The following is a 117,812-nucleotide window of genomic DNA, read 5'->3' as shown; positions in this document are numbered from 1 at the left end:
ATATGCCTCATATCCTTGCACAACCAAAAGAAGGATGACAACCAATTTAAAAACAATAAACAACCAGAATTTCCAGAAGAGCAAACCTCATGGAACTCCAACAACCAAGGAGTCAAAGAAGCATTCATCAAGACCAGTGTGCTGAGACAAAGAAATATGGCCCAAATGAAGAGATCAAAAGTCCAGAAAAAGAGCGAAGATATGAGGAGACAGACGACCTATCTAATGCAGAGTTCAAAACACTGGTAATCAGGGTAATCAGGATTCTCACAGAATTAACTGAGCTCGGTCACAAAATGAAGGAAGAAATGAAGGCTACACAAAGTGAAATAAAAGAAAATATACAGGAAACCAACAGTGAAGGGAAGGAAAGTGGGACTCAAATCGGCAATTTGGAATGAAAGGAAGAAATAAGCATCCAATTGGAACAGAATGAAGAAACAAGATTAAAAAAAATGAGGAGATGCTTAGGAGGCTCTGGAACAACTTTAAATGTTCCAACATTCGATCATGGGAGTTCTGGAAGGAGAAGAGGAAAAGCAAGATACTGAAAACTTATTTGAACAAATAATGAAAGAGAACTTCTCCAATCTGGCAAAGGAAATAGACTTCCAGAAAGTCTAGGAAGCCCCAAGAGTCCCAAAAAAATTGGACCCAAGGAGGAACACACCAAGACACATCATAATTACATTACCTAAGATTAAAGATAGGGAGAGAATCTTAAAAGCAGCAAAAGGGAAGGAGACAGTTATCTACAAAGGAGCTCCCATAAGACTATCAGCTGATCTCTCAAAAGAAACCTTGCAGGCAAAGGGGGCTGGAAAGAAGTATTCAAAGTCATAAAAGGCAAGGACCTACATCCAAGATTACTCTACCCAGCAAAGCTGTCATTTAGAATGGAAGGGCAGATAAAGTGCTTTCTGGAGAAGGTCATGTTAAAGGAGTTCATCATCACCAAGCCCTTATTATATGAAATGTAAAAGGGACTTATGTAAGAAATAAAAGATGGTCAAAAACCACAAACAATAAAATGACAACAAACTCGTAACTATCAACAACTGAACCTACAAAACAAAAACAAAAAGTAAGCAAATAATTAGAACAGGAACAGAATCACAGAAATGAAGACCACACGAAGGGTTATCTATGGGGAGGGAGAGGGGAAAAATGGGGGTGCAAGGTATAGGGAAAAGGAAACACAATTGGTAGACATAATATAGACAGAGGTAGGTTAAGAATAGTATGGTAAATAGAGGAGCCAAAGAACTTATATGTATAACCTATGGACATGAACTAAGGCAGGGATATGCTGGTGGATGGGAGGGAGTGCAGGGGCAAGGGCGGATAAAGGAGAAAAAAAATTGGGACAACTGTAATAGCATAATCAATAAAATATACTTAAAAATTTGTTTTTAAGTTTTTCTGACCATCCTAATTTTAGGACTGATTCTTTATATAGACATTGCTCATGTTTTAGACTCAGTAGATACCACAGGAAATTTAATTTGTTGGATTTATCATTTATCTCCAAGAATACTGATGTGATCTCTTTTATTGAAGTATTTTATTAAAAATGCCACCAGCGAATGCCAGGCCTGGGACCAGTCAGCAAGAGTCCCTGGCCATGATGCCACTTACCTAGGACAGGCAGACCTTTTGAGAGATTTTAATAGAGTCTGCAGTGTGGACTAAAGATGCAGGAGATTTTATTTATTGGACTTCTGGCAATATGGAGGAATAGGTGGATGCACCGTACCTCCACGCACAACCAAGGTTAGAACAACAACAATTTAGAGCTAGAATAACACCCAGAACTGATAGAGGATTTATCTGAATGGAAGTCAGACAGCCAAGAAGTTGAAGTAGACCTGTACATCCAGACTGGTAGGAGGGGCCGAGAGGACGAGCCGGGTGGGCGCGGGGTGGGCACGGGTAGCAGGCGCGCGTGGAGGTTGGGGAAAACTTGGCGCGAACTCGACGCGTAAGCCATCTGGGGCATGCAAGAATGCAGCAGTGGACCCTGAGTATGCAAGCTGCGGCTGGCAGACCCAGTGAGGCGGCGATTGTGGACCAGGGCAGAGCTCGCAGCCCATGATCCCAGAGAAGGGACTGAGATCCCAGGAGAATGGAACTACCGCCATTTTTCCCTCCCGCCCCCGCCCCCACCCCCACATATAACGTCACAATCTAGCGACTGGGGTGCCCAGCCCCCATGAACACCTAAGTCTCCGCCCCCCACCGTAACAAGGGTGACCAGACCGGAAAAAAAAAGGACAGGGAGAGACATGTTTCCAATAGAAGAACAGAGCAGTCCCCCAGGACTCATCCTTTTGAGCGACCAAGAAATAGCCAATCTATCAGATGCACAGTTCAAAACACTGGTGATCAGAAAGCTCACAGAATTGGTTGATTTTGGGCGCAAATTAGATGAAAAGATGCAGGTTACCATAAAAGAGATGAAGGAAGATACACGGAGGAGAGCCAATAGTGAAGGGAAGGAAACTGGGACTCAAGTCAATGGAGTGGACCAGAATGAAGATAGAATCAACCAAGCAGGAAAGCATGAAGAAATAAGAATTCAAAAAAATGAGGAGAAGCTTAAGAGCATCCAGGACATCTTTAAACATTCCAACATCCGAATTATAGGGGTACCAGAAGGGGAAGAGGAAAAGCAACAGATTGAGCATGTATTTGAACAAATAATAAAGGAGAACTTCCCCAATATGGCAAAGGAAATAGTCCTCCAAGAAATCCAGGAAGCTCAGAGAGTCCCAAAGAAGTTGGACCCAAGAAGAAACACACCAAGGCACATCATAATTACATTAGCCAAGGTAAAAACGAAGGAGAGAATCCTAGAAGCAGCAAGAGATAAGGGGACAGTAACCTACAAAGGAGTTCCCATCAGACTGTCAGCTGATTTCTCCAAAGAGACCTTACAGGCAAGAAGGGGCTGGAAAGAAATATTCCAAGTTATGAAAGACAAGGCCCTACATCCCAGATTGCTCTATCCAGCAAAGCTCTCATTTAGAATGGAAGGGCAGATAAAGTGCTTCTCAGATAAGGTCAAGTGAAAGGAGTTCATCATCACCAAGCCCTTATTTTATGAAATGTTAAAGGGACTTATCTAAGAAAAGAAGATAAAGAAAAAAACATGTATAGTAAATGGACAGCAAACTCACAGTTATTAACAACCACACCTAAAGCAAAACCAAAAGAAACTAAGTAAACAACTAGAACAGGAATAGAACCACAGAAATGGAGATCACATGGAGGGTTAGCAACAGGGGGGTGGGAGCAGGAGAGAGGGGGAAAAGGTACAGAGAATAAGTAGCAGAGAATGTAGGTTGAAAATGGATAGGGGGAGGGCAAGAATAGTACGGGAAATGTAGAAGCTAAAGAACTCATAAGTATGACACATGGACATGAACTAAAGGGGGAGAATGTGGGTGGGAGAGGGGGTACAGGGTGGAGGGGAGTGAAGGGGGAAATGGGACAACTGTAATAGCATAATCAATAAAATATATTTTAAAAATAAATAAATAAAACCATCAGAATACAAATAAAATGCCACCAGCTACAATTGTGATGTTTCATTTATGGAAATTAATTTCTGTTTATGATTGGTCCACAATTAATAATTTTAGTAAAGAAAAGGCATATCATATGGGCTGATTAAACTGAGGAAAAATCTAGTTCTGATAGTTTAAAAATATTTTAAATATACAGCTTGTGTTAAGATAACTCTTGTAAATGTGACATAAATACTTGTTATAAAGGGCCATAGGTTTTTGTAAAGCTATGTAATATAAAATCTTGGTGATTGGGCCACATCACATGAAATACCAAAAACACTTTCACACTCAACTAATTGATCAAAAAATCTTTGTGCTAGCAGTGTTACCTGACAGGGAATGGCCCAGAGAGGGTCTGCCTCAGGCCAGCCAGTAGTGTGTGGGTTCTTGAGTTCATGTAGGAAAGATTTCACAACATTAGTCCAGGCAATTTTGAGAGTATGTTCATTAAAGCTGGGAACAGTGAAAAAAAGGAAGAACTTAGGGTAGGGCAGAAGAAGTAATGGAGCAAGCCTAGGTGGTGCTCTGCTTTGGCTCCTGAGAGATGTTATAAGAAAGGAGTGAGCCAAGGAGGGGCTGTTGTTACCTCACTGGAAAGTGAAGGTCACAGAGACAGAAGTGAGATAAGGTGGGGCTTCTTTTAGCTCACTGAAAAGTGAGAGAAAAAGGGAGTCATGCAAACAGGAACAGGGAGTAAGCCCTGGTCGAGCTGCTGCTCCACTGCTTCTCTGGCTGCAAGTCTCATAAAGTCTAGGAGGAAGTAAAAAGTTCATGCCAGCAAAGGGGCATGAGTGAGCTCTAGAGTGAGCCTGCAATGAGTCTTTGTTCTGAGGGTTTTTAATCTTTTTTTCTGCTGGTGAGAATCTTAGGGGATGGTGTCAGCAGAATATTCATCAGCTTTCCAGGTGCATTTTAAATATGCTGATACATCAAAATGAGCACATAGGGGAGTTTGGGAATATTCTTTGGTCTACTATAATGTTTTACTTTTATCTTGGGTCTGACTGGCTTTTAATGTTGTTTTTTTTGGGGGGGTTGTTGTTATTTATTCCCTTGACTTCATCTGTCCTTGGGTTTAGCTGGCACAAATGGCATTAATTTGGTCTCTGTTTTATTTTCCCAGACCAGGGAGATTTAAGATATGTATTCTCCAGTTGGGAAGTAGAGATATGAACCATTCTCTCTCAAGTGTCCTTGTGTAACAGCAGAAGACTGTAATAGTGGGAAATTGCAACCCACCCTACCATACTTTTGACATTGTGTCTGTAAGTGCTGACTCTGACTGATATATAGTTCATAGATGAATAGCATGTTTGCATTGGAATCCTACGAACTAATGGCTCAAAAGATACAGATTCTGACCTTCAAGCACCCCATTTCTGGAAGAATTTCTGACCTTCAACCATGGAGCCAGGAAAGCATGAAACCACGATGACTAAATCAGGATGATGCACACCGGACCATGACTTGCCGTATTGGAATGGACTGTGCTAGTCTGCATATAGAGACTTTTTTTTAAAGATTTATTTCTTTATTTTTAGAGAGGGAAGGGAGGGAGAAAGAGAGAGAGAAACATTAATGTGCAGTTGCTGGGGGTCATGGCCTGCAACCCAGGCATGTGCTCTGGCTGGGAATCGAACCTGCGATGCTTTGGTTTGCAGCCCGCACTCAATCCACTGAGCTATGCCAGCCAGGGCTGCATGTAGAGACTTTTCAGCCCCTTTCCTTGATCTCTTTGTTCTGTCTTCCTCTCCCCCCTTATAAAACCTCTGCCTCCACTAAGATGTGGAGATGGGCTTTGAGATGTGAGTCCACCATCTTCCCAGGAGCTGGGCTTTGTAACATGAATGCCCTACCTTCCAGATGGCCGGCATCTGCATAAAACCACTTTCCTTTACTTCAGCACCTGCCTCTTGAGTATTGGCTCTTATAGTGACAGGCAGTCAGACCTGTTTTCAGTAACACTTGGTAAGGGGAAATAAGGTCTTGCAATTCACCAGCTGGCTGTAAGTTGCTCAAATTGTTTGGCCTTGTTTAATTTTCTTGTCTCAGTTTCCCTATTCTATTTGCTCAGGAATTTTTCTAGTTTTTACTATTCTGTCACAGCAGGACTAACTATACTCTTTTGTTACCAAATATGTTACTTCAAACCTATTTTGTTATATTAGTTCCCAGACATCTAAGAAATACAAACTTAACAAAATTACAGATTGTGCTTTTGTGTTTATTCGAAAGGAATATTGTTACACAATGAGGATGTTAAAGGGAGTGAGGAGCCTGAAATTTAGGAATGTATTTTATACCACTCTTGGATTTTAATATTTTCCACTTTCTGACAGCATCTCTAATGAATTAATCTGCTCTAAGTGATATGCCTGTTCAAGTACAGATCAACTACGAGGAGTGAAGAAAATTACTTTCCAACTCTCGGTGAGTGCATTTGCTCCTTGGTTTAGTATTTCTGCATTTGAACACTATATTACATTTTTTTCTTCCTATGGCATTCATGGCATTAAATTATAGAATAAGACTTAGCCACTTGTTGGCTGAGTAAGGTGGCATCTATCCATTAACAAATACCTCGTCTTGTATATTTGGATAAATATTTCTGCTCAAGTAGAACAGTCTTCATACAAAATATAAAAATGAACTACTTGGTGTTCAAAATTACTCTTTTGGAATCAATTCTCATGGTTAGACCCTGGAAGACCTTGAATTATGGTTTAGAGATGCTTTTCAAACCCTCCTTACAGTCCTAATTGGCAGTCAACTGATGCTAGAACTCCAGAGTTTCAAAACTACTGTGCAGCCACTATTATGAAAACTAATTCATCTAATGACATTGCAGAGAAGGAAAATGGATCAACTATGTTATCAAATCTATTTGAACACCTGATGATCAACTGGACACGGAGAAGGAATACACACAACTGTGAAGATTTAGGAATATAAATCAGAATTTCGTGGTTTCTTCTTATTTATATAAAAAGAATAAAAGGGGAGTCCTAATCTGTGTGGCTCAGTTGGCTGGGTGTCATCCCACAAAAGGAAAGATTGCTGGTTCGATTCCTGGTCAGGGTAAATGCCTGGGTTGCAGGCTTAGTTTCCAGGTGTGGGCGTGTGAGAGGCAGCCAATCAATGTTTCTCTTGCACATTGATGTTTCTCTCCCTCTAGTTTTCCCTTTCTGCCCCTCTCTCTAAAAATAAAGAAATAAAATCTTTTAAAAATGTTACTTTAAAAAAGAATCAAAGGGGATATTTTTAAAAGAACAAAAAAGTGTTGCTTCCAACAATAAGTATCAAGGGCATAATATCAGGAATTATGTTCATTGAAATTATATCAACATCAAGGTCAGTGCTGAGAAATATTGTTCTTTTAAATCATAAGACCCTGAGATTTTGCTGAGATTTTTGCTGAAAAAGAAGAATAAAGTTGGAAGAATCACACTATCAGATTTCAACACTTATTACAAAGCTACAATAATCAAAGCAGTCTGGCACTGGAATAAGGACAGACATTTAGGTTAATAGAATATAACACAGAGTGCAGAAATAAATCCATATACTAGATCTGTCTGGAAAATGTCCAGCCATTGTTAATAAAATGAGAATGGTTTGTGCAACATCAATATAAACTGGCAGCCACAGAGAGTGGATTGGAATGTGCATGTGTGAACAATGATGACTTCATTGTACTAGTCAGTGGGGGTGGTAGATGTCATTGAGTGAGTGTGTGTACTGTGTGGCCATCACATTCAAAATGACTTAAGAGAGTAGAACAATTAGTCTTCATCAGATTTTGTGTTAAGCTTGAACATTCCTCCATAGAAATATGATTCACAAGCCTTTCAGGGACAATGCAATGAGTGCAGTGCAAATAAAAATATGGCACAAACACTTCAAAGATGGTCAAGAAGAAGACACAGCAAAATCTCAGCAAGATTAAGACCATGTTAACTGTGTTTTTTGGTTGGGAAGGTATTGTCCATTACAAGTTTGCCCCCTTGGCCAAATGATTAATAAGGAGTATTACCTTAATATTCTTTGTCAGTTGAGAGACATAAAAGGACAAAAATGGCCAGCTATGGGCAACTGATGATTGGCAGCTTCATCACAACACACCCACTCATGCATCATGTCACATGCAGAGTTTTTTTTTTTTTTAGAAACGTCAAATTACTGAGGTGACTTAGTCCCCCTATGGCCCAGATTTGGCACCCTGCAACTTCTGGCTTTTCCTAAAACTAAAATCACTTTAGAAAGGGAAGAGCTTTCACACTGTCAATGAGATTCAGGAAAATATGATAGGGCACCTGATGGCAATTTTTTTTTTTAGAAATGTAATTTTTTTAAAGATTTTATTTATTTTTAGAGAGGGAAGGAAGGGAGAGAGAGAGAGAGAGAGAGAGAGAGAGAGAGAGAGAGAGAGAGAGAGAGAGAAACATCAATGTGTGGTTGCTGGGGGTCATGGCCTGCAACCCAGGCATATACCCTGACTGGGAATCAAACCTGCGACACTTTGGTTTGCAGCCCGTGCTCAATCCACTGAGCTACATCAGCCAGGGCTACCTGATGGCAATTTTAACAAAGGATGTTGCAGAGTGGTTTGAAAAGCAGAAGAGAGGCTGTGAGAACTGTGTGAGGTCCCAAGGTGCCTACTTTGAAGAAGACAGAGGCATCATTGTCCTATGTACAATACTTTTTGTATCTTATATTTTCTTCAATAAATGTCTCTGGTTTTCATAGTACATGGCTGGGTACTTTTTGAACAGGCCTCGTATATGTGGTCAATGGATTTTCAATGAGTGTCCATGACCATTCAGTGGGGAAAGAATAGTCTCTTCAACAAATTGTACTTGGTATTCACATGTAAAAGGAGAAGTTGGATTCTTACCTTACACCATTTACAAAAATTAACTTAAAATGGATCAAAGACCTAAATATATGGGTTAAAACCATAAAACTCTTAAAAAACACAGAAACAAATCTTTGGCAGCAGTTTCTTAGATGTAACACTGAAAACACAGCAAAAAAAAAAACCCAACCTAGATAAACTGGACTTGATCAAAATTAAAACTTTGTGTATTAAAGGATACTTTCAAGAGAGTAAAAAGACAACATGTAGAATAGGACAAAATACTTAAAAACAACCTAACTTATAAGAAGACTAGTATTCAGAACATATGAAGAACTTTTACAACTCAACAACTAAAAGACAAACAACCCAATTAATAAATCAGCAAAGGACTTGAATAGCTGTTTCTCTAAAGAAGATATATAAATGGACAAAAAGAACGTAAAAAGGTGCTCAACATCATTGTTCATTCAAGAAACATAAATTATCTAAATATTGAACAATGATTAAAATAAAATTAAGAAATAGAAATTAAAACCACAATGAAATATCACTTTATATTTACTAGAGTAATAATAATAATTTTTAAAGGAAAATAAAAAGTGTTGGGGAGGACAGAAATAAATTGGAACCCTTATACATTACTAACAGGAATATAAAATGGTGTAACCACTGAAGGGAAACAATTGGTTGGTTCCTCAGTGACTTAAACATAGGAATACCGCATCACTTAACAACCCCATGCCTAGATCTGTACATGGATGTTCACAGCGGCATCGTTCATAACAGCCAAAAGATGAAGACAGCCCAAATGTCCATCATCTGATGAGTGTACAAACAATGGAGTATGATTCAGCCATAAAAAGAAATGAAGTACTGATGTATGCCAGAACATGTATGAACCTCGAAAACATTATATAAGTAAAAGAAGCCAGGCTCAAAAGGCCACTTACTGTACAATTTCATTTATATGAAATTTTCAGAGTCAGCAAATCCATTGAGACAAAAAGTAGATTAGTGATTGACAGGCTAATGGAGAAGGAGGAATGGGAATGCGTATGGCGTTTCCTTTCAGGATGCTGAAATGTTCTGGAATTAAACAGTGGTGATAGCTGTACAACATGGTGAATGTACTAAATGTTGCTAGTGGTAAATTTTATGTATATTTTACAATAGAAAATCAATTTCTAAAAATGTAAAGAAAAGCCTCATATCAGGGAGTAGGTGGTCAGAATGAACCATCTTTGTAGAATGTTGAAGTTGCTCAGCTTTGGTGTAAGGCCAATCAGAATTTTCCCCTGTACCTGTTAGAGCAATTCAGAATCTTTCCCTGCTTCTGTTATATTATAGCCAATCAAAATCTTTTGCATTTACTCAGTCTAAAGTCTGTCTGACCTGCTCAAGCATTGCTGGGAAAAACTGTTGCTGAATGAATATAGGGCTCCCTTCCCTGGAAAGTTTGGTATGTTCAGTTTTGTCTTTCCATTGATCTTGTTATCAAAAGTTCAAAAGTAGCTCTTCCATCTACTCACTATATGATCCTTAGTAAGTGACTTAAGCTCCAGAAGTCCATGTTTTCTCAACCATAAAATGAGGTATACTTCCTATCTGTCCTCAGAATGTATGCTGGATATGATATGGTAAAGTTGGTGAGGCCACAGGAGGAAACAAGAATGAAGCTTGGAAGAAAGAAGTTTATCATACTCATAGTTCCCAGAGAAGGGTCACTGCATGCCATGCAGGACCACAGGGGATTTGCCAGGTTTTGGTCAGGTGGCAGAAGACAGCAGCAAGCAAGAAGCCTAGGCCAGAGCCTTTATTTTGGTTTCCATAGGAAAGGCAAGGCAGGGCCAGTCAACATCTTAGGACTGGGTAGTCTGATTAATTCTCACAGGCTTTGGGCACAGGGGTGTCTCTAGCTTCCTGGTACTTGATCCTGGGTGCTTTAAGGAAGAAGAAACATTTGCTTGGTGTGTGACAGCTAGGTAAGGAGATGGTGGGGAGGAGTCATAGACTCTAGATTGGTTGGTTTGTGTAAGAAAAATGTGCTTTAGGCCACTCCCTTTGCTCACTGTAGGTGAGACCCTGGGAAGGCAGTCCTTCCCAGGGGTCTGTAAGGCTCATAAATGCCAGAGCATCAAGAATACAGAAAATACACTTAATGTAATTGGCCAGTGGATGCCAAGTAGGTACAGAATCTAAGGAAACACAGAACAATTGGCTCTGTGACTATTTGGCAGCATTTTAAGGAAAATATGGAGCAAAGATCATGATGACTTTTAGAGAGTAGGACACAAGTTGTCCTAAGCAGCCTAGAAAACATTTTATTGTGAGAATAAGAAAGGATGAACACAAGTAGAAATATAAGGATTTCGTGTAGGCCGGCCATAACTAAGTGTCCCATTATTATAGCTTTAGCCAAGAAAATAGATCTGAAAATTTTGGAATCTGTAACATCACCTTGGTGGAATTGTTAAGACTGTTAGAAATATGGTCAGTTAAAGGTGGCAGGTCTAGCGGTTATGTTGTTGGAGGATATGAACTGATAAGTTAGCAACGTGTACATAAAGATTAGTGGTGGTGTTTAAGCAGGGGAAGGAGCAGTTGCGATGGTTTTGGCCAGAAATACAAGGCAGAATGTTGTGGGGGAAAGCTAAAAGGAGAGTAGTAGAAGGCGGCACTGGGGTCACAACATTGACTGATGTGAGGCAGGTGCCACCTGGAAAAATCTATTAATTTTTTAGAATGGCACAGATAGTAGTAACCTCTATTAGATTTCTGATTTACTTCTCACTTTTCTCAGCACTTCTCTTGCAGGGGAAACATCAGATATCTCAGGATATGGCACAAAGGTAGGTGGTAGAGGAGGGGAACAAGGGAGCATAAAGATATGCAACTTGCAATCTTTACCTGTTTGTACAGTGGGAAATGCACAGGTCCCAGTGAGGAAAATCTGGAGCCTCTGTGTCTGCACACAAAACCTTAGGCCTGCCTGGGAGCCTGAAAGGAGGCATGGAGCTGGCATTCCTGTTTCAAGTCCTAGGACCAGAGCACGAAGTGGCAACTCAGCGGCAGCATTTGAAAAGGCCAATTGTTGCTGATCCAGTTTCACTCAGAGTATCCCAGTAGGGAAAGGGGAGGGAGAACTCAATGGCTTAGTGGCTGGAGCTGGGAGGGACTTCGCGTCTGAGGAGAGGCTGCTGCCACACCAGTGACAATTGTCTGTCTGTTCTCCTCTTGGACAGTCTTTTTGAACAGACAACACACCCTCCCCTATTACCCAGCGCAGTTCTTGCTTCTCCTTGTTTTTTTTATGCTTATTACCTATTCCTACCCATTTTTAAAAATAAGACAATTATCTCTAGATGTTGGGAAAGGAGCTTGAGAAAACCAAGGAAGAGGTAATGATTACAGGGTGTCCTTGGAGGGGTGTAGCGGGAGAGAGGACACTGCACGGGGGGAGAGAAGTTTGTTGCTGTGGCTGAGTGGCCCTCAGACTCCTGTAGTGACCCTTCCAGTCCCTTCTCATCTGCTGCAGTTCAGGATCCTGCTGACTGCGCAGACTACTGTTTTATGCCTAAGATGATTTCAGCCAACATGTGAAGCGATCCTTTGATAAATCTAGATTCATTTTTTTCTGGGGAGTTCTTGTTTAATATGATGGGACAATTGCAACAAGTCTGATGGTAAAGCAAGTTTCTATGAGATAAATCCATTTCCTCATTAACTTTCATGATAAAATTTATGGAATCTACTGATGGAGTGTCTGTTCTTACAAGCAAAAATAATTGTAACAACGTGATCAGTGAATTATTTTTCTTTAAAAAACTGGGTATTCATTGCATCATGTATATTCTTCTTTTTAAAATTTGAGATAAAATTCATATAACATCAAATTTACCCCTTCAACCTTTTAAAGTGTGCAATTGTCACCACTATCTAATTCTATAACATTTTTGTTCTGAAAAGAAACCCAGCTCAACAACAAAAAGACAAACAACTCAATCCAAAAGTGGGCAAAGGACTTGAACAGACATTTTTCCAAAGATGTACAAATGGCCAATAAGCACATGAAAAGATGTTCAACATCACAAGTCAAAACCAGAATGAGATACCACTACTTCCCATCCATTAGAATGACTAGAAAAAAAAAACAAAACAAGAATGGAGAATAAATGTTGGCAGTGATATAAAGAAATTGGAACCTTTGGGTGGGAATGTAAAATGGTACATCTCCTGTGGAAAACAGTTTAGTGGTTCCTCCAAAAGTTAAGCATAGAATTATCAAAAATGATCCAGCAACTCTACTCCTAGATATATGCCCAAGATAATTGAATACACTTGTTCAGTTAAAAACTTCTACACAAAAGTGTATACAAAATGTAATGTATCCTTACAATGGGATATTATTGGGCCATAAAAAGGAATGGAGTACTGATATTTACTGCAACATGGATGCCTTGAAAACATGCTAAGTGAAAGAAGCCAGTCACAGCCCTGACCAGCATGTGGCTCAGTTGGTTGAGCATCAACTCTCTGGATCAAGGTTTCTCTCACATATTGATGTTTTTCCCCCTCTCTTTTTCCCTGCCTTCCCCTCTCTAAAAATAAATAAACAAAATCTTTGAAAGAAGCCAGTCACAAAAGACCAAATATTATTTGATTCCATTTATATGAAATGTTTAGAATAGGCAAATCTAGAGCGATTGATCCCATATCCATTAAGTGGTCACTTCCCACTCCCTCCTCCCCCAACCCATGGTAACCTCTAACTTACTTTCCGTGTCCATGCTTATCTGTTCCTTTGTTGGACATTTAGGTTGTTTCTGCCTTTGGCCATTGTAAATAGTGCTTCTATGAACACTCTTATACAACATTTTGTTTGAGAATATGTTTTTAATTTTCTTGGGTATATGTCTAGAAGTGGAATTGTTGGGTCATATGGGAATCCTATGTTTAACTTTTTGAGGAGCTAACAAATTGTTTCCCACAATGGCTGCACCATTTTACATTCCTACCAGCAATGCATGAGGGTTCCAATTTCTCCACATCTTTGCAACGTTTATTTTCAATTTTTTTAAAAAATTATAGTTATCCTTGTATGTACGAAATGGTATCTCATTGCAGTTTTGACTTGCATCTCCTTACACATTAGCCATGTAGAGCACATGAAAATATGCTTGTTGGTCATTTGCATATCATCTTTAGAATAATGCTTATCAAAGTTCTTTGCCCATTTTAAATTGAGTTGTTTATCTTTTGTTGTTTAGTTGTTTGTTCTTTTTTTTGGATACTAGACCCTTATCAGATATGTGATTTGCAAATATTTTCTCCTGTTCTGTGAGTCATCATTTCACTTTCTTGATATGCCTACTGAAGCACAAAAGCTTTTAATTTATATTATTATATTTAATATAGTTTATTGATTGTATTACAGTTGTCTCATTTTCCCCCCTTCATGCCCCTCCACCCTGCACTCCCTCTCCCACCCACATTCCCCCCCTTTAGATCATATCCATGTGTCGCATTTATAAGTTCTTTAGCTTTTACATTTTCCATACTATTCTTACCCTCCCCCTATTTTCTACCTACCATCTATGCTACTTATTCTCTGTACCTTTTCCCCCCTCTCTCCTCCTCCCACTCCCCTGTTGATAATCCTCCATGCGATCTCCATTTCTGTGGTTCTATTCCTGTTCTAGTTGTTTGCTTAGTTTCTTTTGTTTTTGTTTTAGGTGTGGTTGTTAATAATTGTGAGTTTGCTGTCATTTTACTGTACATGCTTTTTTATCTTCTTTTCCTTAGATAAGTCCCTTTAACATTTCATAAAATAAGGGCTTGGTGATGATGAACTCCTTTAACTTGACCTTATCTGGGAAACATTTTATCTGCCCTTCCATTCTAAATGAAAGCTTTGCTGGATACAGCAATCTTGGATGTAGGTCCTTGCCTTTCATGACTTGGAATACTTCTTTCCAGTCCCTTCTTGCCTGTATGGTCTCTTTTGAGAAATCAGCTGACAGTCTGATGGGAACTCCTTTGTAGGTAACTCTCTCCTTCTCTCTTGCTGCTTTTAAGGTTCTCTCCTTCTCTTTCATCTTAGGTAATGTAATTACGATATGCCTTGGTGTGTTTCTCCTTGGGTTCAACTTCTTTGGGACTCTCTGAGCTTCCTGGACTCCCTGGAAGGCTATTTCCTTTGCCAGGTTGGGGAAGTTCTCCTTCATTATTTGTTCAAATAACTTTTCCACTTGTTGCTCTTCCTCTTCCCCTTCTGGTACCCCTATAATTCAGATGTTGGAACATTTAAATATGTCCTAAAGGTTCCCAAGCCTCTCCTCATTTTTTGGAATTCTTGTTTTTTCCTTCTTTTCTGTTTGGTTTTTCTTTCTTCCTTCTGGTCCATCCCATTGATTTGAGTTCCAGTTTTCTTCCCATCACTATTGATTCCCTGTGCATTTTCCTTCATTTCACTTAGTGTAGCCTTTATTTTTTCATCTAATTTTTTACCAAATTCAACCAAGTCTGTGAGCATCCTGATCACCAGTGCTTTGAACTGTGCATCTGATAGGTTGGCTATCTCTTGGTCACTTAGTTGTATTTGCAGTGGATCTTTGATCTGTTCTTCCATTTGGGCCATATTTTTTTTTTTTTTTGTCTTTTCCCACCTGTTAGGTTGAGGGGCGGAGCCTTAGATGTTCATCAGGGTGGGGCAACCCATGTAGTTGGGTTGTGACGTTGTATGTAGGGCCCGGGTCAGAGAGGGAACAGTGGTGCTTGCTCCACTCTCTGCCAGATTTCAGTCACTTTTGCCGCTTTCCCCAAGCAAACTGGGCTGTTCTGGTACTGATTCCTGGGTGGGTAGGTTTGTCTATGTTCTAGGACCCTGTGGATCTCTCCAGTGAACTTTCCTGTGAGGCTGTGTCTCCCAGCACCTCAACCCCCACAGGTGTTTTCAATCAATGTTTTGAGGCTTTATTTCCCTGTGCTGGGACCCTGGGTTTCATGGTCTGTCTCAAACCCCAGTTTCACCTGCTTTATCTGAGCACAAATGTGGGACCACCCAGTCCACCAGCTGCCTTGTGCGCCATGCCCCTGCACAGTCCACAGCCTCACTGGGTCCACCCGCTGCCGCCTCGCCCACTGGGGGTCCACCAGCCGCTGCTCTGCTGTGAGTTTTCCCCACCCGGCCACCCGACTCCACCCCTCCTACCAGTCTGGATGAATGTTTCTTCTTTAACTCCTTGGTTGTTGGACTTCCATACAGTTCAATTTTGTCAGTACTGGTTGTTTTTTTGTTTCTAAATTTTTGTTGTCCTTAAATTTTGGTTGTGTGAGGAGACACAGTGTGTCTACCTATGCCTCCATCTTGGCCAGAAGTCCTAAAAGCTTTTAATTTTGATGACATCCCGTTTATCTATTTTTTCTTTTGTTGCTCATACTTTTGGTGTCATATTTAAGAAACTCTTGCCTAGTCAAAGGTTACTATTTTTTCTTTCATAATTGAGATTTCATTTGTGTTTTGAGGATAAATACAAAGACATTTCAATTTTCACCTCTTAAAAAAAAAGCACTTACAATTCAGATGGAATGAAGTGGAATCCCCTCCTTCTTAAAAATGTTTCTAGAGCTGCTAAAAATGTGCATTTACAAAACAGTTGATAAAAATGTTCCTCTGGATTGTATAAGAAGGGAGATAGGTACCACTGATAAGATACAATATATGACATTAATCAGACATGCCTTCTTTCTCTCCTGCTTCATTGGAGGCTGGACTCTCCCGATTTTCAGTTTCTCTGTTTTCTGTAGGTACATCTTTAGTTTCTGGGTTGGCCACTTCGAGCTGTTTTTCCTTTGCTTCCCATTTTCATTTTTGTTTACACTTTTTGTCTGTGGATTTATCCTTTCCTGATGCCTTCTTTGGCTTTGTTTCCACTTTTGAAGGAGCAGGTTTAGGGGGAAACCTTGCTGGTCTCCTTTTGGGATCCTCCTTTGGTGGGGGGTGCCTCAGCAGAGCAGAACTTCTTGGGCATTATGGAGAAGAGGTGGGCACCAGCCAAGCTGCCTGTGGCCTCAGCCCACTGAGAGCCTTCACTAACAGGGCTGCCTGGCCACTGCTGCTTCTTCCGGTGCTGTTGCCAGAGCTGCTGGGACCCACCAAGGTTATTATTCCTTTAATCCTAAGGTTCCTTTCAGTTCTGCCATCCTAGAACTCCATTACATGTACTGTCAGGTCAAGGACTGTGGATTAGTTCTGTACTGTTCTTGACCTAAGAATTTGTTTAATTCTCTGATGGTTAATGTCCTCATTGGAGACTGTTCATGTGGCCTGCAGTACATGAAAGCAGAAGCAAGTCTTGTTTAAAAGATAACCCCTTCCACGTTTTTGGAGAGGTGAGTAAGGACCCACTTACCTATAGTGGTTCCCAGAAAGTTGACTCTAGGGTCAGGTAAGGTCCATCCAATTCAGATAATTGTCTATAACCAGCAATTTCTGGTGGGGTTCTCTAACTTGGGAGTTTATGAAAGCTTGAGGACAATTTGGGGAAATTCTGTCACTAAACTGTTACCTTATTCTACCTGCCTCTGTAGCTGTTGTCGTATCTCACTTCTTATCCATATTTTTCAGACCATAAGATGCACCTAGGTTTTAGAGGAGGAAAATAGGATAAAATTTTTTTGAAGTAAAAAATGTGGTAAAATATTTAATAACATAAATAACATAATATTTCACTAATGTAAATGTAAAGCTACATTCAGACTATAAGATGCACCCTCATTTTCTTCCCAAACTGGGGGCTGTGTCTTACAGTCTGAAAAGTATGGAGCCTTCTTGATGTTGTCTGTACTCACTGCTTCCACTTGCTGATCTCCCATTGTCTCCTCAGTCCACACACATTTGACTTCTGACCCCACCATTCCACTATTAAATTCCTGTCAAAATCACCTGGGACATTCTAGTTGCCAAGCCTAATGCATATATTGTCTTGAGCTCTTTGTAGCATTAGTATGTTGACTAATCTTTTAAAATTCTCTTCTTCCTGGGTCTCTTTGGCATCAACAACTGCTCAATTTTCTTATTTTCCCAGCTGCTGCTTCTCAGTTCTTGGAATCATTCTCTTCCTCTGCATATTCCTTAAATGTCCTGTCCTTGGCCATTGACTCTTCTCATGCTACATGCTATCCCAAAACTATATCATCCATTTTTGGACTTTAATTACAGCCTAGTTATTGATGACCTCTAAATCTCATATCTTTATTCTAAGCTTCAGATCCACGTATCCAGTTTCCCACCAGATGCCCAATAGTAGGCCCATTCTTAACATGAGCATGGCCAGGGCAAGAGTACACATGGAGATCCTTGACCTATTTCCCTTTTCTTCCTACCCCTATTCTACTTTATACTGTGAGGGGCTTCTTAGGTCCACATGTGTATCTTGGTCTGAATTTCCAAGTTCCATCCACATGCCTCCCAAACAGCCACTTTTTTGGCCAGTCCCTGGGCCTAGGATTGTTGGACAATGGCAGTAAGGTTCACCCTCAGGAGGAAAGACCTGAGGCAGAGGCTCATCTATGGGCTGAAAGTGGACCCATGACACTGCAGAGGGAATTTGGGAACCCTAGGAATAAGAAATGGAGCAGGTCTGGAAGAGGGGGTGTGAGCTCTGGGTAGTCATGTCCCCTTAGCCCACAGAGAAAGGCTTGGCTTGAGGAGAAACAGAGTGGGGACCATCTAAAGTGTGGGGCTAGTGTAATGCCCTCAATTTTCCAAATCTAAGGATTTTAACTGCTCCCCTCAGTACCTTAAACTCACGTATGCGGACCTGAATTTATCATCTACCTCCTTTTCCTCCTCTATTACTGCCTACCCACAACCTCTTCATTCTCTTTGTTCCATATGTAAGCAAATAACACCACCAAACAATCTTTTGCTTTAGCTGTAAAAATGGGAGTTGATCCTGTCTCCTAAACATCTTTATAATGTCTATCTTCATCTCATAACCCTACTTGTAATACCCTAGTTTGGATTGTCATTATTTGTCATCTGATCTCACTCCCACCATAAGCAGTTTCTTGCTTAAAACTCTTCGTTTCCCTTTATCCTTGGGATAAATCCAAGTTCCGTAGGGAATAGAAAACCCTTTGGGATCTGCCTCCTGCTTATCATTCTGGATCAACCCATCAGCACTTCATCATTGTACATATACACTCTATCCAGTTGAACTACTTGTATTTCCATGAATGGGCCACACTTACCCACATTTTCCTGGTTATCTATGTACCTCTCCCTTTACTAGAATGACCTTTTTTGCCTAATTAATTTTACCTAACTCATCCATTTTCATCCTTTGCACCTCAGCCAAAGGTCATATCCAGAAAACCCTGTACTCCCCTGTTAGTACCCTCTTCCCTCACTTCCTTGTAAGGGGCCTCTCTTACATGCTCACATAGTACTCTCTGCTTTTGTATCATGGTAGTTGTAATTCTCTGTCTTTCCTTCTGGAATGTGAGCACCTTGAAGGCAGGAGCTCTGTCTTTATCTCTGTCCCAGTACCCAGTACAGAACAGGACACCTAGAAGGTAGGCCCTCAATAAATACTTACTGAATGAATCAAAGAACTATGAAATGAACATTCTATTTATATATACTTTTAAAAAATACTGTTTTATGTAATTAATAAGCAATTTATATGCTATAATTACTGTAAGGTAGAGGAGTTCTGAAACCAGTTTCTAGTTTTTGCTGAAAATACCTTAACTATGTGTGACCATCAAAAGTGCCTTTGTTGTGGTAAGCCTGGTTTTCTCCTCTTCCAAGCTCTGTGGAGCGGATGTCAAGATGTTGTGTTCTGGAATTGTCATGTGATAATGGCAGGGCATTATGGTGACTTATGCCCTTCCTCAACCTTACTTTTAAGTAATTTTTAAATAAATGCTGATTGTATTGCTATTAGAAGGCTTTGTTTTCCTTTAAAACTCCCTGTAAGATGCTGGTCTTCTGCTCCACTTATTAAACTGGGAATTTTCTCACTTTGTGGGACACTTGAGCTTGTTAATGGTATCTGAAATATCAGGACACTAAAAAGTGCCCTGATCTGTGTCTCTAAGTCCTGAATTCTTCCCTTTTGTATTCTTCACCATGCTGAGGTAACTAGAGGACTGCTGCAAATTTCCTTTTCTCATGGGTGGGAATGGGAAGTAACTCTGATTGGGATCCAAGTTGTTAAAATGGATTTCCCCACTGATTGCCAGTGCACATGAAATCATAATTTTTCAATAGATTTAACATACTTTTCTGCATAAACAACCAATGTCCCATTCTGAATGGCCTACTATGTTTTTGGTGAAATGGGAGTAACTTTTTCTAGAGCAGTGGGTGGATGGAATGCTCCTAAGAAGCTCCATTTCAGAACTCTTTTAAACAATTGTTGTAACAATTTAGAAGTATATACAGTCACATGCCATTCAACAAAAAAGATGTGTTCTGAGAAATGCACTGGTAGGCGACTTCATCATTGTGCGAACATCATAGAGTACACACCTAGATTGTAAATCCTATACTACACACCTACATTATATGGCATACCACCATTGTATTTGTGGTCTGTTGTTGACCGAAATGTTATGTGGCTCATGACAATAGTAAAAAGGGAAATCTTCACCCACTTTTACACTCCCATGTTGTGCCTTTCCCCCGGTAGCTACCATACACTTTAGAGGGTATCTATTCTGCCAGACCCTTCTCCATGCATTTACACATGCAGATTGTTTGTTTGTTTTAGGAACATCACATATGTAGCTTATTTTCATAAAAATGAGACTATAATATACATATTATTCTGTGACCTTCTGTTTTTTAGTCTTTTTTCCAGGTCAGTAGCTATTCATCAACTTTTAGTAGCTATATACCATTCTATTGCTGATTGATTAACTGCTTAAAGCTCCCATAGTGAGCTAATTTTATCAAACTGGAAGGCTACTTTTGGTTTTGTTGAGAGTAGGTCTTAGCCAGTTAGCTGTTTTGTTTTTTATCCCAAGCACTTTGAAATCTATGAATCTCTTTATTTTACTTTCCTTACTAGTTATGCTTACTTATTTTTAGTTACGGTTTGCTGTCTCAGTTTATAATTATAATAGTCATTGTTAAATTTTTTCCAGAGTGCCTCACACAGGTGCCATAAACAAACATCACTATACTTTCAGTGAATGTTGAACTTCTCCCTGGCTGCCACTTAGCTCCCAGTGTTCCTATTTCAACTATTTCATTCCTACTATTATTTGGGCTATATTAACATACCAAGTGAGGCTGCATTGACCTTGATAAAGCTGGACATTGGCTAGTTACTTGTGTTTAAATATTTGTTATCCACCCTGGCTGGTGTGGCTCAGTGGATTGAGGGCCAGTCTGCAAACTGAAAGGTCACCAGTTTGATTCCTGGTCAGGGCAAATGCCTGGGGTGTGGGCCAGATCCCCAGCTGGGGGCTTGTGAGACAACCAACAGATGTTTCTCTTTCTCCCTCCCTTCCCCATCTCTAAAAATAAATAAAATTTAAAAAATATATATTTGTTCCTAAAAAGTCCTTTAAAATTATGGTGGCTTTTGAACATACACAAAAGTAGAACATACACAACAGTATAATAAGGTCCTATATACTAGCACCCAGCCCCAACAACCATCAACCATGTTCAGGTACACGTTATCTCATTTAATTCATGGCAACTTTGTTAGCTATTATCTTCACTTTATCTCGAATTGCAAAGCTTATTTGTAATAAATTCAACTCAGGATTCAACCCTGCATCTGATACACCAGTAGATCCCAATTTCAGGGTGTGATCAGAATCGACTGGAAGGAACCTTTAACATAATAGATGCCAGGCCCCCTCCAGACCTACTAAAAGAGAATGTCTGGTGGTAAGGGCTGGAAGGAGAGTCCCTGAAAAGTGGAAATCTTACAAAGTTCCTCTATAGATCGTGAAGAGCCAGGTTTGGACCCACTGCCCTACTCTATGCTGCCTGCTCAACTGTGGTTCTCAAACCAGTTGTCAGGCATCATAATCTCAGCTCTTTAAGCTCTAAAATTCCTCATTACATTCAGCGTTGGCCCTAAACGCCTGCGTTTTTCAAAAATCAAGACTACCAAAACAAAAATGCCACAAGGAGGTTAGTGGCATTTTCTGGTGTAACGATTACTGGGGTGGAGGCCGGGGGCGGGGCGGGGGCAGTCAAGCATACACTGGTTGACACTAACCCCCAAATAAGCCTAAGGTGTTAAACTCTGAAGATCAACCACGAAGGGAACTTCTTGTTTCCTTTGCTCCATCTCGGGGGCTTACATATTGCGTCCCACCGCTGCGACTGACGAAGGATGGTCCACATCACCACTCTTTGTAAGGAGGACTGGAGGGTAAGCCAGAGTTTGCCATCAAGACTGCAAGACAGAGCGTGGTCCCCCAGACATCTAGACAACTCCAACCAAGACTCCAGCCTTTGTGAGTAGGCGGGGCACGCAACTACAAGGCAGCCCTAGTGCGTTTCTGGACTGCCTCAGGCCCCGCCCTCGCAACGGGCTCCCAAACTCTCAAATTTCCCGGGCGTCTTGTCCCTCAATTGCCTGCCCTGTGGTTTCCAAGGCGTCGCGCAGGAAGTGACCTCATGACGGTGGCGTGGATAGCGAGGCCCTTCCGGCGGCCGCGGCTGTGGGGTGGGTGTGGAGCAAACAGCCCCTCAGTTGCTGGGTTCCCTCTTATTTCTGGGCTGATTCGCGTGGTGCGCCGAAGAGGTGCAGGCCAGACGAATTGAAGGTGGGAGGAAGGGGCGGCGGCTGGTTTGTGGGCGCTCGTGGGAGGGGGCTTCCGGGGTTGCCAGGCGGCTTTGCTTTTAGGCTTGAAGGTTCTAGGCCTCGTAGACCCTCATATAGGCGGCGCATGCTGGGGGCCGCAGAGGGCGCGCAGGGAGCTAGGTACTAAGATTGTCTCGGGGGCGTGGTTTGAGGTGGGAGTATTAGGGCCGCGACATTGTAAACAGTCTAGGAAAGGGGGAGAAGGGCGGCTTTAAGCAGCTTAGGCTCTCGGTTTAGACTTGTTGATGGTCGCTGCAGCTCGCCCACTCATTGCTTCATATCTGTTTCCTTTTGTACAGTAGAATAGAGTGGCAGGGGCAAGCGCTGGTGCCACATCCATGACTGATAGCTTGAGGACAGAGATCCTGAGATGAACTGGATTCTAGAAGGGAAGAGTGTCTGAGATAGTAATGATATCTACCAGGGCCCAGCTTCTGCTGAATCCTGAAAACTTCCCCTTGATTATTCCTGCTGTTGGTGTAAGGCTGAGCTTCTTATCAATACTTTTTGTGTGATATTGATTTAACTTATCAATAACTAACTTGTTGAAGTGGTTAAAGTGCCTTGCTGTGTGGGAGGCAAAGTTCTCACCTGCTTGGCCAGTTGGTTGTCAATAAATCTCCCAATCCCAGAGCTAGCTGGAATCCTAACAGTACTCTTCCATGGTAACAGCTGAGGAACTGGAGACCCAGAATGGTTTTTCTCTTTCCTAGCCACAGACTAAAGTGATTTCATTCTGCTGCCTGTCGATATTGGTCTTAATCCCATCAAAACGTAAGTGACTGTCTTCTAAGCGATCTATATTTAAACTGGAAACCCCTAATGGATTCTAGGTTTTTTTTCCTTTTTTTATTGATACATCTTTTTTAGATAGAGGAAGGGGGAGGGAGAGAGAGGGAGAAAGAAACAGAGAGAGAAACATCATTTGTTGTTCCACCTATCCATGCATTCATTGGTTGATTCCTGTATGTTCCCTGACCAAGGATTGAACCTGCATCTTCGGTGTGTGAGGATGACCCTTAAACTATCTGAGCTCCAGTCTTTTTTTATGAATAGCAGGTTAGGTGTACTGAGGCACAAAATTGCTGTTTGTTGGTTTCTGTGTATGAAGTGAAGATGGTTACAAATAAATAACTTTTTGATTACTAAGAATTTTTTGGTGGAGCTTTGTGGGGGTAGAGCTGTGGGACTAGGAAAGTGTCTCTCAGACTTTTTTGACCTGTGACTACATCATGACTGAGTATCCCCTAAATGCATAAAGTGCATGTGCATGCGCACACATGACACAGGTTTACTCTCTGCAGATGATGCCCTTTGACATTGTTTCATTAAAAGAAAAAAAGTAGCCCTGGCTGGTGTAGCTCATGGATTGAGCACGGGCTGGGAACCAAAGTGTCCCAGGTTCGATTCCCAGCCAGGGTACGTGCCTGGGTTGCAGGCCATAACCCCCAGCCACCGCACATTGATGTTTCTCTCTCTCTATCTTCCTCTCTTCCCTCTCTAAAAATAAATAAACAAAATCTTAAAAAAAAAAAAAAGAAAAAAGTAGATTGCAACTCACTAAATTGATTGCTAAAAACCTATAGTTTGAAAAACAATGGACTAGAAAATGTTTAAGATTGTTATTCATGAGATTCTGTAATTCAAAGTGGCAGATTTCTGTTCATTTTTCTGTTTTTCTCAGAGTAGTGGATTACTAGAGTTCTTTACTATTGTTGTTGTTGTTGTGCAAGTACAGTTGTCTCCATTTCCCCTCCACCACTTACCCCCGCCCCACTGTCCCACCCTGGATCCTACCCCCCTTTGGCTTTGTCTGTTGTCCTTTATACAAGTTCCTTGATGACCTTTCCCCTTTTTCCCATTATCCCTTCCTCCCTCCCCTCTGGTTACCTTGTCTTTATTTCAATGCTTCTGGTTATATTTTGCTTGCTTGTTTGTTTTGTTGATATGTTCCACTAATAGGTGAGATCATACGGTATTTGTCTTTCACTGCCTGGCTTATTTCACTTAGCATAATGCTCTCCAGATCCATCCATGCTGTCAAGAGGGGTGGGAGCTCCTTCTTTCTTTCTGCTATGTAGTATTCCATTATGTAAGTGTACCACAGTTTTGTTTGTTTGTTTTTTAAGATTTTATTTAGAGAGAGGGGAAGGGAGGGAGAAAGAGAGAAATATCAATGTGTGGGTTGCCTCTCACACGCCACCCACTGGGGACCTGGCCTACCACCCCAGGCATGTGCCCTGACTGGGAATCAAACTGGCTACCCCCAATCCACTGGCCAGTGCTCAATCCACTGAGCCACACTAGCCAGGGCTGTACCATGGGTTTTTGATCCACTCATTTACTGACGGGCACTTAGGTTGCTTCCAGTACCTGGCTATTGTAAATTGTGCTGCTATGAACATTGGGGTGCATAGATTCTTTTGAATTGGTGTTTCAGAATTCTTAGGGTATAATCACAGCAGTGGAATTACTGGGTTAAAAGGCAGTTCCATTTTTAGTTTTCTAAGGAAATTCCATACTGTTTTCCACAGTGGCTGCACCAGCCTGCATTCCCACCAACAGTGCACTAGGGTTCCTTTCTCCACTTCCTCGCCAGTACTTGTTGATTTGTTTATGATGGCCATTCTGACTGGTGTGAAGTGGTATCTCACTGTGGTTTTAATTTACATCTCTCTGATGGCTAGTGATGCTGAGCATCCTTTCATATGTCTCTGGGCCCTCTGTAAGTATCTGTTCAGGTCCTTTGCCCATTTTTAAATTGGGTTGTTTGTCTTCCTGAAGTGGAGTCATGTGAATTCTTTATTTATTTTGGAGATCAAACTCTTGTCTGAGGTATCATTGACAAATATATTTTGCCAATGGTATTTTGCCATTCCATATGGTTGGTTCCCTTTTCATTTTGCTGATGTTCTCTTTACCCATGCAAAAGCTTTTTAATTTGATGAAGTCCCATTTGTTTATTCTGTCCTTTACGTCTCTTGCTCTAGGGGACATATCAGTGAAAATATTGCTGTGTGGACTATCTGAGATTTTCTAGAGTTGTTATAAATTTGTGTAGGATTGTTAATTATTTTTTTCTGTATGTCTGATAGAATTTACCACTGAAGTCTCCTGGGCCTGAGCTTTTCTTTATGGGAAGATCTTTAATTACTAATTCAATTTCTTTTTTTAATTTTTAATGATCTTTTTATTGATTATACTATTACAGTTATCCCATTTTCCCCCCTTTATTCCCCTCTGCCCTGCACAACCCCTCCACCCATACCGCCCCCTGCCCCCCCCACCCCCCGCTTTAGTTCATGTCCATGGGTCATTTCTTTGGCTTCTACATTTCCTATACTATTCTTAACCTCCCCCTGTCTATTTTCTACCTATCATTTATGCTACTTATTCTCTGTACCTTTTCCCCCTCTCTCCCCCTCCCACCACTCCCCTGCTGATAACTCTCCATGTGATTTCCATTTCTGTGGTTGTTTCTGTTCTAGTTCTTTGCTTAGTTTGTTTTTGTTTTTGTTTTAGGTGTGGTTGTTAATTGTGAGTCTGTTGCCATTCTAATTCAATTTCTTTGCTTGATTTAGGTCTATCCACATTTTCTATTGCTTCTTGAGTCAGCTTTGGTCATTTGTATCATTCTGGGAATTTGTCCATTTCATAATATTTCCTTTTTCTTTTTGAACTTGTATCCATCCATTTGTACACAAATTTTTTCTTAAAGGAGTCAGCAGACTTTTTCTATAAAGAGTCAGATGATAGGCTTCGTGAGCCACATAGTCTCTGTCATAACTACTCAACTTTTTATTGTATTGCAAAAACAGCCACAGATACCAAGCAGACAGCTGAACATGATTGTATTCCCATAAAACTTTATTAGTAGCGAGCCAGATTTGGCCCATAGGCTGTAGTTTTCTAACCCCTCTCCTAAGTAATACATTTTATGGTAGGAAATCTGTTATTGATAATTCAATTATCTAGGCAGATGAAGTTTATGAAAAGTAGTGTAGCAGTTGATTCCCTTGCATACCTTTGTGTACCTCTAGGGATATGTGTATTTTGAAGATTGGGACTTCATTTCCAGGATGTTGTAGCTGTAACTCAAGTGTTCTTACAGTTTTGTTTGGGTGAGAAGGGAGGTGGCTCTCACAGGATGACTTTCTGGGGCCATAAATCAAGTCCCTTATTTGGCCAGTATTCTTTTTGCTGAAAGGAGACTTTGAAATAAAGTGTGCTGTATGGTAGAAGCTATATAGATTGTGTCACTTAATCTTCACAATGGTCTCTTGAAGTGGTGGTCTAATTGGTATATTTCCCATTTTTGTAGTTGAGACTCAGATTAGGATAATTTCTGTAGGTCATAGCGCTGGTAAGTGGTGAAGTCCAGAAGTGAACCTGGGCTTGTGATGTCTGACCTTATTAGGAAGTCCATACTGTTTTCACTATGCAGCCTTTTATGGAAGGTATGGACTTAGTAGTAGGATTGTACTAGATGGTTTCTTTTAAGATCTCTGCCATTCCCAAGACTTTGATTCTGTGAATACCTTTTCAGATGGAGGCATGGAAGTATACCTAGTTTTTCAGAAATTGATAACTAACCACTTAGCTGTCTACAGCTGTTGATTGTAACTGCCCTTAGCATACCAAAGGGTTGCTCCTTGGATCCAAATGTTCTGAGAGCTGTCTATTGTGGCAGTTTAGATGGAAGTTAGGTCTGTAGTTGGCAAGTTGTTTATTTGTAGTTTATGGAACATTTTGGCCACTGCCTCATTTGCATAATGTGTAGAAAACTATTTAGGGCTACCTGACTTATTTATGTAGAGGCTTCTTATAAGAGAAATAATATAGTGAAGTCTCATACTTAGTGTGGCATTTAGTAGTCTGGAAATCCTGATAGTCCAACATTTCAGTAAAATAGTCCCATATCTACTCTATGACTTTTTGTATACTATGCCCGACAAATATGGGTACACTTGTTCACCACAAAGAGATATAGAAAAATGTTTAATTCTTAACTCATAATAGCCTCTAAACTGGAAATAACTGTCTATCAACATTAGAATGGGTAAATCCATTAAGGCATAGTTATGTAATAAAATACTACATAGTCATGGGAAAGAATGAATTGTTGCTACATGTAACAAGGATGAATCTCAGAGATGTGCTATTGAGCAAAAGAAACCAAATACTTTAAAAAGAGGACCTTTATGATTTCATTTATGTGAAGTTCAAAAAACAAGCTATGCTATTTTTCTTTATAGATACCAGAATAATGGCTACCTTTGTGGGTACACAGTGGAAACTACAGGGTGTTGGAAGTATTCTGTGTCTTGTTGTGGGTGGTGGTTATATGAATGAATTAATATGTAAAAATATATTGAGCTGTACATTTAAAGTAGGTAGACTTATTATTTGTTATACCTTGATAGAAAAATAGAAAATAAAAGGCACCCAAGATTAGTCCCTGGTAGCTTCTCTATCTTCTGCTTCAGCTGTAGCTCTTTTGACATGAAGGGATTAGCCGTATAAATGATGAAGCCCCCTTCCTTCATGTGTTCATCTAATTAAGAACCCAGATGGTGACATTCCACTTGATTTACTGTTTTCAGTTAATAAAGAAATTTTCTTTATAGATACAGATATGGTTGGAGCTACTGCAAGTTTGGTTCCTGATGGCTGCAATAAAATGAGTATTATAGTAGAGTGAGTTGTAATCATTTTGTTGCTGGAGGGGCTTGTCTTCAATTTGTAAAAAATGCAACATCAGTGAAGCACAGTAAAGTGAAGCTCAGTAAAATGAAACATGCCTGTAAACCTATCTTCTAAGTTTTGAATAATGTATTAATGGATTTTATATAGAGGGAAATTGATAATAAAAGAAAAGGACAGTTGGTTACATGTTGAGTGGTTACATTTTTAAAAGTTTCTATTAATATAGAACTAAATAGAAAGATACCAGCAATCCACATTTTAAAAATATTAAAAATTGTACTCAGCCCTGGCTGATGTGATTCAGTGGGTTGAGCACCGGCCTGCTAACCAAAGGGTCACCAGTTCGATTCCCAGTCAGGGCACAAGCCTGTGTTGCAGGCCAGGTCCCCAGTTGGGGGCGCATGAGAGGCAGCCACACATTGATGTTTCTCTCCCTTTCTGCCTCTCTCCCTTCTCCCCTCTCTAGAAATAAATAAATAAATAAAATTTTTAAAAATCTACTCAGTTATTAACAATATAAACATGAATGTACAGCATCAGTATCTTGAAGATATATGTTGAATAAAGAAGTTAAAGTCTTTTCATATCTGATTGATTTTTGGTATTTTAAACACTTTCATTCTGCATCTATCTTAAATAAGTATTAGAATAGAATTATGGTGGGTATAAATGATAGGGGGAAAATTCATACTTTTGTGACATTAAGTAGACAAAAGCTGATGAGGGAGGGAAAATAAGCCTGAGGTATGTATATTTTTTTACTTTTACTATCATGAGTATTGTGGAAATTGTGTTGCATGGGAAATTTACCTGGTCTCTTAAATTCTTATAGATATGTTGGTAATTGTTAAAGTCAGTGATGGGTATGTGAGGCTTCATTATGCTATTCTACCTACATTTGTGTATGTTTGAAATTTTCTGTTCTGTCAGGATAGTTTTGTGATACTTGCTCAGATCACTAGAGAACCACCTGAGTTTGACAAGACATACTCTTTTTATCTTAGGAGCACTTTTTTGCTTTTTTGTATGCTTTTTTGTTATTTTTCCTTTTTTAGACTTTTTTATTTTATGTAGGTATATTTCTGAAATTAATATTTGAAATAGCTTGAAATGCTATTCTGTGTATTTTTTTTTTTATGGAAAACACTAAGCCAGGGTTTCATTTTGCACTTAATATAGTATGTTACATATATACTCATCTGCTAGTTCCTGACTTCCTCCTATGTGTAGGGCAGTGTAGATGTCATATATAGGATTTTGCATAGAGTATGCTTAAAGGATATTATATTTTTAGAATAATTTCCCAGAAGAGCCTGGCATTTAGATATAAATATTTTGGTCCTGTAGACTTTGATTGACTTCTGTCATATTTATTATGTCTCATTCATTCATTCATTGAGTAAACATTTTTTTAAACATTTAATTTATTTTAGAGAGGGGAAGGGAGGGAGAAAGAGAGGGAGAGAAACAGATGTGAGACAGAAACATTGATCATTTGCCTCATGTACACGCCCTGACTGGGAATTGAACTGGTGACCCTTGACTTCACAGCATGTCACTCAAACAGCTGAGCCACATCAGTCAGGGCTCATTGAATAAATATTATTGCATTTGTCTTCCATTCTAGGCACCATTCTTCTTCTTTTTTTTTTTATTTAATTTTTTGAAGGGTTTTTTTTTAGATTTATTTATTTATTTTTTAGAGGGGGGGAGAGAGAGAGAGAGAGGGGGGGGGGAGGGGGGAGAGAGAGAGAGAGAGACATCAATGTGTGGTTGCTGGGGGCCGTGGCCCACAACCCAGGCATGTGCCCTGGCTGGGAATCGAACCTGCGATGCTTTGGTTCACAGCCTGTGCTCAATCCACTGAGCTATGCCAGCCAGAGCGCACCGTTATCCTTGACTGAACATGATGGTCAAAGTTCTTTGTCCTCATGGAGCTTATGTTCTTGGGGGTGGGGGTGACATACAATATAAACATATAAGATAATATGGTGATTTATTTTGAGATTATAGTAGTAGGTGAAATGGAGAGTATTGGGGAATTGCCACAGTAGGTTGGGTAGCTGTGCAAAGCCTCTTTGGGGTGGTTACATTTTAGAACTAGCCATTCACAGAGCTGGGGAGAGAGTGTTCTAAGAATACCTGGTGCAAAGTACTGGAGGGAAGGAACAAGCTTAACATGTTTGAGGAACAGTACCAGGAAGGGAGTGGTGAGAGATGAAGCTGTGAGGTTAGCAGACATCAGATTATGTAGGATGATACTCCTTGGAAAGGAAGGTGGACTTGATTAAGTAGTTTTTTTTAAGATTATTTGTTTATTTAGAAGGGAGAAGGGAGGGAGAGAGGGAGAGAAGCATCAATGTGTGGTTGCCTCTCACACGCCTGCAACTGGGGACCTGGCCTGCAACCCAGGCATGTACCCTGACTGGGAATCGAGCCAGCAACTCTGGTTCACAGGCTGGCATTCAGTCCATTGAGCCACACCAGCCAGGTCTACAAGTGCAGTTGTTAAGTAGGGTCATAACAACTGGTTTACATTTGAAAATTTGCTCTAGTTGCTGTGTAAAGAATCTAAGGAGGGACAGAGAGACAGGTTAGGGTGCTTCTGCAATCATGAGGTGGTAGTGGTTTATTTTATTTTTATCTTTATTTTTTAAAATATATTTTATTATGCTATTACAGTTGTTCCAGTTTTCCCCCTTTTCCCCCCTCCTCCCGGTACCCTCATTCTTTCCAGCAATCCCCCCTACTTAGTTCATGTCCATGGGTCGTGCATGTAAGTTCTTTGGCTTCACATTTCCTATGCTATTCTTAACATTCCCCTCTCTATTTTGTACCTACCATTTATCCTTCTGATTCTCTGTACCTTTTCCCCTACTATCCCCCTTCCCCCTCCCAGCTGATCACCCTCCAAATGGTCTCAATATCTGTGATTTTGTTCCTGTTCTAGTGGTTTGCTTGGTTTGTTTTTTTTTTTTTAGATTCAGTTGTTATTAGTTGTGAATTTGTTGCTATTTTAATGTTAATAGTTTTTTTGTTTTTAAAACATCAATGTGTGATTGCCTCTCTACCTGGCCTGCAACCCAGGCATGTGCCCTGACTGGGAGTCGAACCAGTGACTCTTTGGTTCACAGGCTGGCACTCAATCCATGCAGCTGCACCAGCAAGGCTCATAGTTTTGACCTTCTTTTTCTTAAATAAGTCCCTTTCACATTTCATGTAATAATGGCTTGGTGATGATGAACTCCTTTAACTTGACTTTGTCTGGGAGGCACTTTATCTGCCTTTCCATTCTAAATGATAGCTTTGCTGGATAGAGTAATGTAGGATGTAGTTCCTTGCAGTTCATCACTTTGAATAGTTCTTGACAGTCCCTTCTTCTCTGAAAAGTTTCTTTTGAGAAATCAGCTGACAGTCTTATGGGAACTCCTTTGTTGGTAACTGCTTTTCTCTTGCTGCTTTTAAGATTCTCTCTTCACCTTTAACCTTTGGCATTTTAATTATGATGTGTCTTGGTGTGGTCCTCTTTGGGTTCAACTTGTTTGGGGCTCTCTGTGCTTCCTGGACTTGTATGTCTATTTCCTTCACCAAATAATGGAAGTTTCTTTCATTATTTTTTCAAATAAGTTTTCAACTTCTCACTCTTTCTCTTCTTGCAGTGTCCCTATGATTCAGATCTTGGTACATTTGGAGATGTCCCACCCAGAGGCTTCTTAATCTAGCCTCCTTTTTTTTTTTTTTAATTCTTTTTTCTTCTTGCTGTTCTGATTGAATGCTTTTTTTCTTCCTTATGTTCCAGATTGTTGATCTGATTCTCAGCTTCATCCCTTTCACTTAATGTAACCTTCATTTCTGCCTGGATCTTTTTTTTTTTTTTTTTAAGATTTTATTTATTTATTTTAGAGAGACGAAGGGAGGGAGAAAGAGAGGGAGAGAAACATCAATGTGCAGTTGCCTCTCATGTGCCCCTTGTTGGGGACCTGGCCTGCAACTGAGGCATGTGCCCTAACTGGGAATTGAACCAGTGACCCTTTGGTTTGCAGACCGGTGCTCAATCTACTGAGCCACACCAGCCAGGGCACTGCCTGGGTCTTTTTAATGCCGTTGCAATACTCAATGAGTTCTGTGAGCATCCCGATAACCTGTGTTTTGAGCTCTGCATATGATAGGTTGGCTATCTCCATTTAGTTTAATTCTTTTTCTGGAGTTCAGTTCTTCCATTTGGACCATATTTCTTTATCTCCTCAATTTGGCATCCTGCCCGCCCCCTGCCCCCCCCCCCCCCTTTCTGTGAATTAGGTAGAGCTGCTTTGACTCTCTGTCTTAGTAGCATGGTCTGTTGTAGAAAAGGCACCTGTAAGTTGTGTGGGGTAGAGAGTTGGGTGGGACAATTCATTTCACTGCTTTGTGGCTCTGTGTGAGGGGAGCTTCCTACAGAGGACAGTGCCACTGCCTGGCTTCTGGAGTTTTGTCCAGGAGGAAGCTCTCTCCCAGCACTCATCCTGTTTCTGGTCACTTCACTTTCTCCCTGTTTGCCACTTGTGTCCTTCCAGCTGTTGCCCTGGTGCTGAATCCCAAATGGGGTTGATCTCTGTAACTCCTAAGTTTTTCTGGCCCTTTAAGAGGAATCTCCTGATAATCTGGCAGTTTCCTCCCCCACCCCAGTCCTCACTGGTTATTACAGCCGGAAGTTACAGGGGTTTATCTTCCTGGCTGTGGAACCCTGGGCTGCTATGTGGTCTGGTTTGGGTCTGGGATCCCTCGCTCCTGAGGTATCTCTCCCAATTTTTATCCACCGCACATGAATGTGGGACCACCTGTCTCACCACCTCTCCACAACACACAGCTCCGTGCCTCTCCACCTCTCTGTATCTCTGCTCCTCCTACCCATCTGGATAAATGTGGCTTCTTTAATTCCTTGGTTGTCAGACTTCCATACAGCTTGATTTTCTGAGGGTTCTGGGTGATATTTGTTTTGTAGTATAGTTGTAATTTTTTTCTGTAGTTGTGTGAGGAGGTGAAGTGTGTTTACTTGTGCCTCCATTGTGACTGGAACTCCAGATAGTGGTAGTTTAGATTAGGAAGGTGGTAGTGGAGGTGGAAGAAATGGATATATTTTGGAGGTGGTGACAATAAAATCTGCTAGATTGAATGTATGGGATGAAGGGTAAGAAGGAATCAAAGATGGCTCCTTTTTCTTTTCTTTTCTTTTTTTTTTTTTTTAGCCTGAACATGTAGGTGGATGATGGTGTCATTTATTGAAATGAGAAAGGCTTGGGAAGGAACAAATGAGAGTGTTGAGCAGGTGGTTGGAGAAATTAAGAATTCTCTTTTGGACATTTATGAAGGGCCTAATAATAGACATTTTGGTAGCAAGTGTTCAGTGTGTGAGTTTTTATCTTATGTTTTGTGGGAAACTCTTCTAGGAAATTGTTTCTTATATTGGAGGAATGGCTAAATATTCTGTGGCATTATATAGTTATGTTGGCTACATACTTTCCTTCTTTTTATAATTTACGTACAATAAAATTCACAGATCTCATGCACCGATTGAGTTTTGATGAAGTGTACATTCTTGTAACTACTGCATCCGTAAAAATGTAGAACACTTCTACGACACCAGAAGCTCCTGTGCCCCTTTTTAGGCAGTTTTCCACACTAGAGGCAATAACTGTGGTTTTCCTCACTATAAAGTAGTTTTGGTTCTCGTAATTTTATGAATAACTCAGATGTATTCATCTGTGTTACTTCTTTTCACTCAGTTTTTCAGAGTCCTCTATGTTGTATCACAAGTAGTTCCATCAGTTACAGCACCTTCTCCACATACTACACAAATCTTTTTTTGAGGTTCAGTTGCATTTTTACCTTTCTTAAAATAATAAAGCATAATATGCTGAATGTGTTGCTTATTTTCTTCCACCTTCTATATTAAAACGGCTACACAAAAATTCACCAATTTTCTCGTGTTTTTTTTTTAATGCACACTGATATGACAGCTATTACAATACAACCTAACAGAATTGTTTCGAATGAAGTTAAAGACAAGCACTACTAGAGCCATCTTATGGGAAACCGAACGAACTTTTTGAACACCCCAATATTATATAATTTATCTCTTCTCCTTGTTTCCATTTTTTGGCCATTGTAGGTAAAGCTACTACAGGGGTGGGCAAAAGTATGTTTACAGTTGTAAGTACACGAAACACAATTTATTCTTGTATCATTTATTATGTAAACATATTGTTTACATTTTTATACATAATTATATAAATGTGTTATTTACTTGTATTATAACTGTAAACCTGCTTTTGCCCACTTCTCTATGTACATTCATGCACAAATCTTTTTATGAATATTTGTTTTCATTTCTGTTGGGTAAAGCCTAGGAATGAAATTTTGGGTCATAGGTATATGTTTAATAATATAAGAAACTGCCAAATCATCTTCCAAAGTGGTTGTATCATTTTTACATTGTCAGCAATGTAAGGAAGTCCCAGTTGCTCTGCAGCGCCACATATACTGGTTATTACCTGCCAGTCCTTTTTACTTTAGGCTATTGTAGTGGCTGTAAAATGGTATCTTACAGCATTTTCCCCCCAAATTGATCATTTTTAAAAAATCATGGTAAAATATACATAAAATTTACCATTTCAAACATATTAAACTGTTACAGTTCAGGGCATTGAGTGCACTCGCATTGTGCAACCATCACCACCACCCATTTGAAAACTTTTTCATTATCCTAGTCAGAAACCTAAAATTTGTCCTTTGTGTGGCCAGTTTCACTTAGCATAATGTCTTCAAGGTTTATTATCTATGTTGTGACATACATCAGAACTACCTTTTAAGACTGAATGATATTTCATTATATATACAGGGTTCAGCACAAATAATGCCCCGTTTTTTATTTAAAAAACCATAAGCATGTAATTCTGTAACAACAATATCATACTCAAGCACACCATATGACATTTTAGGTGAAGTGTTCAAATTAAAACTAAATTATTACACCCCTACCCACCACACTCAAGCAGGCATTACTTCTGCCTGACCCTGTGTGTGTGTATATACAAACACACACACATATTTCATTTATCCAAATATCAGTCATGTCTGATATTTTTATTTGCATTTACTTGATAATTATGTTTAACAGCTTTTCATATTTTAATTGGCCATTCATACAACTTTTTTGCTCACTTTTAAAAAATGTTATTTTCTGCTGTGGCTGGTGTGACTCAGTTGGGCATCGTCCTGCAAACCAAAGGGCTGCAGTTTTACTTCTTGGTCAGGGCACAAACCTGGGTTGTAGGTTTGGTCCCCAGTTGGGGAGTGTACAAGGGGCAACCAATTGATGTTTCTCGCATTGATGTTTCTCTCCCTCTCTTTCTCCCATTCTTTCCCTTTCTATAGCATCAATAATAGAAAATAAATAAATGTTTTCTTATTGCTGATGTGTAAGCTTTCCTTGTATAGTCTAGATACAAGTCCTCTATTGGGTATTTGTATTGTGAATACTTTCTCTGTGACTATGGCTTACCTTTTCTTTCTCTCATTATTTTGGGGTGATAATAATAGAAAAAGGCAGGTTCATCTTTTTGCCATCATAAATCTGAAAGTTTGCTTTTGTAAATTAAATGTATTGTGACATTGGTTTAATAGGGTCATATAGGTTTAAGTGTACATTTCTGTGATACATGTTCTGTGTATTGCATGTGTGCCCACCACCCAAAGTCATTTGCTGTTACCATATAATTGGTCTCCTTTACTGTCACCCACCCACTTCCCTGTGGTAACCACCATACTGTTTTCTGTCTTTGTCTATGAGTTTCAGTTTTATATCCCACATATGAGTGAAATCATATGGTTCTTAGATTTTTCTGACTAACTTATTCGTCTTAGCACAATATTCTCAAGGTCCATTCATGTCACAAGTGGCAGTATTTCATCTTTTCTTATGACTGAATAGTAAAGTATTCCATAGTATATATCTACCATATCTTTTTTTATCCAGTCCTCAATTGAAGGACACTTTGCTTCTCTCCATGTCTTGGCCACCATGAATAAAGCTGAAGTGAACATAGGGGTGCATGTATCTTTGCAAATAAATGTTTTCAGGTTTTGGGGGGGTTTTTGGTAGATAGAAGAGGGATTGCTGGGTCATATGGTAACTCTACTTTTTTTAAGATTTTATTTATTTTTAGAGAGAAAGAAAAGGTGGAAAAAGGGAGAGAAACATTGATGTGCAAGAGAAACATGAATTGGTTGCCTGTCGCTTGTACCTGACCAGGGACTGAACCTGCAACCTAGCCATGTGCTCTGACCGGGAATTGAACCATTGACCTTTTGCTTTGAGGAACAACACCCAACAAACTGAGCCACTTTGGTCAAGGCTGTAAATCTATTTTTAATTTTTTGAGGAACCACCATACTGTTTTCCATAGTGACTGTACCAGTTTACATTCCCACCAGCAGTGAATGAGGGTTCCTTTTTCTCTATAACCTCTCTTAACACTTGTGATTACCTGTCTTATTGATAATGGTTGTGAGGTAATATCTCATCGTGGTTTTGATTTACATTTCCCTAATAGCTTGTGAATTTGAAATCTTTTCATATATCTGATGCCCATTTGTATGTCTTCTTGGAAGAAGTATCGGTTCAGGTCCTTTGCCCATTTTTAATTAAATTGTGTGTTGTTTGGTGTTGAGTTGTATGAGTTCTTTATATATTTTGGATATTAACCCCTTATCTAAGCTGTTGTTTGCAGATAACATTTCCCATTTTGTTGGTTGCCTTTTTGTTTTATTGTCAGTTTCTTTTGCTGTACAGATGTTTTTTAGTTTGATGTAGTCACATTAATTTATTTTTGCCTTTACTTCCCTTGCCTTTAGGGTCAAATTTATAAAATCTTCTCTATGACCCAGGTCCATAAATTTAGTACTTATGTCATCTTCTATGTAATTTATTGTTTCAGATCTTATATTTAGGTCTTTGATCCATTTTGAATTAATTAATTATTTATTTCTATTTATTTATTTTTAGAGAGGGAAGGGAGGGAGAAAGAGAGGGAGAGGGAGAGGGAGGGAGAGGGAGAAAGAGAGGGAGAGAAACATCAATGTGCGGTTGCTGGGGGCCGTGGCCTGACTCGGAATCAAACCTGCAATGCCTTGGTTCGCAGCCCGCACTCAATCCACTGAGCTACACCAGCCAGGACTGAATTAATTTTCGTACATGGGGACAAACTGTAGTCTAGTTTCATTCTTTTGCCTATTCTCCCAAAACCATTTATTGAAGGGGTTTTCTTTTCTCCATTGTGTGTTTTTGGCTCCTTTACAAAAAAATCATTTGCCCATATACTTGTGGTTTTATTTCTGGGCTCTCGTTTCTATTCCACTGGTACCAGGCTGTTTTGATTATCATACTTCTATAATATAATTTGAGGGCAGATAGAGTGATACCTCCTGCTTTGTTGTTTTTACTGAGGATTGCTTTGCCTCTTTGGGGTCTTGTGGTTCCATACAAATCTGGCAATTTTTTGTTCTGTTCCTTTAAAAAATGGTATTGGGCCCTGGCTGGTGTAGCTCAGTGGATTGAGCATGGGCTGCGAATCAAAGAGTCGCTGGTTCGATTCCTGGTCAGGGCACATGCCTGGGTTGCGGGCCAGGTTCCCAGTGGGGGCCGCATGAGAGGCAACCACACAGTGATGTTTCTCTCCCTCTCTTTCTCCCTCCCTTTCCCTGTCTCTAAAAATAAATAAATTAAAATCTTTTAAAAACTAAATAAAAATGAAAAATGATACGGGGATTTTGATGTGGATTGCATTAAATCTGTATCTTTTCATTTCATTGTGCCTTTTTCAATCTGCTTTAATAATGCTTTGTAGTTTTCAGTATATAGGTCCCTCACATCCTTTGTTAGGCTTATTCCTAGGTATGTTATTCTTCTGGTTGCAATTGAAAAGGGAATTTTTTTTTTCATTTCTTTTTCTGAAATTTCTTTTTTTTTTAATATATTTTATTGATTATGCTATTACAGTTGTCCCATTTCCTCCCTTCACTCCCCTCCACCCTGTACACCCTCTCCTACCCATATCCTCCGTTTAGTCATGTCCATGTGTCATATTTTCTTTAGCTTCTACATTTCCCATACTATTCTTACCCTCCCCCTATCTATTTTCAACCTACAATCTATGCTACTTATTCTCTGTACCTTTTCCCCCTCTCTCCTCCTCCCACTCCCTTGTTGCTAACCCTCCATGTGATCTCCATTTCTGTGGTTCTGTTCCTGTTCTAGTTGTTTGCTTAGTTTCTTTTGGTTTTGCTTTAGGTGTGGTTGTTAATAATTGTGAGTTTGCTGTCCTTTTACTATACATGTTTTTTCTGTATCTTCTTTTTCTTAGATAAGTCCCTTTAACATTTCATAAAATAAGGGCTTGGTGATGATGAACTCCTTTCACTTGACCTTATCTGAGAAGCACTTTATCTGCCCTTCCATTCTAAATGAAAGCTTTGCTGGATACAGCAATCTTGGATGTAGGTCCTTGTCTTTCATGCCTTGGAATACTTCTTTTCAGTTCCTTCTTGCCTGCAAGGTCTCTTTTGAGAAATCAGCTGACAGTCTGATGGGAACTCCTTTGTAGGTGACTGTCCCCTTATCTCTTGCTGCTTCTAGGATTCTCTCCTTCATTTTTACCTTGGCTAATGTAATTATGATGTGCCTTGGTGTGTTTCTTCTTGGGTCCAACTTCTTTGGGACTCTCTGAGCTTCCTGGACTTCCTGGAAGTCTGTTTCCTTTGCCAGAATGGGGAAGTTCTCCTTTATTATTTGTTCAAATACGTGTTCCATCTGTTGCTTTTCCTCTTCCCCTTCTGGTACCCCTATAATTCGGATGTTGGAACATTTAAATATGTCCTAGAGGTTCCTAAGCTTCTCATTTTTTTGAATTCTTATTTCTCCATTCTTTCCTGTTTGGTTGTTTTTTTTCTTCCTTCTGGTCCACTCCGTTGACTTGAGTCCCAGTTTCCTTTGCATCACTGTTGGTTCTCCGTGCATCTTCCTTCATCTCTTTTATGGTAACCTGCATGTTTTCATGTAATTTGCGCCCCAAATCAACCAATTCTGTGAGCTTCCTGATCACCAGTGTTTTGAACTGTGCATCTGATAGATTGGCTATCTCTTGGACGCTCAAAAGGATGAGTCCTGGGGCATTGAACTGTTCTTCTGTTTGAGATATGTCTCTCTCTCTTTTTTTTTTTGGTCTGGTCTCTCCTGTTACGGTGAGGGGCGGAGCCTTAGGTGTTCACCGGGGCTGGGCACCCCTGTCGCTAGATTGTGACATTGTATGTGGGGGCAGGGACAGGAGGGAACAATGGCGGTAGCTCTGTTCTCCTGGGACCTCAGTCCCTTCTCTGGGATTCTGTGTTGCACGCTCTGCCGCCTCACTGGGTCTGCCAGCTGCCGCTTGCAAACTCAGGGTCCACCCGCTGCGATCTTGTGTGCCCCAGATGCCTTACGTGCTCCCGGTTGCCTTATGCGCCCACTGCTCTCTGCTCTCCGCACCGCGACCTGTGCTGTGACCTGCGCCCGGCTGCTCCTCTCTGCCCTTCCTACCGGTCTGGATGAACGGGTCTACTTCAACTTCTTGGCTGTCCGACTTCCATTCAGATAAATTCTCTGTCAGTTCTGGGTGTTATTCTGCCTCTAAAATGTTGTTGTTCTAATCTTGGTTATGTGCAGAGGTACGGTGCATCCACCTGTGCCTCCATCTTGCCGGAAGTCCAAATGCTGAAATTTCATTTTTAGTATATAGGAAAGCAGTGGATTTTTGTACATTGATTTTGTATTCTGCAACTTTACTGTATTTGTTTATTGTTTCTAATGGGTTTTGGATAAAGTCTTTAGGGTTTTCTATATACAGAATTGTGCCATCTGCAAAGAATGAGACTTTAACTTCTTATTCTCAATTTTGATGCCTTTATTTCTTTTTCTTGCCTGACTGCTGTGGCTAGGACTTCCAGAACTATGTTGAATAACAGTGGTGAGACTGGACAGATTTGTCTTGTTCCATATTTAGAGGAAAAGCCTTCAGTTTTTCACCATTGAGTATGATACTGGCTGAGGGTTTGTCATATATGGCCTTTATTGTGTTGAGATACTTTCCTTCTATACCTATTTTTCTTATTTTTCTATACCTATTGAGTGTTTTCATCATAAATGGATGTTGTGTTTTATCAAATGATTTTTCTGCATCATTGGTGAGATGATAAGATTTTATCCTTTGTTTTGTTAAATGTTGTGTGTTGCATTCATCAATTCGTGTATGTTGAACTATCCTTGTGCCCCTGGAATGAACCCCATTTGATTGTAATGCATTATTTTTTAGTGTATTCGATTTGCTTAGGATGTTTGCACCCGTATTCATCAGAAATGTTGGACTGCAGTTGTGTGTGTGTGTGTGTTATCCTTGCCAGGTTTGGGTATCAGGGTTATATTGGCTTCATAAAATATGTTAGGAATTATTTATTGCCTCTTCATCAGTTTTTTTGGAAGAGTTTAGGAAGGATAGATGTCAAACCTTCTTTGAATGTTTGGTAGAATTCACAGGTGATGCCAGCTGGTCCTGGACTTCTTTAGGGGGAGTAGTTTGATGGTTGTTTCAATTTTCTCACTGTTTATGGGTCTACTTAGATTTTTTCATTTCTTCATGATTCAGTTTAGGAAGGTTATATATTTCTAGCATGAAAGCTTTCTTGAAGTGCTTTGCTGCCTGGAGGTAGCCTCCAATGGAGTGATTTGGGGAATGGGCAAGATTATATGGAATTCCTTCTAAACTATTTTATTAAAGTATCATTGTTTTAAATATTTGACTGTCTAAACCTACCCAGAGAATGATTTGGTTTGAAAAGAATAGTTTTCTGTTCTGGTGCATTGTAATTCAATAAAAAGGTGATTTTTACCTTGGAACTGATTGACACTGTTTCCTAAGAAAATAATTTAAGACAAGCACTAAATGAAATTGATCATTGCTGTGTTAATTATAATTGTGAGAAATGGAATTATCTGGATGTCCAATGAGAACAAAACTATGGTATATGTATGCAATGGAATAGTATGTACAACATAGAAAATATGCCATTGTGCTAAGAAGCTGACTTTAACCTCTGGTTACAAGTGTGTAAAATATTCAATATAATCTCTGGGTTGCAAATACCCCATCCGTAAAATGGGATGGTAAAGTAGCTGCCTCATAGGGTTTTCATGAGGTTGGAAGGAAAGAATGCCCCTGAAGTTTTAGCTCATGCCTGAAAAAGTAAGTGTGCAATAAATGCCAACTGCTTCTGCTGCTGCCCTTATACAACTTGATGGTATATGTATAGCAGCTATGGGGTTACTTGTTCCACTCACCTCTTATTTTCTTTCTTTTTTTTTTTTTTAAGATTTTATTTTTATAGACAGAGGGAAGGGAAGGAGAAAGAGAGGGAGTGAAACATCAATGTGTGGTTGCCTCTTGTGCACCCCCTACGGGGGACCTGGCCCACAACCCAGGCATGTGCCCTAACTGGGAATGGAACCAGTGAACTTTTGGTTCACAGGCCTGCACTCAATCCACTGAGCTACACCAACCAGGCTCACCTCTTATTTTCTTGAAAGTGATTTTTCTCCTTTCTGTTACCAAATTCAAACCACCACTTATATAGGTCTTGAATCCATTAACTTTGTCCCATCTCCATCGATGTGGCCTATTTTAGCTTACCATCACCTCTCAGGTGGACTGCTGTAGTTGCTTCCCAGATGGCCTCACTGCCATATGGTTTGCACCTCTTCCAGTTTGTATTCTATAATGGTGACTTTTGATAAGCACAAGTTTTTAAATTTTTTACGAAATCTGTTTTAGCTTTCATGTTTCAATAGCTTATTTCAAATTAATTTTTGTATCTGGTGTGGGATAGGAATGGGTTATTTTTTTCTCACACCCATTCAGTTCTAGCACCATTTATTGAAAAACACTTTGATTTCTCCATTGATTTATCTTGGTACCTTGATTAAAAGTCATTTGACTGTATGTGTTTGGATCTGTTTCTAGACTTATTCTGTTTCATTGCCTGTCTATCCTTGCAAACCATCACATTGATTTCTGTAGTTTTATAATGAATCTTGTCATAAGGTAGTGAAACATCTAACTTGGCTTTTCTTTTAAATAATTGTTTTGGCTTTTCTATTTTGCCTTTCCATGTACATTTTAGAACCAGTTTTTCAGTTTTTCCAAAAGGCCGCTGGGATTTTTATTGATATATGTATTTGATCTATAGATCAATTTGGGAAGAATTGACAACATTAAGCTTTTCAATCCGTGAATATGGTAAATCTCTCCATTTAGTTAGATATTTAAATTTTTTTTCAACAGTCTAGTGGAGATCCTGCACATTTTTCATTAGGTTTATTCCTAAGTGTTTTATGTTTTTAATACCATTATAAGTAGTATTTTAAAATTTTATTTTTAATTGTTGCAATTCTGTAGAATACAGTTGTCTGTTTTATGTTGGGCATGTATCCTGTGACTTTGCTAAAGTCAGTTATTCTAGCAGGATTTTTTGGTGGGGTACATTCCTTAGGGTTTTTTATATACACACAATAGTTTACAAATAAGGACAGTTTTACCTCTTCCTTGCCAGTATTTATACTTTTTAGTTCTTATTTTGTTGCACTGGCTGGGCCCTACAATCTAGTGTTGAATAGAAGTAGAAGTAATGAGACTGGACATCTTTGCCTTGTCCCAGTCTCAGAGGGGGAAGTATTCATTATTTCACTGTTAATTGATGTTAGCCAAATTTGTTTTCTAGAAGGTAAACCTGCTCTTTGATATCATGAATGGAGATTGAATTTGGTCAAATTAATCTTTGTGTATTTATTGATATGATACTGTCATACATGATTTCCTCATTTATTTTGTCAGCACAGAAATCATTGGTTTTTAAAATTTATTTGAGATAATTGTAGATACATCTACACTACAATTATATTCATATACAGTATAAGAAATAATATGGAGAGATTCCTTGTACCCTACCTGGATTTCCCTCATGGTAACTTCTTACAAAAGTATGGTGCGGTATCAGTTTCTGCGAGCAGAGCGGTAACGCAGAGACTTGGAGCACTTTGGAGTCCGTGGCTGTTAGCCTCGGGTCTCCCAAAACCATGGTGAAGTTGGGGAACAATTTCGTGGAAAAGGGCGCCAAGCAGGCACTGCTGGAGGGTGGCTTCTACATCATCCCACTAATAATGCCCCTCTACATAAGTCAGCTGCAGTTCCTGCCCCTAGTAAGGTGGTTGTAAAAAACTGATACTGAACATGAACCTGACTGCAAAAAAAGCAAAGGGCAATAGCAGAGTTCACTGTCTGCATCACCAAGAGCATGTCTGAGAGGTTTAAGGTCTCTGTGCTGATCTTTATTCACCTGACCTTCCTCATGTGTGTCATCTTCCTGGTTGTCTACAAGGTATACAAGTATGAATGCCTTTGTTGAGACAGTTTCATCCTCAGTAATGCCCAGTGCATTCCTAATGTCTTGGTACCCTACTATGCCTGAGAAAGACCCTCCATTTTCCAGATAAATTCTACATTGTCTGTGACTGTGACTTTGCTAAAGGTGGCCAAGCAGAGCATCACCCTCTCTGTGTTGCAGTGGATGTCTGTGCTGTCGGAAGAGAAGCTGTTGGAGCAGGATATTCAAGCCCCTAATAAGTCAGATTAGCAAGATGGGCAAGTTCCTTACAATGTGTTGCCTGGCCCTGGCTGGCATAGCTCAGTGGATTGAGTGCGGGCTGTGAACCAAAGCATCGCAGGTTCGATTCCTAGTTAGGGCACATGCCTGGGTTGCAGGCCACGGCCCCCAGCAACCACACATTGATGTTTCTCTCTCTCTCTCTCTCTTTCTCCCTCCCTTCCCTCTCTAAAAATAAATAAATAAAATCTTTAAAAAAATGTGTTGCCTGAAGGTAACAAAGGGACTTGAGGGATATTTCATTAAACATAATTGTAGATAATTTAGAGTTTACTCATTTATGGTGCAACTACTTCAGTTTGCTAATGCTGCTTTGCAAATAAAACTTGCTGCAGACCGCCAATGGGCATAAAACCAAGTGCATATCAGCATTTCCTAAAGAGCTCTGATACCTCTTTTGGAATAGTCTGAGAAAGATAGGGGTTAGCCATTCCTTAAATATTTTGTAAAATTCTCCTGTGAAACCGTCAGGTCCAGGGCTTTTGTGTGCCTGGAGTTTTTTGATGACTGCTGCAACTTCACCAGCTGTTAACAGTCTGTTCAGGCTTTCTGCTTCTTAATTCAGTTTTGGAAGATTACATGTTTCTAGAAATTTGTCCATTTCCCCCAGGTTTTCAAATTTCTTGTCATGTAATTGTTCATAGTAATTTCTTACAATCCCTTGTATTTCTGTGGTATCAGTTGTAATTTTTCCTCTTTCATTTCTGATTTTATTTATTTGGGTCCTCTCCCTTTTTTTCTTGATGAGTCTGGTTAAAGGCTTATTGATTTTGTTTTATCTTTTTAAAGAACCAGCTCCTGCATTTACAGATCCTTTGAATTGTTTAGTCTCTATGTCATTTAATTCTGCTCTGATTTTGATTATTTCCTTCCTTCTACTCGCTCTGGGCCTTGTTTCTTGTTATTCCTCCATTTCTTGTAGAGGTAGGGCTAGGTTGTTTATTTGAAATGTTTCTGTCTTTTTAAAGGAGGTCTGTATTGTTATGAACTTCCCTCTCAGAACTGCCTTCACTGTGTTTCATATGTTTTGTACTGTTGTGTGTTCCTTTTCATTTGTTTCCACATAGTTTTTGATTTCTTCCTTGATCCCATCATTAACCTATTCATTGTTTCATAGCATGCTTTTTAGTCTCTATGAATTTGAGTGTTTCTGAGTTTTTTCCTTGAGGTTGGTTTCTAGTTTCAAGCCCTTGTGGTTGGAGAAAATGCTTGGGATGATTTCAATTTTCTTAACTTTGTTGAGTCTTGTTTCATGTTCTGTCATGTAGTCTATCTTCTTACAAGTCTAGGAAGCACAGAATGTCTCAACAGGTACCCAAAGAGGCCCATTACAAGACACATCATAATTAAAATGGCAAAATTCCAAGACCAAGAGAGAATCTTAAAGACAGCAAGGGATAAACAGGAAGTAACATACAAGGGAGCCCCAATAAGGCTGGCAGCTAACTTCTCAATGGAAATGCTCCAAGCCAGAAGAGATTGGCAAGGAATATTCCAAGTAATGAAAACCAAAGGTCTGCAGGCAAGGCTACTCTACCCACCAAGGCTCTCAATTGAAATGGAAGGCCAAATGAGCTTCCTAGACAAAAGAAGCCTCAAAGAATATACCTCCTCCAAACCAGCACTGCAAGAGATGCTAAAGGGTCTGCTTTAAGAAAAGGAAGAAAAAGAGTGAAAGAAAGAGGAACACAGGTACAAAGGGGATAAAATGGCAATGAATAAGTACCTATCAATAATAACCTTAAATGTAAATGGATTAAATGCTCCAATCAAAAGACATAGGGTAGCTGAATGGATAAGAAGTTATGACCCATACATATGCTGCCTGCAAGAGACCCACCTCAGAACAAAAGAGCTACACAGACTGAAAGTGAAGGGCTGGAAACAAATACTCCAAGCAAATGGACGGCGGGGGGAAAAGCCAGAGTGGCAATACTTATTTCAGACAAAAGAGATTTCAAAACAAAGGGCATAAAAAAAGACACAGAAGGACACTTCATAATACTCAAGGGAAGAATCCATTAAGAAGAAATAAATATTTTAAACATATATGCACCCAACATAGGAGGACCCAAACATATAAGGAAAATCTTGGAGGACTTCAAGAAGAATATAGACAGCAACACGCTTATATTGGGGGATTTTAACACCCCAATGTCAACAATGGATAGAGCTTCCAAACAAAATATCAACAAGGATATTGTGCAACTGAACGACGCATTAGATCAAATGGGCTTAACTGATATATATAGAACTTTTCACCTCCCCCAAAAAACAAAATACACATTCTTTTGAAATGACTTAACTATTTTAGTTTCTTTGCCTTTCCATATACATTTTGGAATAATCTTTACAGTAACAAAACATCTTGCTGGGACTTTGATAGGAATTGCATTAATCCTGTATATTAATTTAGGGAGCATCAACATATGTTGAGTCTTCCAATCCATGAACATGTTATATCTCTCCATTTATAACTTATTTTTATAAGTATTATATAGTTTCAGCATACAAATACTGTGTTTTGTTAGATTTATACCTCACGTTTCATTTTTTGAGTAATTGTACATATTGCATTTTAAATTTCAGTGTCCATATTTTTATTACCAGTATATTAAAATAAGGTAGACTTTGTATGTCTGTCTTGTATCTGTGATTTTGCTGAATTCACTTACTAGTTCTAAGAGTTTATTTTGTAGATCTTTGGGATTTTCTCTTAGGCAATCATATCATCTGCAACTAGGGACAGTTTTATTTTTACTTTTCAATTTGTGTGCCTTTTATTTCCTTTGCTTGCCTTATAAGAAGTTCCAGGGCTCTATTGAACAATATTGGTGAGAGTAGACATCCTTATCTTGTTCCTGATCTTGGGGGAATGCATTCCATGGTTTTCACCATAAGTACATATATACTGTTTTCTGTAGGTTTTTCGTAGTCTTTATCGAATTGATAAAATTGTTTTCTGAGTTTTTATCATTAATGGGCATTGAACTTTGTCAAATGCCCTTTTCTACTTCAATTGCTAGACCATGTGATATTTTTCTTATATGGTAGATTGCACTGATTGGTTCTATAGTATTGAACAAGCATTTCATTCTTTTTTAAAAAATATATTTTATTGTTATGCTGTTGTCCCATTTTCCCTTCTTTATTCCCCTCCGCCCTGCACACCCCTTCCCACCCTCATTTCCCTTTGCTATAGTTCATGTCCATGGGTTGTATGTATTAAGTTCTCTAGTGTCTGCATTTCCTATGCTATTCTTAACCTCCCCCTGTCTATTTTCTAACTATCATTTATGCTTTTTATTCTCTGTATCCTTTCCCCTTCTCTCCCCCTTCCACTCTTCCGCAGATAACCCTCCATGTGATCTGTGATTCTGTTCCTGTTCTAGTGGTTTGCTTAGCTTGTTTTTAGGTTTGGGTTTTAATAGCTGTGAGTTTGTTGTCATTTTACTGTTCATATTTTTTATCTTTTTCTTAGATAAGTCCCCTGAACATTTCATATAATAAGGGCTGGGTGATGATGAACTTCTTTAACTTGACCTTATCTGAGAAACACTTTATCTGCCCTTCCATTCTAAATGAAAGCTTTGCTGGATACAGCAATCTTGGATGTAGGTCCTTGCCTTTCATGACTTGGAATAGTTCTTTCCAGCCCCTTCTTGCCTACAAGGTTTCTTTTAAGAAATCAGCTCATAATCTTATGGGAACTCATTTGTAGGTAACTGTCTCCTCTCCTCTTCCTGCTTTTAAGATTCTCTCCTTCTCTTTCATCTTGGGTAATGTAATGATGATGTGTCTTCATGTGTTTGTCCTTGGGCCTAACTTCTTTGGGACTCTCTGGGCTTCCTGAACTTCCTGGAAGTCTATTTCCTTCACCCAGATTGGGGAGTTTTCCTTCATTATTTTTTCAAATAGATTTTCAATTTCTTGCTCTTTCTCTTCTCCTTCTGTCACCCCTGTGATTTGGATGTTGGAACGTTTAAAGATGCCCTGGAGGTTCCTAAGCCTCTCCTCATTGTTTTGAATTCTTGTTTCTTCATTCTGTTCTGGTTGAATGTTTATTTCTTCCTTCTGCTCCAAACCATTGATTTGAGTCCTGGTTTCCTTCCTGACACTGTTGGTCCCCTGTTCATTTTCCTTTATTTCACTTTTCATAGCCTTCATGTTTTCTTCTATTTTGTGACCATATTCAACCAATCCTGTGAGCATCCTGATTATCAGTGTTTTAAACTGTGCATCTGATAGGTTGGGTATCTCTTCATTGCTTAGTTGTACTTTTTCTGGAACTTCGATCTGCTCTTTCATTTGGGACATATTTTTTTGTCTTGGTATGCCTGTTATATAGTAAGGAGCAGGGCCTTGGATGTTCACCACGGTGGGGCAACCCACATTGCTGCGTTGTGATGCTGTATGTGGGGGAGGGGTCTGAGAGGGAACAGTGCCTCTTGCTCTGCACTGGTTTTCAGTCACTTCCCCCACTACCCACATGGGAATTGGGTCCTTCTAGTGCCTATTCCTGATGGGTGGGATTGTGTACGTTCTACACCCTGTGGGTCTCCAACAAACTTGCCTGTAAGGCTGGGAGTTTCTCCTGCCGCCTCAACCCCCCCCCCCCAGGTGTTTTCAGTCAGAGGCTTTGAGGCTTTATTACCCCTCACTGGAACCCTAGGTTGTGTGGTCTGTCTCACTCCCCAGTTGTTCCTTCCAGTTTATTTGCACACAAATTTGAGACCACCTGCTCCGCCAGCAGCTGCCTCACCCAGTCCTCCAGCCACTGCCTTGCCACAAGTCCTTTCCACCTGGCTGTCCATCTCTGCCCTTCCTACCAGTGTGGATGAATGTTTCTTCTTTAACTACTTGGTTGTTGGGCTTCCATACAGTTCGATTTTCTGTCAGCTCTGGTTGTTTCTTGTTTTTAAATTTGTTGTTGTCCTTGTTTTGGTTGTGCGAGGAGGCACAGTGTGTCTCTCTATACCTCCATCTTGGCCAGAAGTCCTGCATTCTTGAACTGAACCTAAGTTAAGGTGTATATAATTATATAATGCTGTATATGGTGTATATAATTTTATATATTGCTGAATTCTGTTGGCTGACATTTTAATAAGGACTTCTATGTCTATATCCATGAGGGTGTTCTGTAGTTTGTTTTGGGTTTTGTTTTCTTTTTTTGGTGATGGTGGTGGCGGTAGTTGTATTGTCTGGTTTGGTATCAGAATAATTTTTCTTCATTTACTGGTGATGAAAATCATATGATCTTTCTTTGGTTTGCAGCCCGGTGCTCAGTCCACTGAGCCATACCAGTCAGGGCTGAACTTTCTTATTTATTTTGTTAATGTGGTGAAATGAATTGATAGATTTCTAAAATATCAAAACCAACCTTGAATTCCATGAGTAAATATCTAAAAATCATGATATGTTATTTTAAAATATATTGCTAGCCCTGGCTGGTGTAGCTCAGTGGATTGAGCATGGGCTGCGAACCAAAGTGTCACAGGTTCGATTCCCAGTCGGGCCACATGCCTGGGTTGCAGGCCACGGCCCCCAGCAACCACACATTGATGTTTCTTTCTCTCTCTTTCTCTCTCTCTCTCTCTCTCCCTCCCTCCCTCACTTCCCTCTCTAAAAAATAAGTAAATAAAATCTTTAGAAAAATACATTGCTGGATTTGATTTGTTAATATCCTCCTAAGGATTTTTGGTCTAGATTTTTAAGATTTTATTTATTTATTTTTATAGAGAGGAATGGAGAAAGAGAGGGAGAGAAACGTCAGTGTATGGTTACCTCTCATGCACCCCCTACTGGGGACCTGTCCCACAACCTAGGCATGAGCCCTGACTGAGAATCGAGCCAGCAACCCTTTGTTTTGCAGGCCAACACCCAGTCTACTGAGCCACACCAGCCAGAATTGGATTTTTCTACTTTTCTAATGTCACTTAAAGCTCTAGTTTCCCCTTTAAGCACTGTTTTAACTTTATCCCACAAATGTTACAGTTTTCTTATCATTCCATGTGAACTATTTTTAACTTCCCAGGTTATTTAGAAATGTCTTGCTTTATTTCCAAATATTTGAGAATATTTGAGGCATCTTATTATCAGTTTCAAATAGAATTTTGTTATGGACCAAGACTATCCTCTGTCTGATTTCAGTCCTTTGAAATGAGGTGGTACTAGTTTAAGACCCAGCATATGTTGGTCACCATCCCAGGTGGACCTAAGAAGAGTGTACATTCTGCAGTTGTTACGTGCTGGGTTCTTAATGCCTTCAACCCACTTTTTAAAAAATTCTGTCCAGAAGTTATGATTATCATCACGAGAGGGTTAGTCTGATATAAGCTACTCTGACATTACCAATGTTATTTTTATATATTGTTTCTTCATAATATATTCTCTTTGAAAGCATTCTAATGGCAGATATATTAAAATATAATAGGTTATAAACAGGTTATAGCTTGTATGATTCATTGTCTGTGTAAATACGTATTTTTATCTGGTATATGTGCTTTAAAGCAATTGTAAGATCTTTGTATATATTAAATGATATTGTTTTTTCATTAATATGCATACTCCTTCTGGAAAGTTTTATTTTTTATGTTTTATTACATCAATTAAGGATGTGACAGAATATGCATTATTAAGGAACACCTGATACAGAGCCTGACATAATTCTTTACTGAATTTAATTAAAGATTCATCTCTTTCTCAAGGTATACTTCCTGGTTTCTTCTCTCCACGGTGGTCTCACATCTGAAACATGGCTACGGATTGGCTGGGCAGTATTGTGTCCATCAACTGTGGGGATAGCTTGGGTGTCTATCAGGGAAGAGTGTCGGCGGTGGATCAGGTCAGCCAGACCATCTCTCTCACCCGGCCTTTCCACAATGGAGTTAAGTGCCTTGTGCCAGAAGTCACCTTCAGGTGAGTGTACCGACTGAATCTTCCAAATCTAATCTTGTGGTGAGTTGAGCTTGAACCAAAGCCAGAATGCCAATAGTGTATTGTGTAGGACAGCTTTTAAGTAGTCTTCTTGTCGGAGGTGAGATTTTGCAGTATTGGATCATATAGTTAGCAGACTGTCATAATTAGCTTTCAGGGTTTGTAAAACATTTTCTGATCTCTGTCAAGTGTGGGATATTACGTTATTTAAATGGGTCAAATTCAGAATTACCTCTTTGTTTTCTTTTATGGTTTTATATTTTCTTTCTCAGTTTTATATCACCGTGCTTTCTTAATCTAAGGTTGTTACTTATTTTCCCCTGCATAACTGTAGTTCTTCTTATAGATCTGTATTATAATTTATTTCCAGAAGCACACTGTAGCCAGTAGCTAAAGTCCTTAGTTATAGAAATGTATTTTTCTTGGTGTTTGCTAGCATATCTGAAGTTGAGTTGTCTTCACATCCCTCTTTTCACCAGTTTGGCCAATTTATGTTAAAAAAAAATAAATAAAAGACTCTTGGGCAAGAGCTTCCTTAACTTTCTGAACAATACCCACATGTAACCTTTTTTATAGGTGTATCCATTGTTATTTCTTACCTCCTCTGAAGTCTCAGTATAAGAAATACCCTTTGTGTTCAGGGCTCACCTTATCATGTATGCTTTATTTGCTATCCTTTTCTATCTCCTTTGAGACCCTAACCATCTTTTTTATGTCTTTAGTTTCAACCATTATACCGTCTTTTTCCTCTCTACATTCTAATATCCCCAGGCCTCCCCCACAGTACAGGTATTCCCCCCACCCCACATATAACTTGCATTTGTAACTATTATTTCCTTCTCTGTACACCCACATTTCTTTTCAGAGCAAAATAATCTGCCTTCATTTCCTTTGTGGCCTCATTCTCTAGTCCCTCCTTACCCGACTGTATCTTTTTTCTAACTTTACCATTTTGCTTAGCTAACTCTTGTCAAGGTTACAGATGGCCTAATTGCCAAATTCAGTGTCAGTGTCTCAATTATAATCTATGCAAATGCTCCCTAACTTTTTTTTTTAATCCTCAGCAGAGAACATTGTTTTTTTTTGTTTTTTTTTGTTTTTTTTTATTGCTTTTAGAGAGAAAGGAAGGGGGTGGGGTGGGAGGAGAGAAAAACATCTGTGTGAGAGAGAAACTTTGATTAGCTGCTCTGTTGTACGGGAGATCAGACCTGAGTCCTTTCAGTTGACAGGACAGCTATCCGGCCAACGGAGCCACTCCTGCCAGGGCAAGCGCTCAATAACTTTTGAAAGTGTCTGCTTCTTCTAGTTTCTCTGTCATTCCTCTGGGTTTTCTTTTCATGTTTTCCTCCATTCCTTTATCTTTTTTCCAGGTTCCTTTTCTTATACTCGCTTTTTAAGATTGGTTTCCTCAAATTTCTGTCTTTGATTCTTTTCTCATCCTGTACTCCCTAGACAATCTCATGTATACCTTCTTATACATTAATGAGACCCCAAGTCTTTTTTAGTAGTAATAATAACCATTTATTGAGTTCTTAATAACTAAATACTAGACTTAATGATGTGCATATATCATGTCATTTATCCCTGTAAGACTATTTATAAACTGGCCATTGTTATTACTGATGACTTCTCTGTTTGCCTATACCAAATCTTTAATTTAGACCCATTTTCTGAGCTCCAGACACTTTATTTTAATTATCTATTGGGCATTTCAAGGTGGATATCCTTAAGTCTTCAATATAAGATTGTCAAAGTTGAACTCATGTTACCTACAAATTTCTTTTCCAAAAATTCACCCTTAGTAGGTGACTAATGACACTTTTCACCCAAGTTAGAAACTTAAGAATCATAATAAATTTTTCTTTCTCCTTGATCCTCCTGTTCAGTTAGTCACCAAATCCTGTGGGTTCCAAATGCCTCATGGTTCCAGCTTCCTTTCTCCGTTTTCATTGTCACTTGCCCTGTTTCTCTCCTCTTATTTCTTGTCTGGTCTCCTAACTGGTGCTCTGGCTTCTAGTTTCTCTGCCTACAGCCACCAGAAAATTCTAGTGTGATTATGACTGGCCCCTAATTGCCTCCATAGGCCTTACCCCCTAGTGGCCTACACAAGCATCTGACCCTTTAGTCACACTGTAACATTTGCATGCATCAAGTGGGCCACACATTCTCAGCCTCTGAGCCTTGGCCTGAGATGCCTGTCCTGCCTGGCCAACTCTTATTTTCCATCCCCCAGACTTAGTGTACATATTTCATCCACCTCTGCCAAACTAACGTCTTTATTTTCCTTTTGGGTTCTCTAGTCTCCTATGCACACCTCTGTCATTGGAGACTATGACAAAGTGTTATAACACTTTAAAACAGTTTTCCCTTTTTTATTGAATTTATTGGGGTGATGCTGGTTAACAAAATTGTACAGCTTTCAAGTGCGTAATTCTACAACACATCGTCTGTACACTGTCCAGCACCCCAAGTCAAGTCTCCTTCCATCATCATGTATCCCCTCTTTATCCTCTTCTACCTGCCCCCAGCAGTCACTACACTATGGTCTATATCCATGAGTTTTTTCTCTTTTGTTTTTTGCTCAATCCCTCCACCCACTCAGCCCCCAGTATGTAACGCTTTTGATTGTCTGCTTGTCTTTTCTCTGACCAGACTGTGAGTTCTTTGTGGGCACTTACTGCTTTTCATCTCTGTATACCCCATTCCCAGTGCAAGGCTTACCACATATTAAGTACTCTGTATATGCCTACTGAATGAGCAAGTGGGTGAATGAATGAAAAAAAGCTGTTAAGCATTCTGGAAATCTAAGATGATGATAGTTTTGTGATTAACAATATGGCTCTTTAAAGGGCAGTGCTGTGTCAGTGCTGTGTTGGTGGCTGAGCTGTGTGTCTTTAAGCTGTTTGTCTCTATCACCTTTCTTAGTTTTTGCTTTTGATAACTCATTGAGATGCAGCCCTACAAAGATGTAGCTGGTTGCTATTGATTCCAGTTTCATCACTATTATATTTTTGAGAATTGGATTGTTTTGTGTGTTTCAGGGCAGGTGACATTATGGAATTAAAAATTCTAGAGATACCAGGTCCTGGAGAAAACCAACATTTTGGAGACCTTCAGACAGATTTAGGCTCCTCTGGTGTTGGGTACCAAATGGGTATCAATCAGAATGGCATGGGCAGGTTGGTCAAGAAGCCAGCCCCTTCCAGCAGTGCCCCTCAGAACATCCCGAAGAGGACCGATGCGAAGAGCCACGATGCTGCCATCTCCCCCCAGCAGCAGTGCTCCAGGAGCTGTGTGGATAGGCACGCAGAGCCCTTGAGTCAGTCCAGAAGTTTTCGTCGTCGGCACAACTCATGTAAGTCAGAGCAAGTTGATTATTTCTTCTTAACCTGATGTTTGAGGGCTGTAAGTTCTTACCCACTGCTATTCTTTAAAGAATCCTTTGTTACTCTAATATAAAAGGATGTTGGCAGAGCTTCACAAAAATATACCATGGTTCTCTTATTCTAGGGCTATTTCCTCAACTACTAAGGGAAAAGAAAAAAGCTGCTAGAGACTCACACCAGTTCCTCCCCTCTCCTACTACTTCCTTTTCTTCAAGAAAACACCTGCCTAGACTTCACATAGACAGAAGTGATAGTGTTTTTGATCTGGTAACTGATGATTGTAGTGATATCTGAGCTGAACCTGCACTTAAGCTGTTCCAGGGGATTCTCGGATGACTTTTCTTCTTGTGATTTGGCTCCCATCCTCAATTAGAGGAGAGGGAAGTGACTTGTGTAGACATCTCTGTGATCTTAGTTTCAGACTGATAATTCTGAACTTGCTGTACTCACTGTCTGTGCCGGAATGGTTAATTCACTTGAATCTGGTTTGCTCTGTGACATACTCATTGACATAATGTGAGTCTGTTACATAATGAGGAATTATAACAGATTCACTGGAGTCTGTGTGGCACTGATGTCAGGGGTCATCATTTGAACTTTTGAAAATACCTGATTCTGTGAATAAAATTTTGAAATTTTGAAATTTGAAAAAATGTGTTTCAAGATACTTTTCTTCAGTGCTTCCTCAGTAACTATCTGAATTGACCATGATTGAAAACCTGAGACTGAAATTGAATTGTTACTTCTGTATCCTTTGAAAAATTATAGAACACTTGGATAGAAAATGAGTCTTTCCATTTAAACTTTAAATCTTCACTACTTTGCTTTATTTTCTCTTTAGAAAAACAAAAACAAAACCAGACCTTTTTTTCTTTACTTAAAGTATTGACTTGTTTGTTAAAAGTTTAAATACTCAAGCAGTTTATAATCTCATACACTTGGAGATCATTTTTATTAACCATTTATATATTTTTCAACATATTTTCTCCCTGTCATTAATATCTGATATTAGTATGGTGCATTTGTTACAGTTAATGAACCAATGTTGATACATTATTAACTAAAGTCTATATATTATTCATCTAGCAAAACACATTACATTTAATAGTCACACTGCCTCTTGGCTTTGATGGTTTCTCAGACTTCCATTGTTTTTGATGACCTAATTTTGGTAACTACTGGTCAGATATTTGGTAGAATATCCCTCAGTTGGTAGTTGATGTTTTCCTTGTGATTATACTGGGATTATGTGTTTTGGAAAGGAAGACCACAGAGATAAAGTGGTATTAACATTATATCACATCAAAGGTAGCTGTCCCCTGGGTGCCCAGGCTCTGAGGTTTCTCAAGTGGTGCAAACCAAGGTCAGCCCGACCTGTGTTTTGCCTGGGGCCACCCTGCCTGAGCTATAAAAGCAATCTGAGATGGCTGCTACTTGTGGTGCTGGGCTTGGAGATTCCAAGGCAAAGTCAAGCTGTGAATCTAGGCTGGTTTCTGCTAGTGTGGGGCCTGGGGCCACTTAGCAATAGGTATAAGGGCCCAGGGGGTGGGGGAGGCATTGGATGCTCAGTGAGTCTGGCTTTTGCTTGTTTGAGAGGATTTAGGAAGTTACGAAGTGTGAGCCAAGACCAGCCATTCATATGGGAAAGCAGCTTGGGTGGGCCCATAAGTTGGGTGGGACAGAGTCTCTGGGGATCTCCAGGACGAGGCAAACAGTGTTAGCCAGGTTGATGGAGCCTTAGATATGGCACCAGCCTGCCGGCTCGGTGGCTCTGTTGGGGGGATGGTTCAGATGTGGGACAGTGGCCTCTGCCCACCTTTCTGTGTGGGAGAAAGCTGTCCACCAGCTCTTGCCTTGATGACAGACACTTCATTTCCTCCCTGTATGCTCCTGTGTGCCTTTTAAGCTGCTACCTCGGTGTTGGAGCTCTGAGGGAGTGTGTCTGAGTAAGTTTGTGTGTGAGTTCTTTGAGAGGAACTGCTTGGGACTCCAGAAGTTTCTTCCACTGACTCAATCCCCACTGGTTTTTGCAGCCAAAAGTTATAGGAACTAAACTTCCTGGCTCCGGAACCTTGGGCTGGGGGACCTGTTGTGGGGCTGGGACTCCTCACTCTCAGGATATCCCTCCCGAATTTTTGTCCACCACACATGGATATAGGGCCAGACCATTCCACATTTGTACCTCTCTTACTAGTTTGGATGGATGTGGTTTCTTGATTTCTATAGTTGTCAGACTTCCATTCAGCTCAATTTATGACAGTTCTGAGTGATGGTGGTTCTATATTTTAATTGTAATTTTGATGTGGTTGTGCAAGGAAGCGAGCCATGTTCACCTGTGCTGCCATCTTGACCAGAAGTTGGTTTTTGACTTTTGATGTTGACCTTAATTGCCTGGCTGAGGTAGTGTGTGTCAGATTTCTTCTGTAAAGTAACTCTTTCCCCCATTTTCCAAACTGTCCTCTTTCTAAGGAAGTCACTATGTGCACCCCACACCTAAGGAGTGGAAGGGCATCATGCACCCGAGATTTCTCTCCCATGTATTGATTTACTCAATCACTTATTTTTTATCAGTATGGACTAAATTCTATACTGCTTTATTTTAAGTGCTCATCACTTCAGCTTTGACCACAGGGAGCTCTTTCAGTTGGCTGCTGTGTACCTTTGACATGCCCCCATTGCATGCACTCTGACATGCAATTAATGTGGATGGTTTCTTCCCAGTAGTTCTTTACTTTCTGGCACTACAGGAGGCTCCAGGTTTATCTTCCTCCTAGAAATAGCCACGTCTCTAAGGAGCCCTGTTTCCTCTTACTGGAGAATAGTATTACAAACCATAGTCTGGGCACTTGATATACACACTGCTACTGAGTTTTGCCCTTTAAGTGGACAGAACAGGGCAATATGTGTGCATACTTAATCTGTATATATATGCATACCATAAATATTTCTTTACTATATGAAGCTAAATACGAGTTTATATTGATATCTGCAATTTTAATCCATTACCATGTGGATCATTCTAGCCTCCTTTTCTTATCTGTAACTCCAACAGTGAGACACCTGTCTCCTGCCATTTGCCATCCATTGACTTAAATTATTCTATCCCAGTGTATACGTATGTAGCAGTGTAAGAATTACTAATCTGTACCCTCACCCCTACATTGACTTGTTTCCTATAACAAATTCTGTCACTTACTGCATTTCATCCTGAGATCCTCTAGCCTCCTCAGTAATTTTTAAAAATTTGTGTACATTAAAAAATAATAACAAGGGCTTCCGGCCAAGATGGAGGCATAGGTAGACATAGTGTGCCTCCTCGCACAAGAAAGATAGGGACAACAACAATTTAGAAACAGAATAACAACCAGAACTGACAGAAAATTGAACTGTATGGAAGTCAGACAACCAAGGAGTTAAAATAGACATGTTCATCCAGACCTGTAGGAGAGGCGGAGTCGGGCAGCTGGGCAGAGTGGGGTCTCAGGGCACAAAGAGCATTGGAACTGGGTGAGTAAGACCACAGCGGGCAAACCCTGGCTGAGGGGTGGCAACCAGCAGACCCAGCAAGGCAGTGATTGTGAAGCAAGGCACTGCTCACAACCCAGGATCCCAGCGCTAGGAAGTAGAGCCTTGGGGCACTGATTGAAAACACCTGTGGGGGTAGAGGCACAAGGAGAGATTCCCAGCGTCACAGGAGACATCATTGGAAAGACCCGCGGGGTGCACAAGCCCACCCACACGGGAATTGGCACCAGAAAGGTTGGGGGAAGTGGCAGAAGGGACTGAAATCCATAGAGAGCGGAGCAAGCGCCATTGTTCCCTCTTGGACCCCACGCCCATAGACAGCGTCACAACCCAGAGACTGGGGTGCCCAGCCTTGGTAAACACCTAAGGCTCCGCCCCTCACTGTAACAGGCACGACCAGACCAGAAAAAAAGAGAGAGAGAGAGATGGTTCAAAAAGAAGACCAAATAAAGGCCCCAGAACCCATACTTTTAAGCAACTGAGAGATAGCCAACCTATCAGATGCACAATTCAAAGCACTGGTGATCAGGAAGCTCACAGAATCGGTTGATTTTGGTCACAAATTAGATGAAAAAATGAAGGCTACAGTAAGTGAAATGAAGAAAAATACACAGGGAACCAATAGTGGTGGAAAGAAAGCTGGGTCTCACATCAATGGAATGGACCAGAAGGAAGAAAGCAATGACCACACAGAAAAGAATGAAGAAACAAGAATTCAAAAAAATAAGGAGAGGCTTAGGAACCTCCAGGACATTTTTAAACACTCCAACATCTGAATTATAGGGGTACCAGAAGGGGAAGAGGAAGAGCAACAGATTGAACACGTATTTGAACAAATAATGAAGGAAAACTTCCCCAATCTGGCAAAGGAAATAGACGTCCAGGAAGTCCAGGAAACTCAGAAAACCCAAAGAAGTTGGACCCAAGAAGGAACACACCAAGGCACATCATAATTACATTAGCCAAGATTAAAATGAAGGAGAGAATCCTAGATGCAGCAAGAAATAAGGGGACAGTGACCTACAGAGGAGTTCCTATCAGACTGTCAGCTGATTTCTCAAAAGAGATCTTACAGGCAAGAAGGGCTGGAAAGAAGTATTCCAAGTCATGAAAGGCAAGGACCTACATCCAAGATTGCTGTATCCAGCAAAGCTTTCATTTAGAATGAAAGGGCAGATAAGGTGCTTCTCAGAGAAGGTCAAGTTAAAGGAGTTCATCATCACCAAGCCCTTATTATATGAAATGTTAAAGGGACTTATCTAAGAAAAAGAAGATAAAAATGTGTATAGTAAAAGGACAGCAAACTCACAATTATTAACAACCACACCTAAAACAAAAACAAAAACAAACTAAACAACTAGAACAGGAACAGAACCACAGAAATGGAGAACACATGGAGGGTTAGCAACAAGGGAGTGGGAGGAGGAGAGAGGGGGAAAAGGTACAGAGAATAAGTAACATAGATGGCAGGTAGAAAATAGACAGGGGGAGGGCAAGAATAGTATGGGAAATGTAGAAGCTAAAGAACCTATGACACATGGACATGAACTAGAGGGGGGGAATGTGGGTTGGAGGGGATGTGCAGGGACTAGAGGGGGGGAATGTGGGTGGGAGGGGAATGAAGGAGGGGTATTGGGACAGCTGTAATAGCATAATCAATAAAATATTTTTTTAAATAATAACAAAAAATTTTAATGTATGTACACTAAAGCTCACTCTTTGGCTTCTGAAGTTCTGTGGATTTTAACAAATGCAGTGTCTTGTGTCCATTGTTACAGTATCATACACAATCCCTCTTGTTTTACCTGTTCAGTCCTTTCCCCTTTCCCTTTACGACCTCTCGTTCCTGACCACTCTTTTCTGCCACAGCAACAACTGATATTTTTACCAACCTTTGTAGTTTTGCCCTTTTCAGAATATTGCATAGTTTTTTTTTTATTTTTATTTTTCAGTTACAGTTTATAGTCCATAATTATTTAGTTTCAGGTGTATAGCATTATGGTTAGACAATCATACAAGTGATTCCCTAGTATTTCCAGTACCCACCTGGCACCATACATATTTATTACAATATTATTGACTATATCCCGTATGCTGTCCTTGACATCCCCATGGCTGTTCTGTAACTACCAATCTATACTTCTCAGTCCCTTCACCTTTTTCACACAGCCCCTGCCCCCCCCCCCCCCGCCCAGAGTATCACATAAATAAAGTCACACAGTTGGTAGCTTTTTCAGACTGTCTTCTTTCACTTAACAGTATGCAATTAAGATTGTTTCATCTCTTTTTGTGGCTTGATAGATCATTTTCTTTTATTTATGAATAATATTTTATCATATAGATGTTTATTTCCCTGCTTACCTATTGAGGGATATCTTGGCCACTTCCAGCTTTTGGTGGTTATGAACAAAGCTGCCATAAACATTTGTATGCAGGTTTTATGTGGACATAGTTTTCAGATAAGTTGTGTAGATACCTAGGAGTGTGATGACTTGATGTTATGGTATGTAACATCATATGGTAACATATGGTATGGTATGTATGGACTGTCAGTTTTTCTATTTTTCTCCATTACTAGCAATTATAGTGACTCTCTTGAAAGACTGCAGTTGACTTCAAAACCAGAAGTTTGTTTGATTTTTAATGATTTACTTTGGTATATTAAAAAACGTAGTCACTGTTAAAAGCATACCCTGATGCTGCTTCTACCTTCGCTGTTTGCTTTTTTCCTTTTTCTTAGTTTAACCACACGTAAATATTATAAAGAGATCATGGGCAAAAAAAAAAAGGTATTCTCTTTCACAGAACTTTTTCTGAGTCCATATTGTGTGGGAAATGTCTGTGGCCTGGGAATTTGATTATGAAATGTGGCTTAGAATTAGTTTGTGATAGAAGGTAGAATTTCATCTGGGGTTCCAGCCAAGATGGAGGCATAGGCAGAAACACTTCGCTCCCTCACACAACCAAAAGAAGGATAACAACCAATTTAAAAACAAAGAACAACCAGAACTGCCAAAAAAACATTTGCATGGAAGTCTAACAACCAAGGAGTTCATCAAGACAAAGAAATATGGCCCAAATGAAAAAACAGATCAAAAGTCCATAAAAAGAACTAAGCGATGAGGAGATAGCCAGCCTATCAGATGCAGAAGTCAAAACACTGGTAATCAGGATGCTCACAGAATTAATTGAGCTTGGTTACAAAATGAAAGCAGAAGAAGTCTACACAAAATAAAATAAAGGAAAATATACAGGGAACCAACAGTGAAGGGAAGGAAACTGGGATTCAAATCAGTGATTTGAAACAAAAGGAAGAAATAAGCATCCAACTGGAACAGAATGAAGAAAAAATTCAAAAAAATTAGGAGATGCTTAAGAGCCTCTGGAACAACTTTAAACGTTCCAGCGTCTGAATCATGGGAATGGTGGAAGGAGAAGAGGCAGAGCAAGACACTGAAAACTTATTTGAACAAATAATGAAGGAAAACTTTCCCAATCTGGCAAAGGAAATAGACTTCCAGGAAGTCCAGGAAGCCCTGAGAGTTCCAAAGAAATTGGACCCAAGGAGGAGCACACCAAGACATATCATAATTACATTACCTAAGATTAAAGATAAGGAGAGAATCTTAAAAGCAGCAAGAGGAGCCCTGGCTGGTGTGGCTCAGTGGATTGAGTGCTGGCCTGTAAACTGAAAGGTTGCAATTCAATTCCCAGTCAGGGCACATGCCTAGGTTGCAGGCCAGGCCCCTAGTTGGGGCATGCAAGAATCTGATGTTTCAGTCCCTCTCTTTCTCCCTCTCTTCCTCTCTCTAAAAATAAATAAAATCTTAATAAAAACCTACAAAGAGTAATAATAAATGACTACTAAAAATAGAGAAAACTCTACTTAGAAAATACATTTAAACAACAAAAGCAGCAAGAGGAAAGGAGGCAGCTACTTACAAAGGAGTTCCCATAAGTCTATCAGCTGATTTCTCCAAAGAAACCTTGCAGGCAAGAAGGGGCTTGAGAGAAGTATTCGAAGTCATGAAAGGCAAGGACCTACATCCAAAATTACTCTATTCAGCAAAGCTGTCATTTAGAATGGAAGGACAGATAAAGTGCTTCCCAGAGAAGGTCAAGTTAAAGGAGTTCATCATCACCAAGCCCTTATTATATGAAATGTAAAAGGGACTTATGTAAGAAATAGAAGATGGTCAAAAACTACAAACAGTAAAATGACAAACTCATAACTATGAACAACTGAACCTACAAAACAAAAACAAAAAGTAAGCAAATAACTAGAACAGGAACAGAATCACAGAAATGAAGATCACATGAAAGGTTATCTCTGGGGAGGGAGAGGGGGAAAATGGGGGTGCAAGGTACAGGGAATAAGAAGCATAATTGGTAGGTATAAAATAGCCAGGGGTAGGTTAGGAATAATATAGGAAGTGGAGAAGCCAAAGAACTTATATGTATGACCCGTGGACTTGAACTGTTGGGGGAATGCCTGTGGGTGAGGAGGGCAGTGCAGGGAGGAGGGGGATAAAGGAGAAAATTTTGGGAAAACTGTAATAGCATAATCAGTAAAATATACTTTGAAAAAAGAATTACATCTATTTATCTGTAGAATTACATGTATTTATTTATCTGTTCAGTGTCCCTCTAAGATAAGTAGTAGGGTCTGCTAGAGATTGACTTACTTGGCATTTATGTAGCAATTTAGGGATTCCAAGGAGATAGATTGGTTTCTTCCCACCATGGTTGTAATGTAGGTTGTCAATGTTTTCCTCATTGATGAATGAAGAGATGGAGATGTGGATTTCTAATGAGAAATCTATAAATAGAATTTTGGTTTATGGATATTGATGTTGAGACTAATAGACTGGTAAAGCTGTAGGCATACAATAATTTCTCTTCAACTCTGGCTTTTACGTGTTGTTTCAAGGTTAGGAATGAATTGTTGAGGGACCTACTGGTACTCGTTACCTAATCCAACACTGATGAGAGATTTAGCACAGGTAGATTTTACTCTTTTCCTTTGGGTGAAGGTCAGTTATAAAGAATGCTTTCTATGACCTTGGTCATTGAACTGACCACTCATAATATTTTCAAGTATGTGAATGGAACACCAGTCTCAGGGAGCAGAGAGAAACCACTTGAAGTCTGCTAGATACAGGTTTGTATGTAGTATATTCAGTGAGACACTGAGCTCACCATCTGAGGTCAGAAAGTTATTTCTTGCCAAGTTTTCATGGTCCTACTATGACCTCTTAACCTCCTTGGATGTACTTTATTTTTCCAACAGACTTGAAAATTTTGGTGCTGTTGCTGGTGCCTAAGAAGTTGACTGAATAGCAGGGCGTAGAATTTGAGAGTTGAAAAGAAAGTCCCAGATATTTTCAGGCACCTTCTCATGAAGTTCGTTGAGTCTGGCACTAAAATGTTTGCAATTTGACCTTCAGGTGCCCTTTAGTGTGCTAAGTGCAGGACAGAGTTTCCCTTTACAATATATGTGTGATAAAAAACAATAAATAAGTGGCACTGAAGGTTGTACAACGATGGGTTTGTTATAAGTTATTCTGGCCAAGAGGTCTCTGCCAAAGGCCGGCAGCAAAATGGCAAGGGAAAGACCATCAGCTTAACATACTTGAAAGGTAAAGAAATCTGGGAAGCACTGTTTATCTTTTCCAAGGGAAATGCTTTTCTCTCCCAGTGACCAAACGCCAGTTTTATACAGAGCCAGGCCCTTTGGGCTAAGGAAGCCAAGTATTGAGACAGCTTACTCATGCAGGATTTCCCAATATTTCTATTAAAGTATGAGAAAAGAGAAGACTCAGTGACAACTGAGCGTGCTTAGCCCGCCTTGGGTTTATTTCACACTCTCTATCTCTTGCTGACCTTTGATGTCAGTAATTCCTCTTGGAAATCTTTTTCTCTTTCTGCTTTCCTGACAGTATTTAGAACATAGCTGGTCCTCAGTGTTTATTTGTCAAATGAATGAATAGAAGATCTGTATTGACAAGGAGCACAAGAAAATAACCTGACACCTTCTAAAGACATAGCTCTGGGTTTGGTTGCTATGTTTGTTTGTAGAGTCCTTATGGCTGAGCCTAAAATGGTCTTCCATTTCATTTTTTTTACCATCTTCTCTTCCATTGATTAATTGCTTGTCTTCATTTGTCATTGTGATGTCATTTTCAGTCCATTCAGTACATGAAGCCCTTTCCTCCGAAGCCCTTGCTTTATATTCCTTTTTATTATTGTTGACAGTAGCATCTTCCTGCCCTTTTCAGTCATGCAGCGCACTTGGCATAGTTTTTGATGTCTTTCTTTTTTTCTCACAGTTAATCTCAAGTTGTCTTTTCTTTATAACCTTTTAGACTTTTAATTTTTGTTGTTTGGGGTTTTTGTTTTTTGATATGGCTCTTAATTTTATTCCTTAATTCAGTAGAGATTTATGTACTTATGGTGGACTAACCAGAGTATTAGGTGACAGGTCTAAATGACATAATTCCACCCACTTTGGCTTACATGCTACTTGAAAAGTTAATGTAAGAACACATAACTGCAGAACAAAGTAAGTAGTATAAGGTAAGTGCTAGATGAGCAGTGCCCATACTGCTACAAGTGATCAAATGTGAGTGATTTTTCACCTGGAGTAATCAGAGACGTTGTGTTTGGGCTGAGTCCATAATAATAAAAATGAGAAATAGCTTAAAAGTTCATAAGTAGGTATGGTGTGTGTATATATAGGTGAGGCAAAAGTAGGTTTATAGTTGTATATGAAACACAAGAGTTTATTCTTATTGTTATTTATTAATTATTGTATTATTTTCCATATGAACAACTATAAACCTACTTTTGCCCTAAACTGTATCAATATAGTGTCTTTACTTCATGTAGCCACAAAATATTTGGAGATATCTTTTGTGAAACAGTGAGATTCTAAGTAAGAAAGCAGGATACAAAACTTCATAAGATGGATGTATATTTTTAACTGAAACGAAACATGTCAGAATGTTAAGTCAACATCTGCATTATCCACTGCGAACATTCATTAACAAAAAGTTATTTTTGAAAAAGGACTACTTGTTTCCTGCTGTTTTTCAATTTCATTTTTACCATTGTGCTGTGTCGAATACATTTTTTGCTTTTGCCTTGTATGCTTGTTTTCTAGACAGAATCCTCTCTGCTGTTTCTTTTAACTTTGCTAGGTCTACCAGAGTTACGTGGTCTCCCTGTCACAGTTGGGCACAGGTAACCACGTTCTTGGTGATTGCGGACAAAGAATTGAACCGAACACACAGAGTTTATAGCAGAGAACATGGGAGCAGGCCAACTCTGAGCAGAGATTGACCTCAGGGGCTGGAGGGATTCTATTCTTACAGGGTGGGTATTCCTGGTTAGTTTTGGTGGGCTTTAATGTGCATGTACAAGTAGTTGTCTTACTTTAGCTACTGTGCATGTGGTCTCCCATGATTTTCCTTGATTGGCCGCCGAGGAAGGGGGTCACACACTGTTAGTTTATTATAATGCTATTATAATGAAGCAGGGGTCATTTGTAGCATGTTCTGTGTAGGTGCATTCATGATTCACCGCTTTTCCAAAAAGTGGGAACCACCGGTCTTAGAACAGGGTCTCTGTCCTGTTTTCATGTCCTTTATCTTAGCCTTAGGGCACCTCTGGAGTTTCCTCCTCATCCCTACTTGTTTCCACATTTTTATTTGTGGAAATAGAGTGGGATTGGGAATTTGACAGATAAGAGTTTAACTCCCAACTCACATTTATTAACTATGTAAATTTAAGGCACCCTTAGTTTCCTCGTTTGTAGAATGGTAGGTTTAATCAGGTTTTGAAGACAAACTCAGATAGTGTGCATATGAAAGCCTAAGATGGTGCCAGGTGCATAGGTTCTGCAGGGTAACCAGTGGGGAGTTTATAGTGTCTTCTTTCCTTTACTCTCAGCTGGTAAATGACTATAGACAATAATAACCATCTTTAAGTATTTTCATGTTTCTCTAATACATTATTAATACGTTAGGGTATTGTATGAATTAAGTAAGCAGTCTTTGTGGAAAAGCTCATGGTAGATGTGAGAGCACTACACAGTGTATCAGGACGCTCTGGCTGTGCTCACATAGTGAAGCGCTGTCACCGTGAGCACAGAGGTTAAACGTCTCTGGTATAGTACAGCGAGGGCTCAGCCTGGTTCTCTGATGCCTCTTCTGTGTGCTGGCTTGGTCCTCAGACAGATGCTAGCTGGCTCAGCAGTGCCAAGTGCCTCAGCTAGACTTAACCTTCACAAGGAGAAGCAACACCGTCTCTTCCCCGAGTGTCATCTTCAGCATAGTTTCTCAGCCTCAGGACTCTTCATATTTTAGGTCAGATAGTGGGTGTGTATGTGTGGGTGTGTGGGTGTGTGTGTGAGTTTGTTGTGTGCATCTCTGACTCTACTTACTAGATGCCCATAGCACTGCAACCACTGCCAGTTTTAACAATGAGAAGTGTCTTCAGACATGGCCAAATGTGCCCTGAGAGGCAGAATTGCCTGACGGAGAGCCAGGAGCTCCTCAGAGGTGAGGATGCCTTTGTCAGAAAAGGCTGCAAGATCTTTTCCCCTTAGCCCCAGTCCCATCCTGTCTGCTTGGCCAGGATAGCTTTGCTTGCCCATGCTTCAGTCAGTTATTGGCATGAGCACCACTGTGATTGATTTAGAAATTAGCTTTCTCACCCGGGAGGAGAGTATCTGATCAAAAATGGGTTGTTTTTTTTTGTGAAGGTAGAGGGGTCTGGATATTGAATAGGTAACAACAGAGTCTGCTAACAGGGAAAGAAAATACTTTAAAATTGCTTACCTGTGGCAAGGACTATTGAAGGTGCTGCTGTGTTGAAAAATGCAGGCAATTTGGTGGGTCTGCAAGAGTGATTATAAATGATAGTAAGGGGGTGACTGTAACATTAGGTGAAGACTGGGGCTATGTTGATATTGTTCACTGTTGACCTCAAGCACCTAGCACAGATCCCAATAGATAACACCAGATGCTTAATCAAAATTTTTTGAAGGGATGCATATTTTTAAAAAAGGTCAAACAGAATATACCCATGATGAGCCCTGGCTGGTGTGGCTCAGTGGATTGAGTGTGGGCCTGGTTCAATTCCCAGACAGGGCACATCCCTGGGTTGCAGGCCAGGACCCTAGTAGGGGGCATGTGGAAGGCAATCACACATTGATGTTTCTCTCCTTCTCTTTCTCTCTCCAAAAAATGGATGGATGAAATCTTTAAAACAAACAAATAAAATACTCCCGTGAGTAAAATGGTGTTTTGGATTTAGTGATCAGTGATGTGATTATAAGTGCAGTTGGCTGATATGAAGAGACTCATGTAGACCACCCCTATTCCTTTCTTCAAAATAAACCCTATTCAGCTTCAAAGGAATTATGTTTTGGCCTAAATAATGCCTTTTAAAATAAGCATGAACCCTGGCTGGCGTAGCTCAGTGGATTGAGCACAGGCTGTGAACCAAAGCATCGCAGGTTCGATTCCCTGCCAGGGCACATGCCTGGGTTGTAGGCCATGGCCCCCAGCAACCGCACATTGATGTTTCTCTTTCTCTTCCTCCCTTCCCTCTCTAAAAATAAATAAATAAAATCTTTAAAAAAAATAAAATAAGCATGAAGTATTTGACTCATAATATTGATAATATTTATTAGGTTTCTTGCACTTCCTCCTTTAGAATTTACCTATTTCTGTGACATTGATAAGCATTCTTCATTGGACCATCAGTTTATTAATATATATTCTCTACCTATATGCTAAATATTATACGCTAGATATGAGGCAAAAGTGCAAATTTAAAAGGATTAGATAAACATGAACTATATTACGGTACTATTTTATGGGTTTAAAATATGGTTCAGTGGTTCACAATATTTTTTGCTTCTTGAAAAACTAACATTTGCAGGTTTTTGCATACTAGTCATACCTCAGTAAATACATTTAGTATGTACAGATTTTCGTATACCAGTTACACCTCAGTAAACCTGTGAAAAAACAACCAGTGATGCACGTCATGAGCAGATGAGGGTGAACCCCAGATACATCTTTTTTTTGCCTCCCAAGGGTGAATCCAAAACACCAGTAGAACTTGGTTGACTTTCTGTTTCTTTAGTATTTTCCCTTTCTACTGATTTTGTGGTTTTACTTTGTTTTTGGATTGTTCAGAGCTCAGCTGTTCCTCATTGGTAGCAGCAGTCTGAGTTTGGCTTTCTAGTTTGAACACCTGTTGATCTCTATAGAGATTAATGTTTCTACATATATAATTTCTGTAGGGTGGGAGACAATAGAGAATTTGCTTTGTCAACCTTTTTTTTTCCAATTATTTGAATTTAGATTTGGGTTACTAAAGAAATATGTGCTTTTTATAAAAGTTGCAAGTAATAATTAAGGTACAAAGACAAGAATGAGAGTTCTCTTCAAATTTGCACTTCACCACACAGCATCACCATTGCTTGTGAACTTGGTTTTGTTAGTCTTTTAAAAATCTTTTCTGATTATTTGTCTACTTTGTGCTCAAATCAGTTAAGATTTTTATGCCCACTGGGAGAAGATCAGCTCTTTGATATCTGGACTGGTAAGTGTTTATATTTCTGTGCTTACTCTCTACCCTGTCTGAGATTTTAGAATTGAAGCTATACATTCTATTTCTCTGTATAGCTATGTGTCTATAATTCAAAAAGGTCTTCACCTGTACAAATCAAAAAGGATTAAATAAACATGAACTACCTACACAATAATATTTTATTCAAATATTTCAAAATATTTTTTCTTACTAAACATTATTTGGTTAGAACAGAGGAATTAACTGTGAGTCATTAATTTTCAAAATCTTGGTACACCACTAAGGAATATAGTAACCACTAGTTCTTAGTGGTTACTATAAAAAGTAATGTCCTATAAAAAGTAATACAGGGCATTAGTTAAGTAAGTGTTGGAAGACTGAAAAAGCAGACAAAGTCATTGAGGAAGGGGAAACAAAGGGAAGAGACTGGTGTTACCAGAACTTCAAAGTTCAGAAAAGGGGCTTCACAGAGCTGGTGCCAGCACTTCTGAGGGCTGCAATGAAGCACCTTGTGTCTATGCTTGTCAGAAAGAAAAGCTGGGAGACTTCCGGCAAGATGGAGGCATAGGTGGACACACCGTGCCTCCTCGCACAACCAAGATTAGAACAACAATAATTTACAGACAGAATATCACTCAGAACTGACAGGATTTATCTGAATGGAAGTCGGACAGCCAAGAAGTTGAAGTAGACCTGTACATCCAGACCGGTAGGAGACGACGAGCCGGGCGGGCGGGCGTGGGGCGGGCACGGGTCGGCGGTGCTAGGAGGTCGGGGAAAATTTGGCGCGAAATCGGCACAACAGCCATCCGGGGCACAAGAATGCAGCAGTGATCCCTGAGTACACAAGCTGCGGCTGGCGGACCCTGTGGGGCAGCGATTGTGGACCAGGGCAGAGCTTGCAGCCCAGGATCCCAAGGAAGGGCCTGAGCCCGGGAGAAAGAAACTATTGCCATTGTCCCCTCCCGCTCCCGCCCACACATATAACATCACAATCTAGCGACCAGAGTGCCCAGCCCCGGTGAACACCTAAGGCTCCGCCCCCCACCGTAACAAGAGCGACCAGAGACAGGGAAAGACATAAGACATGTATCCAATAGAACAGATCAGTCCCCCAGGACTCATCCTTTTGAGCAACCAAGAAATAGCCAATCTATCAGATGCACAGTTCAAAACACTGGTGATCAGAAAGCTCACGGAATTGGTTGATTTTGGGCGCAATTTAGATGAAAGGATGCAGGTTACCATAAAAGAGATGCAGGAAGATACATGGAGGAGAGCCAATAGTGAAAGGAAGGAATCTGAGTCTCCAAACAATACAGTGGACCAGAAGGAAGATAGAATCAACCAAGCAGGAAAGCATGATGAAATAAGAATTCAAAAAATCGAGGAAAAGCTTAAGAGCATCCAGGACACCTTTAAACGTTCCAACATCCGAATTATAGGGGTACCAGAACAGGAAGGAGAAAAGCAACAGATGGAGCACGTATTGGAACAAATAATAAAGGAGAACTTCCCCAATCTGGCAAAGGGAACAGTCTTCCAAGAAATCCAAGAAGCTCAGAGAGCCCCAAAGAAGTTGGACCCAAGAAGAAACACACCAAGGCACATCATAATTACATTAGCCAAGGTAAAAACGAAGGAGAGAATCCTAGAAGCAGCAAGAGATAAGGGGACAGTAACCTACAAAGGAGTTCCCATCAGACTGTCAGCTGATTTCTCCAAAGAGACCTTACAGGCAAGAAGGGGCTGGAAAGAAATATTTCAAGTCATGAAAGACAAGGACCTACATCCCAGATTGCTCTATCCAGCAAAGCTCTCATTTAGAATGGAAGGGCAGATAAAGTGCTTTTCAGATAAGGTCAAGTGAAAGGAGTTCATCATCACCAAGCCCTTATTATATGAAATGTTAAAGGGACTTATCTAAGAAAAAGAAGATAAAAATGTGTATAGTAAAATGACAGCAAACTCACAATTATTAACAACCACACCTAAAACAAAAACAAAAACAAAAACAAACTAAACAAACAACTAGAACAGGAACAGAACCACAGAAATGGAGAACACATGGAGGGTTAGCAACAAGGGAGTGGGAGGAGGAGAGAGGGGGAAAAGGTACAGAGAATAAGTAGCATAGAATGTAGGTTGATAATAGATAGGGGGAGGGCAAGAATAGTACGGGAAATGTAGAAGCTAAAGAACTCATAAGAATGACACATGGACATGAACTAAAGGGGGGGGGGAATGTGGGTGGGAGAGGGGGTACAGGGTGGAGGGGAGAGAAGTGGGGAAATGGGACAACTGTAATAGCATAATCAATAAAATACATTTAAAAAAAAAAAAAGAAAAGCTGAAGACTGGAACCAGCTGCCAGGCAGTGTTGATGATACAAATATCAAGCAAAGGAGGACAAGGTCCCTTCTTCCTTCCTTCTTCCTCCTTCCTCCTTCCTTCCAGTCTCTTCAGGCACCTACTGCTGGTGGTAGAACTGAACAGGAAGTCAGCTAAGGAGGGAAAAATGTAATTGTAGAGTTACAGACCCACATCACAAAGGGTGAGTGTGGAGTTCAAAGACAATAGTTTAATAAGTGACATACTTAACACTTTGAATGAAGCAGATATTCAAAGAACTGGTCACAAGTTCAGCTAATTAAAATTTTTATTTTAATGGCAGTCATAGCTAGAAAGAGTACCTCAAGAGGTATAATGCACAGCAGGGTGAGCAAACTTCCTATAAAGGTCAGGTTTTAAGTATTTGAAGCTTTGTAGGCCATAAGGTCTCTGTCTCCAATACTTAGTTTTGCCTTTGTAGCCCAAAAGCAGCCTTAGACAGTAAGTAAACAGGTAAACAATAAAACTTTGAATAGAAGCAGCCACTGGGTGGGACTCAGCCCCAGGGCCTATGTACATTTACACTCGGGGCTAAGTTTATCAGTAGTAGTCCAAATGGATTCCTGTTTGGAATGACCTAGATACTTTTTAATTTGGGAGCTCATCTCTTTAAATCTGATTAGATTAATTTTAAAGCCTCCTGCTGGCTAAAGAAGGCCTATAAAAGCACTGGGGAAAGTGCTAGCTAGCTCTGCTGTTCTTTTGTTCACTTAGGATCGCATTATTAGCATTATGTTTAGTACATAGTTTCTTTATAGGAATGTTTTTAAGCCACTTGCTTGTTTTTGTATACTTTAGTTAAAAATTTGTATAGTTGTACAACCATGTGAATGTACTTAATGCCACTGAATTATATACTTAAAAATGGTTCAAATGGTAATAATTGTTGTTACATGTATTTCACCATACACACACACAAATGATGTAACTCTACTTGCATATGTACACTTCTTGTTACGGAGCATCACTCTTCACTCAGATATCTCAAGCCCTGGAAATGGTTAGCTGGCAAGAAACCTCACTGGAGTGCCAGTCACCACGCACACATTAAATTAAATGAAAAGCTTGACTTCTTACTAGATTTAGTTAAAAGAAAATGCAAATAGAATATGTAGTATCGTCTCCTGCTCCCATCGGACCATTCTGTGCGCTCCTGGCTACGCACATACCCATTGAAGAGAGACCACTGAGCTAGAGGATTGTTTTAGAATGGTTTGATTTAATACTCAGGCAGCATATTGATAATTTTGCAAACTGGACTTTTCTCTAGTTCTTCCCCTGCCAACATATGTTGCTAATGGTGTCATCCTGACTTTGTATTTTCATGCCTGCTCTCCCATTCCTAATCTAGCTTTGCTTTTTCATCCATATTTCTATGGCACTTTATACAAGCTTCTGTTGTAACTCATCTCATTTGCTTATATATTTCTCCTCCCTTTTTGAGTAGCTTGTCTTATACTACATTCCCAGCACCCAGCTGTGGCATACAGCATGCTCTCACTAAATGCTTTTATTAAATTATTGGAATTAGAACTCAACCTAGACACTGACAAAATTCCCAGTGCTTTAATCTGAACTGTTTATGGTGACTCGGCCAGCTCTTTTTCCCCCTTATAATTTTGGTTAGCCTTAGTTTTTTTCAGAAGCCTAAATCTTCTGTCAGCCATGGCCCTTCATACCAGTACTTGGAATTAGGAAGACTAGGACAGAAGTTACATTTGCATAGTGCACATCTTTCAGAATAATCATTGTAATTAACCTTGCTGGTGTTGATTAATTCATTAAATAAGTACTGACCGAATGCTATGTGCCAGAAACCCTGCTGGGAATACCACAGTGAACATTTATGGACAAGGGACTGAGAGGCTGGGTGGCAGGTAGAAGATGATAGGTATATCAGGTTACTGAGAGAACTGCGACTACATCCTAGGTCCACTGGGTAGAGGGAGTTGCTGCAAGAAGAGTTAGAGCAGGATAGTTGGGATGATGTGTGAGGGGGGTTGCTTATGGCCATCCTAACTTCTACTTGAGTATTTTCAGTGATCGAGGAGCCCAGTCTCTCAAAGGCAGCACTTGACATTCATTTAGACCATGTTGGAGGTTCTGTTTAACCTAGCAGTCACCTGATCCACCTGTCGGGTGGTCAGATGGAGATCAGAATACAAACTCAATTCAGGATTCTCTCGGGATGGATGGTTTGGAGAATTCTGTGGGGTCTTATGCCTTGGTTATTAGGGGAGTAGTTGACCGACGTGTGGCAGCTAGATAGAGTCTCAGAGACCAAGGGTGGCTGGCTGCCCTGTTGCTAATGTGTATCTTGGTGTGGCCTCCATAGGATCAGGCCAGTATGGTCCTTGTCATTATTTGACAGTTCAGAAATTATTTACCCAGAAGTGATAAAATTCTGAGAAAAGAGATCACATCAACTGAAAGATCTATGGGCAGGTTTATAAATCAAAATACCAGTTTATAATGGAAGGTGTGTATCTGGCTCAGAATCTGCAATCTGTCTAAACCAGGGATTCCCTCCCACTGGGCTCTAGTCTGGTACTAAATAAAAATCAGAAGGTTGCTTGCTTGGTAAACATAGAATTAAGAGCCAGTTGAATAGTGTCTTCCTATGAGCTTTAGGTTATGAGAATTGGCCTTTTTACATTGGAGTATTTCTCTGTTAAACAACTGCCAGACATTCAGAATGAAACCACCCAAACCTGAGGGAAGAGACTACTGCATTTTTGCCCTTTTAACTTTTTTGGTATGCATTTGTCAAAAAAGCCTCTGTCATTACCAGTTTCCTTATGAAGGGCAGAACTGATTAAAATTTCCAAGAGTAGTGCTTATTTCATATTCACTATTACTTGGGTAATATGTGAGATCTATTATTCCATGAAATTTGTGGCAGTTTGTGCTGCTTAATATGGGTGAGGAATAGCTTTCCATCTTCACTTTGATTCCTGTAGCACTCCCTATAAAGCAGGGCTGTCAGACTCATTTTCACCTGGGGCCACATTAGCCTCACGGGTTGCCTTCAAAGGGCTGAATAAATGTAACTACTCCTTAACAGTTAAGCAAGCTTGGTGCTGCCGCCAGGTGGAAAAAAGGTGCTGGGTGAATAAAACAAGGTGAAGGGCCATGTGTTTGCCACCTGTGCCATTAAGGATTAATGCACTTTCTACTTTCACTGAGCACTTTCTGTGGGCACACTGACTATAGTCCCTATTTTTCTCCAGGGTCATCTAGTAGCAGGCACCCAAATCAGGCAACTCCAAAGAAAAGTGGTTTAAAGAATGGCCAAATGAAGAATAAAGATGACGAGTGCTTCGGGGATGATATTGAAGAGATCCCAGACACAGATTTTGATTTTGAAGGGAACCTAGCCCTGTTTGACAAGGCAGCTGTGTTTGAGGAGATTGATACTTATGAGAGGAGAAGTGGTACCCGTTCCCGGGGCATCCCAAATGAAAGGCCTGCTCGGTACCGCCACGATGAGAACATCCTGGAGTCAGAGCCCATTGTCTACCGACGGATCACAGTACCCCACAATGTGAGCAAGGAGTTCTGCACAGGTGAGTTGCACCAGGCCTCACATCTCCCTGGCTGCTCTTCCCTTCCTGTTATTCTTGAAACAAATGATGCAGACTTGCAATCAGAATCTTGTAGTAGGAACTAACTAAAGTGGCTTGCAGGGGTTATGGCCAATACCACATACCATAATTACCTGCTATTGTCGGGGAGTTGATTTCTCTGCATATCCATTTATATCTGGCATCTGGCAGGATCTGGTCTGCTGTTCATTTAGTATGTTATGATTAATAGCTAAAGACATAGGGGCCAGCTATCTAGATTCACATAAATCTGTTTTCACTTTGGCTCCCCTCTCACTGCCTGTACATTTTGGCAGAAGTTCAGCTCTGTTTTACTAATTGCTTGCCAGGATAAAGAAACAGTTGGGAGATGGATGGTTGAAACCATTGGCTAAAATTAGGCTTTCAATAAATTACATTTGTGTACTACACTGTTTTCATCTCCTGCTGGCCCTGGTCATTGAGGGTTGGCTAGTTGAAATTCTCATGTACCAAAACAGTGCCTTGGTAGTTATGTGAGTCATTGTATATAATAGTCTAGTCCAGTGATTTTCACTCTTTTTCATCCCATGGCACACATACACTAATTACTAAAATTCTGTGGCACACCAAAAAATGTGTTTTTTTGCCAATCTAACAAATAGTTATAATTGTGATTCACTCACACCAGACACCCATTGTTTTGGTTGTTGCCATTTTTTAGTTTGACAATCTGTGGGAAAAGAGGTCAGTGCCCCTGGCTAAATACTTGTATGTTGATGTGTATAATGTACACTTTTTGCCCAAATTTTTGAGGGAAAAATAGGGATGTGCATTATACATGGTTAGTACCTGAAATACCTTGTATCTGTTCTTGTGTTTTATAATTATTTGTTACATAAAAGTTCAAGAGCCCTGGCTGGTGTGGCTCAGTGGATTGAGCACAGGCCTGAGAACCAAAGCATTGCTGGTTCGATTCCCAGTCAGGGCACATGCCTGTGCTGCAGGCCACACCCCCAGTAGGGGGTACAGTAGAGACAACCACACATTGATGTTTCACTCCCCTTCTTTCTCCCTCTCTTCCCCTTTCTCTAAAAAATAAATAATAAAAGCTTTTGCCCTGGCTGGTGTAGCTCAGTGGATTGAGCACAGGCTGCAAACTGGGGGGTCGCCAGTTCGGTTCCCAGTCTAGGGCACATGCCTGGGTTGCGGGCCAGGTCCCTAGTGGGGGCCATGTGAGAGGCAACCACACAGGTTTCTCTCCTTCTCCTTCTCCCTCCCCGCTCTCTCTCTAAAAAAAATGGATAAATAAAATCTTTAAAATATGTATATAAAATAAATAAATAAATAATAAAAGCTTTAAAACAAAAAGTTTTTGTACCATAATATGTTCAAAAATAAATGCTAAAATTTTTTTACAATACAAAAAGCAAGTATCTAAATATAAATAAATAAGCAGTTAAATTTAAAAAATTAAAACAAACGTTTTTTTTCCCCCTGAAAGTTTGAACCAAAAACGTGGGTGTGCGTTATGCACGGGAACTCGTTATACATGGCAAAATACAGGAGTCAGGTATTGCTTGTTTTAAAAATTCTTGCAGCATACCGGTTGAAAATGGTTGATCTAGTCTGTTACCACGGTGATTTTTAAGGTTGTTTTTTTTTCCGCATTAGAATTTTCAAACATACAGCATTTGAGGCAGATAAAAGCAGCTGTGGGAAAGGTAGTTTGCCTCATCCCTGTCCCTTTCTCCTAAACCGCAGTCTTAACTAGGCTTCTTGGAATACGGTTTTAAAACCATTGTTACTGAATGATCTGAAGCTAAAAGGGGAATCATAATTTTAATAAGGTAGAGAAGAAGCTGAGTGTAGTGTTCATTTTGGTTTGAAGTTTTGAATATAAAGAATATAAAATTTTTATTTGCTTCTTTTTTTTAATTTTAGAGAGAAACATTGATTTGTTTATTCTTATTTGTGCATTCATTGGTTGATTCTTCTATGTGCCCTGACCAGGGATTGAACCCACAACCTTCGCATATTGGGACAACACTCTAACCAACTGAACTACAGGATCAGGGCTAAGATAATAAATTTTGAATGCTGGTAGTGGATATTAGGAGAATTATGGAGACAGCTTAATTACATTTGGAGGAAAATCAGATCTGTCATGACTTTTCATAGACAGCAGTAGGGCTCTATTTTATTTGGTTTTGCTGAGAATAGAATCTTGACCATGCTTTCTTTGTGAAAAGAGTAAGTGTATACTTACTGTCAAGCTAAGACTCCTGAATTGTTTCCATCTTTCACTAGCAGACTTCTGCAGGTGTAACTCTTTACTAAAGTAGTTTTCTTATGTGGTACTGAATGTATCTCGCTGAACCCTTTTGATTTTTACCACCTGTGTGGTAAACAGTGTATGTGGTTCAGAGTGAGGCTTAATTTAAGTGGCCAGGTTTTAAGCTTTTCAAAGGCAGCTATCATCCAGCAGGTCTGGGAGTGCTTCGGACCCCTCCATTCATCTACCTCTGACTTTTCCCTTTTACTGCCTTGACTGGTAGCTCTCTGGCTGAGGTGGTTGGTCACACAGTGTGTGATTTCCCTGAAATTCCTGAGCAGGGGATGTGGTAGCCTGCCTTGGAATGAAGTGGCTTAACAGGGAGAGAATAACTGAGAGTCAGGAAAGTCACAGATCTGAAGAGCTCAAGAAAACATTTGCTGAAGGAGATGGAGGAAGAGGTAAGGATTTCCTCCTACTACACACTCCACCTCCCCAACTTGATCTTCACACACTTCATTAATTTAATGACAGGAGTGAAAATTACCTCCTCTCATATGAAAGTGTTTTTCCAGAACTGCCAATTAGAAACATAACCACATGTGCTGGTCCTTGGTTAAGAACGCAGGTGTGGTAGCTTGTGGTGTGTAGTGACCAATTGCACTCCACTGGTACATGATTTTGAGGTGCCAGAGGCCCCACAGCCTCACGCCATCCGGGGTTTCTCTTTGTTCCCAACAGTTCTGAGAAGTGGAAATGGAGCCCTTTTGCCCAGCAAGGTCTATGTTGGAAATGGAGCCAGCAAGCAGTTCTCTTGCTGAGCAGCTTCTCCTGCAGGTGATTTGTATCTCGGCTCCAGCTCCAAAGCAGAAGCCTCAAAGCAGATTTTACTGAGTGTTATTCAGATAGTGCATAGCTGGGGACACTTTTCCAATTGCATCTACTATCCAGATGTTAGAATCAGAATAAGGCAAACTATTTGGAATATTTGAGGAAACAACCTAGGTTCATAAAATGTTAGTGTTGGGTTATGTGATTACCTAGTATAATTTTCTCATTTTACAGATGAAGACATTGAGGCCACAGAATTAAAGACTCTTAAAAACTTTATCCCATTTCTTTTCCTCTTCTGAATGTGGTTAAGTTACTGAGAAAAAAGAATATAGGATGAAAGGGGCAGTTTAATGGCAAAATAGACTCCAGTTTTTTTTCTCTAGTATTCCTTCAGAAGTGGGCTAACTTACATCATTAGTTCTGGAAAGCAGCTTGGATAGCTCCTCAGTCCAGCCTTGTGGCATTCATGTCCTAGAACCCCAAATACCGTTTTTTCTACTAATCCCCAGAGAGGCAAAAGAACAAGATGCTTACTTCCCATTTGGTGATGGCTGGGGTTTTAGGATTCTGAGAACTTGCTGCTAGTATTCCATATACTGGCTGCATGCTAGTGGTGTCAACAGTTTCTAAGCCATTGCTGTCTAATTGCTCACACCCCTTCTCTTGGCAATACTCTTCGCTGACTGTGGTGGGTAGGGGAGGGGTGGTATAAAAGGCCTGTTGATTAGGAAAACACGTCCAGGAAGCAACTAAATTTAGGTCTTTCTTTAACCCAAGTCTCTCTCTCTGGAAAGCCCTTTTGAGTCCTTTAATAGTGCTGCTATCTCCAGCAGTCACAGGTGGTCAGACTTTCCTCCAGCTTGGACCTACCCTGCTAAATAATTGTATCAGTGGCCAAATACTTGTGTGTTAAGTTTGGCTCTAAAATGCTAGATGGGTAGGAGTACCTGATGTTTTGTGGTGAGAGGTCCCCAAAGAACACTGGTTAGGAAAGTGGTAAGGCTTAAGAGAAGAATCTTTGCTCAAATTCATAATATTTTTAAATTAATATTTAAGACACTTTGTGTCAGTCAAACCACTGTGCTTGTTATTGTAAGTCATTCAAAGACAGTCCTTGTGTTCAAGTTCTTAAAACGTACTAGGAAAGGGCAGTACACTATATATGCTTTGAGTCCAGTGAGAATGCACTGGGTGTTGAGAAGCTGGAGGGGTCTTAAAGGCTGGGCTGGTCAGGGCAGGCATCCTAGGGCACAGGACGGAAGCCTTGATGCACGGGCAGGATCTCATCTGGCAGATAGGAAGAGGAGGATATTCGTGGGTAGGCTGTCAGGTGCTGGTAAAGGAAAGCCTTGCCTTTGGGAAATTTGGCTTGGGCAGAAAGTTGGTGTCGGGAAATAGCAGGAATTTAAAATAGCTTCGGACAAGAGCAGAGAGCCTTGTATGCTGATGCTATCCATGTCCTATGGCCATGAGGAACAGTTGAAGGGATTCTGAAAAAGACATGATCCAGAATCTCTTTTAGGAAGACTTTGAGTCAAGGAAGACTGGTCTCATGATAGAATTCAGGGTAGATGAGAGAAGAAACTAGAATAGGCTCAAGACCATTTAGGCTCATGACATAACTAATGTACCAGAGGTTTGGACCTCTGAATGGAAAAGAAGATGAAGATGTGAGAGAAGTGACAAAGGGGAATTTGATAGGATGTGATGATTGAAGACAAGTAGAAAGGGATTGCATGATTAAGAAGATTGAAAGGCATTAAACCTGTGAGGCAGGAAGAACGGCAGTAAGAATCTAGTTGCAGTTGGATTACATAGGTTTATTTATTTTTTTAATATATTTTATTGATGTGCTGTTACAGTTGTCCCATTTTTTTCTCCCCTTTATTCTCTTCCACCCTGCAACACCCTTCCCACCAGCATTCCCCAGCACCCATAGTTCATGTCCATGGGTTGTACATATAAGTAATATGTACAATATTGTACAATAAGTACTTTGGCTTCTCCATTTCCTATACTATTCTTAACCTCCCCCTGTCTATTTTCTACCTACCATTTATGCTTCTTTTTTTAAAAAATATGTTTTATTATGCTATTACAGTTGTGCCATTCCCCCCTTCATTTCCCTGCACCCTGCAAACCCTCTCCCACCCACATTCCCCCCTTTAGTTCATGTCCATGTGTCATAAGTTCTTTAGCTTCTAAATTTCCCATACTATTCTTGCCCTCCCCATCTGTTTTCTACCTACCATCTATGCTACTTGTTCTCTGTACCTTTCCCCCCTCTCTCCCCCTCCCACTCCCCTATTGCTAACCCTCCATGTGATCTCCATTTCTATGGTTCTGTTCCTGTTCTAGTTGTTTGCTTAGTTTGTTTTTGCTTTTGTTTTTGTTTTTGTTTTTGTTTTAGGTGTGGTTGTTAATAATTGTGAGTTTGCTGTCACTTTACATGTTTTTTTTTATCTTCTTTTCTTAGGTAAGTCCCTTTAACATTTCATAAAATAAGGGCTGGGTGATGATGAACTCCTTTAACTTGACCTTATCTGAGAAACACTTTATCTGCCCTTCCATTCTAAATGAAAGCTTTGCTGGATAGAGCAATGTTGGATATAGGTCCTTGTCTTTCATGACTTGAAATACTTCTTTCCAGCCCCTTCTTGCCTGCAAGTTCTCTTTTGAGAAATTGACGGACAGTCTTATGTGAACTCCTTTGTAGGTAACTGTCTCCTTTTCTCTTGCTGCTTTTAAGATTCTCTCCTTCTCTTTCATCTTGGGTAATGTTCATGTGTTTGTCCTTGGGCCTAACTTCTTTGGGACTCTCTGGGCTTCCAGAACTTCCTGGAAGTCTATTTCCTTCACCAGATTGGGAAGTTTTCCTTCATTATTTTTTCAAATAGATTTTCAATTTCTTGCTCTTTCTCATCTCCTTCTGTCACCCCTGTGATTTGGATGTTGGAATGTTTAAAGATGCCCTGGAGGTTCCTAAGCCTCTCCTCATTGTTTTGAATTCTTGTTTCTTCATTCTGTTTCAGTTGAATATTTATTCTTCATTCTGCTTCAAATTATTGATTTGTATCCCAGTTTCCCTCCCTTCACTCTTGGTCCCCTGTTCATTTTCCTTTATTTCACTTTTCATAGCCTTGACTTCTTCCTCTATTTTGTGACCATACTTAACCATTTCTGTGAGCATCTTGATTACCAGTGTTTTGAACTCTGAATCTGATAGGTTGTCTATCTCTTTGTTGCCTAGTTCTGTTTTTGGAGGTTTGATCTGTCCTTTTATTTGGCCCATATTTCTTTGTCTTGGTACCCTTATTATGTTGTAAGAGCTGGAGCCTTAGGAGTTTGCCGGGGTAGGGTAACCCTGCATTGTGGCTCTGTATGTGGGTGAGGGGTAAGAGGGAACAGTGCCGCTTGCTGGGCTCTTGGCCAGCTTTCAGTCACTTCCTCCACTACTCACAAGCAAATTGTGCCCTTCTGGTGCTGATTTCTGGGTGTGTGGGTGGGTGGGTTTGTGTGCATTCTAGGACCCCATGGGTCTCTCCAAGGAACTCTCCTGTGAGGCTGGGAGTTTCTCCCGCTGCTGCAGCAGCCTCAACAGGGTTTTACAACCAGAGGTTCTGAGGCTTTGTTTCCCCACACTGCTACCCTGGTTTGCATGATCTGTCTCATTCCCCAGGTGTTCCTCCCAGTTTATCTGCACGCAAATGTGGGATAGTCTGGTCTGCCAGCTGCCACCTTGCCACGCATCCTCTCCACTCAGGCTGCCCATCTCCGCCCCTCCTACCAGTCTGGATGAATGTTCCTTCTTTAACTCCTTGGTTGTCGGGCTTCCCTACAGTTCGATTTTCTGGCAGCTCTGTCTTTTGTTTTTGTTTTTGTTTTTTTAATTTTTTGTTGTCCTTCTTTTGGTTGTGTGAGGGGGCAAATTGTGTCTCCTATGCCTCCATCTTTGCCAGAAGTCTCAGATTACATGGGTTTATAATGGTCCAAACCCATGTTCTTCTGGAGTGCTTTGTGGCTGAACCCAGAGAAAGTAGATACTAGAGTTGCCACACTGAGGAATAGCAAGGTGAAGGAGATGCTAGCTATTAAAGGTTTCAGTGAGAAGGCTTCAGTAGAGTCAGACTTAAGTTCCATAGCCAAAAGGGGGCTTCTGAGCCTGTTTTCTTGTCTGTTAGATGGGATAATACTTGTCAAGTGAGATCATGTAGAAAAGCAGCTAGTGCAGTACTCTTTATAATTATTACTTATCAGCGTGTGACTTTAAATGTGAATTGCAAAGGCTGTCTCAGTAGGGTAATTTCAAAGCGTCAGCACTTAAAAAATTTCTCTTACATGCCAGGCACCATTCTGTATACTCTGGGTAAGTCACTGTGCAGCACTTGAGGGGCCTTAGACTGTAGGATAACTAAATGTATAAACAAACAAATAATAGAAGTGTGTACAGGATTAGAGGTGGCAGAAAGCAGGGAGGGTAGAGGGTGGTTCAGGAGAAGCAGTGTCATCACAGTGAGTGTTTATGGTTCCTCACTCTGCACATTCTCATTCATCTCAGCTAATTTTCGTGGCATCTCTGTGTTCCAGTAAATCTTTCATTAGGAATGACTATAAAGTGTTTTGAATTCTTCATTCCCTAGGTTCTAGTAAATTCCTGTCAGGTGTATCTATTCAAAGACGTTTATTAGGGGTAGAATTTTTATTTAACTTCTACCATTTGTTTCCCACTGTATAGCTTCTGTCCTCAAGTACATGGAAGCCCAGATGGGAGGCAGTGGGGTACAATGGATGCAAGCACTGGATCTCCACAGTTCCCCTCCCTGCTTTGCCTGAAGGATGTTCCTCTGCCTCCACATTATGTGTCTGCTAAGATTGGGGAGGAGCGAGTGAATGAAAATGACCTGAAGTAGATTTTGAGTGTGGTGGTCTGAGACCCCTTTGAGTCTAGTACCACTTACCTATACCCATTTCTCTTGGTAAAAGCAGTTTGGCTTCCTGCTCTGAAGCAGAACAGTTGATGAAGCCACAGTTGTTTTGTTCCTAGTGCTTTGTGGCTTGCCTTCCTGCTTTTCCCACCGTAGCTAGTTAGGTCCTTGAGTTCCAGGGGTGTGTATCTTGCTGTCAGGACAGTTTTGGCTTTCACCATTCCGGGCTGTGGTTGTCTTCCACTGTTTGCCTTCCATCTCTGCCCCTGAACCCTGGATGTCTTCTCTGCATTTTGTCATAAAAATCCTTCAAGAAACGTTGTAATGCTTTCAAGACCAGCAGTGTTTTCATCTCCTAAAGAACAAGTAATCAGGAAATCCGCTCTAGGTTTGTATATGTGTTCAAAAGGAATTCAGGAAAAAGTAATCTTTGAGTTTAGAAGTGCCCATTGAAGAAATTTACCCTGAGGATAGTGATACTTCCTTTAGTGGCTGTTGTGCTCCTGATGAGGACCCTTCTCATTCAGAGAATCAAGTGTCTACTGTGCTGGAACTGGTCGTGATCTCATCACCTTCCCAAACCATTGACCCAACCCATCTAGTTCCCGCCCTGATCTCCCCATGACCCCAGCTCCCCATCCTGTGTTTACAGATGAGACCACGTGCTACAGGGATACCAATCACAGGTAGGCACCTCTTCTACATTGCTTACCTTAAGAGAGCCACAGGGAGATGTCAAGAGGTAAATTCTAAGAGGAGGATTAGAACACCTGAACTGACACACTTGTGCTCCTGCATTAAGTACTCCCACAGCTTTTCACTGAGTAGGGGCTCATGAGCCTGTTTTCTGAAATTGTGTCTCCTGCAGGCAGACTTCCTTGACAGTGACTTGGTAGAATTGGGGAACCCTGTGGAGGATTCTAGCAGATCCTCCAGTGCCACAAGTGGAGGGGGTGGTCAGTTCCTTTAACATGGAATCCTTTGGAGTTTCTGGGCATGGGTAATCAGGTGCACACCTGTCATAGGCCTGAAGGTCTGGCTGCAAGTCATGGCATTCTCTTGAGGTTTTAGAGCAGGGGTGTCAAAGTCATTTTCACCAGGGGCTACATCAGCTTCACGCTTGCCTTCAAAGGGCTGAAGGTAATTTTAGCACTGTATAAATGTAACTACTCCTTAACTAGGGGCAAGGAACTCGGTGCTGCCACCAGGTAGAAACAAGGTGCCGGGCCAGATAAAGCAAGGTAGAGGAGGGCCGGATTTGGCCTGTGGGCCTTGTGTTTGCCACCTGTGTTCTAGAGGAATACTGTTAAGACAGATGTCTTGGCTAGACTCTTCTCCCGGTGCTGAACACTTACGCTTCCTAGTCTTTCACTGGAAAAGGTCTCATGGCAATTTGTTGCCAGAGTATCAAATAAAGAGTTTAAGCTCAAAGTAAGGCTGTAGAATCTGGAGTTTAGCATGTATGAACTGACACCTGAATTTTCTGATGAAGCTACTAGTTGGTCATTCTAAAAACTGAGATGGTCTTGACAAATATTTGCTAAGATGTGACTTTTTACCATTTCAGAGCCAAAGGTACCTAGCCAGAGTGAGGATGGAGTTTGAATTTGGTGCATCCACCATCCCCCTTAAATGCAGCATGTCACAGCTAAGCCAATCACTCATTCCCTTGACTCCTGCCATTCCTCTTTCTTTCAGTGGGGTCACCATTTTTTAAGTGTCCAGCATGAAACTTTGTGGCCATTGTTGCCTCTTCTTCCTCGTAAAAGTTCATGATTAGCAAGAACCCTGGAGGCCTTCCCCCTCCCCCTAACTTAACAGCCAGTGTGGCAATTCCTTTGGTAGCAGCCCTGGCAAGGACTTTTCCTTTATCTTCGGTGTTCATTCTGGCTCCAGATTCTCTTCTTCCTTCACAATCACCCTTGAAATTGTTATGAGCTTTAGTTTCTTGTGCTACCCCACACATTACTGTGTCCCTTGAAATCAATTCTATAAGATCGTTCTGCGCTCGCTTTCTAGCCCTGTCAACTTCCTCCTGCATAAAACAACTTGGCTTTTAAAACCTTTTGACATCAGTCTCTAGGTTCCAGGCAGCCTCTGGAACTCAGTTCAAGGTTCTTCCCCACCTTATCTGGAGTGTGCACTTTCTCTCGTCATTGTAACTACAGTCCTGCCTGTCTTTCAAGGCACAGTTTAGATTGAGAATTTGATACCTGCCTACAGTTCCTTGTTTGAAATGCATACTTCGCACTTGTGTTCAGGAGGATGCAATTCAGTTTGTGTATTCTCTGGTACTTGGACATATATATTTTTGTTTTCAGCTGAACTGTCAGGCTGTGGGAACACTATCTTTTTTTCATATTCTTTTTATTTACTGTGTCTCCTGTCGCTCTCCACCCCACCACTGACTTGATATATTATTGCTCTGTAAACATTTCTTGATTATATTTGGAGGTAATTAACTCTTTCTCTTTTCTCCCCAACTTTTTATATTAAAAAAATTTTTCAAACAGTTACTAGACTAGCTCTGGCTGGTGTAGCTCAGAAGGTAGGGTATCACCCCATGAACTGAAAGGTTGTCAGTTCGATTCCTGGTCGGGACACATCCCTGGGTTGTGGGCCAAGCCCCCAGTTAGGCCAGGCCCCCAGTTAGGTGTGTGCGAGAGGCAACTGAATGATGTTCTCTCTCAGATCAGTGTTTCTTTCCTTCTCTTTCTCCTTCCCTTACCCTCTGTCTAAAAATAAATAAAATCTTTTAAAAATAAAGGTGCTAGACTAGTATAGTGAACAGCCACACACCCTTGATATAGATTCACCAGCTAACATGTTGCCACATTGACTTTATAGAAATAAAGTAAATGTGCACACACATCTGAACTGCTTGAGATTTTATCGCACTCATTGTACTTCTTCACCCCGGAACATTCCCGTGTGCACCCTGTAGGGTATTGCAGTGTCCAGTCATACTGCATGATTACTCTCAGGAAATTTAAAATTAATACAAAAGTATTATTTAATATGTACTCTGTGCAAAACTTTCTAATTGTTTGTCTTTCAGTTATGTCTTTCATAACTGTCTTTTTAATCAAGCATGGCATATGGCATTTAGTTGTCTCTTGACATCATATCATACCCCTTTCCTTTTCCACAACTTGTGTTGCCTTTTGTGATGCTGATATTTGTGGAGATTGTAGGGGAGTTGATATAAAGAGTGCCCTTTAGTTTTGATTTACTGCTTGTTTCCTTTTGACATGATTCGTGTTAAACACTTTTTCCAGGGTTTTGGCGGGGCTCTGTCTCTTACAGCATCACCATGTAGAGTCCACATTGTCGGTTTGTCCCGCCACTGAGGCTCAGTTAGATCACTTGGTAAGATATCCTTCAGATTTCTTTGTAAAGATACTTTTCCTTTGTAATTAATAAGTAATCTTGTCGGGAACTCCTTTATCTCTTGAGTTTGTAGCTTGTTTCAGTGGAGCTGTACCCTGAAGGAATGAGGTCCGGCGGGGACAGGAGGGTTGGCCTATTTGTGAATGAGAAAGGAAGAGGTGGGGAAGGAGTCAAGCCCTTCTTCCTTTGGTTACAGCTGCCGAACGGAATGCCCGGAGGCTGTTGCACCGTCTCTTCACAGTCATTCACTCCTTGAATACATTTGTGTAGCCCTTCCCACAGGCACTATGCCAACACTGAGGGTCCCATGGAGAAGAAGGGGACACAGCACTGGAACAGGATGGACATGGTCACTGCCCCCATATTGCTCACAGTCTGGCGAAGTAGAGAGTTGAGAAAGAAAACCATCTACAAACTGTACTATGTACAGTGCAGAGAATAAGCAGCGTGCTGAGAGCGCAGGGTACGTGCGCTGACGCGTGAGAGTAAGGAACCAGCCCTGTGCCTGAGGGCGTGAAGGGAGAAGAGAGTGCCAGGAGAGGGACATTCTTCCCTGGAGGCCAAAAAGAACTTGGAGTATTTAGGCATCAGAAAGCAGCCAAGATGCTTGGAGCATGGTGGGGGTTGGGTCCAAGGTAAAGGGATGAAGTCTACAGGGGCCAGATGATGGGAGGCCTGGTGGACCCTAATAAAGAGTACTAGGAGTATTAGGCTTGTAATGAATCCTCCTTTCAGAGATAACGACACCAAATTGCATTTGGTGGGATCTTTACTATAAATGTGTGGGGGCTGTGGATCTGAGGGTCTGAATTTACCAGTGGTTTTATACTCAAAAAAGACCCAGTGTGACATTGTCAACCAAATGTGTGACTACCATGGAATGGAATCAGAATTCATAGTCCTGTGTAAATCCCAGGCCCATTAATGAGCCATGCTCCTCATTGATAAGACATGGGGCACACACAGCCTTTCCAACTAAAAGGCCACATCACCGTGAGGAGCGGGTGTAGATGGGAGATGACACTTTGTTGTGGGAGCCTTGTTACTCAACAGAAAGTCTGGGAACTTGGAAGGACAGGGAGGGACGTCCATTCAGAGGCTAGCGGGGAAGGTTTGGCCGTGATGCTGGATGGTGTGTGAGGGCGGGAGTGCAATGGAGGGTGTACTGTTCGTGAGGGAGGGAAAGGCCTGGAGGTGTCGGGGGAGCAGTGCAGAAGGGACAGGGATACCAAAGGGGCCGTGTCGTTCTAAGGCCCTTGCCTCATGCTGTGGAATGAGTTGTGCCACCTGGAAGGGTCTTCTGTCTTGGTCTGTACTGAGTGTGCGTAAACGTTTTCCTCGATATCCTAAGGATGATCAGATCCTAAGACGTTCTCTCCTTGTCACAAACCGACTATGATTACATCTGCCTTTCTTGTTTCACCAACAGCTGTAAGATACATATTGAGACAAGCCCTTCCCACTGATGTTGCTGCCTTGGGTCCAGAACAATACAGAGCCACCTTCCAACCCAAACACAATAAGCTTGGCTCTTGTTCAGGCTTTGGCAGTGTCATTGTTTGCAGTTTACACGATATGTTCTTGGTTCCCTTCCTTTGGAGTTTATTTTATTTCCCCTGCCCATTTCTGATAAGCCAGTCTGCCTGGTTGGACTTTGTGTGTGAGTGTTGAAAGAAACATTTTGTGGTGCTTGCACGTTCCTCTCAGAGAAGCGGTGGAGTGCAGTGGAGTCCTCAGCCTTGCAACAGCACACGGAACCCAGGACCCTGCCTTTGTCTTTCCCTAAGCTACAGACAGGCCAGTTCCTCAGCAGTGACCCCCATCCCACACACAGCCACACGATTTCCAGCTGCCATGTGTAGGGAGTGAGGGGTGGTCCTCTTCTCCCTGTACCGTGAGCTTTGTACCTTTAAGAACTGAGGAGGAAGGCAGCAGAAAGTGCTCGACCTGCACCCAGAGAGTAAGCCTGACGGTAGAGTAGCAGGTCACGACTCACAGCCCTGACCCGTTTCCAATCCAACAGAAAGAGAACAAGCAGGTGAGGAGGTGCACAGACCTGAGGAAACGGGAGAGATGCTCTCCCTTGCGTGACTGTGCAAGTAAAGAGGGTATTTGATGTGGGCAGGTGTGTGACTTGTCTGACAGGTTTAGGATTGTAAGTAGCTTAGGGCTCCCAAGAATTCCTTCAGCTGTTTTATACTGCTATCAGTGGTTCCTGATTAGTTCTGATAATGTGTGCGTGACTGGAACAGGTCATAAAAATGACTGTTTTGATCAGCTGTTGACATGCAAGGTCAGGCTGCAGCCTCCAGCGTTGGCACTTGGGTATGTCGGTAACTGATGTTTCTGAAAGGGTGAGAGGAGATAACGCCCCCTTGTGGCACTTTGTTGTCTCTTAATTCATAATTATTCATATTATGAATGCCTTTTCAAATTTTGCTCATGGATCTGTAAAAATCTAGATCTGTAATATTTTTTAAGCCCAAGCCCCTTGGAGACTGCAGCTCTTTTCAGTTTTTGCTTCTACACAAATCATACTTTGCAGCTAATTAAGCTGAAGAAGCCTGGTAATAAAGTTTGAATTAAGAAAATAATCTATGTAGGCAGGACTGGATGCCTCATAGACCCTCAAGAAATTTCTTCTGATATGGTCAGTGAGAAAGACAAGTTTTTCTGAACACGGCTCTGGGACCAGTAGGATGAAGATGAACTTCTGCTTCAGAGTTTGATCAGAGCAGAAATAACATTAGGTTTGCATCACTTACATGTTTGAATATATGATGAGAGCTCACATCTGCTGACAAATATAGGTAAGACAAGTTGAAGCGGTGGGGGACCGAGAGGTACAGGTTAGTTCCCTACTCTGAGGAGCTGACAGTCCAGTGTAGGCTATGGCACAGGCTCTAAAAAGATGTCTGATGTAGCCACACAGAACTGGCTACACACAGACCACAGTGACTTGCTGATGGGGATCCATGTCAGTCCGTCAGTCAGTGAGCCTCTAGGGTGGAGGGGCCACTCCCAGTGGCTTTAGTGTCTGTCAGGTGGCATTGGTTGTCAGGGCAAGAGCTGCTTTTGCAGATTTTTGGCTTTGCTGGTTCTTTCTTGTCCTGGTTTTCTGGGCCCTGAAGTGGCACGTCGTGTCGATACTGGTGCGGAAACGTGACACCGTGTGTCTCACCTACACACTTGGGCCTCTGCTACAGACTTGGGCCTTTTAAAACCAAGTGCTTCCAGTGACTGCTTTCCTCCAGCCTTCATAGAGTTCTCTTTATTTGTGGTGAATTAAATGATATGATTCTTTTGAGTAGCTTAAGGCGAGCCATAGGTTCCTTTCCATGTACTTATTCCCTGTGGTATATTGTCACATTCACTCCAAATGGTCAGAGAATGCCAAATTCTTGGAGAAAACAAGTTGCTAATTGAAATTTCTTAAGCAAAGAGAACGGATAAGTAGAAGGGAGGAGGACGAAGTGGGGAGCAGATGGGATGAACAAGTCATCCCACCCCGAAAGTGAATAGTGGGACCAGTGGGTTGGGAGGGTGAGGTTCGGGGGGGGGGGGTTCTACTTGTAAGGAAACCCCACTGCCAGGGCGGCATTTCTCCCTCTTGGGACACGCATGTTCAGTTCTGGTGGGGTCTGTAGTTTGCTGTTATTGAATACAAGCTCTCTGCTGACCTTTTCTTGGTGGTACCAAATATGTCTTGGTAGATTTGGCCTCCATGGTTAAAACTTCACAAACCCCACTCTGTGATAACCTGAACAAGATATTAATTTGTTCCTCATCACTGCCTGAGCCTCTGGGGCTGCATAGCATGCCTCAGTCCCAGGTGAGGCAGATGGTCAGGGGAGGGCCATTCTCAAAGTCGTGGCTCTCACAGAGTCCTGAATTGAGCACACCCATTTGTGGACCTGGTTTCCTGTAATCACTGCCCTTTATCTCCATTCCTTCTTTTGAACTGCAGACTCTGGCCTGGTTGTCCCAAGTGTCTCCTATGAACTACATAAAAAGCTGCTGTCTGTGGCCGAAAAGCATGGGTTGACTCTAGAGCGGAGACTGGAGATGACAGGTGTGTGTGCCAGTCAGATGGCACTGACTCTGCTCGGAGGACCCAACAGGTAATGCCTTTGGATCGGCAGTGGCCGAGTGTGGGTTGGTGCTGCTCTGCCTGGCCCCATCACGGTGCCTCACCCAGGAGGAATTCATTAGACAGTTGCTGCTTGTCTAATGGATACAACTTTATGAAGTCACTTTCCTGGATGCTGGAGGTTTTTGTTTGTTTCTCTAGCCAATCTCCGGGAAGTCCTCATTCCTCTCCCAGTAAGCCACCCTTTGACCTTTTCTTTCCTGGTGACAGTTGCTGGCTGTTAGAGGCCTGCCTTCTAAGCTCCTTCAGAGACCTAGCCTTTGGTACCTGTCATTCCAGGGGCTGGATGCAAATCAGTCCTGAGTTCCAGAGCCACTCTGACAATTGGGTGGGAGAGCTGGAGCCTGGTACCTTCTCACCTGCCCTCTGGGTTCGTGTAGCAGGAGCAGGGCTTCATTTCATTTGTGGACATTTACTGATACTGAGTACTGGCCTTGTGCTAGGACTAGGGATAAGGAAAGAATAAAACACAGCTCCTGCCCTGCAGTAGCCTAATGAGGCCTCCAAAAAGTACCATGCTGTGGTAGAGGAAACAGAAGGTTCTCTCCAAGCCACATTCTGTCTGCTCCCAGGCCAGTCACCCTTCCTAGAGCAGGGCATCCAGGCTGAGTTGTCCTGCAGAGCAAGGAGCAATTAACAGGCAGCAGGAGTGGGGAGAGTAGCCTAGGTCTGGGGAGTAGCGCGTGCCAAGAGCATAGAGAATTGAGAGACCACGGCAGTGGTGGGGCTGTGAGTCATTCTGTGGCTGGAAAGCAGAGTGTCAGTGCGGCTGAGCCGTAGGGAGCTGTGGATGGGATTTCATTGGGGCTGTGACATGATTTTACAAAGATGACTGGTTGAGTAGATGATGTGGAGACAAGACTGCAGGCACACTCTAACAGAAAACTTAGCAACCAGGGAAATAGGATCAAAGAAGTAGAGATCAGTGAGGGTTTTTTGTTTGTTTGTTTGTTTTTTTAAGATAAAATTACCTGGCTGGCGTAGCTCAGTGGATTGAGCTCGGGCTGCAAACCAAAGTGTCGCAGGTTCAATTCCCAGTCAGGGTACATACCTGGGTTGCAGGCCATGACCCCCAGCAACCGCACATTGATGTTTCTCTCTCTCTATTTCCCTCCCTTCCCTCTCTAAAAATAAATAAGTAAAATTAAAAAAAAAAGATAAAATTAACAGAGCAAGGTCATTGAATGGATGTGGGAGATGGTGGAAAGTGAAGTGCCTATGGTCACTGACCTTCCAGCTTTCCCACGTGGATACCTGGTCAGATGGTGACAACATTAACTGTGATAGGGAACATGGGAAGAAGAGCAGGTTTGGAGGAAATGGTGGGATCTTGTTTTGACTATGTTAAGTTTGAGAGGCCTGTGAGATAGCCAAATAGACCATTAGTAGTCTGCATCTGAAGTTTAGGTCTGAGCAGAAGACAGAGACCTGCAAGTCATCAGCTTATAGGTGTGATAGAATAGATGAGGTCCTGTAAAGAGAAGGTGTGCAGGGAGGAAGGGCCTAGGATGGAATTCTGGGGAACATCAGCATTGAAGGCATGGTGAGGTGATCAGCCTTCCAGAATGGCTGAGAAAGAAAGCCAGAGAGGTAAGAAAACCAAGAGTATCGTGCTTCCGAACCAGAGGAATAGTGTTTGAAGAATAAAGGCATGGTCAGCAGTGGTACCGCTGAGAGATCAAGCAAAGGTGGAGCTGACAGGTGTCTGCTGGATTTGTCTGTAAAAGGAGGACAGTGGCAGCCTTGTGGAGAGTGGTGTCTAAAGTGATCCAGCTAGATGTGAGGTTCCCTTCTTGCTCCTCCATTCCCCTTACCCTATGGATTGTGGGTGTGTTTACTCCTCCTTGCCCTTGATTTAGGCTTGCTTCTCAACCGTGCCTCTCCAGTGACAGAGAAGAGCTGATGGAGAGCAACTCCCCCCTGACTCCCCCCCCCACCCCCACACAAAAGAAAGGAATAGCGCCAGCACCTGGGGACAGAACACCAGGCCCTTGGTCCTGGTGACTACCACACCTCCCGCCGAAGTGGCCGTTGGGGCAGCTCCTGGAGTGAGTTCTTCCTGAGAGTATTTGAGGCCATTAAGTAGCTTCCCAGAAACAGTAGTTTTGGGGCAGGATTTGAATGTCCCCACAAAGTCATATTCCTCTCAAGCCACCTTCTTGGGATTGGCTGTCCCTGTGCCTGTTTGAACTCTCAGAAAGGTCCTCTCCTGCCCTTTGCAGCAGCTACTGGCTTTCCTTTGAGAAAGATTACCACGTTAGTAGTCATTTTCATGTATGTCAAGAATCATGCAGTTCCTCACTGCTTTCATAACAGTGTTGAATTTGATACTCATAGCTTCTCCTCGAAGGTACATGGTAGACCACTGTTTTAAGATAGGCCAGCTAAGGCTCAGAGAGCTAGAGCTGGAAGACTTGCCCATGTGATCCTGCACGTATGAGGTGGACCACGTCTCCAGTCCAGATAGCTCTGTTTCCAGGGCCCGTGCTCTGCCCCTCGCTGTTGCATGTGTGGGTGCTATGGTCTGCTTTGATACCTCTGTGAGAGTTTAGGAAACAGACACGGGTGAGTCATATGCCAGAACTTGGCAGTGTCTGTCTGAAGGGAGTACTCATCACATTTCCTTAAGATGCAGACATAGTAGGGGAAATGAATGGTACTACCCTAAATTTATTTGGGGGGTGGGGTTTCCTGTTTGGCTTGACAGCAGTTGTCATATTCCTCTCTTTGGGGGATTGATAAGTGACTGTCACTGCACCATCCCAAGCAGGATCCTAAGTCTCTTGCTTGCTGTACATTTCCCCTACCTTCCAGCCCTGGGGCAGACTTCACTGCCTGTGAATCAGGCACAGCTCCAAGGTAACCCTCCAACCTTACTTGTGGCTTCTCTGAGACCAGAGAGGTCTCAGCTTTGAATGGCAGGAAACTGAAAATGGGTGTCCAAGGCAGCTGCCAGCCTAGTGGGCCAGCAAGCCCAGCCAGCTGCCTCTTCTGTGACCAGCACTGTAACAGTGCCAACACCCAGAGGGCACTTTTTGTGTCGGGTCCACATAGCGTCCTGTGCAGTAGGTCCTGTTAGCATCTCCAGCACTGCCCTTATTAAAGCTTACTGGCAGCTCGGTAAAGAGAACTTGAACTGGCGACTGACTGAGGGTGATTCAGAGCTACCCTGTTTGGTACTTGCTGTGAGTTTCTTAGGAGCCGAGCCAGAGTAAACCTAGAAAAGGTGGGCCTTGAGCTGGATCTCAAAGGAACGGTGGGCTTCCTGGGCAGGGGCACAGTTGAGCAGAAGCAAAAAAGAGCTTTAACAGTACAGGCGAGAATGAGACCAGACAGTACTACTGCAGGGGAGCAGGCGTGTTGGGGAGGGAAGCGAAGAGGGTGGCGAGGTGGGAAAAAGCCTGTCTGTTACACAAAGTTTGAGTCTAATAGGTTCACACTGTGAGGGCAGTAAACGTTCTTGGTCGGAAGCAGTGTTCTGTGGAACAAGGTTTGGATAAACTACCTAGTGAGGAGATCCAGCAGGTGAAGTGTGGAACACCCTATAGACCTGTCCTACAGTGGGTGTTGGCCCCTCTGGAACCTGGGACTATCGAGAACTCTGAGAGCAACAGGTGCGAGACACTCACTTGGTTTAGGGTGCAAGGGATTGCCAGGGCTGCGACTGAGACTGCTTCTTTACTTTTGTTCCAGGTTGAATCCCAAAAATGTTCACCAGAGGCCTACCGTGGCTTTGCTCTGTGGGCCCCATGTGAAGGGGGCTCAGGGTATCAGCTGTGGGAGGCATCTAGCCAACCATGACGTCCAGGTCATCCTCTTCCTGCCCAACTTTGTCAAGATGCTAGAGTCCATCACCAACGAGCTGTCTCTCTTCAGCAAGACCCAAGGCCAACAAGTGTCCAGTCTCAAAGGTGAGCACTTGCACAGGGCTGGCCTGAGGCCGCCTCCCTCCTCAGTAGTTCGATGGTCTGATGGTGCCGCCCAGTGGTGAGAGGTGGAAAAACATAGTGAGTATAAAGTGTGTTCTGCTTGCACAAATGGGAAATAACTTTGGTGTTGACTTGCCTACTTCCTATCCCTGTCACCCTCACTGTCCCGTACTCAGATGGAGAGCTAGGGACCCATTTATTCACTTCACAGATATTTATGGATGGAATGGGCACTGTTTCTGACACTGGGGATAGGGCAACAGATTCCCCCCGCCCCTCCCCCCCAGTCCATATCCATGCATCCATGAATCTTAACATTCAGGTTTGGACAGATGAAGAAACTAATAAGTAACATTTCCATTAGGTCAGATGGTAGTGTTATGGAAAAAGATAAAGCAGGGAAGAGAGAAGAGAGTGTCGGAGGAATACAGACTTACATGTTGCAGGGCCAGGCTGTAAAGGGCCTGTGGACCATTTGAAGGGCTTGGACTCTGACTTAGGACGAGATAGAAAGTCACTGGAGGAGTAAGTAGAATAAAGGTGTGATCCAGCTCAGGTTCCAAATGGTCATTCTGGCTGCTGCTTGAGAGTAGACTGTAGGCTTCCAAAGAGACGTGAAGAGGCTGCCATGAGCCCGCCATGAGCCCTGGCCAGTTAGAGCGTTGCCCCATATAGCAGGGTTGCAGGTTTGATTCCCAGTCAGATTATTATTAAGAAGTGTATTTTAAAAGATGATAAATTGGAGATGATGGTGGCTGAGACAGTGGACATGGTGAAAGGTGGTTAGTTTCTGCATCAGTTTTGAGTATAGACTGTACAGATTGGATGAAGGTGGTGAGAGAAAGAAGTTAAGGGGGACTCGAGGGTCTTTGGCCTGAGTGACTGGGAGGATGGGGTTGCCATCACTGAGATGGGAAGACTTGGGAGAAGAGCAGAAGCTCAGACATGGCACTAGATACGGCGGTGGAACTGTTGATTGATGTATTGATGAGTCTGGAGTTAAGCGAAGGGATGTGGTGTTTAGAGTCGTTATGAACCTGGATAAGATATCTCCTAGGAAGAGAGAGAGTAGGTAGAGTAGTTGTTAGACTGTTTGTTTAGAAGTCAGGGAGGCAGAGAGCAGCTAAGGATACAGGGAAGGAGTGGTCAGTGAAGGAGAAGGAAAATCAGGTGAGGCAAGTACCTGAAAGGCAAGTGAAGAGAGGAGGGTATGATGAGCGGTGTGAGCACGGTAGTCTAGGTTAAGTTCAGATGATGGATTAGAATTGACCGCTGGATTTAGCAGTGTGGAAGAGCAGTTTTAAGTGGAGTAGTGGCAGTGAAGTATGATTGGAGTGTGTTTTAAGTGCAAACAGGGGAGAAGTGGAGAGAACATATATGGCCCAGAGAAAGGGTTTTGCCAGGGGTCAGATAGTGAGTTGGGGCCAGAGCCTGGGCCAGATCCTGAGCCAGAACTTCAGTTTCCGATCTCTTAGGCCAGGTACCTGTGGGCACATAGACCCTGGGGCCCTGTGCTAAGTAAGGAAGCCGTGGATCTGTCATTGAGAAATAGCATTACTTCAGGCGGAGAGCTGGGAAGGCCTGCTAGGGGTTCCCCTCTGGAAATCTGTAACATGATGCCCATCTCAAGCAGTTCTTTCTCTGGCTGCCCTGAAGGCTTTCTGTCGCAGCTGTGCCAGGAGGCAGGCAAACCTGAGGATGCCAACCCTGGGGTTCGGTCTGATTTTTTATATTCTCAGTTTAATTTTAGCCTGGGCAAGAGTTACATGCTCTTACACTGTCCCAGTGGCCTGGTTAGAGCAGAGAAACCTTTTAAAATGCCTGAGAGAAGCGATAGGTTCCCTCTGCATTCTTAAGGTTGGGCTGCAAGGAGGAAGGACCCATTTCAGTGAGGGGGCCACCTGGGTTCTATTCCCAACCTGGGTCCTCTGCTTAGAGGGATTTTCAAATGACACTCCTTTGCATCTGCAGATCTGCCCACTAGCCCTGTGGACCTGGTGATCAACTGTCTGGATTGTCCCGAGAATGCCTTCCTGCGGGATCAGCCCTGGTACAAGGCAGCTGTGGCTTGGGCCAACCAGAACCGGGCACCAGTACTCAGCATAGATCCTCCTGTGCATGAAGTTGAACAGGGCATCGATGCCAAGTGGTCACTGGCTCTGGGCCTGCCTCTGCCGCTGGGAGAGCATGCGGGCCGCATCTACTTGTGCGACATTGGCATTCCCCAGCAGGTATTCCATGAGGTGGGGATCAACTACCACTCACCCTTTGGCTGCAAGTTTGTCATCCCACTACACTCTGCCTAGAGGGGCTCTGGACAGGCTGGATCCTGTAGTCCCCTGCTGCTCCCGACACTGAACTTGACAACGAACGCCTTAAGGATGTGAAGCTTCATGGACCTTGTTAAATTTTTTCTTTTGGGTTTATTTTGTGAGAGAACAAATCATATTTAAAGCTGACCTGTCACCTGCCCTTGGCCAGGAAAGGCTTTCCCATTGGGTGTGCGAGACAGGTGGCAGGCTGAGCGCTCAGTGGCTCCAGGCATCTCTACACTCGACCCCCTGCGTGGGGTTTTGTTTACAGACGTAGGCAGCTCACAAACTGTGTCAGGTTTACAGCCACTGGGCCAGGCTGAGCACCTCGTGGAGTGGGGCAGGGCCTGTTTGGGGGCCTGTACTTGCTACTTCAGTGCTGGTGGCTTTGTGTCCCCTCCTCTGATCACACACAACTGGCTGTGCTGCAGCAGTCCACTAGAGGGCAGACTCGCCCCCCCCCCATTCATTTGAGGGCTGTGGGGCCTCCCCTTGAGGCCCCCTGCCCCACACAAGTTGATTTGGAAGCTTTGACCCTCTCTTGAGCTGATCCAGGTTTAATGCTGGGATTTTTTTTCCAAGGGTCCTTCCTCCTTTCTATAGCACTCTTCAGAGGCAGGGAACGGGGTGGCATCAGGATGGTTTTACTGTACTGGGGTTTTACATTTTATTTGTCTTCAGCCCAGGTAGTATGAGGTTATGTTACTGTAGAACCACAGTGCCCATCTTGCCAGCATTGCCCCCAACCCCACACGCTCTCTAGTTGGGGGCTGAGCCTTTTCTTAGTCTGGGACCAGACCCCTCAGGCTGCAGCTTTAATGTTCAGTATTAGGGAGGCTGGGGGGCCTGGTGCTGAGCCACAAGAAGCTCCCTGGTGCTTCTGTCCTAGGCCACCACTCCCCCCACTTTCTTGCCTGCACATACATACCCACACTATTTTGTTCCCTCTGCCCTTCTGGAATGGTGGTCCTCGGTAGCTGCACATCCCTCCCCCTTGTTTGAATCCTTTCTGGTTGTCCACTCTACATGAGTAGGCTTGGGGCCAGCGCCCTATCTCAGAGATGCCAAAATGAGGTAATTTCTGGATGAGCTAACTGGTGGGGCTCAGCCATAGGAACACACTGCTGCTCAGCTCTAAGGGACTAAGCCTCTGGACCTTGTTAGCCTAGGCCCTGGGAGCTGGTAGAACAGGAGCCATGCCCTGGAGTTCCTGACAGCTGCCCTTCTGCTCTGTGCCTACGCACTCTGGTTAAAGGGGTGAGTGGGAAGGCTCACCATGGGTTGTGGTCCAGGGCTACATATCACTTTCCCTACAGGAGCATGGCCAGGACAGAGAGGGCTGGTCCCTCTTTCCCTCCTATCTTGCAGTTGTCTCCAGCAGTGGGAGGAAACCGAAGACAGTCATCCCTGTGCTGTGTCCTCCTGAGCCTCTGCTCACTCTCAGGGCCCAGTAGCTCCCAGGATGGGGCCCTCTCTCTAGGGGCAGGGCCATAGTCTGAGGAGTGGTGCTGGATTCCAGGCTTTTTAGTGAGCAACCAGTCAACAGGTTCTTCGCTGCCTGTTAATGTGCATAGGTTCCTTGAGTGGGTACAGTGGAAAACAAGCTAGAACCCTGGCCCAAAAGACTACTCACTCCAATAATTTGTGGTGGCACTGGAGGTGGGGGGTGGGGGGGGGGTGATGGCCTTGAGGAACCACTGGGAATTTGCCCACATTTTTTTTTCTTCCCTGGTGGCACTGGAGCCTCCTCATGCCCTTAGCCTGGGCCTTCCCCAGGGGTACTGTAGATAAGCATGATTCCTCTGTCCTTGGCTTTTTTCAGAGGCATCCTGCCTGCCATGCTCAGTCTCTGAGGGGCCCCAGTCATGTGGTCAAGAGGATCACTCATGCAGCTCTTGGGGAACTAAAAACCAGCACTAAAATAAAGCTAAATGACAGAGTCTCGTCTCTGGTGCGTTCTGCTCTGTAGGCTGCAGGGAGGTACCACCACCTCAAACCTAGGAGCCAATCTTGTCCTAGGCTAAAAATGGTTGGGATAGGTAAAACCAGATGCTGCCTGGTGAGCCACAGTGGGGTCGTCCCCTGACACCCCTTAGAGCCGAGAGGTACAAGGGCCAGCAGAACAGGTGTAGGAAGAGAACCAAGTGCCCTGTAGGACTGTTCAGCAAGCCCACTCAAAACTCAAACTGCTCTCCTGGGTGCAGAGGACCACCCCAGCTTCTGGTCTGCCTGGCTCAGTTCACACTCAGCTCTCCACAAGCTGAACTACTAAGAAAGACTTTATTAAGATAGGGAAGGGAAAAGGCAAGGAGCCCGTAGACACACTGGTACCAGGGATTACAAACAGTAAGAAACACTTTATTATAACTTTACAACATATAAATAGCTTGGGTCAAATCTGTGCTTTCTGGCAGCTGGGCATCGCATCTCTGCCCCTGCAGGCACCTGCCTTCCTTCACATTGCACTGTTCATTGGGTGGCTCTGGCCCTGGGGCCCGATGGTTAGAGGTTGGAGAAAGGGGGCCAGACAGCCCAGTCCCACTCTCCATCTCCTCCTCCTCGTGCAGTGGCCTGTGCCTGTCATCTGCTGGGGTTGCGGCTGGTGTGGAAGGACCGCTCCTCCGGGGTCAGGCCAGCAAAGAAGGGGTGCAGCAGGGCCTCCGCCAGTGTGATGCGCTGGGCAGGGTCAAACTCTAACATCCTCCTCATCAGGTCAAACAGCTGCACGTGCTCCGGGGAGTCTTGGAGCATGTAACTCTGCTCAGGGACACAAGGTGCCTCAGTGTGATGGCAGGGGCGTGGGGAGCCTTGCTGCATGGCTTGAGGAGGCAGCGATGCCTCCTGGAAGACTTACGTCTGCCCTCTTGGACAGTGAGTGGCTTTTTTCTTTTCATGCCTCTTAGAGCATTTTGCTCTGAACATGTCAGGCTACTGGGTGTCTTGCTGGTTTCGTGCCTCTGTCCCCACATGCAAAGTCCTGACCGGTGGGTAGAAATCACCTCTGCGAAATTCACTGTCCAAGCACCAAATGCAGTTGACAGAGGCTTCCTGGCATGTCTAGGTCTTCCCTCCCCCTCACCTCAGTCCTGCCTAGTTCTTCCCAAAACAGAGAAGAGCAGGGGGCAGGAGGCAGCAGGGTCTCTGATACTTGGCTCTTCTGGTGTTCCCCAATTACATTCGTGGTCACCCTGTCAGGAAGGGGTAGGGCTAAAGGCCCCTCTGGAAGAAGCCCCACTGCCAGCACCCAGCAGTCTTGGGTACAGCCTCCTATAGAGCTGGAGCAAGGGGGCACCTCTTAGTTGCCTGGCCTGTCTCTCTGCTGTATGTGTGCCCAGTGCCTGGGGTCTCCTTGGCATGAGTTGAGCTGGGGGAAGCCAGAAACTGACCTTCAGAGGTTTGCAGTTCTCCTTCACATATCGGCCATCAGAGCTGTTCTCATCCCAAACCAGGCCCCCTTTGTAGAAATATTTCTGCTTCCTGAAAATGAAGGACGGGAAGTGGTCATGGTGGAGGGAGCAGGTAGGGGCGGGGAGAGCAGCAGCTGAGGGATGGCAGCAAAGCCAGGCAGGGAATCCTGGGCTGACTCAGCAGGGCAGGGAGATCTGGACAGCGGGGCTGTTCAGGCTGCCCGGAGGAGTGTACAGGGAAGGGAGCTATGAGCCCGGAGGAGCCCTGGGGCATTCTGCAAAGACTGTAGTAGCTTGCTGAACCTCAGCCAAAGATGGGAAAGGCCTGTGGGCCAGGGCTTACCTGGTACGGTGGATCATGTGAGATGGGATGGGCCCTAGGATTTTCTCCATCATCACCAAATGCTCTCGGTTTTCATGGGTCTATGGAAGGTCAGGAACAGAGCGAGTGGGGTTAGCCTCAGCCCCTCAGGGAGGATAGAGAAAACAGATGGCTAAGTGCCCTCCCAGCCTCTCTGACCTCATGGTAGCCTGTCACCCTTTGCCAGGGATAAAGGCCATTTCTTAACTCTCCCTGGAACATTACATGCCCCAGCCTATTCCCACATCCTCACTCATGCTGTGTCTCTTGCCTCAAACGCTCACTCCTCCAGCCCAAATTCTCCATGCTTGCTGGCTGAGCTTCAGACTGCACGAGTGCTCCCACTACACTACCTTTGCCTTTCCCTGAACTTATACAATTCTCAAGAGTGAATCCCACACCCTGCTGACTCGGGGGCCTTACCTGGAAGAGTGTGAAGCCCCGGTAGTACTCGAACAGAATGCAGCCAATACTCCAGACGTCACAGGGCTGTGCCCAGCCCAACTCTGAAAGCCAAAGTGGAAAGAAGCGCTGAGATCCAGCTCTGGGTCACAGGGCAGCTACGACACTGATTGGCAGGACTCTCGCCCAAACCCCAGTACAGGTCCCTTCCTTAGCCAAGTCAGGTTGGCAACAACAGTGACTCATGACACTGACCCTGGGTGGTAGATAGGCACATGGCTGCCTCTGTTCATCTCACCTGCCCCCCAGCAATGGCCCACTTTATGTGAGTTGGGGGCCATGCGACAACTCACCAAGGATCACCTCAGGTGGGCGGTAATGACGGGTGGCCACGATGGTCGTGTGATGCTCATGGTCAAAGGTAGCACTGCCAAAGTCAGCCACTCGGATGCTGGTGTTCTTCACTGACTTCTCCTCACAGCTCTGAGAGGCGAGGAAGGAGAGCCAGGTCAGCGATCTCTCCTAATGGGTAACTCTCAGCTCTGGAGCAGGACATCGCCCTCTCCCCACCGATACCTTGTGCTCGTTGTAGAGGGTTTCAAACTCAGAATTCACGAACAGGATGTTCTCTGGCTTTAAGTCTGTGTGGGTCAGTTGGTTCTCATGTAGAACTGGGAAAGGCAAGACAGGAGGAAAGCAGACCTTCAGAGCCTAGGTTTCCTCTCCGACTCCTGCCAGTGCTGGGCCAGACCAATCCTCCAACGCCAGTGCCCCTGCACTGGCTTCCCTCTCAGAGGTTCTCTGTGCTTAGGGTCTTGGAGGCTTTGAGAGTTTTAGAAGATAGGGCAGGAGACACTTTTCAATTCAAAACACTACCTGTCACCTCTCCTCTGCAGGGCTAGGCCTCCTCAGCCTGGTCTCTCAAAGTGGCAAATCAGCCCCGGGGTGGTTCCTTCTCCCCAGCACCAGCAACATCATTTTTGGGGCCCAGGGCAAAATGAAAATGTAGCATCCCTTTTTCGAAAATTAAAGAGTGTCAAGCTGGTGTCAAAAGAAAACTAAACCTGCCCTGGCTGGTGTGGCTCAGTGGATTGAGCGCCAGACTGTGAACCAAGGGGTTGCAGGTTTGATTCCCGGTCAGGGCGCATGCCTGCTTTGCAGGTCAGGTCCCCAGCATGGGGTGTACGAGAGGCAACCACACACTGATGTTTCTCTCCCTCTCTTTCTCCTTCCCTTCCTCTCTCTGTACAAATAAATGAATAAAATCTTAAAAACGCTAAACCAAGCACAGGGCCACCCTTGAAGCTAGCCCTGCCTCCCATCATCCCTCATCCTAAGGGAAACCTGCCATTTTCCTCCAGTCCCTGCCCCACCAGTGGTGGTGCCCTTCCACTCCCAGGCTCCCACTCTGGCACTCAAGACCTTCAGAGCAGTGTGGTCCACTGCTCCCCAGAGTGGGCCCTCCTTCAACCAGAGTGTTTGCATGCGCCAGGCTCCAGGCCATCGCCGAGCAGCTCGCCTTGCTCAGAGTGCTCTTCACCATCCTCTCCACCTACACAGACCCTGTGCTAGGTTCATCTGCTCTCCAGGGCGCCCTACTGTGTCCTGCTCCACCACCAATCCTGCAGTGCTGAGCCTGGGTACCAAATACATTCTTAAAAGCTGGCAGGCAGAGGGTGTCTGTTGGCTGGAGCTGCTGGTGGGATCCCCCAGGTCACCTGGACCTTTTCATCCATGCAGGAAAGTGGGGATGGAACTGGTAGCTAGAAAAAATCTAGAGCAGTTTATTTTTTTTTTTCCTTCCTGGGTGCGTACAGGCAGAAGCTGGCTCAGAAGGCCCTGGAGGAGATTGCACCTCTCCACCAGTGCAGATTCATACATAAAGGCCATACAGCCAGGGGGCCCTGGTGTCTCCAGCTCAGGAGAACGGTTAGCAATGTGCAAGTGGTTTTCCCACCTGGTACACCATTCTCCACGAGGGTGGATACTCACATCTAAGGGCGTGGCAGAGCTGGTAGGCCATGTGCCGGACATGTGGTAGGGGGTAAGGCTGGAAGTTATTCTCTTTCAGGAACTCAAAGGTGTTCTTGCCCAGGAGCTCAAAGGCGATGCACATGTGACCATGGAAGTTGAACCAGTCAGACATCAAGACGCACAAGCTGGGGGAGGACAGATGGGGGTCAGGCTCTGTGCTGAGGGCCCGGCTGTGTCCCTCCCAGGCCCCTGAGTCACACCCCAACGCAGACACACATGAAGAAAGAGAATCAGTTAACAGCAAGAGTATATCCCGCAGATCTCAGCAAGGACTGAAGTTCCCACTGTGAGGGGTGAGGTGGAGAGCATTCTGGTTCCAGGTCCCCCGCCTCACCTACTTATGATATGGGTGTAATCCTGGCACTTCCAAGAAAGATAGAATGGCGCCGGGACACTCGGCAGGACTAGCAGTACCTTTTGCAACTCCCAGTGGAGACTCCTGAGTGCAGGGCTCAGCGCCTGTGTGCCAAGGCAGCTCTCCTCTGGGTTTGACTATGGGAGCCCCAACGAGCTTCCAGTTTGCATCTTGTCTAATGCCCACCACACCCAGTGAGGCTCTCAATCCACAAAAGCAGGCCTGGGAGAACTCAGAACTGGTCGTGGTGGAACCTGGACTGAAGTCCAAAGGCTCCTTCTAGCGAGACTCAATCGCCCAACTCCCTGGCCCTAGAGCATGGAGAAGGCATGATGCCAGCCAGGTGAGAGGACACTACTGCTCAGCCCCAGGGTGTCCAGGCAGTTTGGACTGGAGAGGAAGGTGTCCCCAGTGAAAGCTTTCCTCCCGTTCCTTGCTGACACTCACAACTTGTTCTCTTTGTCCTTCTCCTTGATTTTTTTGAGAACATTGATTTCTAGTCGAGCAGCCTCCCGGTACTTGCCCACGTTGCGGATAATCTTCAGGGCAACCTGAGATTTCCCTCTGGCACCCGGGAAGAAAGCAGAGGTTCTCATGAGAAGCTGCACAGCCCTTCCCCCACCCTCGACCCCAGCCCAGCAACTCTTGGCAGACACCACCCCGGACTGCAGGAACCGGGCCTGCCCTGAGGAAAGCAGGTGCTTGACGCCCAGCCGGTCCTAAACAATGTCAGATGTCTACCCTCCTAACAGCAAGCTCCCTTGGCACCTATGCCAGCCTTATGCTTTTATGGTCTCAGCTATCTGCCAGCTCCAAAGAAGCCTGGGTAGAGGAGTAAGGGCCTATCTCACTGACCAATGCTAGCCTGAGAGTTCACTCAGTAGGTGCCAGCCTGCAGGCTAGTAGCAGTCTCTGACCCTTGCAGGGCTATCCCACACAGAACCCTCTTGTGGCACCTCTTGACCTCGGAAGAGCAAGTCTACAAAGTCTGGGCAAATGGCTGCCCATGCGGTGGGGGTTCCAGGATGGCGGGAAGGCCTGGCAAGAGGGTAAGGGTGCCAGGAATAGGGGTGTCTCCAGGGAGACCAAGGGCTGCTCTCTTTACCCGACCTGTTGCCTACCAGCCACAGCATTTATCAGAGACCACTGAGTGCCAGGAACCCTTGGTGCCCAAGGAAAGGCTGACGGGTCCCAAGGCAAAGGCACCTTCTAGAGAATACCTTGCTTTTCTCTCCCTATCCCATTTTTTCAGATTTGCAGGACAGGAAAGGACCTCAGAAGGGAGGCTACCAGACGCCCCCTAAATAGGGACCTCTCAGTGGCATTCCAACCCTCAGCACAGGCTCATCACTCCACAGGCAGTCGCCAGGATTGGAAGGCTCTGAGAGTAAGACCTGTTTGCTGAGCTGAATTCTGCTCTTCATAATAAATCTTCTGGTCGACCCCCTTTGGACCCTCTGAAGGCCCCAAGCCCTATGCCTGCCCCTTAGTGACTCCAGAGGCTAACTTTCCCTCTAGCTACGCAGTGGCAGAGCCCAGAGAGTTTAGCTGTCCCCATGTACCACAGCTCTCAAGTCTGCCACATATCCCTCTGGTCACTGTATAGTCTACATGTCCTTGTGCTCCCTGGTCCCAACCCTAACCTCTTGGGTCCAAAAGGTGTTTAAATGGGAACTGGGAGGGTGGGGAAGCTTCCTTTCAGTCACCATCATTCCTTTATCTTGGGGGTCCACAGCTGGCTAGACTGCTTGGTCTAACTGCCCTCTCCGAGCACCTCTCCGAACGTGGGAGCACTGCAGTGTGCGGTGCCCAGCCCCATCACGGCAGCCAAGGGATGTGGGCAAACCCTGAGCATGTTTCTTCAGCTCTAAGATAGTGGAAGAGTCACGCGTGGGCAGCATATGGCTCAACTGAGACAGCCAGGGCAAGAATTTTGTAGCTAAAGCCACAAACCAATGAGAGGGCCATTGAGGCAGGGAGGCAGTGGCTTCCATGAGATGACCTTCCAGCCGAAATCGAGAGGCAAGGGTTCTGGTCCTGAGAAATGGAAAGGAGACCAAAGCGTCCCACTGTTCAGCCTGGGAAAGCAAGGCACCCCGGCAGCGCTCCAGCACACTGGTGTACCTGCCCCAGCACACTGTAAGGGCCCACCCTGAACCCCAGCCACACTGCAGAAGGCAGCAGCCTGCTTGGCGAGAAAGTCCAGGGGCTTTTTTTTTCCTCAACAGCGGCCTGCACAACCACTTAGGCCAGTCTCTAGAGGGTGGGGGCTCATACTTGGGCTGGGCTCAGCAGTACTCTCTACCCTCATCAGAGGCTGAGGCCCTGGCCCTAAAAGTGATCACAAAGTGCACATCAAGGCCACAGGGGAGCCAGAGCCTTGGCTCTGTTCCGATATTCACCACCACCACTACCACCTGGGGAAGTGAGGCAAGTGGGGCAGGCCATTCACTGGCCAGCAATTCTTAGGCAGGCATGCCACGTGCTTGTGGAATCCCAGCTGTTTCTCCCTTTTCGCGGTACCAGCAACACCCCAACATGTGTAGGTTAGAACCTGCTGTGGAGTTTCCCTTCAGAAGGAGAAAGGTTAAATTCTAACTGCCACTACCTACAAGAACCTCAGGCCAGCTCTCCCCAGAAAGCTCGCTCACCTGGCATGGTCCAAGCACTCCACCACCTTGCCAAAGGTGCCTTCGCCCAGGTTCCCCACGATCTCATCTAGGAGAGAAAAGAAGCAGGGCGTGAGGATCTGGAGGGCAGAGGGTCGGCAACTCCTGCAAGTTCACAGCATTCAAATTCTCAAAAACAAAAAAGGTTTCTCTCTCACTGCTACACTCTTAAAAACAGAAGTTGCTAGCGTTTGTGTCATTCAGGCAATTACTGGTGGCCCCGCTAAGGCACCACGCGCACTAGAGGCCCCTCCAGGCAGGAGAGGTCTGGTCTAACAAGGGGGTAGAAAGTAGAGAGGTAAAGTTTTACGAAAGGTGGCTGTACATCGCTCTTGGAGCCAATCGCCGATCCGGCACACCAGGTGGCCCTCCTTGTCATCTTCCACACTTCGGCTGCTGCGCTTACTGCTCTGTTGGCTTCTCTGCATGCACCGCCCCCCGAAACGCCATCCGACCAATCGCATGGTAGGCGGTTCCGATTGACAGATTGAGGTGTCAGTCAAAGGCAGAGGTGGAGACGGTGAGGAGCCGGTGGGTTGGTTGGTTGGATTTTCCAGATCCCAGCATTTCATAAGGCACACAGCATATATAACGATAGGGATATTGCAAGGGACACGTCAAGACACAAACTGACTTCAAAAACAGAAAAGTAAAAACAGCTACAGGTATGTAAAGAAAACTCGGACATTATCTAAGAGAAGGGCGCCGCAAGTGCTCAGAAAGACGACCAGCCTCTGCTGCTGAGGGGCCGGGCCATGAGGAGAGCCACAGCCGGACACCCTTCTCCAATGAGTGTCCCCCTCCCAGGCCCTCCCAGTAGCTTCCGCCAGGGTGAAGACGCAATGAAAACGGCGCACGCATGTGGCTGTCCCAGCCTGGGTCCGCTCATCAGAATAGTCAGAGGCCACTCTGGCTTCAGCTGCAGAATGCCCAGCCTGTCTTCGCCCGCCTCTGTTTTGCCCACACAGCCCTGCACATACCCACCAGCTGTCACTCAGAGACAAGCTGCTACCGGCCCCCAGACAGCATCCGTGGCCAGACTTAACATCACCACCAGAAAGGGCCTTCCATCAGCAGCCTCTGAGCCACTGGCCTCAAGCAGGGAAGGAGCCCAGAATTCTCTGGGATGGTCAATCTCCAGGCCTCCTACCACAATGGCCGACAGAGACCCGAAGCCAGCTCCGGCCTTGGCCCTGGTCCCCATAGGCCGGGTCCATCCTGAGCCTCGTGACAACAGAGGGCACCAAAGAGAAGCAGAGCCACAGACCTGCACTGCCCTCCTGTGGCAGTGTGCATCAGTGTGCAGAGAGACCACCAGGCCCTGATGGGTGCCCAGTCAACCTGCAACCCGTAGCCACTCAAAGAAGTCACCAGAACGCTCAGCAGAGAAGATGCCTGGCCCCTCCACTGTTTCCACTACCACTTCCCTCAGGGGCCTCATGGCTGGCGAGAGGGAGGGAGGGAGGGAGGGAAGAGGGATTGGGAAGAAAACAGCACTTAAAGTCAGAGATTCACGACAGGTTTCCCTTCCCAGAGGAGAGGGCATTGTGGGCTGTGGTCTCATTGAAGGTCTATGCAACCTTGCACACTAGGAACACCTCCAGGCCCTGTTCTTGGCTTGTGGTCTGCAACTGGACAAGTCCTGGGACTGTAGTCCTTTCTGTCATTTCTTTACATGTCCCATCGCATAGGCAGCTCGTCTGTCGTCTTGACTGCCCCTCATGCAAAGAGGCTAGGCTGAAGAGGGCCTGGCTGGAGGTCTAAAGGGACGCTCCCAGTCTGAGCTGCCTGATAGGAAGACCCTTCCCTACCAGTGGGAAGTCCAGCCTCCAGGCCTTTGGGGAGGGGTGTGGAGGTTGAGACTGCAGAAGTGGGTGCAATCCACACCAGTCAGAGCACTCGGCTACATGTGGAGGCAATCTTTGGGTGGGAAGAACCAGGCCAGACAGCTCCAGACCACATACCAGCAACTCTGTTAGGATCCCTAAGACATGTCCCTGGCCACTGGCACCCATTGCAGCCTGTGCCTGGCTCAGTGTGGAGATACAGACAGGCTGGGAGCCAGCCAGCGCCGGAACCAGAGCCCCTACAGCTGATACTGCCAATGGGCCAGAAGATAGAGAAGCCGGGCCCTTTGCTCAGCCCTGTGCCTAAACCAGACGACACACACACACACACACACACACACACACACATGCATACACACCAGATGTACGTGCGCAGGGCTAGCAGTACTCACCCGGACCAGCCAACCTGAGAGAAGGCTACAAACAGATGAGGCCTTGAAGCCCCAGCCAGCACACTCTGGCCACCACTCACCGAGGAGGCACTGCTACAAGACCTGGTGCGGCGTTTGTGGCAGTGGTGGGCATGTTTGCGGGTCCGGTATGGCTCCCTGTCCCGTGACCGCCGACGATGATGGGAACGTGAAGATCCATAGCAGTCCTCTCCAAAGGATGGGCTCCGCTCTTCACAGCGGTATGTGTCACTGTCTCGGCGTTCCCGGTATCGCCTCTGGTAGGGCAGACGGTCATGACTGCCAAGAGGGGGAGGGGGACACAGGTCGGACAGGCCCTTCTTCCCACCAGCCAGGTTCCTACCACCAGGCAAGAGGCATCTGGTTAGGCACCTGCAAAGGGCTCACAGGGGCAGCCTGCTGGAGCAGAGGCACACAGACTGGGGGAAGCGGGGAGACAGGAGTGTGTGTGTCTGAAGTCTGACCTCCAGAACTGGGGCTACTGACAACACCCCTACAGTGCCACAGGAGGCAGAGCCCTAGCGGAAGGCAGTTGCATTAGAGGGCCTTCAAGGGTTCCCATGCCTTGGAGCTCCCTGTGGCCTGCCAAGACTGTAATTTTGGTCTAGGGCTGAGAGAGGACCAGGGACCAACCTCTGGAAAGAAGTGAAGCTATGTTTTTAATGCCCACTGAGGAAGGCTCAGCGGTTAGGGAGATACTGACCTAGAAAATGGAGAGTGTGTCAGGAAAAGACTCGAGGACGGAGAAAGGAGTGGTGGCAAGGATTAAAGTGAACACTGAGACTAGGGAATGTAGGTGAGCTCAGGGGAGGAGCCCAAAGAGGGTTCTTGTGATCTAGTGAAGTGATCTAGTGTGGCCACGCAGAGGCAGCAGTCATGTGAAGAAGCCCTGGGTGGCCACAAGCCTCCAGACTGTCTGTCTAGCCCGAATGAGGGAAGGCACCCTTCCTCTTGATCCAGTTCCCTCTCACCTTCTGGACCGAGATCTCCGGGGCGGAGGCTCCCTTCGAGATGGGTATCGCAGTCTCCCTTCGTGCTCCCGACTGTAAGACCTCCTTCTCTTCCATCGGTAGCTCAGGTATGGGTCTGGCTCAGGGGAGCGGTATCGCTTACAGTGATGCATCTAGGCCACAAGAAATGGACAACTGCTAAACATGCAGGCATCCACCTCCAGCCACCTGGCTGCCTGAGCAGCCTAGGCACTCCTAAAGAAGAGGCCCATTGTTCTGTTTGGGGGCAGCCCCTCCCAGGGGTTTATGAAGTGAAGAATGCTGAGGTCACAGTGGTCGAAGACCACACAATAGGCAACACCCTTCTCTGCCAGAGAACAGCTGCCTTCTCAGCATGGCATCATTGGCCTCATGACCTGAGCACCTGAGGAGCCTAGTGAGCCAGGACAGGTGCCGAGGCTGAACACAGGGAGGAGTTGATGAGCGCCACCATCGCAGGAGTCCAAGACCCAGGAGAAAGGGGAGCCTCTTGTGGTCAATTCCCTCCTGCCTGTTTGTGGGTTCCAATGAAGCACTTGCTCTGTCAAGCCAGAGGCCAGAGTCAGATGGCTGTTGGCAGGTCACCAAGACACAGGAGCCAAGGGTGAAAGCACTCAAGTTGAAAAGTGCAACTGCCTGTGGAGGCCCTGAACTGGACCCCACTCAAAGGAGCAAGGACCACCAGTTATGTGAGGAGCTACAGGCAGAAAGAAGACCAGCTTTTGGAGAAAAAGATTGAGGGTTCTCACAAACATTCTCTAGCCCACCTGAGGGTCTGGCCAGCCCTTGCTGGTCAGCACCAGTAAAGATGCTAGGGTCAGAGCATCCAGGTGTGTTGACTGACACCCACTTAGCACCCTCAGACTGCCTGCAGTGCCATGTTGGGCAGTGCTCCGCCTCTATCCAACAGCACCATTACTGTCCTCTCTTCTCAATCCTCTGTCCCGGTACCTTTCTCCTGTGCCCATTTCAGGAGATGCATAACATGTGCTCAGGGAGGCATGCCAAAAAGGCTCACCTCACTGTCCCTGTTTAGCAAGGACTTATATCCACTACAGGAAATTGACAGGCTGGATCAGCCACCTGCTGAGAAAGGTTGCTGTGTGAGGTTAGCTCCCTATTCCACCCCAAACCAAAACCCTGACATTGCTTGCCTCCACTGGAGGGCTGCGCCAGAGACAATGGCCACCCTTACTCCCAACCCTTCACTTGGCCGGAGTCAGCCTTCAATGGTGATCAGTCTTGGATTTGCCTGACCACATTTTTTGACAAAATGTGTGTCAAAATTTTGGACCAACCACATTTTGGACAAACCCACTGAGGCTGCCCCATCTCATGAAAAGAGTCTGGCAGAAGAACAAAATGGAATGGTTCCCCTTGGATGAGCAGGAAAATGAGGCATATTTGACAAACCCACTGGGAGCTACTCTGTGATCCTACAAAAGCCACTGCATTCAATCACCCCATGAGTAGGTCCCTTTCCCTGTCTACCTGGAAGTCCAGGTCCCAAGCAATCCTTGGAGAGAAACACTATGTAAAGTCCCTTATAGTTCCTGAAGTATTTAGACTGTTGTTCTGGTTTTTTGGATTTTTTAAAAGATTTTTATTTATTTTTAGAGAGAGGAGAAGGGAGGGAGAAAGAAAGAGAAACATCAATCGGTTGCCTCTTGCATGCACCCGATGGAGGTCCTGAACCTGCAACTCAGGCATGTGCCCTGACTGGAAATCAAACCAGCGAACTTTTGCTTTGTGGGACAACAATGCCCAACCACCTGAGCCACACTATTAAGGGCTGTTGTTCTGTTTTGATGATCAGCTGACTAATGTTTTACTGTTTTCCTGCAATTACCCTGGGTCAGGTGCCCAAGCTATGAAATGTAGGCAATATATCACATGTCACTAAGTGACCCAGAAGATGCTCCAGTGGCCAGGATAAAGGCCCTGCCCATCGTCACTGGGAAGACAAAGTACCAGAGCTGGAGGACAGTGTAGACTACACCAGGCCAAAGACCCTCTCCTGGGACCTAGAAGATTCTTATGTCAATACATGTTCATTTAGAGGAAAGAGCACAGCCTCAGAGTTGATAGATGTCAGTCTTAATCCTGACACTGCTGCTTCTAGCTGTGTGCCTTTATGCAAGTTATTAAACTACTCTGACCTTCAGCTCCCTCATGCAACAAGGGGACATAAATCTCTTACAGGATTCTGTGAGGGTTACATTTTGTCATTCCTTTACTAACATGCCTAAACCATGCCTTAAGGTCAAATGCCTAGCACAAGTCTGTGCCCACAAGAGGTATGAAGGCAGCTCTTCATTAATGTTAAAAAGGTTCCAGGTAATACGTGGGTCTGTGTTAAAAGAGCTGAGGACATTTTATGTCTCTTCCAAGGGACCACGGGAGAAGAGAGCTCTGGTTAGAAAACTCTGAAGTAAAGCCCAGTGCTGGCCTTGTGACCAAACCACTCTAGGCCCTTCCATTTACTATACCTGCAAAATGGAGGTAACACCTCTCAGCCCATTTGGCAAAGGAGATGACAAGCTGTAAAGTACCACACACAGAACAATCACAGAGGACATCTCCTTCAACACATTACTGGCAGGTGAAGTATTGGGATTACCTGATGCCCCCTCGTTATATTCCCAGCCAGGGCTCTAGGGCCTATTTCAATTATCATTCTCTGAGACCCCAACAAATGGGTTGTTTGAAGAACCTAAGGGCCACAATTATGCTCCAGAAGGCTCTGCTCTACACAATGAAAAGGTAACATGAAGGAAACGAGGCGGAGGATGCCAGCTTTTCTCTGAGAACAGACCCAGTCGGCTTCTCATTTGCTGTTCCTGGCCAGAGAACTGGGCTGACAAGAGCAGCCAGCCAGGTCAGCGGCTGCCCTCCCGAGCCCAGGCACCGCAGCGCCCCATGGTTATTTTTGGCTGACGCTGCTCCACCACTGCAATCTCAAACCTGCCACCTTGCAAGCAGCCACCATCGGGTGAAACTCTCCTCCTTTTCAAGGGCATGGAGGAAAAAAGCTGGAAGACCGCCAGCTCCACCTCGACAGGGGCCTGGCTCAGTCAATTCCCACCCCAGCTCCATACCCGAGTACCCGCACCCGGAACTAAAGCACAGAGACTCCCCGACCCGGAGCAGCCCAGGCACTAGTACTGTCAGCTTGGCCTGGCCCCTCCCCCAGGCTGGAGCGGCTCCATCATCACAACAAAACACGCCGGGACCTGCGGCCCTCGCTCGCGGCCCTTCCCGACGCCCCAGGTCCCAGAGCTCTCAAGCTCCGTCCCCCCGTAACCGCCGCCAATGGCGGCGAGGGGAAGACGGGTGGGGGAGGGTGTGCAGGAGGAACGCCAGCCCGGGTCGGAATCAAACTCCAAGCCGCGAGGGGAGGAGACTGCGGACCAAGCCTCGAGCTGGGAGTAGGGGAGGGATCTGAAGGCCCCTCAAGGCTGGTCTCGGTAGCACCCGACCCCTTCCGCGGACAGTTGCAAGGCTGAAACCGAGCCCCTTGCAGGGACCTCAGAGGCCACTCAGGCTCGGACTCTTGACACCGCAGGATCCAGAAGTCGGGGTCTCCGGCGACCGCCCCCCGGGGAAGAAGCGGCGGGTCAGAGGTGAGAGGTCGGAGCCGCGGCCTGCGGTGGGCCGAGGAGGAGAAAAGAAAGAAACAGGCCCACAATAGCCTAGGCGCCCAGGGACCCACACCAGGCGCGCCCACCCTGCCTCCTCACCTCTGCCGCCGCGGCCCCAGGACCACACTCACCGTCTCCCAGGCTCCGGCTCCGGCTAGGCCCCACTTCCCGCTCCGTGCGCCTCTTCCGCTTCCGGCTCCAGCCTCCGCCCGCTGAAGCCCCGCCCCTCGCGTGACGCAGTTGTAGCCATCCCTAGCTCGGTGGCTTGGCCGCTCTGGCTTCCAACTCGAAGGCTTAGGAGGACCCGTCTTCTCCTCCCTGATCGGTGGGGTGTCTGCAGAGACTGGTTGCGGGAGAGCCGAGGGGAGGTCCCCGGCCCGCCCTCCGCCTTGTTGCGATACACTTAGGCCCCAAAGACGCAACAGGGGAGCTCTTCCCGGCCGGCGGGCGCCGGGAGCTGAAAGGTGGAACCACGACCTGGCTGGAGGGCTGGGCCTGATCTGTCGCCCGGACCCTGACGGAGCCCGCCAATCCCTTCCTGCGCGGGGGGGGGGGGAGGAGGGCATTATTGCGTCGTCGCCTCAGTGAAGAACCGGCAAGGCCTGGGGCTCGAGAAGGTGGTCGCGACACCCGCTTCCGTGAAAAAAGCAAACAAGACTACATTCTCTTTGGCTCAGGGGTGAAGGCATTGGCGGCACGCCCAGCGCCCGTGGGCAAGCCGAGCAGTGTGTGGGTAGACGCCCAGGATCCTCGGGGGCGTGGCCACTGGCGAAGGGGACTCTCCTCTTCCTTGAGCTCGGCTGCAAGAATACAGCATTGTTTCTCAGTTAATAGACCGCGCGCCCTGCCGCGGTCATGCCCCACTGGCCATTTCTTGGAGTTACTCGGCGACCCCGGATCAACAAAACCCTACTACCCATTGTCTCACGATTGGTCGGGGTGGAATAACTAGGACCCATTTTCAAGAGAAAACCCGAGGTCGGGCACTTTGAGAGACCTAGCGGTTTGTGAACGTGCTCTCCCCCGGGCTCCCGCTTAATTACGCTGGCGTGGTTCAACCAAGCAGAGGGGAGAGCTCCCTAATTGTACGAACGCCTAACTGGTGCGATAGTGGGAAAGGCACAGCATCCCTTCAGGCCCCGCCCCTCTAAGGGGCCGCGCCGCGAGGGCAGCCCGGGTTTCTCCGGCCCCGCCCACACCACACCGCCCCCCTTGAGGTCTGGGCACGCCCCTGGTGCTAAGAGTACTCTCTCATCCCTGGCAGCAGCATCCGCTGCGGAGCTATCCACTCCGGAGTTGCTGCGATCTCCAGTCCTAGGTCTCCCGCGCCTCCTTAAACTAAGGTCTGACTGCGTGGCTTGAGAGGATCCCCATGTCTGTGTTAGCTCCACCTGAAGTAAACAACTGAAGCTAAGTAAAAACAGGATGTATTATAACATCCTCAAGACCCTCTCCTAGTCCCCTGCCAATCAGACGCACCCCCAGCCCCCCGGCCCCCGCCACCCCGTATAGAAATTCCAGAGCGTCTTCAAGTGTGAAGAGGAAGACCGAGCCTGGGTGTCCCCGCCCCCTTAGTATGCTACCTTAAGGGCCAGAGATTGAGTTACCATTCTTGTCTCGACCCAAGGCTTGGCCTGCGGCCGCGACCATACGAACCGAGTTTCGTCTCAGGGTTTCAACCACTCAGACCAGGTGGGAGGAATCTGTGGTGTCACCTCCTCCCACCAATTCCTGTTGCCACAGTTTCCTAGAAGCCAGGGCCCTGTCAGTGGCCGAGCGAGGAGGTTCTGCCCCTAGTGCTAGTCGGATCCATCTTCCCACCAGCCTCCCCACCAGCGAGGACCCAGGAGTCCTTCCCTCCCAGTAACAAAGCAGCTCTCTCTTGTTCTGAAGTAGAATAGGAGCCATCTCCCAGCTCCCTCGCCTAAATTTGTGGTCCAACAGCTGTTGTGCCTGAGATTCTACCATTAGTGCTTCATCTATTGTCTCTTCATTACTAAAAGAACTCACACATACAAGAAAGCCTGGCAGGAAACCCTGGGACCCTGGAGTGAATGCACCTGCAGAGCGCTGGTGCCAGGTCTTCAGGGCCAGGAGCAGAACTGGGATGGAAACGGGGGAGTCTTCATGGGGCCAGCTGAGATCCCTGCCCAGGCTCAGGACAAAACCTTCCTGCAAGAGTGGCTGTTGATGTTCACCCAGGTGGATCAGGTAGCTGGCACTGTCAGCCCTACAGGAAAACCAGGGCACTATTTGAACCAGACTGTGCCCTCTTGTGCCAGGGGCAGAGAAGCAGGGGAGCCTGAGCCCTGTCCTAGGGGGATTCCAAATTTGAGTAAGAGGCTCTAAGGACTCCATGGTAAAGAAAACGACCAGGAGAGACAGAGAGGAGCAGGGCCTCCACAACACAGTTCCCACGAGTATCATTTACATTGTAGTCCACTTGAAACAGCGCCCTCTAGTGTTGAGCCACATCAGCTACATCCAGATACTGTTCAGCCTTAAATCCTTTGGTCCACAGGTGAGCATGGATTTTGGAGAAGCCTCTGCTGAGGTGGTCAGAGGAGGCCTCCTGGAAAGACTGAGTCCCAGAGGATGAGGAGATCGGGACTCTTAGGGGAGGGGACTGCATGGATAAAGGCCTGGGAGATAGCTTGAGCAGACAGATCACAAGCATGGCCCTGGTGGAGGGGAGCCATGACTTTGAGTTGAGTGGGAGTCTTCATAGGTGAACAAAACTCTGAAGAGCTGGTCCAGAACCACCAGTGATGAGGGATCTGCTTGGATTAGCTGCAAGCAGAGCAGATGGTGCTGGAGGGCCACGTGCAGGCTCTAGAGGCAGTGCATGCCAGGTTGCCAAGGGACAAGGGGTGCCCCTAGCCAGGAGGCTTATTAAGTGGCTACTCAGGCCTGCCCCTCAGAATGTCCAGGCTAGGGTGGGGTGGGTGTCCTGCTCTCACACTCGGTGAGATGGCCCTGCGGGCAGGAGGTGTGTTAGCCTCTGTCACCAAACCCTGAATCACATGGTCAAAACCAAACCATCTTCCCCAGGTATCAACACTGCTGGTTGTCAGTCTGGATTTTTATGGGAACATGTAGGAAATCTGTCACCTTCAACAAGCCCTCCCTCCCCTACACATGGCTGAGCCCCTCCAAGGCTAGACTGGGCAGGGGACAGGGGCGGGGGACGGTGTGTAAGATAACCTCAGGAATTGGGCTTATATCAGAATGCTGAAGAGTGGAAGTGCCCAGGACAGAGGGTTCTCTGTGCAGGGAGTTGTGAAAGAGACATCTTTGCCCCAGTCCCCATCCCAACAAATAAGACATAGTGAGGACCTCCATGCAACTTGGAAAGAAATCATTGAAAATGGGGTAGGGTGACCCAGGCCCCATACTGTGTCCAGACTGCTTCATTTCCACTAGCACACTCCAGGTCCAGGAGGTACTAGGGCCCCTCAGTGAAGTTTCATAAGATGGTGTCTGAGTACTGGAAGGCAGATGGCAGAGGTAGCTGGCACTAGGTGGCAGTTGCCTTGAAATTTAAAGAGAAGGAACAGCAGACACTCCAGAAACAGAATTAGGCCTGGCTTCCCCAGATGTGTGCTCCCTCTTCCTCTTCCTCTCCACATCCCTCTGTCCCCATTCTCAACTGCCCGGTCTTTTCTACTGCAAGCCAGTTAGCCTCCCCGCTTCTTAAGATACTTCATCCTACATTTCCTCCCTTTCTTCTGCCTGTTCATTGTGCTCCATCATCCATTTATTTATTCACTGAGCATCTACTATGTCTGGCCCTCTTCTGGGCATAGAAGAACCAAATTCAGGTCAGACTACTTGGTATCCCAAGCTTACAGTTTGGGGCCACACAATCACCGAGCTGGCAGTTACAGTTTGGTGTGCCTGATGAGGGGAGAGACACTGGGTGAGGGGGGATGGTAGCAGATAGGAAAGTCCTCCCCATATGGAAGGTTTCTGGGCCTCTGAACCCTAATGGTAAACAGGAGTATCTTCCAAGAGTGAAGGAACAAAGGGCATTTTACCTAGAGGGAAGGGCATGCGCAAAGGCCCAGAGAGGAGAAATGTGAAGGCGGGGATGTGTAAACAGTCCCTGAACCAAATGAAAAGTAGAGTGAGTGAGGGGCTTATGTGGAATGTGGGACAGGGGCCAGAGCAAGGGCTTGGGTGTCCCATGCCCTGTCCACCTGACTTGAACTCCAGGTTGGTGACTGCCTCTCCTGGCCAGTGTCCTCCCCTTGTCTTCTGAGCAAGTGTATGTGTGCACAGGTAGATAGACATACAGACACACACACACACCAAGATGCACATCTGACACCACCAGTGACACTGAGAGACAGACACCAAGGAGTCACAGGGATGTAGAGTTGTAAGGACCCAGGATGGGAGCATGCTCTGCCGAAGGACCCCCTACTGGAGTCAGTAGGCTCTGGCTGGAAAGCTTTGGTGCGGGGATGGCATCTCAGCACCAGGGCCTCACAAAAGGTGGAGTTGGTCTAAATCAGTGTCTCTCAAACTGGGGGCTCTGAGAAGGTTGTTAGCTGCTCAAGGAAGACTGCGACTATCCATTGCATGGAACAAAATCTCAGTTGTCTCAACTCAGACCCTTGAGGATCAGAGTTTGTCTCCTCAGGATCTGGAGGGCCTCTATCCTTTATGGGGTATGCATATTAGTCAAATTGGGGGCTTGTTTGCAGTGGACAAAGTCAGTGAGAAGGCAAGGCACACAGTGACCTAGGGCCAGGCCCTCTGGGCACTCAGACTCCTGGAAGTAAGTGGCACCAGGTGAGCCCATTGAAACACAAAAAAACAGTGCTTGACCTGGGGGTGGGGCTGGAAGAGGGGTCTTCCTTTGTTGTATGGGCCAGGCCCTCTAAGACCACAGTGGGCTCTTGAGACTAAGAACAAGAGGAGTTGAGACTGAGGCCACCTGGAGAGGTGAAGGTAGGGCTGAACCTGGGAGGCAGGGTGGGAGGGTTGTCTGGTTTGTTGGAATAAGTGAGTTGGCATCAGGGTGTCTCTGCCAAGGGCCAAGAGCAGAGCCAAGCCCCTCCTGGGCTGGACCCCAGGCTGCCTTGCCCTTGTCCTGTCTCTAGGTGGCCCTGGGAAGGGACCAGACACTCTGTGGCAGTGTGGGCTCACCTATCAAGCAAATGCATGGGAGTCAAAGGCACCTATGCAGGAGCCAGAGGGGAGGAGGATTTAGAGATGGAAGGGGTTGCAGACCTGGGCCTGCCCTCAGGGAGCCCTCAAGCTGGGCTGTATCCCTACAGGGAGCGCTGAGGAGTATGGCCCAGCAATATTTTGGATTCAGGAAAGTTTTGGTCACCTGTACAGTCTGATGGGGAAGAATGAGGCATATTGCTCCTTCCCCTAATGCTCTTTTATCAGCCTCTCCTAGCATCTCCCAGTCACTATACCCATTCTTCAGGTCAAGGCATAGTCCCAAGCAGGCCCCTGTGAGAATGAATCTCTGAGACCAGGGTGCAGTGACATCCTGGGGAAAACACCAAACGGAGATAGGAGCCCTCACCCCCTTCCCAGAATTCCCTGCAGGAGATGGGCTCTGAACTGGCCCAAGTGCAGGATGAGCTCCGTCCGGAAAGCCTGGGATTTGGTGAGAACTTGCAATTCAGAGCTGGAGGATCAGCAGCTTGCCCTGGATGGTACCCAGCACCACCCCTCTCTGTGTCTCTGCCAGGCG

The 117,812-nt window shown here is 43.8% G+C and overlaps 2 protein-coding genes and 1 pseudogene across 7 annotated transcripts; 2 read left to right on the top strand and 1 right to left on the bottom strand.

Moving 5' to 3' along the window:
* The first annotated feature begins 22,095 nt into the window (after window positions 1-22,095).
* EDC3 (enhancer of mRNA decapping 3) lies at window positions 22,096-98,196 on the top strand. 5 transcript variants are annotated; one of them, XM_045848445.1, is made up of 8 exons: window positions 22,096-22,233; window positions 22,985-23,045; window positions 50,468-50,678; window positions 53,738-54,051; window positions 73,834-74,169; window positions 89,558-89,711; window positions 93,434-93,651; window positions 95,641-98,196. In XM_045848445.1, exons 3-8 carry the CDS (start codon window positions 50,515-50,517, stop codon window positions 95,973-95,975), a joined length of 1,521 nt encoding a protein of 506 aa, XP_045704401.1. In that variant the 5' UTR covers window positions 22,096-22,233; window positions 22,985-23,045; window positions 50,468-50,514; the 3' UTR covers window positions 95,976-98,196. The 5 variants fall into 5 exon arrangements, with proteins under 5 accessions (XP_045704401.1, XP_045704403.1, XP_045704402.1 ...); XM_045848447.1 differs by having other exon boundaries at window positions 22,101-22,133; XM_045848448.1 differs by having other exon boundaries at window positions 22,124-22,233; window positions 22,991-23,045.
* LOC123825157 lies at window positions 43,174-43,730 on the top strand (annotated as a pseudogene).
* Window positions 98,197-98,318: 122 nt separating the features above from the next.
* CLK3 (CDC like kinase 3) lies at window positions 98,319-112,677 on the bottom strand. Of its 2 annotated transcripts, none has more exons than XM_045848443.1 (13): window positions 112,228-112,677; window positions 108,438-108,589; window positions 107,529-107,745; window positions 105,535-105,631; window positions 105,192-105,258; window positions 102,988-103,104; window positions 102,144-102,310; window positions 100,728-100,822; window positions 100,505-100,634; window positions 100,173-100,255; window positions 99,732-99,811; window positions 99,368-99,458; window positions 98,319-98,738 (listed from the first exon to the last, which is right to left on the bottom strand). In XM_045848443.1, the coding sequence occupies exons 1-13, from the start codon at window positions 112,660-112,662 to the stop codon at window positions 98,562-98,564; spliced, it is 1,908 nt and encodes a 635-aa protein (XP_045704399.1). In that variant the 5' UTR covers window positions 112,663-112,677; the 3' UTR covers window positions 98,319-98,561. The 2 variants fall into 2 exon arrangements, with proteins under 2 accessions (XP_045704399.1, XP_045704400.1); XM_045848444.1 differs by having other exon boundaries at window positions 112,196-112,268.
* Window positions 112,678-117,812: the final 5,135 nt, after the last annotated feature.

The sequence above is a fragment of the Phyllostomus hastatus genome, unplaced genomic scaffold (assembly GCF_019186645.2).
Source record: "Phyllostomus hastatus isolate PE091 unplaced genomic scaffold, TTU_PhHast_1.1 phas_contig_62, whole genome shotgun sequence".
NCBI classification, from domain to species: Eukaryota; Metazoa; Chordata; class Mammalia; order Chiroptera; family Phyllostomidae; genus Phyllostomus; species Phyllostomus hastatus.
This window is presented reverse-complemented; position numbering and strand designations above follow the sequence as displayed.

Bases quoted from the DNA above. Each gene is read 5' to 3' on its own strand.
- EDC3 (XM_045848445.1), top strand. From the start codon at position 50,515: ATGGCTACGGATTGGCTGGGCAGTATTGTGTCCATCAACTGTGGGGAT. The intron at 74,170-89,557 runs GTGAGTTGCACC...TTTGAACTGCAG, and splicing joins GAGCAAGGAGTTCTGCACAG to ACTCTGGCCTGGTTGTCCCA. The intron at 93,652-95,640 runs GTGAGCACTTGC...TTGCATCTGCAG, and splicing joins ACAAGTGTCCAGTCTCAAAG to ATCTGCCCACTAGCCCTGTG.
- CLK3 (XM_045848443.1), bottom strand. From the start codon at position 112,662: ATGCCCTCCTCCCCCCCCCCCCGCGCAGGAAGGGATTGGCGGGCTCCG. The intron at 105,259-105,534 runs GTACAGCCACCT...TTTCTCTCCTAG, and splicing joins CGATTGGCTCCAAGAGCGAT to ATGAGATCGTGGGGAACCTG. The intron at 100,823-102,143 runs GTGAGTATCCAC...TGCCTTTCCCAG, and splicing joins GCTCTGCCACGCCCTTAGAT to TTCTACATGAGAACCAACTG.